This window comes from Haliotis asinina, chromosome 11 (genome assembly GCF_037392515.1).
Source record: "Haliotis asinina isolate JCU_RB_2024 chromosome 11, JCU_Hal_asi_v2, whole genome shotgun sequence".
NCBI lineage: Eukaryota > Metazoa > Mollusca > Gastropoda > Lepetellida > Haliotidae > Haliotis > Haliotis asinina.
In genome coordinates, this window is record NC_090290.1 from 12,365,415 (window position 1) to 12,509,593 (window position 144,179).

At 39.9% G+C, this 144,179-nt stretch overlaps 2 protein-coding genes across 2 annotated transcripts; both read left to right on the top strand.

The window, feature by feature from the left end:
- Window positions 1-43,310: 43,310 nt before the first annotated feature.
- Window positions 43,311-110,723, top strand: LOC137256516 (serine/threonine-protein phosphatase 6 regulatory ankyrin repeat subunit B-like). Its single transcript, XM_067794357.1, has 6 exons — window positions 43,311-43,882; window positions 44,411-44,562; window positions 86,645-86,807; window positions 88,095-88,246; window positions 89,861-89,979; window positions 109,509-110,723. Exons 1-6 carry the CDS (start codon window positions 43,311-43,313, stop codon window positions 110,721-110,723), a joined length of 2,373 nt encoding a protein of 790 aa, XP_067650458.1.
- Window positions 110,724-129,267: 18,544 nt separating this feature from the next.
- On the top strand, window positions 129,268-131,127 carry LOC137256521 (ankyrin repeat domain-containing protein 50-like). The gene has a single exon (XM_067794361.1). It carries the CDS (start codon window positions 129,268-129,270, stop codon window positions 131,125-131,127), a length of 1,860 nt encoding a protein of 619 aa, XP_067650462.1.
- The last annotated feature ends 13,052 nt before the right edge of the window (window positions 131,128-144,179 follow it).

The following is a 144,179-nucleotide window of genomic DNA, read 5'->3' on the forward strand; positions in this document are numbered from 1 at the left end:
TTACTTCTGCTTGTAATCCTCGGACAGTGCTAGAGAAAAGAATTATATCATCAGTCGACAGCAACCTAACATGAATCCTCAACAACATGGAAAAATACATCTCCTTCTTGTTAAATGGTCTGAGACTCTTAGACAGCGTTCCGTTCCTGCTGTCGTCTCTCGGTAGTTTGGTCAAGGCCAACAACCGGAACGACTTCCACGTCACCAAACGGTACACCGGCACCGAGACTCGACCTCTGCCGATGAGTACGTGTTTACCCCTGTCAATACATGAATGTCTGGTCCAGGTTCGACGAGACGCCACTGCCTCCCATCAAACAATTTTACAGCAACTTGGCCGACTCAGGCATCACCCAGGACGATTACACAGACGCTATTAACGTATGGAATAAACTGGGCTGCAAGACTCCGGATGATTATCATGACCTGTACTTGAGAGCAGATGTACTCCTGTTGGCCGATGTGTTTTGAGACATTCAGAAAATACGTGCTTGAAACAGTACGGCTTGGACCCCACGTGGTATTTCTCCTCCCCTGATCTCTCTTGGGTGCTCTGCTCAAGAAAACGGGTGTGAAGGTCAAAGTATTGACGGCTTATGACATACACCAGTTCATCGAGAAAGGCCTAATGGGCGACATTTCCATGTCCCGCAAAGGCTACGCGAAAGCCAACAAGTACGGGAATGGTTATAATCTGAATCAACCGTCCAAACACCTCCTCTACCTGGACCTGTACGGCTCGGTCATGAGTCAGTATCTATCCACCGGTGGTTTCGAGTGGACATCCCAGATCCATGCCATGAGTATACCGCTTGATTCGGCCAATGGCTATATACGAAGTGGACATAGAATATCCGACGGAACTGCACGTCGCTCACAACAGCTACCCGCTTGCCCCCGGACGTTTGATGGTTAATACAGATTGTATGTCTGAATATCAACAAACGTTGCTTGGGGAAAATAAACTTACCAGCGCTGAAAAACCTATACCCAACTTGATGAATAAGAAAAAATACATCGTTCACTATCGCAACCTGCAACTGTGCTTGTCGCTGGGAATGATATCCATGAAAATTCATAGGATGCTCACATTCGACCAAGTCCGTGGATTAACCCTATATTAGAATGAACACGGATTTAAGAAAGCTGACCAACACTGGTTTTGAGAAAAACCTGTACAAGCTCACGAACAGCTCGAAGTTCGGTACGATGATGGAGCATATGAGAAAACGCGTGACCGAGAAACTAGTCACATCGAATGAGGAAAACAAACTCGGGAAACTGATTGCCATCCCAGCCTTCAACCTAAAGTATTCAGCGACGATCTGGTAGCGTTGCGCATGAAGAAACGCCACATCAAATTCAACCGGCCTGTTTACGTGGGTGATGAGCATCCTCTGTTTATCTAAGCACCTGATGTACAACTTTTACTACAAGGAACTGAAGGAACAGTACGCAACAACATAATCGACGGTTACTACAGCACATGTTCGCTAAGCGACGAACGTTTCTAACCCGTGGAAGCCGAACTCAAAATAAACGATTCAAGTGCTACGGTCGTGTTAATCAACAACGAAACAAACACTCCGTGACTCGGCCGGCCACTGGCGAAAATGCTCGGGGTGCACCCGGGAGAAGTAAAACCAACAACCACCGTCACAGGGACACCATTCAAAGCGAACGCTGCTGAGAGTAGTACCTGTGGAAACGGAAGAGTAAAATGACGGCAAAATTGAATCGTTTTCAGTGCGACAGTACAAGAAATTAATGCGAGGCACCATCTCGGAGTTTAAAATATCGGTTTTAGATATAAAACATAATCATGTGAATATAGGTTACCACAGGGTGGCGCTACATATACGGTAATGACAAGTGCTCAAAGACCAGGAACTCGATTGAAACAATGTGCCAACCTAGCGATATCCGACCCTGGGGACACAAACCAGGAATTGACGGAAAACTGTATAGCTTTCAACTGAAAAGTAATATTAATAAACGTACTGAAGTCCCCGCAGCCGGTGGTGGAGGCAGTAATTTTGAGTGATATCGTCGATACCACAGGAGTGATAGACATCACCCAGTATGCTTTAGTTCGTAGTGATGAATGAAGGATGAACCCAGCATTCGGTGTTAGATTTAAACGATCTTGATCCCACGGCTATCACTTGAAACAAGCTGTACAGCTCGCATTCACCTCGTGTTCTCAACAACACACCAGACATCCCCTACGTGGTCACAAATAAAAAACACATCACCCCATCCCACCCCAAAAAAAAAAAAATAAAAAAAAAATAAAAAATAAAATAAAATAAATTAAACAAAAACACAAACAAACCAAACAAACAAAAAACAACAACAACAAAACCCCAACCATACAAACCAAAACCAAAACAAAGAGCACCCCGTAAACAAAGTCGTAAACAATGGAATGCTGCTCGTGGCTTACGTCCCGAAGTCTCCTGTAGTCAGCGTCCGCTCGAGTTGAATTCGACAATGTAGTTGACATCCTGGAAAATATACCAAGAAATTCTACGTTAGTTATAAAAGTTTTCCTCGGTGAACCAATCGCACGCGAAGTCGAAATCATTAAAGGGATAAAACTTTGATATGAGCAGGTGGGGTGGAGAGGCCAAAGGATTTGCTCGTCCAAACGAAGATCCTCAATGCTGTACATATCCCCCGTTTTTACATGGATTTGCCATCACCAAAGGCAGGGTAAAAACATACTCACGCACTCATTCATTAGGTCATTCCAGAAGATTAAGTCGTGCAGTGTTATCAGGTTTTTGCATTTGAAGGGTTGCACTGCCCGACAGGATAAAGAGGAGATGAAATCTGTTCATGGTGAGGATGGCCCATCTTATGATACTGTTGTGAGAATTTTGAAATCGGTCAAATGTCTCCGACAGATGAATCAAGAAGTGGACTATATTTTGATGATACTAATGAGGTCATTGAAGACGCGGAGTGTTGGTTTACCATGCTTTGTGAGGAAAAATGATCATTGTTAGCTTTTTAAAGATTTTTCTTCAGTTTCATCATCATCATCATCATCATCATCACATTTATAGTGTGCTAATAACCATGACGTCCACGCTCAAAGCGCAGATAGAATGTAACAAATTACACAAAGATATTTCAGAAGACTATCTTGTGTTTTTAACTATTTCTTATAGTACATTCCCTGAGATTTTGTGGAAGTTTGTTCCGGGCCACTGGTGCCTTATGGGCAAAGGGTATGGGTCTATGCTACACTGTTCTCTTTTCAGGGAGAATAATCTGATATTTATCTTCCGAATGGGGCGAACGAGAAAGAAAGAAGTTTCAGGTTGAAATTATTATTTGTGTTGTCTATTTGTAGGTGCATAAGGATAAGGTATACTTAGTGACACGTGTTTTATGTTTGCGGTTTTCCAAGCTGAAACATTTGAAAGGATCAGTCGACAATGTTGTGGCAAATAATACTGAGGGACAAAACTCTGAAAGTGTAGTTGGCCTCAGACACTTTGGCAGAAGCATTCCTGTTGCATGACATCATGAGTCAGTAATTGACATTCTGTATCAGTTATGTTACCCTGAATACAGCAGACACTTCAACAGTGAGTGATCACAATGACACAGGTAAAACTAGTCAACGTCTCTGTGTATCTCACCACGCCACACGCTCTGTGTGTACTGTTCATACTCTGCGTTGAAGTCACAACAAAGATAATTTGTTTCACACTGTGCCCTGATGAGAATGGGGTGCGGTCGTTTTGGGCAAATAAGCAATGTGCAGGTTTCACCTTCTCCCGTGTAAAGGACGGCTGGAGGTGTCGGTCAGTGACCGAATGGTCGATGTATGACGAGTAGGAATGTGTAAAATACCTTCTCGCCTGCAACGTACCAGTACATGATTAGCTGTAGCTTTTTCCCTGAAAGCAATTCATAGACAAAACACACCTTTCAGCTGGTTATATTAACCACGTCTTTATGTGATACAGTACATTGCTCATACAGGTAATGCAGATGTGCACATTTGCATACGATGCGGTTTGAGTGGGTGAGTGAGTTAATATTTAACGTCACGTCGGCAATATTGCAGCCGTGACGAGAACATTCTTGAAAAAAAGGAATTTATGTATATGGTAAAAGACCTGTCGACGAAGGACAGTGAAACAACTAGAGTATCACGATAAGAATTAAAACTAGCGTGAAAACTTAAAACTAATATCACTATTCAGACTATACAATATAAAACAGGCTATAGATCACCAACAACTGAAGGTAGATCACCATACTAGAGGCCATGGGGACTTACAGTACTTCTGCTACCTGCATGGTCCCTAGCTGGATTTACACCATCCCCTCAGCTACTGGTGATTGTATGCAAGATTAGCCACAAATTAAAATGACAGAAAATACTACGTCTAAAAAATGGAAGATTAATGTGACGTCAGATGTTTTGGGACTTATGTACCCAATCGGGAGGACGAGAATTTTACGGTACTTCAACCTCCCTCGAGGATACAGCCACTAACAATCTTAGTTACTGATTCAAACTTCCAATCATAAAATATATATCTATTTACAAATCACTTAGCAAATCTAATTCTTAAAAATGCAATAATTAAGAATTTACGTTACTAAAAAGATCCTTCATAGTTAGTAATAGTTAGTAATAGTTAGTAAAATAATTTATTTATCCATTGTGATGGAATATTCAACACAGTCAAGCATGTTTTGCTTGACTGTAATTCTTTCATCACAAGGGATGCAGAACGGAGGGTCATCGCCCTTCAATAGGTATTCATGAGTATACCTTGTGTGGCCAATGCGACATTGTCGCATGATGACCTCTTCAAAGCTCGACTGACAACCCAAGTAGGTATGATCAATATAGGGTTTCAATTCATATAATTTTTTTATACCCACTCTCCCACTTCTTTTGCATAAGATCACGGATAAAAGACCTAATAGTGGTGTCATAATCTGAGTATGGAATAAGAAGTGAAGCAAGATCGGCCATGTGTTACCAGAAATGCCCACGTGGCTGGGTAGCTAACAGAAGACGATGTCGTACTGGCCAGCAGCAAGATTATTATACAATTCAATAATTTCAATTGAAAGTGGATGTTTGCAAGAAATCAAGAAGGTTAAGGTTCTAAAGGAGCCAAGACAAAGTCTTAGACCTTGGTGGTGAATAGAATCAAGAAGGTTAAGGTTCTAAAGGAGCCAAGACAAAGTCTTAGACCTTGGTGGTGAATAGAATCAAGAATGTTAAGGTTCTAAAGGAGCCAAGACAAAGTCTTAGACCATGATGATGGACAGAATCTAGTAGTTTTAGGTTGGTTTTGCACGCTCCACCATATACAATTGAACCATAATCAAGCTTCGAACGGACAAGCGATCTATATAAGTGTAGGAGCGTAGCTGGATCATCTCCCCACTTTGACTTAGACACGACTTTCAATAAATCAAGTGCCTTCAGTCATTTAGTGTTTAGGGATTTGATATGCGGAAGAAAAGTTAAATGTGAGTAAAAAATCAGAGAACTTGGCCTCCTTGACAACTTTGATGGCAAAAAAAAAAACAATTTTGGGTCCTTATGTGGTTTATATTTACGGCAAAAAGTGTATGCACTTAGTTTTTGATTTAGAGAATTTAAAACCGTTTTCAAGGCACCATTTATCTATTTATCTGACATAACTGCAGTTGGCGTTCAATGGTATACATATTTTACACACGACAAGAAGTATTAAAATCATCCACAAATAATGATCCATCAATTGAATCTGCTAAAACCTTTGATAAACTGTTGATCTTGATACTAAATAAAGTCACAGACAAAATACTGCCTTGTGAAACACCCTGATCCTGATTGTAATGATCAGAGAGGGTAGAACCCACGCGGACTTGAAATTGTCTGTTATTTAAAAAGTTGGCCATATGCATGAATTCAGGCAAACGACCTCGCAAGCCGAAGCCATGTAAATATCTTAAAATGCCATATTTCCAGGTTGTGTGATCGACAGTACCTCTGGTTTTTCGGAAACCACCTTGTATATCTGTTATGAGGTAATTTGTTTCCAAGTACCAAACAAGTGGATTATTTATCATGCGTTCCATGGTCTTGCAAACACAGCTAGTTAATGAAATCGGGCCATAATTGGACGGATCCGTATGATCACGTCCAGGTTTAGGTATTGGTATTACTATGGCGTCACGCCACAAAGATGGAAATTTCCCGGATGTCCAAACATCATCAAAAACGTATAACAGCGTCTCTAAACAGGATTCTGGTAAGTGCTTCAGGAGTTGATAATGTATGTTATCAGTTCCTGTAGAAATGTCATGAGCTTGATCAAGAGCAGTATGGAGTTCATGAATAGAAAATGTTTCATTATAATCTTCCCCATTGTCTGCGTTGAAATTAATAGTATTTTTTTCTTGTTGTTTTTGATATTATTGGAATTTAGGCACATAAGTAGAAGGGGAAGAATGTTTAGCGGGGGTATCAGCCAGTTTCTTTACAATATCTGACTTATTTTATTTTTATAGCGGCGGGAACATCAATAAAATATTCAGGTTGAAGCTTGACAGCACACAGCGTTTATAAAGGCCAGTTAGCCTTTTTAAAATTCCATCTTGATGATGAAGGAACATCAGATGGAGTTTCAGATTTTAGTGTAGTAGGAAAATGGTCACTTCCACAGAGGTCATTGTGGACTGACCATTCAAATTCAGTTAGTAAGTTGGAATCAGTTAGTGACAAATCAAGAGCTGTATACGTTCCTGTGGCAGGATGTAAATATGTATTTGTACCATCCTTTTATACACACAAATTATTATTCGAAATGAAATCCTCCAGAACCTGACCTTTTGTGTTTATGGTTACATTACCCTAAAGTGGGTTGTGCCCATTTAAATCACCCATGAGTATACATGGTTTGGGTAATTGTTCGTAGAGAGTTTGTAGATCAGCCTGCTTAAGAGTTGATAAAGGCGGAATGTACAATGAACACAAAGTAAGCGTAACGTTCAAAGTAATTCGCACTGCAACCGCTTGAAGATTCCCAGGACTGTGAAATAACATCATTTCTTACAAGGATTGTTGATCCTCCAGTGGCTCTATCACCAGGTGGGGAAAAGTAATGATATGTATTATATTGACGTAAGTTAAAAGTATTTGTCTACTTTAGATACGTTTCTTGCAAGCAGAATGATGATGGTGTAAAGTCTTGGACTAATAGGTGAAGCTCATTAAGATTAGTCGTTAGGCCCCTGCAATTCCACTGAATAATATATGAAGAAACTATTTCTTCGGACGATTTATTGGGGATCTACCCCTTGATTTCCTTGAGAGCGACAAGCTATGTGCGCTACTTTGGATGTTTTCGGACACATCCATGTCCTCTAAGGATCCGAACTTTTGATGGTGTCATTTGAACCTTTGGAGGTTCTGCTACTTTGACATTTTTGCAAGTCATTTCTGTTTTTGATTGTATTTTGGGTAATATATTTCCCATTATTTTGTGACTGACGTATAGATATGGGCTGTGATGATGAGGATGATGATTGGTCTTGAGAAGATGACCGTGAAATGGAGCAAGTGTTTTTGGAAGTGATATAGCGGTGTGGGTCGACTGGTTGGGTGTGTATATTTCAGGTTTCTCTGTATCCACCCATGTCAGATCAGTTTAGTACACCATTGATGAAGTGGATACAATTGCTTTGTGACTGACGGCAGAGGGTATTCTCGTAACTGAGGCATAAGAAGTGGTCTGTTCTGTTGGGGAAAGAACAAGTTTCTTGGCGTCACCAAAACTAACATTTTGCGTGAATTTAATCTTATTGATTTCCATTTGTTGAGTCCAGATAGGACATTGTTTAGAGAAAGATGAATGTGTCCTAGAGCAGTTTGCGCATTTTTAATGTTGTTATTGCAATCCTCAGTAACATGAGTTTTCTCACTGCAATGAGCGCATGTTACCGATTTAGTACAGGTAGTGACACCATGTCCATACTTTTGACATTTGAAACATCTCAGTGGACTTGGAATATAGGTATCAACACTGAGATTGCAATATCCAGCTCAAACTGATTTTGGAATGGTTGGTGAAGAAAAATGGAAAAGATAAGTATTAGTAGGTTTTGTTTCAGAGTTTATTCGAGTTGTAAATCTTTTGACAAAAGTCACTCCTTGCTCTTTCATTTCTGACACAATATCCAGTTCCGACATATCAGAAAACAGTCGATCTCTATCTCTGACGATCCCTTTGCTCTTGTTCAGAGTCCTGTGAGAGGAAATTGAGACCGGAACTCCAACGAACAACTCGGTAGACATCAGGTTGGTGGATTGTTGTTTTCGACTACACTCTATAAGGAGAGAGCCTGAACGTAATCGTCTGACATTTCTGACCTCGCCCGCAATACCGTGTACACCTTTTGATACTGCAGAAGGGTTTAATTTAATAAGTGATTTGTCAAGAGTTTCCATAAAGAGAAAACGTGGCCAATATTCGATCGAGCTGGACGGTCGAGGTTCATCATCATCATCATAGTCAAGCTGACGTTTGTTTCTTTTAAGGGGGGTTGTGTAAGCTCTGGGTAATGTAGTATGGCTCATCATTTGAGCTCCCTACCCACCACGGAGTATCACAAGGACAATGCTAAAAACAAGAGGGCAGCCGACTGGCAGCACAAAGGATACTCAGATGATTTACTCCAGCGGAAGAATTACAAATAGCTAATCCACCAGATTGCCCATGAGCCACCGCCTTCTAGGCATAAGACTCTAGGCAAGTTTCAAGGACATATTATCATATTTCAAAATCCAAATCATTGCACTGTAATAATAGGTCCAAGTCCGAAAATCAAACAATTCCAAATCAAATATTTTATGCATTGACATATATACAGTCCATGCACAGGGCTTGGCATGACCAGCTGATTGGTTGAACCGGGCCCATTCAACCACCCGTCTAGGTGAAGTAAGGGTCGAAGGGTGGGTTGAGCAAGGGGAACGCAGTTACAGGCTCCCAGTGCCCTCAACCCCCAGACTCCCGTCCTCCACCGGCACATGGCCGCAACCCACGGCAAACGGGTTGGTGGACCAAATATGCCCTCGTGTGCTTGACAGGGGTGTTGGCGAGCTCTTAGCGTTACCCAGCACCCACCACAGGAACATTTGCTAAGGACTTTCAGCAGAAGTTTGGACTGTATTTCTTTCCTGCATCCAATTAGCAGGGAACCAAATCTTAACTTTTTAATGTCTTTCACCTCCTCAACCAAATCTTCAATGCCTTTTGCCACAGCTGAGGGATTTAACTTAAGAGGGCCCCCTTCAGGGGCATACATCACAATGGAACGAGGCCAATTATCAGGGTTATTGGAAGTCGCATGCGACTCATCATCTGAAGACAACGAATCATTAGATTCGTGTGATCGTTTTTTAAGTGGTTGTGCCATGGTAGAAAAATATATGATTCACCCTCCTAGCTCCCCACCCAGCATGGAGTGTCAATACGGACGATGCCTCATGCCTGTGGATCTCCAGCAGACGGCACCAAGGATAGTAGGGGGGTATACTCAAGCAGAAAATATCTTGAAAAGATATGTCCCACCAGATTGGCCCATGAGCCACCGCCTTCTGGACATAAGACTCTAGGCAAAGTTCACAACATCACATTTCAAAGTCAATAAACGTTTTAGATGAGCAATTATGCCAAGGCAGACAGTAAAACAAGTTCAAATCAAATTTGTGCAATGACATATATATATATAATCCATGCACAGGGCTTGGCATGACCAAAAGTTAATTAATATTTCACGTCACATGGGCAATGTCTCAGCCATATCGTGACGAGAACATATAATACTGAAATGAAATATATGTATAGTTTAAAAACCTGTCAACGAAGGACAGTAAAACAACTAGAATAGCTGAACGGCTCTTAACGTTACACAGCACCCACCACGACGAGGTGGCCGTTCACGAGTGACGGATGGTTTGATGGTGACGGTTTTTATGGCAATCTAAAGACTGAACGTGCAAGCAAGCTTGTCTACACAAGCTGACTCTCCCCTCCTGTCATACAGCATATTTATATATTATATATCGTGCATATAAACGGGTTATTTGGTTGTTTAAACAATACCCACCATCTTTCCATTATATATATATATTATATATTCTATTACCCGATAAATGACACAGTTTAGAATGCATAATATGTGTAGTGCAAGCATGTGCTCATTTAGACGAATGACGCACAATTTGAATTGTGCACGGTTTTATGTCAACAGAAGCTCGAGCTCACACTAAATGCTTGTATAATTGCGATACAATTTAGTTATATTCTTGAGTGAACACACAAACAGCTTTCTGGTCAGTTGTGATAGACATGCTTACTCACTTTTATTTTAATTTTTGGTGTTTACGTTTCATTTAAGACGCGCATACATTTCGGCGAATCAGCTCAGTCATGATTTTTTCCTTTTTGACCTTATCCGACTAGACCCGTGAAGGTCCCGGGGTAGAATAGGCCTTCAACAACCCATGCTTGCCATAAAAGGCGACTATGCTTGTCGTAAAAGGCGACTAACGGGGTCGGGTGGTCAGGCTCGCTGATTTGGTTGACAAATGTCATCTGTTCCCAATTGCGCAGATCGATGCTCATGTTGTTGATCATTGGATTGTGTGGTCCAGACTCGATTATTTACAGACCGCCGCCATATAGCTGGAATATAGCCGGAGTGCGGCGTAAAACTAAACTCACACACTCCCTCCCTCACTCACTTATCATTGATAACAATGAACATGTCTTATAAATAGAATTTGTTGAAATTCCATGCATAATAGTTTTCTTTTGTACCTGCGTTACATTAATAGAATTTATAATCGATTATTTGTTCGTCTAAGTGTGATTATGATGAAAATACTTTCAAATACTCGTGCTTACTAGCAAACAAACCGCACAGCATACTATACGATAAAACAGATAAAAATGATGAGACATGTGAGTTGGTTAACATTTTGCAGTTTATGCCAATATTTTAGTCATACCGTCATATATTATACATTCTCTATGTAGCAAGCTGTCACAAACTATATAATAGAATACAGGTAATGTCACTGTAATGTTGAAAATTGAAAATAAATGTCAGTTCCTCAAATCATATTCCTCATGGCTGTCTGTTGAATGTAAAGATCTTTATATTGACGATATTTAGTTTGACTGAAATAATAAAATAAGGGCTCATAAGTTTCAGATGAATACACAGAAACTTGCTGCCATTCAGTCGCTGACAGTTACCTTCAAAGGCATGATACAGAAACTCAACATTACCAACTTAACATAATGCCAAATAAATAGATATAAGTGTAAGTTGGAGTACATACCAATTTGCTTAACCTTCTGGACCTTCTCCGTTCAGTCTAGTGTGTGAGACACTACACGTCTGTCTTACCCATCTGAGTCTCTCTCTCTTTCTCTCTCTCCCTCTCTGCCTGTCACCCTCTCTCTCTCTTTCTCTCTTTGTGACTTAAAGCTGAACTCACCCACTCTCTCTCTTTACACTGTCATAGCCAAAGATTCAAATTCCACGCTTAAAATTCTATGTTTAACTTCGCGTCTTTCTTAGCTGCTGAGAATGGAATAACTACAACACCTTCTATTTGGTATCATGAGACATCTCAGAGACTCAGCTTTGTGACAAAATATATTTTAGACAGGTAATTGTTAGGACAGGTGATTCAGGGCATTTCCGTGGTTACCATGCATGTTTTATTGTGTCACAGAATGCATTATGTCATGCCTTTAGGTAGCTAAATATTCCTTTTCAAGAATGCTTACTGGTGTCCATGATACCATATGCACGCTCCATGGGCGATGAATACGTGTGCATAAACATCTTTGGTTGGTATGAGACCAGTTACATTGGTTTAGAGCTCAGAGTCATTATTCAATTAAACCAATTGTTGCAAAGTTAAAATGTGTCATACAAATGATGTTTAGGGAGTGCCACCATGCCAACCAGGTGTGAATCAATCAAAGATAACCTTCATCCTTGGCTTCATCAAACACGGACATGCAAATTGTTTAAAGGTCAAGGTCAAGGTCAACAGAACATGCTCGATAATCTCAAATACACGTCAGATTCATCAATTTTGCGGTAATGTTCATCGGTCTTTTCAACTGCCCTCGTAGTAGTATAGGTAATGAGAGTTCTGGACCACTTTTCAAAAAACCCCTCTAAAAAGCCTCATTTACTAAATGAGGCTTTGGTGGGACCCTTAGCTCTTGCTACTATTACCCCTACTACAAAACCACGCCATCACGTTTACCGTGACTTGGCAGGCGGTAACACTGTGCCGTACGGTACGATCAATAATTCTTCTCTTACAAACCCCCTACCCGGCCCACCCCTCAAGTAGTACAAGTTAGGTTCGTCGGCTTTCATATCCACTTTATCTATGTTGTAAGTTTTGACTGACCATATAGGATCGGTGGCTCGCTTACGGCTATCGCCCTCGTGTTCCCCCGGCTGGTATAGATACCTCACTAGGGCCCTATCTGGTATCTGTTTCTCCTTCCCACGCAATGGAGCGGCCGACTCTGCAACTATTGACTTTAGTTTGATAGCGTCTGCCGGTTTCTTACCGGTGAGACGGGTGACTTCATGGTTGATTGCCGACACCACCTCGGGTAACCTCGTGACCCATTCGGTCGATCGTTTTCCAGGGGTGGTCATCTCCCTAGCATACTGATAGCCGAACAAGCGCTCAGCTAAAGTCCTATTAAATCTCTCAACTATGGCTTGGCTGCGATGGGCTCCGGCCGTGCCACGCCTGACCTTTGTATCGTGTTTGGCTAGCAGTTGTGACACGGCACCCATGAACTCCCGTCCGGGGTCAACTTGCAGCTCTGTTGGCCACGTCAGCGGGCTGCGTTTGTATATACGTTCAAATCCTCTGGCTACCTGGGCCGAATCTTTCGTGGTCAAGGGTTCGGCTTCCTTGTAACGACTGGCTACGTCCACTACGGTTAAGGCATACTTGTACCTCTTATCGTGGGGTAGGAACAGTAGGTCTGCCTGGTGAATGCTATTAGGTATGTTAATACCGAACCTCCTTCTAGGTACGTAGCGTGGTGCAGGCAAATAGATCTGCCACAGGGCTTGTTTTTCAAGCCACGCTTTGGCTTCCTCCGGGGGTACTCGCGCTAGTTTAGCTAGCTTATCTACTGCGCTAGCTCCTTTCCAGTACCCACGCGGGCTGTAGTAAATAGACTCAAATTTTTTCATGTCCATACGCGTATGTGTTTATCCCATCAATAGCTATCCAACGTTTCGTGTCCATAGGCGATAGGGACGTCTTGTTTATAGTCAGTCCGTATATCTTGTGTCCATCACTTCTAAGTGTGTTCATTTTATGTCTAAAGGTACGGGTCTTGAACAGGGCTTCCTTGAATCTGGCGTGTTTGATGTGTTGTTTCACCACATACTTCTTAACCCCCTTAGCCTTCCGGATCTCGCTATTGTCGGCTTTCAGTATGGAGTACATCTTAGGCCTCAAACCTATGTACTCGGCTATGGGCGTGCCAGCACACTCGTCCTTCATCTTACCTAGGACCTTTTTATTTACCGTACTGTGCATGGCATGGGTCTTAGGGTAGTCGCTGGTGTCGTATAAATCGATGTGTTTTTTCATGTCCTCATACACGTCCTCGGTTCGAATCTCCATCAGCAGGGAATCCGTGTCAGTGTACAGCACTTCACACCTGTCGCCGTACTGTTTCTTGAGCTCGTTGTAGTAAAAGTCGTACATCAGGTGTTTGGATAAATCGAGGATGCTCATCCCCACGTAAACAGGCCGGTTGAATTTTATGTGGCTTTTCTTCATGTGTATGGCAGCCAGGTCGTCTGTGAATATCTTGCTACGGTTGAATGCCGGACTGGCTATCAATTTCCTGAGCTTGTCTTCCTCACTAGATCTAACCAGCTTCACGGTCACGCGTTTCCTCAGGTTCTCCATAGTCTTACCAAACACCGAGTTGTTCATGAGCTTGTAGAGATTTTTCTCGAAATCACTGGTGGCTTTTTTTCGTAGGTCTGTGTTCATTCTGATGTAGGGCTCCATCCATGGGCTCTGGTCGAACATGAGCACCCTGTGTATTTTGGTCAGCCTCATACCCAACGACAGGTACAGCTGTAGGTTGCGATAGTGAACGATGTACTTGGTCTTATTCATTAAGTTAGGCACGAGTTTTTCAACGTCTGTCACACGACCACCTGACAAGTTATGTTGATACTCAGACATCCAGTCTGGGTTAACCCTCATACGTTCGGGTGCAAGGGGATAGCTGTTGTGCGATGCGTGTAATGCCTTGGGATACTCTAAGTCAACCTCGAGGATATAACCTTTGTTCGAATCTGGTGCAATGCTCATAACATCAACGTGGGGTACCCATTCGAATCCCCCTGTAGGTAGATACTGGCTCATGGCCCAGCCGTACAGGTTGTTTGCGTCGAGGTATAGAATGTGATTGGTTGGTTTGTTAGGATCGTAACCTTTCACGTATTGATTATTTGCTTTAGCGTATCGTTTGGATGCCATGGAAATCCCACCTCGCAAGCCTTTCTCAATGAATAGGTGCATGTCGTAATCTGTGAGCAATTCCAAATTAACTCCGGTCTTTCTAAGCAAGGCGTCCCACGACAGACCTGGGCTGGTGTAATACCATGCGGGGTCGAGTTTATACTGCTTTAAACATGTCCGCCTGAACGTTTCAAACACGTCGGCTAACAGCAGTACATCTGTCCTCAAGTACAGGTCGTGATAATCACCCAGGTTTTTACAACCCAGTTTATTCCATACGTTAGTCGCGTGCGAGTAATCATCTCGTGAGACGGACGCCTCATTCAGCTTGCTATAAAAGCAGTCAATAGGAGGTAGTCTGGTCTCGGTGAACTTGGCCCAACTATCCATGTACTCATAGGGGTACACACCCTTCCTCATAAGCAGGGGTCTAGTCTTGGCGTCTGTGTATCGATCGGTGATAGGGAAGGTATTGTTGGCCTTGACCAGACTGTCGAGTGACGACAGGAGGAACTGAAACGAGTCAATAAACCTAAGTCCGTTTAAGCTGAAGGAGATGTATCTCTCCATGTTGTTGGGGATGCATGATATATTACCATCGATTTTCGCGATGGCCTGCATGATCAAGTGTGAGTCGTACCCTCTCAAGTTGTGAAAGACAACGGGGATGTTTATTGTCTTAGAGTTGATTTTAAGCTTGAGGTTGCACGCGTTGTGAGCGGCGCCTCTATACTTACCAGTTATGTGACAGTGATCTCTCACCGAATCACCGTTAAGCGGTGAGTCACACACGTGACAGTTAGTGCTACTAGCGTGAGCTAGCCTGTCGGCTCGGGTCATACGCATGGGAGCGATTCTATACAATGTATTCCTAATAATTTTTTCTTCCTCCTGCAAGCACTTTAGAAACCTTTCAGCCGCGTCAGGGCCCCTATACACTACCGGAGCTTTCGTTTCCCCGTCACAACGGACGACAATGTATCCAAACGAACAGGCTTTATGCTCTTGTGTCTTGTGGGTGAAGCTACCCCCACTAGGGGGTGTGGGGGAATCCCCACCCACAACTAAGGCTTCGAAGTCGGCGTATATAATATAAGGTACAGACATTTGGTTCTTGTGGTTACTGAATTTTAGGATATTTTCACCTTCCTTAGGCATGTCGACTCGTATGGCCGTCTGCCCCACACCTTGACAATCATCCCGGTGGGATTCTAATAAATCAGCTCGACTGAAACCGTGTAGACATCGTACACAAAAATGTTTTTCCCCATTGTGTTTCGACTGGTCGTGCAACAACCGGCTGAGATGTTTTATCCATGTGTAGTGAAACTTGTCACCTCGCTGGATCATGAATATATTGATAACTTGGCAATCCTTCACCGTGCTGACCCTGTGTACTATTATTGTATTACCTTCGTGCCCAAAGACATTTATAGCCAGATTATTCTGTTTTTCTACTTTAGTGATCTGGGATATGGGGGTGGGTTCATCTATACCATCCCAATTAAGCCCATCATCTTGGGGATAGCTAGAAAGCCTATCTGAATGAGTGGCAGCTGGAAATAAGGCTGACCTGATAGATATCCTCAGGCAATCGTTTCCTCTATTCTTAACGTTTACTATGGCATGTTTGTTCCTATAGTAGGGGGGTAAGGCTAGGTATGACCCGCCTCTGAACGGCACGTATTTAGCTATGTCTAGATAGACGTTATCGATTTTATCCACAGCCCACCCGGACCCCATGTGCGTGTAGCGTTCTAGGTATTCTCGTATCTGCTGAAAACTTGTATCGATTGATGCGTCAATGGTCTCTGCATGTGTGACGACCTCTTGTTTGCCTCGGAAGTAAGGTTGCAAATACTCAGTGACCCCTGTGGTGCCCTCCTTATCGAGCGACATTTTCACTGTGATCTGAAACTTGACACTTCCTAGATTATTTAGTTCCTGGTTGACCTTATCAGATATCAGAGGCTTGATATCTGTAATGTCTATGTTTCTATCAACGTGCATGCGCCAACTTCCCAAATAATTACCTACAGCGTGCTTAGTGCGCACGAACTGTAGGTCAATAGCTCTATTCTGTCGTAATAATTCTACAAGCTGTGGTTTTCTCATACGGGAATACCCGCCTAAACCCAAATCGTGTGCCTCGGCTTTCAGTTGTTTTACAGTGGGACGTGCTACGGGGGCATGTGATAACAATGCGGTTAACCCGGCTCTCCCCAGGTTTGAATAACCCGTGTGTCCAAGCTGTTTTGCTTGAGCTTTTAATTGTTTTACCGTAGGAGGGGCTTCTAAACCTAGTAATCTCAACAATGCTGACTTCCGCATTCTAGAATACCCGATAACACCTCTCTGTTTTGCGACCCTCTTGGGCTCGCGCACAGTAGCCATAGTGTTTACACCTAAGAGAATCAATGTCTAATTGGTCGGCAGTAACTCTTAAAAAATATTTTCTGGTGGCCGGGTACAATTCTAGACATTCTGTCAAATCGTCCCACGTACCTGGTAAAATATATAGTGTGGCTGTTTCAATCCAGTACTCGCCTTGGGTATAGTATTCCTTGTATTCACTTATACTCGAAAAACGTTCTATATGGTATTGAGACGCGATATCCCGCTCCCATTCGAAGGGGTGAGTATACTTAACACCCTCTTTAATCCATACCACGTCCACTATTATCTTAAATCTGAAGCTACCCCATAAGGCCAGTTCATATTTGAATATGTTTTCCACAGACATAGCTATACGTAGGTGTGTATAATCTCTAATTGGAGTCTATCTTGAGCAGTCGCCTACGTTCTTTTATGTAGCCTTTTTTATTCTCGTATATGAGTTGATGTCTGACTACGTTCGCTCCGTGAGCTTTACATAAACAGTAGTGTCCTTTAACCCCGATACCACACACAGAACACGTGTAGTTAGGACTTCCCATATGGAAACAACAGAACCCCTGATTCCTGCATTTCCTACCACAGGCCTCGGTCTTCCCCATAAGTATATATTCACATCGGTATGGAGCGGGTCTCATGTTTACTTATATAGGTATTTTAGTTTAATTGCTTAGCAACCAACGCAGTAGCTGCTATACCCAACACTATGAAGCCCAGTTCACGATTCATTTGTCCCTTGGATGGTGTGTAGTACTGAGCGAGTGTGGGTTCATTGAGCGCTTCCAATCGTTTACCAGTTAGTTTGTAGTATTCTTTCATTCCTTCATCGACATCGTTGAATGTTTGAACGGCATGGTTTTCACGCTGGAGTTGTTCGTTAATGAAATCGAGCCTCTGGAGGCGTTTTTTAGCGTACTCGGCCTGTGCTCTTTGTAATTTCTCAGTAGCGAGATCGTGTCGCTTCCTTTCTTCCTGTATTTCAGCCGCGTGATCATCTCGTAGTTTCGAGAAGAGGAAATTACTCCCGGAAAATGCCAGGGCATTCACTAACGCCCCACCGACCATCATAGCTATTGTGGCCATCCCTATATTTATTTCATTATATTATCAGGTATTATTCCTTGTTTTACTAGGATGTCTTTTGTGGCCATCGCCATACCAAGGTTCATTATGAGCATACCCATATCCTGCAGGTTGAAATCTAGCTTGATAGTTGGTTGTTTAAGCACCATTTTAGTCAACCGAGCGTACCCTACTGCTAGACTGGCTACCACTGTGGCGTGGTATGCGTCGTTGACGAACGTTTTCCCCTCAGACATTATGTATATGATATAAAATATTTTAAATTATAACATGATATGCGGGTCTACCATGGGGGATACCCCCATACCCCCACTGTTGTGGGTGGGTGGTGGCTCACTGTGGGAGGCGTATAACCATGTTATAACCACGGCAGCAGTTACACCTACAGCCAACAACAGTCGGGTTGGGTTGGTCACTTTATGTTGGTTACACCACCGTTTTTTACCGGCAGCTACTCTCTTAGGATTCTTCTGCCTGGTTACTGTTGGGGGTACCCCCACTGAAGGGGTCTCCTCCATCACTGTTGGGGGTGGGGTCTCCTCCACTGTTGGGGGTACCTCCACTGGGGTCTCTTCCTGTGCAGCATCCATCTATACTATTATTATTATTCTTTCTCTCAAATTGACAATGTTTTGCCGTGATAATCGCCGCCGTCACTGGGGCCAACAACATACCATATTTGTGGTACAGCCCGCAGCTGATAGAGCTCACGGCGTGTTCGATAAAAGGGTCTTTATCTAGGTCCTCCCACAGGTAAAGTCGGCGCTCTGGTGGAATGGGAAGGAAGTGTGATACAATACCGGTGTATATCTGGGTCATAGCCGATCCTATTGTCTTTGTCATTTCTGCTCCGAGCCGGGACTCGTATCTAGCGTACAGCTTATCGATTTCTTCGGCTGACATTTTGTTGATTTTATCTGGAGTGTAGTCTCCAAAGTAATGTTTGGCTTTGCCGCCAACAGCCAACGCCACCAGTTTCTCTCGCTTGGGGGAATCCCCAGTTGGGGAACCCTCCACAGACAATTGTTCGAGCAATTCCTCACACTCCATCTTATAATATAACAAGTAAGATTTAGTTTTAACTATATAATACCCGATGCAGACAAAACACAGAGAAATGAAAGTTAAGTTGCACACGACAAATACTTCAAATATCATAGCTATGCTTAGCATTTGCTTAGCTTTGCTTAGCTTTGCTTAGCTTTTGCTTAGCTTTGCTTAGCATACTATATATACTACTGGTTGGTCGGTCTTTAGAACGAGCTTAGCGTGTTTAGTTTCAGCGAGCTGTTTCTTCACCCGTTCCCGTTCTAATTTACTCATCACATCGTTCTCTCTCAAACACTCCTCAAACGAATCCCTATCCTTGCAGTGAAATAAGGCCACCCATCGCGTCTGCTCCCTGAGGTCTTTCAACACCGAGTTGAACTTCTGCGTTAGCACCCAGACGCTGTGATTTGCATGCCGGCCGGAGAAGGCCAGGTACGATAGCATGTCTCTCTTTTTTGTTATCTCGCGATTAGCACTGCAGTCGTCCAGTATAAACAGCGTCGGTTCCCCTTTAAATTTCTCGTGAAGAGCTTTCAACCAGTCCTGCAGGCGTGTTCCAGGGTCGATTTTGTGTACGTCCGGGTCCGTCATCACCCAAGGTCGCGCGTACGTTTTATTCATGCTCAGAGTAGGGCACATGATAACGATGTTATCGAACACATCCTTGTAGTAACCCTCCAACATATCCAACACGAAAACGGTCTTACCACAGCCAGTCTGCCCGCATATGATAGCGCAGTGTGGGTCAGTGGGGAGGGGGAGACCCCCACACCCCCCAGAGGTTGGTAGTTTATTGGGGGGTATGGGGGGGTACCCCCCACTAGTAGATGGCTTGCACGAATCTCCCATTGTCTATATTAAGTTGCGCGTCCATAATAACGTACAGATATAATTTCAACTTACCAGCGGTTTGAGCCTTCTTATTAATCTGGATAGTTATCCCTTCGCTACCGTTATCTATACGGCGCCCGCTACCGTGCAGTTTATCATCATCCGTGGATCGCATGTCCAACCATAGGGCATACTTGGTGGTCAGGTATTCACCGATCTGCACGGAGCCGAGGTCCAGGTCCTTTGTTATGTAATCCCCCACTGGTAGCTTTTTTATCTCATCCCACTGCTGGTGTGGCCTCATACCATGACTGAACAGCTGGTTGGGCACGCCCTCGATGGTAACTTCCACCTTTTCAATCTCGGGGTTGAAAAACTTCTCGCTGTCCCTCCGGAATGGATCGTAATCCTCCACGGGGACGACCAGGATACCTTTCATCGATCGCGCCGGCACGTTCAGGTTGATATTCCACACAGTGTCGCTCTTATCTCGCACGACTGATCTATGCCTCAGTACGCGATCGTACAGGATAGCCATCTTCCCAGAGTACTGGTTTCGAACCTGCCTGGCCAGCTCCGGGCTAGTGACCATGTCGAACTCCAGAGAGATGTTGTCTATGGCATAACTGGCCTCATCACCGTTCGGCGTACGCACTACTTTGCTATAGTCGTTAAACGTGAGCTCGTATTCTAGCCTATCACCCAGCGCGGCCTGGTAAAACGGCGCGTGTCCCGTGAGCAACTCGAAGTCGAGCGGCACGCAGAATCGATTCCCGTATGCTAGAGCTATGGCCTTTTCACCGTCCGATAGCTTGTCTTGCTGGTCTTGCGTGAAGACATACCCTATGCGCGCCCGGGTTGATTTGCTGATACCCTGGTACACATCATTGACTCGTTCTCTCTCGCTTTTCCAGAGATCCTTGTAGCAGTGAAACACGTCGCTGTCGTCGATACTCAGTACCTCGTTACCGCTGATCTTGACGGTCGTTTTCTTGATGATAGCTCGACCCACGTTCCGCACTAGCTCGCGTTTGTCGTTGTCGGAGGTCAACGTGATATTGAACGCCAGTCGAACAGTGCCTGGTACAATGAGGTCATTCTCACCAAGGTTTGGAAATCTAACCAGCAGAGTTTGATTCTGGTCTATCTTGCTGGGGTTGTTGGTGATGGTCACCGACTGTCGCACGGCTCTGGCACCTAATGGCTCTCTCAATCTTCTGAAAGGATCTAATTTTTTACCGTACATTGTTATATAAATAAAATATATTTTTAATACTAATGGATGAAGACATACCTATGGATGAGATGCCGGGCGCTAGTGCCCAGGCATTCGATGATGACCAGGAGACCTCATTCTCGCAAAGTGACGAGCTCCTTAAGGGCGCCGTCGACGATTATTACAACGCAGTTGAAAATAAATCCAAACTCAAACCGTTGGGAAGGAACTATTCCGATTTTACCCTCAGCAATGGCACGCTGCATTTGAAGGCTCACCCGGGGATTGATCTCTTTCATCAAACAACGAGAAAACCGCTTGCTTTATCAACATTGGCCGGTAAATATAAGATTAACTTTGTTCAAGATGAACTAGGCTTCACAAATTACGGTGGCGCGCGACCTAAGCAGTATCCTCCGAAGTTAGTTCAAGATCTGGAAGGCATCAGGGACGCCACATCAGATCAAAACATGACTTATGATATTAAAAAAGTGTTGGCCGACTACGAGAACAAACCATTCCCGGGGCTCGAATTTACCGTTCGGGAACTGCGGGGGTTGGATCTGACGATGCAAACCATTCGCGGACATCTCGCGAAAAGCACAGCCAAAATGAGTGAGATAGACGACCACATCGCCTATGAAAAGAAAAAACTCGGTGAAACTGAGGACGAGTCTATGAAAGCCACCATCGAGGAACGAATACGTAATTTGGAAGATGAAAAGCAGACCTGGCTGGAGACAGCATCCTCCTTCAAAGAAAAGCTTCGATCCCAGGTCAGCCGTATACGGGAAACCATCAATCAAGTCCTCTACCGAGACACCACGTTAGCAGACAGGATTCGGATATTATTCCGGGAGCAAGGGATCACCATCGCCAGCATTCTGACTGCATTGGGTTTAATCATATCAACCCTGGTGGTGTCACTGGTGGGAGGAACCCCTGTGGGGCCTGCCGGCGGCGGGGGAACTCCAGGCGGTGGTGGTGGTGTTAAAGACTGGATTAAAAAACTCGGGGAAGGCCTAGCTAAACTGGCTGGTAAAGCCGCCGAAGCCCTTCCCGGCATACTGGGTAGCATCGTCTCGTGGTTGTTGAGCGCTCTGTCTAAAACTGCCATGTGGCTCAGTCAAAACCTGTGGGCAGCCATCGTCGCCGTGGCGGGTCTGGTGTACGTAGCGGCTAAGAAATCTTTAACCAAATAAGTCCCAAAGTTACCCCACCAACCACTAAGGCTGTTTTATTATCAATATGCTGCTGATAGGAGACCTGCATATGAGGGGCCACCTCCTGTGGTGTTGGTTGAACTTTAGGCTCCGGAGGTGGCGCCACTATACCCTTTTCACGTGGTTGGGTGTGTGGGATATGTGGTGTGTTAATATCGGGGTTGATACCCAACTTTTGGTCCGCCGTGGCTATGACTATTTTGTTGTTATAACCCACCACTTTTTTTATTCTCAGTTGCATATCACTCGGGGCCATGTACAACCCCACGCCGAACACGTAATTGACTTTCGATCTGGCGTATTCTAACACGTTTTGGTAACGGTCGATAGCCCGCGGGAGATCAACTGGAGAATTGATAGCATCCTCAACGTTGGAAACGAATTGTGTCTGAGCGTCGTAAGCAGTTCCCTTACCGAGGATGTTAGAACGCGTCATCGACTGCGCACCCAACAGCGCCCACACGTACGTTCGAATCGAGTCGTTCAAGCGTATTGTACCAGCACGAGTGAATCCTTTCGATGTTTTTGAGATCATTTTAGTCCAGGCTGTGGCTGCATCAGGACTGGTTTGTTTTATACAGCTGACATGGATCTGTTCATTCGTTGTGGGGCCTGTAAATGTATGACGGTGTGGGTTGTATGAACCATCTTTAGAACCGGCATAATATTTTCCGGACCTGTAGAAGTACACGAGAACTATACCGAGACCATGGTTCACACCAGGAAGGCGAAAGTCTTTATTCGTTGGAATCTCAAACTCCCCACAAACACGTTCATAAGCGCGTCTATCATAGGGGTTATTCGTCATACTCCACGCTTTATCTTGGGGAAGAGGAGCACTTATTTCCTTCAATATTCGTCTCGTTTGATAATAAATATGAAACAAAATAACCGCCTTACTCAGTTCGTCTATACCGTAGTCTGGTGTCACACCCGACCCTGTCGTCGCACACCACACAGCAAAGTTGAGTTGGTTCTGCCAAAACTGCATTGGGTTTTGATTCCAGTTTACCACCGCCTGCGCGTTATTAACGGACACGATATATTTTTCAAAGATATTAATAAAGGTTGTTTTAAACCCCGTACCATCTGCATTCACCACGATTTTCAAGTGTGCTAAATCCATATTATAATATATAAATTATATAATATAATATGTACATAACACTTCCAGGAATAACGAGCGGTGAGGCCGTTCAGCTGACGCACGCGATCGATAACACGTCAGGTCAACTCGAAGTCGCACTCTGCGATATCACCTACCTACCGCAATGGACTAACATTAATATCAGCAACAATAAGCTGTTCGTCAGTGGAACTCGCAGTCAGATAACTGACGGCTACTACAGCGTGTGCTCGCTAAACGACGAGGTCTTCAAACCCCTGGGAGCCGAACTCAAGATGAACGACTCAAACGGCACAGTGGTGTTAATCAACAACGGAAGAACCTCCTTGAGGCTAGGCCGACCATTAGCGAGGATACTCGGTATGTCTCCTGACGAGATAAAACCAACAACAACCGTCACAGGCACGAAGTTACCCGACCTAGTACCGTACCGAGAGCTGTACATTCATCTCGGCCAGGTGAGCACAACGTATAACATTCAAGGAGGTCACCCTTCCACTATATTGAGAGCAGTGCCGGTGAAAACTGAGAAATTCAACGACGGTAGAACCGAGTCATTTTCACCACGGCAGTATAAGAGATTAACCCAGGGCAACATACCTGAGCTGACAATATCGGTGTTAGATATAAATCATAATCCTGTAAATATAGGATACCTCAGCTTAACGCTTCACGTAACATGACCAGCGCACAAGGGCCCGGAGTGAAAAAATGTGTCAATATCGGGATCTCCGACCTCGGAGACACACGCGGTTTCGACGCTCCCGGAGTAGATGGTAAATCGTACGCCTTGCAACTGAAAAACAACATTTACAAACGCGTTGAAATCCCCTCCGGTGGAGCCCTAAGTGATATGATAGATACCACAGGAGCAACAGTCAACACTAAGTACGCCCTCGTCAACACCGGTGATGACAACTGGAGAATATACCCATCATTCGGAGGTAAACTGTTCGACTTAGACGATGTTGAGAGAACTACCATCAAAAAGAACCGGCCATATAAGCTCGTCTTCACCGAAGATGACAAGTGGGTGTTGTTACCCGATTACGACAACTGGTTGCTCAATATTAAGCTCTTCTCCCCCTACGTGTTCACTGATAACAAAGACCACTACCTAAACAAAGTCGTGAACGATGGATTCCTGCTCGTGGCTTACGTCCCAACTCAGAGACGTAGCGTAGTCGTCAGCCCAATCAACAATTCACCACTCCACGTGCTATCGAGTAAAACGGGTATACAAAACGTGGCATTACAGTTGGTGTCTGAATTCGAAGGCGTGGACAAAGTACTAGATGGTATACCGTCAAACACAACACTGGTCATCAAAGTCTACCTAGGGGAATCATCGGGGGATAACGTCGAGATCGTGAAGGGAGTCAAACTAGGGTGGGAGAAACGACACAAGGATCAAGTTTGCAACGTTTACGTGCGGGTGGGTGTCGGCTCCAACACCAGTCTGCAGGGTGTCAACGTGATCGTGGAAAACAAGATATCACTAACCAAGATCTTCCTACCTAACAACATACACTTTATTGGTATGAATTTTATCCCTGAATTATTAACAGAAAACCAGTTGGAAATTATATAATAATATTATAATAATGACCAGTCATCATCCCAACACTACGCTTAACGACCTGGGAGATACAGAGGGATTCGATCAGCCTGGTGAGGAAGATGAATTATACATCCTGCACTTCAAAGACAACGTGTACAAACGGGTGTCGTTATCAGATTTTAAAGAACCCAAATGGTTGCTCAACTTAACAATCGCCTCACCTTATATCATATTTAACGAAGATGGTATTTCTATCTCTGAGATTAAGAACAACGGTACCTGGTTCTCAAATTTCATTCCGCATGGTTTATCAAATCCAGTATATAGGTGGGGCGGGAAAAAAAATATGTTACGGGTAAGAGACAAATTAACAATTGGCAGTGGTGGTGGGGGGGATGTTATTATAAGCTCCAGATTCTACACACTCATCATAGAAGTCTCCTTTACGAGATTTGACGAGGAAAACTCCTTGAGAGGACACCAAATTTTACCCGGGTTGGTAATACACTGGTATACCGAACACTTAGACCAAGATTGTCGTATTATTATACAAAATAATGTTTCAACCTCTCATCTAACCTACTTAATAAGCCTGCAAGGGGTTTTTATTACAACAGACTATTTATCTATGAGAATCACACCTATTACCTTGAATGATAAGCTATCCCTTGTTGGCTTCAAATTCATTGATAGACTATTAACTGAAACTCAATTAAAATATTTTTCATAATATATATTATAGGATGGGTCTGTACCCAGTTGTAGAGGAAGTAGCGAAGACGTTGGAAACCGTAGATGGGTTCCGCTTGAGGCAGTTATGTGATGTGAAACGTCAACTAGAACAAGACCGTGACACGCGGAAAGCACTATGTAAAAAATATAATAGAGCTTTCAATATCGTGGATGGGGCTGACACTACCCTTATGGCAACCAGCATGGGACTAGGGGCGGCAGGCGTTGGGTTGTTAACCACCATCGTGGCTGCACCTATAGTGCTAGGTATTGAAATAACGGCTGGGGTGACAGGGTTGGTAGGGTTGGCGCTTAAGTTAGTATCACGCAGACTTAATCGTAAGGCATTGAAACACGACGAGATCAGGGTTCTGGCCGAAGCAAAACTCAACACAGTGAGTGAGCGAATTTCCACGGCACTCTCTGACAGTAAGATCTCAGAAGAGGAGTTTAGTTCAATCCTCTCTGAACTCAAAAAATATAACGGAATGAAACAAGATATTCGATCCAAGTCTCGTAAGTCTGCTATCAGCGAGGACGAGAAAAAAAAGTACATAGCACAGGGAATACAAAAAGCCCAGCAAGCCTTTATTATGAACACCAAAGAGATCGTAGGCGGTTCACGTTAAACTGTTTCATCGATATAAACATAACATAGGGGGCGATAGCCGTAAGCGAGCCACCGATCCTATATGGTCAGTCAAAACTTACAACATAGATAAAGTGGATATGAAAGCCGACGAACCTAACTTGTACTACTTGAGGGGTGGGCCGGGTAGGGGGTTTGTAAGAGAAGAATTATTGATCGTACCGTACGGCACAGTGTTACCGCCTGCCAAGTCACGGTAAACGTGATGGCGTGGTTTTGTAGTAGGGGTAATAGTAGCAAGAGCTAAGGGTCCCACCAAAGCCTCATTTAGTAAATGAGGCTTTTTAGAGGGGTTTTTTGAAAAGTGGTCCAGAACTCTCATTACCTATACTACTCTCGTTGGTCGGGCTGTTAATGAAAGACCTCGGGCTTCTGCAAATGATAATGCCCTGAAAAATAACGTTACCGTTATTATAGCTAAAATTAATAGAATTTTTAATAAAATAAGAATAAAAGCAGCGGCATGGGTTTACAAGCATTTACTGCCAACAACAAAACGTCGGAGATCACTGACACACATTTTACAAATATAGACACGTAATAGAACAACACAGATGACGTCACTGTTGAGAGTGACGACATTCGACCTTGACCTTTACTCATACTACCAGCCGCCATTGTTTTCAGTGATCAACAACGTTAGACTTCAAGTCGATATTTTCATTGCTGTATGATGTCATTTATGGTACAATTATTATGGTTGGCACAGGCAGGGAAGTGCATAATGGCACAAGCCATTATGGTCAATAATGAACCCAAGTTCAAACGAGCCGTAGAGTGATTGAACATCAACAGCTGAGCTACTTATGACGTCACCTAACAACGGACTTGATAATGGCCCGTCGTCAAGCATTTTGCGGGCAATATCAAGTTACAGCGGCCCGCTCATTTCTGATAACGTGCTGTCGTTTTTATGATAATTCTATCCATTTTAGCTATAGTATATAACAATCTACTTTGTTCTCCATCTTGTCCTTCAGAGACAAGTTTTAAGATTTTCGCAGCCTAACCATAAATATGTACACTGAACATTGCAGATGATGTGACAACTACTGACCTTTTCTTAAAGTTGAACACTGCGAAAAAGAATGTACGGACAGATTGAATTTCTCTCAAGTAGATTTCAGTGGAGCGGTGAAACATAGAAGTTTATCGCATTGGGTTTTCCAATTAAGATCTGTAATGTAGACCAATGTAACTGACCAATTTCCTCTGGCCTTGCCATACTTTGACCAAAGATATTACTGATAACTGTTTAAAATTGAGGAGCCATGGAGATCATAACTTGGATTTTAACCTATTCAGGGAGCTGCACACTAAATTCAAGAAGGCGTTTGTTATCACAAGACAATCTTACCAGGATAAACAGAAACAAAAACTAATTGATGCAAGAGGAAACCCTAAATTATTCTGGAAACTGCTGAAACAGGGCAGACAATCACACATGCTAGATGGAATCAGTACTCAGGTATGGACAGATCACTTTTTCGTCTCTCCTCCAAATAGAATATCCACCGTCTTTACATCCCATTATAGACAAAGATGACAGTGGTTCTAGAGGCACAAGTATTAAATCAACCTATTAGCAGCCAAAACGTCGAACAACATAAAAAAGTAGCTAATAATAAATCGCCTGCTCCTGATGGAGTTGTCAAAGAATACTTTAAAAATACAAGTACAATTTTATCCACAGTTAGTCATTTTCAATCAGGTATTTGACGGTGGTATATTTCCTACTGCATGGAATAGAAGCATTATTTGCCCTCTTTTTAAGTCTGGAGGTAAGAATGATGTTAACAACTACAGAGGAATTTCATTGATTGATACCATGTGTAAAATATTTACATCTATATTAAACCAGAGACTAAAGACGTTCTGTGAGGACAATACAATTATTGATGAGCTACATGCTGGTTCAGTCTGCAAGCAATGATACAGAAATATATCGGAAAAAAAGAAAGGGACATTTTACTGTCTTTTGTGGACGTTTCAAATGCATTTGACACTGTAAGACATGATACTATATTGCAAAGTTTGAAAGATATTGGCATTAATGGAACATTTTATAATATACTCTCATCTGGGTATTCAAGCCTGTTTGCCTGTGAGAGGTTCAAGAGGATTTACAGAGTATTTTCACGTGTAATATTGGCATCCGTCAAGGTTGTATTTTGAGTCCCCAACTGTTTATTGTATTCATCAATAAGCTATTAAAACAACTGGAAGATGTTGGATGAGAAGGTGTTTTTATTTCGCAGGATTTTAAAAATGTTTTTACTATAGTGTTTGTAGATGATGTATCATCTATAGCGTATTCAGCCATTCAACTCCAAAAGAAAATAGATGCTCTGAAATTATTTTGCTTAGAAACTGGAATGAAAGTGAACCTGAAGAAAACAAAAGTCGTGTTTTTCAGAAATGATGGACCCTCAAGAAGCTATGAAAAGTGGACATACAATGGCGAAAACGTTGATGTTGTACCCTTCTACAGATATTTAGGCATTATGTTTACTCCCAAACTGATATGGACACAGGCTCAAATTTATTTACCTTCCTAGAGCCCTAAAGCTATGATGGCTATGCATAGTTATCAGAGAATACTTGGTGATATTTCTTGTAAAGATCTGTTGAAGATTTTCGATACTATTGTTTCTCCTATCCTTTGCTATGGCTCTGAAATCTGGGGCTATGATTACTGCAACATAATTGAAGATGTCAATGTAAAAATGTGCAAATCTCTGCTCAAAATGTCACAATATACATGTAATGAAATGGTGCTTGGTGAATGTGGTAGAGCTTCACTGCAGTTTACGTATATGACAAGAGCTGTAGGTATTTTGAGGCTGATAAAAATGGGCCCTGAGAGACTCCCCTACCAATGCTACAGAACGCTGACTGCCCTTGATGATATGGGACGCACCTGTTCTGCTACAGATTTTAAAAATATTTTATTTAGATTTGGATTTGGATATGTATAGATCTCCCAAGATGTAGGCAATCTACAACAAACCTGGAGTATAACTGTTCATAACTTACCAGACTCTTATTCATATAAACAATATAAATTCCAACTCACTGTTGAATACTATCTGAATTCATCACGACCATCTCACTTAAAAAGGATTTTATCACACTTCAGATGTAGTAACTTTAGAATAGCTGTCAACACTGGAAGACACCAAGCTACCATATCAAGAAAGACTCTGTCCTCTCTGTATATTAAAAAAACCAAAATATTTTATTGAAAATATATATCATGTACTTTTAATCTGTTAAGCTTATAGTTCTTTCCGTAATACACTTATTGGTAAATACATGCAGTCCACCTCTCAACACAACTTTGTTTCCATAATTTCGTCTCAAGATTATGAAATTTTCAATAAAACTTCAATCTTGTTGTACAAAGCACAACAAATCAGGCAAAATAATATATAATATATTTATGTCACGCTATTGTACTTTATACAAATATGTTCATGAATTCAATGCGCAGGGATGTTTTGAAACTCTAAATCCCCCTGCATTTTTGGCCAGAGGCATTATACTGAATTAAAAATCTGTCTGTCTGTTTAGAATTGCTAATGGTTTACTGATGTGCTTGTGTGTCAAGAATGCATGCATGCCAAGAGGCACACAATGACTCTTTCCTCGCCACATCTCAATTCAGGAAAATTCTCGTAGATTGTTTACAGGATTAATCGAATATATCTGCTCCTACTTGTAATGAAAAAAAATGTTCAGCCTCTCATGACCACATCACAATTTTGCCATCCATGAATTATCCAGCTACCATAAGCTTCATTTGTCTATTTTTCTGTCTTAAAGGTTACATGCAACCAAAATATGAAGCATAATTATAACATAATTATCACTTATTAACGACATATAACATTCATTGCTGCTTGTAAGAAACCAAATAAAGACAATTATAAGCATGCAATCGCGATTCAAAAGTGCAATATTGTGTACTTGGGCTTACTTCCCTCGAAACGAAGCCCTAGGCAGACCGACTCAGTCATAGTGGGTGGCTGTGCACTCAAGTGTAACGACGGCTTCCGATTGACTGGTTCATTTGCTGATACGCTGAGGACTAATTGCGTGTACAGAAAGATGATCTGTTTGATGGGCATTTTAGAAGTATGGCGAGTCCCAAGAAAGTAAGATTCTTTATGGATAATAACTTCTTTTTGTGTACTTGATGCGACGTTTCAGTATGGATTCATATACCGCTGTCAAACAAAATCATATACACTAGAAGTTATTATCCATAACGAATGTATTTAGAGATGCTGGGCTTTGTGAACACATGTTCTCTGAATTTGCGTTCGATCAAATGAAAAAATCATCTCAGAAGAGACGGTGAACTACTGCGTGTTTGGCAACTAAGATTCGTCCAAGTACAAAGTAGGACTTGAAACTGACAAGAGTTTGGTTTGCGCTAGTTTCCGTCAGATCCAGTCGCCCGAGAAAAATGGATGTAGTTTGTTTGCAACCTACAGACAGAAAAACATGGCATGTGTACAAGTATCACACCTGCCTCATTATATGATGTGGGAGAGACAGGACTCGGGTGCACGAGTCATAAATCAATTTATTTTGTCTATGGCGTATAGCCTGATAGGTGTTAAGTTCAAATTGCATGTGGTCAATGACTGAAGCTGTGTATTGCATATTGTCTTTAGCAGACAGGCAGGCAGACATATAAGTATCAATAAACCAGACAATGAACTTTCTCTGTGACAGAGGCTGCTTTCCAAAATCAGAAAGTTTTTTTTTAAGTAACGAGTAGATTATTTACTTGTGTACACAACCAAGATTAGACTACTGCTCACGACCTCATACTCCGGGCAATTAACTTCGCATACGTTATGGGCGCAGCGCAGCACAGCTGTTGAAAGCAGTTTTTCCCAGTGCTGGTGGAAATTTAGTGAATCGTTTGAACTCCGATTTCGCGGGCTTTATTTCCATCTTTTTTTTCAACTTTATATGTTGAATTGGAATGTTTGATGATTTCTTTCGGAAAATGCATACGGAAAGGTATCAGAATCTGCAAAGTTGTATTTCACGTTCTATGTGACCTTTAAGTCAGTGAGTGTGTGAGTGAGTTAATATTAACGTCACATCGGCAATGTTGCAGCCATATCGTGACGATAACATTTAATTCTGAAATGAAATATATGTATAGTATAAAAACCTGTCAACGAAGGACAATAAAACAACTAGAATATCACACTCTAAATTAAAACTAGTGTGGAAAGTTAAAACTAATATCACTATTCGTACAATAGAATATAAAATCAGGCTATAGATTGCCAACAACTGAAGGTACATCACCATACTAGGGACCATGGGGACTTACAGTGCCTTTGCTTCCTGCATGGACCCACGTTGGATTTACATAATCCCCTCACATGTTAGCAATTTAGACACATCTAGCCAAACATTAAATATACACATATACTACGACTCCGGACAGTGGAAAGTTTAAATTGACTGTGAATGCTTTTGGACTTACGTACCCTCTCAGGAGGACACATACTTCACCCCCCTTTGAGGGTACAGCCACCAACAATTCAAGTTACTAATCCAAACTTCCAATAATTAAAATACATCTATTTACACAACAAGTTTTCAAAAGTCAACAAAAAAATCAATTTCTTTTAAAAAACCTATAATTAAATGAGACCTAACGCTGGTAAAAAGATCTTTAATTGTTTTAACTGTATAATACTTATCCCGTGTGATGGAGAATTCAACACAGTCAAGCAGGATATGTCTTTGCTACCTGCATGGACCCTAGATGGATTTACATCATCCCCTCAGTTGTTAGCAACTGAAACATATCTAGCCAAAAATTAAAAAATACACATATACTACGACTAACAACAGTGGAAAGTTTAAATTTACTGTGAATGTTTTTGGACTTACGTACCCTCTCAGGAGGACAATACTTTTACAATACTTCAACCCCCTTTGAGGGTACAGCCACCAACAATTCAAGTTACCAATCCAAACTTCCAATAATTAAAATACATCTATTTACTTATTTTCAAAATACAACCAAAAATTCAATTTCTTTTATAAAACCAATAATTAAATAAGAATCAACATTTGTAAAAAGATCCTGAACAGTCAAGCAGGATATGCTTGACTGTGACTCTCTCATCACAAGGGATACAAAATGGAGGATCCTCACCTTTTTACAGGTACGCATGAGTATATCTAGTGTGGCCAATACGACATCGTCGTAGAATAACCTCTTCAAATCTGGACTGACAGCCAAAGTAGGTGTAACCAATATACGGTTTGATTTCATGTTATTTATTTGTACCTACTTTGGTGTCCCACTTCTTCTGCATCAGATGACGGATGTAAGTTTTAATGCTAGTTTGGTAATCAGAGTATGGAATAAGGAGTGGTGTCACAGATTTGTTGAGTGCTGCCTGAGCAGCAAGATCGGCCATTGTGTTACCGGAAATGCCAACGTGGCTTGGTATCCAACAGAAGACGATGTCGTATTGGCCAGTAGCAAGATTATTATACAATTCAATAATTTCAATTGAAAGTGGATGTTCACAAGAAATATTTTAATAGCCTGAAGGCAAGACAGAGAGTCAGTATAGATTATGTACTGTTTGTGTTTAGGGTGTCTTTGAATATATGTAAGAGCTGTTAATATGGCGTTAGCTTCAGCTGTAAAAATAGAACTATTATCAGCTACTCTAGAAGATAGATCCAAAGACAGGGGCAAAAGCAACTGCGCCACCGTCCTTGGACCCATCTGTAAATAAGGATTAATAATTGCTATATTTATGTTTCAATTGATTATATTCTTGTTTATATTGTAATTCATTCCTTTCTGACTTTTTAAATGTAGTTAATGTTACGGCAACTTGTGGCCTAACCAACTGCCAAGGAGGAGAAGAAAGAAGACGGGAGGGAGCTATATTTTCCAGCTCAATGCTAGAAGCAGCAAGAAATGACTTAATTCTGAGCCCAAGAGGCGGAACAAGGGAAGACTTTTTGTTATATAAATCCTCACAGAGAGGATTAAAGACACAATTAAATGCGGGATTAGTCTCATTAGAAGCTAATTTTGTAATGTACTGAAAAGATCATCAGCTCATCAGCTTCGACATATAGACTGTCGATAGGAGAGGTTCTAAAAGAACCGAGACAAAGTCTTAGGCCTTGGTGGTGCACAGGAGCAAGTAGTTTTAGGTTGCTTTGACAAGCTCCAACATATACGATGGAGCCGTAATCTAGTTTAGATCGGACCAGTGATCTATATAAGTGAAGGAGGGTAGTTTGATCCCCTCCCCATTTTGAATTTGAAACAACCTTTAATAAATCGAGTGCCTTCAGGTATTTGGCTTTAAGGGATTAAATATGCGGTAAAAAGGCCCAAGAACTTGGCCTCCTTGACCGCTCAGTTCTGGGTCTTTATGGGGTTTGTATTTACGACAGAACTGTATACAATTGGTTTTTGATTTAGAATATTTGAAGCCGTTTTCAAGACACCATTTATCTATTTTGTTTAAACACATGCATATGCATATTTTTACCACAACAAGAAATATTAAAATCATCCACAAATAAAGATCCATCAACTGAATCGTTTAAAACGTTTGATAAACTGTTGATCTTTATGCTAAAAGTGTGACAGACAAAATACTGCCTTGTGGAACACCCTGATCCTGATCGTAATGATCAGATAGGGTAGAACCCACGCGGACTTGAAATTGTTCGTTACTTACAAAATTGGCTATGAATTCAGGCAAACGACCTCGCAAGCCGAAATCATGTAAATCTCTTAAAATGCCATATTTCCAGGCTGTGTCATATGCTTTCTCAAGATCAAAAAAGATAGACACAGCATGTTGTTTATTAATCAACGCATTTTTCACAAATGTTTCCAAACGCACTAAGTGATCGACTGTACTTCTGTTTTTACGGAAACCACATTGTATATCTGTGATAAGGTTATTAGTTTCCAAGTACCAAACAAGTCGATTATTTATCATGCGTTCCATGGTCTTGCAAACACAGCTAGTTAGTGAAATGGGTCGATAACTAGACGAATCCGTATGATCACGTTCAGGGTTAGGTATTGGTACTACTATGGCGTCACGCCATGAGGGATGAAAGTCACCCGATGTCCAAATATCAAAAATATTTAGAAGAGTTTCTGAGCAGAATTTAGGTAAATGCTTCAGGAATTGATAATGTATGTTATCAGCTCCTGCAGCAGTATCATGAATTGATCAAGAGCAGTATGGAGTTCATGAATTGAAAATGTTTCATTATAATACTCCCCATTATCAGAATTGAAATTAATAGTTTTCTTTTCTTGTTGTTTTTGACATTGCTGAAATTTAGGTTTTTATCAGAAGAGGAAGGGTGTTTAGCAAGAGTTTGGCGCAGTTCATTCGCAATATCTGATATGTCAGTAAGTAATTGATCTCCATGTTTAAGATGATGGACTGTGGATTTAGTACCTTTACCTTTAATTTTCTGGACCATGTTCCATACCTTGGACATGGTTGTCCGACAATTTATTTTGGATACATAATTTTGCCAAGATTGTTCTGCTTAAAAGTACGCCGCGCTTTAGCATTTAAAATTTTTAAAAGTTATGCACCATAGGATGGCGACGGAAATAATGTTCTGCTTTTTTCCTTGCCTTCCTAGCTTGTTTGCAGTCATCGTTGAACCATGGTTTTCGAATATGTGGAACTGCAGAGGACTTTGGTATACATTCATCAGCTATGGACTTCAATTCATCATAAAAGCATTTAATAGCATCAGGAATGTCTATAAAACGTTCAGGTTTAAGTTTTTCAGCACACAGTGTTTCATATAAAGCCCAGTTAGCCTTTTAAAAATTCCACCTTGATGATGGAAGAACATCAGATGGAGTTACAGATATTAATATAGTAGGAAAATCGTCACTTCCACAAAGGTCATCGTGGACTGACCATTCGAATTCATTTAGTAGTTCTGAATTTGTGAGTGACAAGTCGAGAGCAGAATAGATCCCTGTATCAAGGTGTAAATATGTGTTGGAACCATCATTATAAATACATAAATCATTGTCAGAACAAAAGTCCTCCAAATATTTACATTAAATGTTTGTAGTTACACTACCCCAGAGTGGGTTGTGCCCGTTTAAATCTCCCATTATAATACAGGGCTTCGGGAGTTGGTCATATAGAGCTTGAAGATCAGTTTTGGCAAACTTCGAAGACGGCGAAATATAGAGAGAGTACAGCGTAAACGCTACATATAAAGTAATTCTCACTGCAGCTGCCTGCATATTAGTGTTAAGTGATACAGGGCTTTGAATAATGTTTTGTCTGACTAGAATGGATGATCCGCCAGTGGGTCTATCACCCGGGGGTGAAAAACAATGATATGCATTAAAAGGACGAAGGTCAAATGTATCTGTTTGTTTTAAATATGTCTCTTGGAGACATAACGCTGAAGGTGTAAAATCTTGGACTAATAGCTGTAATTGATGTAAATTAGTCCTCAATCCTCTGCAGTTCCACTGTACAATATTAATGCAATAAACTATCTTTTGGGAGTATTTAATGGGGATCTACCCCGCACTCTTTTGCAGGGCGACAAGCTATGTGCCCTAGAATGGACGTTCTCAGAAACGTCCATGTCTTCAAGAGACCCATATTTATTAAACAATTGAATTTTATTTTGTGATCCTTTATGAGCTCTGCCACTTTGTTGTTTTGAAGCATCAGGCTTTGGCTTAGGTTTACTTGTAACAGTTTGTTGACTATCAGCTGTCGATTGAGACTTTGAGTGTGACTGAGATGATGATGATTTGTGATCAGAAGAAGACTTGTACTAGGAAGTGATTCCTCAGTCTGAGATGATATATCAGGGTACAAAAGCTGTGGAGAATTGCAATTTACCCAAGTCAAGGTAGTTTGGCAGTCTGTGGATGATTTTGTTATTTTAGAGGTAGACTCCGATGACGTTTGTGCTACTGTAGCATAACTTTCTGAAAGATCAGACCTCTTTTCCATTTTTTTTTTGCCTCAGAAACTTTATTCTGTTTATCTCCATTTGCTCCTTCCAAATAAGACACTGTTTAGAAAATGAGGAATGGTCGCCTGAGCAGTTGGTGCATTTTATAATCACTGTCACAATCTTCTGTTGTATGTGTTTTCTCACCGCAGTGAGCACAAGCGACAAGTCATGTGCCCTAGAATGGACGTTTTCAGAAACGTCCATGTCCTCGAGGGACCCATATTTATTGAACAGCTGAATTTTATTTTGTGGCTCTTTAGGAGCTCTGACACTTTGTTGTTTTGAAGTATCAGGCTTCGGTTTACTTTTATTAGTTTGCTGAATATCAGCTGCCGATTGAGACACTGAGTGTGACGGAGATGATGATGATTTGTGATCGGAATGAGACTTTGATGTACTACGAAGTGATTCCTCAGTCTGGGATGAAGTAACAGGGTACAGCAGGGTACAAAAGCTGTGGAGAGTCGCAATGTATCCAAGTCAAGGTAGTTTGGAAGCCTGTGGATGATTTTGTTATTTTAGAGCTTGACTCAGATGATGTTTTTTCTTCTGTAGCACAACTTTCTGGAAGATAAGATTTCTTTGCCAGTTTTTTGCCTCAGAAAAAGAGGTATTTTGAGTAAATTTGATTTTGTTGATCTCCATTTGTTCTTTCCAAATAGGACACTGTTTAGAAAATGAGGAATGGTCGCCTGAGCAGTTGGTGCACTTTTTAAAATCACTGTCACAATCTTCTGTTGTGTGTGTTTTCTCACCACGGGTGCCATCCACCACGAAGTGTCAAGAAGGACAGTACTGAACTGCACCATTTATCCAGGTTGCAAATTCCAGGGATACAGGAATCACACTTCTTCAGAGTCATTTCAGATGGTAACCATGAAGGAGAGCAGTATTCGGAGTAATTTGTCTGGCACATTAAAATGACTTTGGAGGTCTGCATCATTAGAGTAGCTATTAGCGCTACCAGGCACTAACCATCACATAAAACGTGAGCACTACATACGCGGAAGGATGAGTTCTCAGCCCACATGCGTTTTAGTAATTATGTCTCTGGAATAAAAATGCTTGTGCTTTTTATTCAAGTTACAAAGTTCATCTTCAGAAACCGTCAACCGCGGAAACACGTCTTACTGGGTATATGCTGTTCTTTGTCTCAAAGCGAATGTACTGATCACCATTAAGCTATTGAAATGAAACTTATATCCTCGTACAGTTTATCAAAGCCACATGTGTTTGTCACTTGTACACGACGACTAATGTATGTAGATGAGATCTGCGTGTTTCCCCGACAACACAACATACTCGAATATGTACAGAGGAAATAAATACAACGTTTGAAGTATTCAACTCCGCGTCAGCACATATATCAAAAGAGGAAACGGACAACCATATTTTAAAACCATGAACAGATTTATCGCTCTGAATGAGGATATTGTCAGTGATTTTCTGATAACCAATGTTTAATGCACCACACGGAAATAAATTTCCATACATACTTATTGGCCGGAAGCAGCGCCACTATTGACATCATTAAACTCAGCAATAACTATAAAAATGCTGTCAAATTCGAAACGGTGCAAGCGAATGTAGACAGTTTGTTTGCAGTGCCTCATGGTTGTCACAAAGCCGTTGTTTCTATTTTGTAAACAAAAGACAGTGTGGTTGTACGATCGGGTGTATAATCCCTGGAACGGCGTGTGGGAATTTGGCTGGTCTGAGATGCAGAAAGTTTTGTAGCGTAAGATATTGGAAGTTATGTGGTCTCAGATGCTGCCAGTTGGGTGGTCTACAATACCGGAAGTTCAGTGGCCTCCTCAACCGTGCACGCGCGGATCATTAAAAAATCATTTTAACTTCAAGGATCCTTGTGTGCGGACGTTTGTTGTTTCACTGTGATTTGCCTACTTCTTCTCGATTAGGTTTGTTCATATTTGGTAGGTATGGTTATATCCCTTTGTTAGCGAGTGAGTTAGTTAATATTTAACGTCACATCGGCAATATTTCAGCCATATCGTGACGAGAACATTCAACAATGAAAAGGACCATATGTACACTTAGCATTAAAACTAGTGTGAAAAGTTAAAACTGATATCATTTTATGGACAATACAGTATAAAAACAGGCTATAAATCGCCAACAACAGAAGACAGATCACCAAACTAGGAACCATGGGGACTTAGAGTACTTTTGCTACCTGCATGGACCCATCCTTGGCTGGTCTAAGATGCAGGAAGTTTTGTAGTTCAAGATACGGGAAGTTATGTGGTCTCATGCTGCCAGTTCAGTGGTGTGCGATACGGGAAGTTAAGTGATCTGGCAGGCTAGATGTTTGGTGGTCTAAGATAGAAGATGGTTGATGGTCTAAGATTATTCAGATGCGGGCAGTTACGTGATCTAAGATGCGGACAGTAGTGGTCTGAGATGGATGAACTTTGGTGGTCTACGATGCAGGATGTTAAGTGGGCTAAGATCCGAAACGTTTGGTGGTTTAAGATGCAAGGAGTTTGGTAGATTCAAATGCGGGCAGCGGTAAGCGGTAAGTCTAAGGTTTGGAAAATTTGGTAGTTTTAGATGCAGTTATGTGATCTAAGGTGAGTGAGTGAGTGAGTTAATATTTAACGTCACATCTTCGATATTTCAGCCATGTCGTGACGAGAACATTTAACACTGAAATGGAATATATGTATATTATCAAAACAAAACCTGTCTACAAAAGACGGCTAAACAACTAGAAAAGCACTATTAGAATTAAAACTTGCGTGGCAAGTTAAAACTAATATCACTATTTGGACAATGCAATATAAAACAGACTATAAATTGCCAACAACAGACGATCTAAGATGCGGACAGTTCAGTGGTCCAAGATGGAGGCCTACGATGCAGAAAGCTGGTCGTTTAAGATGCTAGCTGGTAGTTCAGTGGTCTTAGATGCGGGAAGGGAATTGATCGAGTGAGTGAGGTAAGTGAGCTAAGATTTATAGTCACATTGGCAATATTTCAGCCATCTCGTGACTAAATCAAATTATAGCCGGACAATAGTTAAGAGTAAATAAAATATTACTGTAATCGAAAGGCAGTAAAACAACTAGATAATCACATATACAAACATAAAACTAGTTATTGTATCGAATGTAATTTATCTATACATGACAATACAATATAAGATCAATATTCACCGACAACTAAAGGTGGATCATCAAATTAGAGAGCACTGGAACTTACAGCACGTATAGCTTCCTGCATGGCCCCTAGCAGGGTTTACATCATCATATCAGCTGTCAGGAATTTAGACAATTCTAGCCAGACGTTGAAATTTCACATATGCTACGATTAAAACAGTGCATAGATTAGACTACTTGGAATGTTTTGGGACTGACGTACCCTCTCATGAGGATAATAATTTAACAGTACTTTAACCGCCCCATCCCACCCCAACTCCCATTCCCCTCTTGGATACAACCACTGAAAATCTCAGTAACTAAATCAAATTTCACATTATAAATTATATATCACTTTATAAATCAGCAGTAAGGAAAGTGTTTTACTTAAAATGCTTGAAGCTGATTGGCTGCACATGCAGAACAATTGCTGGTTTATGTTGCAGGGGGTTCATTGGTCTCAGCTGTAGAAGTGAGAGAGTGAGTGAGTTTAGTTTTATGCCACACCCAGCAATATCCCAGCTATGTGGCGGCGGTCTGTGAATAATCTAGTCTGGACCAGACAATCCAGTTATCAACAACATGAGCATCGATCTGCGCAATTGGGTGAGTGAGTGAGTGAGTTAGTGAGTTATAATTTAACGTCACATCGGCAATATTTCAGCCATATCGTGACGAGAATAAACATGATTATACAGAACATGTAGATATTATAAAACCCGTCATCAAAGTACGGTAAAATGCGCATTTGGGAACCGATGGCATGTGTCAACCAAGTCAGCAAACCTGACCATCCGATCCCGTTAGTCGCCTCTTACGACAAGCATAGTTGCTTTTTGTGGCAAGCATGGGTTGCCGAATGCCTATTCTACCCCGGACCTTCACGGGTCTAAGCTGTTGGAATCCACATGATCTAATATGCTGGGAAATGGGTGGACTGATGTGGTGTGGAAATGATCAGGGGTCTACCGCTTGGACTTAGCGGTAGTCCTGGTATGGTGATTGAAAGTACCCAGGTGCCTTGTTCTTATTTCTTATTATGAATGAGACTGATCACGTGATGTCCCCCCAACGTTGACATTGTATGTCAACCTGCGATTGGCGATCATTAAATATTCATGTCAGTAGGAGCCGTGTATGCAGTGCTTCGCGTGATGACCTTTGGTCGTTATACTCAGTTGTTAGTGATTTCAAGATATTCTGGTCTTCTTGTAGCCCCCGTACATTTGTGTCCACGACTTTGCGTTCATTGTCCACCTGCGTGTGACCATTCAACGACGTGGCAGTTGTTCGACAACATCCTTGTAGCGGAAGGTTCTTTGTAATCTCTCAAAGATGATACCAAGCAGTTTCAACGACTGTGCCAAACTACTGGAATTAACAGTAATTTTGATTGATATATTTCCAACATCAAGCTTGAAGCAGTGTGAATCTGAGACGGCTCCCGCTTTCAGGAATGTTGGCATCAAGCTATGCCAAGTAAAATGTGAAGAACATGGCCATTGTTTGAGTTTGGAATATGATATTGAAACCTTAACATGTCGTTTATCAAGAGATGACTCAAAGAAGATTAAGAAGAAGGAAGCATGTACAAATATTTCCAGGAATTCTTCAGAAGTGAGTAAAATCGCCATGAAACCAAGAAATCCTCATGAAGAGTCATGGTTAAGTTTAGTAAAAGATGTCTTTGATGGTCTTACGAATGACAATAAATGACGGGCATTTTCTCTTTTGGAGTGTTACAACTCACTGTCATGAAATTCTCTGTTTTGTATCTCTTGGGATGAGAGAATCACGGTCAAGCATGTCCTGCTTGACTATTGATTTTCCCATCACATACGTATTTAAAAGTCAAAACATTGAAGGATCTTTTTATTAATGCAAATTATGTTTTAATCATTGAGCTTTTATAGGAAGTAGAAATTATCGGCAAATGGTGATTGTTGTGTTTTGCAAATAGATATATTTTTTATTATTGGATGTTAGTAAGACTGTTAGCGGATGTCTCCTCGAAGGGGGGTACAATATCGTAAAACTGTCCTCCTCCGAGAGTACGCAAGTCAAAAACACTTTCAAAGTAATTTAAACCTACCAGATCTCTAAAGGTAGCATTCATGTGATGAGGTATGGAAGTATGGGTTAACTTACCTACAATCACCAGCTGCTGAAGAGATAGTGTAAATTCAGCTGGGGTCCATGGAAGTAGCCAAAGCACTGTAGGTCCCGAGGGTTCGTAGCATGGTCCTAACCCTTCAGTTGCTGATGATCTTTAACCCCTTTTTATATTGTATTCCTGATGTATTTTAAGAGCTGGGACAATCTAGTATTTTTACTGACCTTTGATGACAGTTCTAAATTTAAAATTTAAAATTAAATTGTAACGCTAATTTTTAAGTCATTGCCTTCTAAAAAGTAACAGCATCCATTGCACGACGTCACCAGTTTGCCAGAATATGTGAGAAATGTCATTATAAATACATATTATCACAAACACATTGCTTTGTTCTCCATCATTCTTTGTGATTTACCATATATAATATATCATATTGAATACATTTCTATAAATAAGCCCATGTGATTCAACCAAATGAATCAGTTGCGACATACTGTGACATCATACATTTTCTGTTTTTCTGTTTGAAGGTCTTCGGTGGTTCTTGTGCCTCTAAGACTTGTATTGTTGGACAGCGTCGTTTAAAGGCTCGATCTGGAAGTGTTGTCTGTGTACAAGGTAACGACTTGTCTTTTTCCAGTTAGGTTCATATACCACACAATCTGCAATCTATGGTATGTACGAAAATCAAACCTTTGCTAACCCGAAGGCTAAACATCTCATAGTGAATAACACTGCCGTATGCAAACGTTGACTGACGTACGAATTAACAAACCTGATATTAGCCAGTGAGAAAAGCAGTTTCCTGACATTAATCGGCATCAGGGTCAACCTGTCGACTTTCGTTCCAGTAAAACTATTTCTGTGTCAGAAATGCTACAGTAGTTCTCATCGGCTATTGAAGGTCATTACCATTTTAACGGTTTCCTGAATTGAAGTCACAGATTTAGACAAAATGTATTGTAACGCTCGTAAATGCCGTTGCATATGTTCCACGCTTATGTGGTGATCACATACCGATTACTATTTACCAAATCCCGTGAGCGAGGTTCTGATGGACCCGTGAAGATCTTGGTTAGAATGGGTCTAATGCAAGGTGATCTCCTAGATCGTCACAGTTTCTTTCATGTAAGATGAGGGATGAGCACTCTTTCCCATCAACACTCTTTCCAGATACGGGATATTTACCATCTCTACTTTATCGAACGATAAATATATCGATACTTTTGGAGCATCGTGATACGTATCATTAACATCAGAATTGTCAACTGTCACTAGAAATTGACAATTATGTCAGTATTTACACTGTTACTTGATATCAAAATATACGTTTCGAAAGAAAATAACTGAAGATAGCATATCGTGATGTGTATCGAATCGTGAATTTTCTGTATCGTCACACCTCTAAGATATGTATGTATGTTCATAAAATTACCATTGCTACCACTTTAAGGACACGTAGTACCGTTTCACTTATGTCGCATATCACAGATTGCGACAGTGCAATGTTGTCACATAGTTTATATTCTTTACACCTTTTGCAATGACTGATGCTAAAACATTACTTTCGTTGTATCACCATAACACATCAACAGATGGGAAGCAGACGTACGCTGAGAGGCCACCACAACATGTCGTTGCCAAACAAGAAACATTTGCTGACGGCCCCCTACACGACGCCTGTGAGAAGGGGAACCTGACCCGAGTGAGAGATATCCTATCCCGGAGTTTGGACGACGTCAACAGAAGAGCCAAGAAGTATGGAAGAACACCACTCATGACAGCAGCAAAGAAGGGACATTACCAAATAGTTGAGTTTCTGATAAGAAAAGGGGCTAATGTGTCACACGTTGATAATAACGGTGACAGCACCCTGCACTGGGCCTGCAGTGGAGGACATGTGGATATAGTGAAGCACCTACTCTCAAACTACAGTGCAGATATTAACAGTAGAGGACATTTGGGTAGAACTCCCCTAATGACGACCGTATATCATGGACACAGACAGGTGTTTGATGTTCTCTTGGAACTAGGGGCTAACGCGTCACTAGTTGATGGTGAAGGTGACAATGTCCTCTACTCGGCTTGCCGAGGAGGGCATGTGGATATGGTGAGGTATGTACTCTCACGCTGCAGTGTTGACATTAACAGTAGAAGCAAGTGGGGAAAAACTCCCCTGATGACCACCGTATGCAAAGGACACAGAAAAGTATTTGATGTTCTCGTGAGTATGGGTGCTAATGTGTCACAACTGGATGATGACGATGACAACATCTTGCACTGGGCCTGTAGAGGGGGCCATTTGGATATAGTTAAGCATCTACTCTCAAACGTAAGTGTTGATATTAACAGTAGGGGTATGTATGGAAGAACTCCCCTGATGACGACTGTACATTTTGTATACATAGATGTATTTAAGTACCTCGTGAGTGTGGGAGCAAATGTGTCAGACGTTGATGATCGCGGAGACAACATTCTTCATTGTGCGTCAATTGGGGGGCATGCAAAGATGGTTCAGTATATCATATCACAGAACATGGTGGACATTAACAGTAGAGGAAGATACGGAAGGACACCATTGATGACAGCGGCATACTGTGGGAAAAGGGAAGCATTCAACGTACTTTTGAGTAGCGGTTGCAGAACTGACTTCGTGGATGATGAGGGTCACACCATCCTTCATCTGGCCTCCTTAGGTGGACATGTGGAGATAGTGAAGAATATCCTTTCACAGAACATGGCTGACATTAATGCCACGAACAAGGATGGGGACACAGCAGCCATTCTAGCAAAACGTAAAGGTCAACACGCGTGTTATCGCTGTCTTGTTTCACGTGACTGTTGAGCAAAATATTAAACTGTGACCCATTTCCTTTCTCAAACAACTTGTGGTTGCCGTATGCATACTGTAAGCCTCTGTATTTCTTGATAAAGTTAAAGGTCACATGCAACGTAAAACACAACTTTGCAGATTCTGGTACCTTTCGGTGTGCACTTACCGAAACAAATCATAAAAAATGCCAATTCAACCTATAAAGTTGAAAAAAAAACGCAATGAAAAAAAGCCCGCGAAATCGGAGTTCAAACGTTTCACTAAATTCCCCCCAGCGCTGGGGGGAAAACTGGTTTCAACAGCTGCGCTGCGCTGCGTCCATAACGCATGCGCAGTGAATAGGTTCGCGGAGCTTGAAACAATATGCATGCCCAGCGTCTGAGGTTGTGAGCAGTAGTCTAGTCTTTGTTGTGTACACAAACAAGTAAATAATCTACTTGTTACGTAAACAAATTGTTGATTGTAGTAAGCAGTCTCTGTCACAGAGAAAGCTCAGTGTCTGGTTTATTCACACCTGCCTGTCTGCTAAAGACAACATGCAATACACAGCTTCAATCACTGACCACGTGCAATTTGAACTTAACACCTATCAGACTATACAACATAAAGAAAATATGTTGATTTATGACTCGTGCACCCGAGTCCCGTGTCTGCCACATTATGTGATTAGGCACGTGTGATACACATGACATGTTTTATGTCTGTGGGTTGCAAACATACTACATTCATTTTTTTCGGATGACTGGATCTGACGGAAATTGGTGCAAACTCACTTTCAAGTCAAGTCACTTTCAAGTCCTGCTTTGTACTTGGACGAATGACAGATTCCAGCCACCCAGTAGTTTACCATCTTTACTGACATGATTTTTGATTGGATCGAGCGCAAATTCAGAGAACAGATATTTTCCAAATCCAACATCTCTATATACATTCTTCATGGATAACGACTTCTTTTAGTGTATATGATTTTGTTTGACAACAGTATATGAATCCATATTGAAACGACGCATCAAGTACGCAAAAAGAAGTTGTTATCCATAAAGAATCTTACTTTCTTGTGACTGGCTATACTTCTAAAATGCCCACCAAACAGATCATCTTTCTGTACACACAATGAACCCTCGGCATATCAGCAAATGAACCAGCCAATCGGAAGCCGTCGTTACACTTGAGTGCATATCCACCCACTATGACTGGGTTCGGTCTCCCGAGGGCTTCGTTTCGGGGGAAGTAAGCCCAAGTACAAAATATTGCACTTTTGAATCGCGATTGTACGCTTATAATTGTGTTTATTTGGTTTTTTTTAAAAGCAGCAATGTATATTATATGTCATGAATAAGTGATAAATGTGTTTTAATTATGTTTGATTTTTTGGTTGCATGTGACCTTTAAAGAATATTTGTCATGGTGCTTGATAGGTGTTACGAGAGTGTATTTTTTGTAAATTGTATTATTGATTAAGACACAATTATTATTGGCTCACAACGTTTACTGTTTTGAGTAATAATAATTACGGGTCACATTCCGTATGACAAATGTTCAGCGGCATTAGTATATAATTGGCAGGCCTTGAAGGTAGTTCTCTAGAGTTACCTCCCTTTGAATAGAGGTAAACACGAAACTACTACTGTTCTAGAGTATTCCAATGATTGAATGTATGTATAAAGGCTAGTTGCCGTGTTGTCGGACACACATATATACTGGAGTAAAATTATCAATCTCCGTCAACGCTTGATCTTCATAGCCGCTGCCTGACTGCTCGCTGTGTTACATTCTGCACAACTACTTCTCACTCTCACATCAAGACTTCGGTGAGTTGACATTATATTTTGTGACCCATTATTTTAGAACTGACCCAGTTATGTTGTACGTGAAATCTCTCTTGTGTATATTTTGTATCTTGCTGTTATTGAAATATCAGTCTTCTCGGTGTTGTATTTTGCTGGTTCTGAGGTTCTGGTTAACCTTTAGTCACGGCAACAAAAAGTGCCAGTGGTTTGGTTGGAGGACCATCGTGTGGTCAGTCTTTCAGTGTGTGTTTGAGCGAGTGCGTTAGTATTTTAAGTCACATTGACGTGACTTAAACATTTCATACATTGACGAAGCAATGACGAAATCACACCCGTGGCCACACAGACGGTGTTAGTACGGCCTGCATGGTATCCCAGCTGGATTTCCACCATTTCTCTGATATCAAAGGGTTAACCATTCAGCGAGGAAATATAGTGTGTGAATGAATTACCATATATAGTCATATTGATATGGTGACTAAAACAAGTCCTTAATTGTTGTCAAGGAAAGTTATTTGTCAAAGAAAATAGTAAAGTAACTAATCCTCTTACTCCACTCTGAGGGCACAACTATGTGGAAGAGGTCAGCAAATCAAGGTAGATCACCAGGCTCAGAATAAATAACGTTATGAAACAGATCGTAGAGTTAAATGAGATTGAATGATAACTATCGTTCCCAGTTATTGCACTGTAATATTGATGGGAAATTCATAGTCAAGCAGGAGATGTTTCACCATTATGACTTTCATTTTATACATATTCATGTGTATATATTGTACGGCTAATGGGAAATCATAAAAAAACGATATCTTCAGATCTCGAGTGACATCCGTTTTATTTGATGTTATCTCTTTATTACTACCTTCATTATAATACAGATGTAAGATCTAATCACGATTTTATATTCGGAGTATGGGATAACAAATGGTTGAAAGACTTCATGGGCGCCTTCTTGGCCATCACCACTGACGTGTTAAGACGTCTTGGAAGCGTAACAATACTTTTCTCAGTTAAACATCACGTGCATGCACAATCACTAAAGGGCTGAAATACATAGGTGTCATTATTTACAATATTAATTTAGTACAAATGTGAAATGTTTCGCAGAGGACAATATTTGGTTTCAATACGTGTTCCATTTTGGGAATATTGAACGTGTCCCTTCATGACCAATGCCTCGACAGAAGATTAGTGGACTGCGGTTAGAAAGAACAACCACAAGATTGACAAATTTTCTGTTTGATAATTGGTTGGTTCACACACTCTACAATGAGGGAGTCAAAACGAACTGAGGTCACATTCTCCAGTACTGCATGATTACACACTCGTGTTAAACACCACCTGTGATAACCTTGTTATTTACTGTCCTTTGTTGACAGTAACGTACATTTTATATATACACTGATTTCGCACTCAACTCTGCGCAATATCTATGAACAGCTTTCAAATCGACAGAGTAATTCAGTTTGATAAACAAATGATGTGGCCTATGATTTCACTGCCTTTTGACAAAGACTCTATTGTCAATATAATTCCAAAATGATACCCAAGGTCCACACATGAAAGGAACTGCTAGAGTCACGAAGCACTCACTAACACTGACTAAACACCTGCCTGTTATACACTCCGAATCGTGCTGTTGACCATACTTCTAGCACATATTTCAAATGGACGAGGACATTTTTTGTCGCTCGTATTTATCATTCTGATTTTGAAATAAAGTGTGTGTGACTTTCCATGAAGTGTGTGTGACCTAAGGAACCATCATCATAAGGCAGATGTTTTATCATGCACTATGACTATCTTAGTGCAAATGTACTGATCACCAGTTAGCTTTAGAAATGAAAAACTCCCTCGCGCAGTTTATCAAAGTCACTTGTCAGCTGTAGACGAAAATGACTAAAGGATAAAGGTCAGACAACATCGCCTCCTAGAATATTTACACAGGAAATAAATAAACGTTTGAAGTATTTAAATATACATCAGCATATACACCAAAAGAAGAAACGGACTGGGGTTTTCTTATATTAATCTTTTTTAAATGACAAGCAGATGTATTGCTCTGAAAGAAGGCTCTGTCAGAGATTTTCACATAAACAATGATTAATACACCTGACAGGAATAAGGCCCCAGACATACTGAATGACCTGAAACCGTTCCTCTACTGATCTGGCTAGAGTTAACAATGTAAACAAATTAACAGTTGAATTTGAACAGGCGCAAGAGAATGTAGGCTAACTGTTTGCCGTATTTTATTGAGGTCATTAAATCTTTGTTTGAATTTGTTAAACAAATAACCCAGACGAAGTGTAATCCATAAAAAGGCGACTTTAGTGGTCCATGGTCAATCAATCAAGCTTATTTCGTAACAAGGTTTTAGGCCCAAGTACAATACAAAATAAACAAGTGTAATTACAAGATAGTGGCTTTTGCCAGTCATATGCAGATTCATATGTATAACCAACGCAATGACAATGCTTCCTTAATGTAAGAAGATGTTAATGTTATGATTAGACAATGCCGTTTAGAAAGTGGGATTTGACTTTCTCAGTAAAGTACATATTCTAGTACTTTTATGGTTGAGCTAACCAAAAAAGTACTAGAATATGTACTTTACTGAGAAAGTCAAATCCCAAATATGACATATGATGTTAATGTTAGTTGCTGTTGAAAATATGTTACATGGCAATGTATTAATAAACTATTGCTGATTTATGTGATCTAGTAATGTTTTAAGATACTTACAGCGTAAATCATAATAACGTTTACATTCAGATAGGAAATGAAATTCATTTTCTACAAAATTATCATTACAAATATTACAAAATCTTTGGTGCCTCGGAATTCCGTCAAATCTACCGGTATGTCTATATATTGGACTTGCATCGATTCGTAACATTGTTGTTCTACGCCTCGCATCTTTAGATTTCAAGAAAGTTAAATATGACTCAATGCAAAATACGCTTTTAATAAACATCAAGAAATGAACATTTGTGGATTTCTGAAAATATGAGCTACTTTTGACAATCGCCAACTCATGCATAAAAATCTGTCAAAAACTGTTCCTCTTTGCCAACTCCTTGAGCTTCCCGTACAAAACCAAAACCATCATTGAACAAAGTATTCCGGACGAAATATACCCACGTTGTCCTACCAAATTTGTCTAAATTGTGCGATATGATATGACAGCTATCCTTTGGTAAGAGTAACAATTTGAAAAAAAGTACTTCATAACACGTAATAAGCTATCAACATAATCATATTTTCTACCACTTTCTGCCCAATAACCGCGTTAGACCATTCGTAACTTACACCCAACACATACTTACAAAACCTAATGTGAAACTGTTCAATAACGCAGGCGATTTCTCAAAGCCCCATTTTTCTGAAGCATGCGAAATTATCGGCTTGATCTGAATGTCAAAGATTTTGAACAGAATAGATGGAGAAATATTTGTAAGTCTTTTAGGATTTGAGGACAATTTATTTAACAAATTTTGAACCGATAAGACCGTGAACGTCTATTTGAAAACAAGAGATCCAAATAATTATAATATGTAGAAACGTTTAACTTATGATTACCAAAGTACCATGATTCATACGGCCTTAATTTACCACCATTTCTAAAGACTAGCACCTTTGTTTTCTCAAAATTTATGAACCCTATTCTTTATAAAATAAAAAAAAACCCAAAAAAACCAAAAACAAACGTAAACGAGGTGCATACAGAAGCAAATACAATTCTGTAAACTCTGGATCAATAACCACACCCATAACCACACCCACATCCCCACAGGTATTTATTTAGGAGATAAATATCATGTGTTGGCCAATTTCCGGGTGTTTTTGAGTATTTGATTACGGGAATGCATTTGGAACCGACGGCGTCAGCCGGAGGTTTCAAATGAAATATTCCCGTGCTTCAAACTCTCAATAACACCTGGGAATTGGTCAACAGATGATGTTTATCGACATTGTAAACAAAAAAGTAAACTAAAGGGGTTTTACTGTCAGCACTCGTTTACATCGAGTATGAGTACAGCAGTGAAATGTCATCAGCTGGCCGTTTCAGCTGGTTCCCATGGTAGCATCTGCAGTTGCTCATTTGTGACGTCATTCTCACTATACGTAACAATATGATTTGAATGACGTCACCACTGTTGATGACACAACAAAACAATTGTTTACGTGTAAATACGCAGTGAATAGTCTTGCAGTTTCCGGGAATCTAATACCATTTGATCATGTTTTTCCACCAATCAGATTACAGAACTGACACTGACTTTTGGTTTACAATTCCATATACCACAGATTGACAAACAACGCGAAAAAAAAGGACTTACAATACAACCTTGTCGAACCTCACTCAAAGAATCGAAATATTCCGAAACGTTTAAATTATTTAACTTAACACAAGTCTTTGCCTTTAATACATATCTCTGATGATATTGAACATCAACAAATAAACAGTAAAATCTGCCTCCTTTCTTTGGCAAATATTTCTGTACAACACTTTGGAGTTTAAATATGTTAACGACCGTAGAATGGCCATTACAAGCCACCTTGACAGGGTACAGATCTAACACCTCACCAGCCTCTTTCAAAAGCCTGCTCAAATGGAACTGAAAAAAATTCCACAAATATCCAGTAGAGAATACAACGATAATTATTTACTTGGTGAATGCTTTCTTTTTCATGCAATGAAAATATAATACCGAGTGACCACTGATCTGGAAATGTGCCTGACCTAAACATGCCATTAAACAAGCTACATTCATAATGACTGCAAAACTCTTTTATTACAGCTCCGCTGGAATACCATCTGGACCAGGACTTACATTTGGCCGTAAACTCCACCTCTTCAATACTCATGACCATGTTCACAATATTATCCATATCATCATCAGAGCAGCTTTCACAGAGCGATTCTTGCACCTCATGGTTTGTGATTAAATCCTTTGTAAATGATAAATCTTCATCAATATGAATATCTTGAATCGTTAAAACATCCTCAAAATATTCAACCCATGATAAACAGTCAATTGATGGAACCGATTTACATGCAACGCTACAAAATGTCTCCCATGAGCCCAAAAAGATTTAACCCTTTCACCACAAGAATGATCTGATAAAATGGAGTTGGTCATTGATATTGTATAATCCTCCTTTTTGAGACGACAAAGGTCTCTGAATTTGTTTTGAAATCTGTGAAACCCTTGAAGGTAAGAAAAATCCCCAGACAATCAGACAATCCTCAGCGAAATCTATCCACAAGTTCATATTTCAGTACATCATGTTTCTTGATCAAACCATTGCTGTTTATTATTATCTCGTCTCCTCACAATTTCATTCCACAAGATGTAGTGTTTTGGATACCTAGAAGACTTAGCCAGAATTTAAAATAACACAAATCCTACGTTTAAAATGTATGGTTGAGCAAAATTCGCTTTGAAAGCTTTTGGTACTAATTTTCAAAAGAACAAATATTTTAAGTAACTTCAACCTCCTTTGAGGGTACAGCCACTAACAAGCCCAGTTACTAATCAGAGACAGTTTGCGATCGACGGTCACTACATATTAATGACAGCAGCAGCCGCACACTGTGGGTTCTGTGTGTTGACCTTTGGATGCTAGATTCAGCTGTAAGTGATCTGAAGACACCCTGGTTCTCTTGTATTCTCAAACCATTGGTGTCAACAGTTATGTGCTCACTCGAAACGTCTCCCTGAAACGTCACCATTCCAGCCCGTGGTGGTTTTTCAACAACATTCTCTGTAGGAGGGTATTCTTATTTGGGCTCTGAAAGATGACAGGATGCTATTTGAGTAATTGCAGGAAACTGCTGGAATTAACAGTAATTGTGATAGGTATATTTTCAGCATTAAGCTTGAATGAATGTGGACCTAAGACGATTGTCACTTTCACGAATGTTGGTATCAAGCTGTGCGAGCAAAAATGTACTGCACATGGCCTGTGTGTGCGTTTTCAGTATGATATTGAAACCTTAACATGTCGTTTGTCAAGGGATGACTCAAACAACATCAAGAAGAAGGATGGGCACACACATCTTCCAAAGAATTATTCAGATGTGAGTAAAACTGACATGAACCCTTTCAAACTTAGTCTCTCCTATAAATTTACAACTTTCTTAGTCATGATATTGCTGAAATACTGCCAATGTGACTTTAAACTTAAAGTCACTTTCAGAGGTAAGTTATAAACTCTTTTAAACTGAATATGTCTGGAATAGTAAGGAATATTACATTTTTAACCGGCACTCTCACAAATTCATGTAGAAATGGATTAGCCTAGTGGTTAAAGCATTCACTCTCCATCAGGGGTCGATTCCCCACATGGATACAGTGCCGTGGTTACGTTTGGTAACATATATCTTTAAAGCATTTTGGTAGACCAACTAGGGGGAACTCACTGCCCACTAAAACGTAGCAATGTCCAATTCCCAGCATCATTAATTTGAGAAATCATGACATTATAAGATAACATTTCACCGTAAACTCATCTAGTTCTCCGTTGTTCTTTTTCATATCATTTCTATAGCCTTTATTCCGTTTTGCAAACCCATGTGACTCAGATTTGAGATACTGTCGTCTTTTACGCTCTCGCTTTTGAAGGTCCCGGATGGTTCCTGTGCATTCATGGCTTGCAGCATTGGCCAACGATGTTTGAAGACTCGATCTGGAAAGCCAGTCTGTGTGCAAGGTAACGACTTTGTCAACACTTGTGATTCTCCATGGCTCCGATGCCACTAGATCGATAATGTACATTAGATACGCCTCTGGAATTATTATCTCAGTTCAAGCTGCGTACAATGAAATCTTGGCAGCGAAATCATACCAGTTTGAGTCACGAACGACCTTATGCAAAGGTTGACTAAGATACTAAATGAGTGAGAATGCGTTAAAATTTAACGTCACATCGGTAATATTTCAGTGAGTGAGTTTAGTTTTACGCCGCACTCACCTATATGGCGGCAGTCTGTAAATAATCGAGTCTGGACCAGACAATCCAGTGATCAACAACATGAGCATATATCTGCGCAATTGGGAACCGATGACAAGTGTCAACTAAGTCAGCAATTCTGACCACCCAATACCGTACCGCGTTAGTCGCCTCTTACGACAAGCATAGTCGCCCTTTATGGCAACCATGGGCTGCTGAAGGCCTATTCTAGCCCGAGTCTTCAAGGGTCAGCAATATTTCAGCCACATCGGGACGTGAACAATTAACTGTACACATAATACTTAACTGTAAATTATGAAAAAACACCTGTCCAGAAAGAACAGTAAAGTAACTAGATCATCAAATTCGAATTTAAAACTAGTAATAAGATCTAAAACAGTTTAACCACAGATGACAATACAAGGTAAAAGATGATAATAATTTGCCAACAGTCGAAGGTAGATCACCATACTAGGGACTATTGTGACTAGAACATATTTGTCTTTGAAATGGAATATGTGTAGAGTACAAAGTCGTCTCGTCAAAGTACAGTAAAACAACTAGGATATCACGATTACAATTTAACGTGGTATGGAAAGTTAAAACTAATATCACTATTACAGCAACTGAAGGTAGATCACCAAGATACTAAATGAATAACATGAAGTGAATTCTAGTATATCAGCCACACAGAAGAACAGTTTCCTAGAGTTTTTTAGCATCATTGTCAAACTGACGTCTTTCATTTCATCAAAAAATATTTTATGCCCGAAATTGTACGGTAGAAGCTGCATAATGAAATATATGTTACTTTTCGATTGTTTCCCGAATTTAATGAGTTAAGTGAGAGAGTTAATATTTATCATCATATATGCAATATTTCAGCCTTACCATGACGAGAATGATTATAATAATTGATTCCGTCCATGATCAGTGGGATCAGAAATGAAGTTTGTGTTGGCGATTCACAGCACAAGTACTAGTAAATTACAGATATAGATATAGATATCAAGATTTACATCATACCTTCAGCAATGGTGATTTTACTTAAATCCAGCTTTGAAATATTCGGACATCGTAAATTACCTTTGAATGGTATGTTATCCCAACAGGGGGAATCCTAGACTATGATTTAGAGTGAGTGAGTGAGTTAATATTTAACGTCACATCGGCAATATTTCAGCCATATCAAATGTTTTGGGACTTATGTACCCTCTCAGGAGGACAATTTTTACAGTACTCCAACCCCCTTTGAGGGTACAGCTGCTAACGATTTGAGTTACTAATTTAATCTTCCAATTACAAAATATTTATCTATTTACATTTTTCCACCTTGGCTGTTTGTTAGGCCACAATTCGACCTACCATTAACTTCATTTAAAAAAAATCTGAAACTAAGGAATTGCAATGTAATCAAGAACATCATCAATTAAAAACTAAATATAGCAATTCCAAACCCTTATTTACAGGTGCAGTAGCTTGTGCCACTGGCATCGGATCGAGAACAATATCTTCTAGAATACATGATAACAGCTCTATTTTTACTGCAGAAGCAAACGCCATATTAACAGCTCTTAAATATATTCAAAGACAGCCTAAACATAAACAATGCATATTCTTTTCAGACTCTCTTTCTTGCCTTCATGTTATTAAAAACTTATCGTATTAACATCAACTTTTAATGGAAATTATTTAGCTGTATAATGATCTTGCGACTGGCCAATACGACATCGTCTTCTGTTGGTTACCCAGCCATGTTGGTATCTCTGGTAACACTTTGGCTGACCTTGCTGCTAAAGCAGCACTCAACAGATGTGTGACACCACTTCTTATTCCCTACACTGATTATAAAGCTACCATTAGATCCCACACCCGTGATCTGATGCAGAAGACGTGGGACCCCCAGGTAGGTATTAATAAATGACATGCAATAAAACCGTATTATCGGTTACACCTACTTGGGTTGTCGGTTCAGATACGAAGAGGTCATTATACGACGATGTCGTATTGGCCACACCAGATATACGCATGAATATCTTTTGAAAGGCGAGGATCCTCCGTTCTGCATCCCTTGTGATGAAATAATCACGGTCAAGCATGTTTTGCTTGACTGTGCTGAATATTCCATCGCAAGGGACAGTTATTTCAAATCAAGAACTATGAAGGACCTTTTTAGTAGCGTAAGTTCTCATTTAATTATTACATTTTTAAAAGAATTAGATTTGTTGTCTGACTTGTAAATAAATATGTATTTTATGATTGGAATTGGAATTAGTAACTGAGATTGTTAGTGACTGTATCCTCGAAGGGGTGTTGAAGTACTGTAAAATTATTGAAGAAATGAAGTTAGGAACAGATTCGGGATTTGGGATTCGAATCCCGAATCTGAATTTTTTGTTCACATTCGGGACGTAAATCCTGAATTTGTATGTATGTATGTATGTATGTATGTATGTATGTATGTATGTATGTATGTATGTATGTATGTATGTATGTATGTATGTATGTATGTATGTATGTATGTATGTATGTATGTATGTATGTATGTATGTATGTATGTATGTATGTATGTATGTATGAACATGAACACCCAAACCTACATTTTTCCATATTTCAGCCTCAACTTTGACTTTTCTTCATATCCAGTTTAGGCATTTATATAAATCCCGAATCTGAATGTTTTACTCAATTTTTGTATTTGAAGCTGGAAACAGAATATTTTCGTATACGGGATGTTTCTTTTTTAGGTTCGTCAAAACGCATTTGACACTGAGCTTTCGTAATCAGAACTCTTATTATACATTAATTTTATACACGTGGAATTCAGGACTTCGGCTGATATATAACTGTAGTGTACCGTCACTCGTATCTACCCTTCGCGCCACATTACTCCGTCGGGAATAGCCGAGAAGTCCTGAAGTTCTCCCGTACTTGTATGCATGAGGACTCGTTGAAAACCGATGAAAGACCAACAAAGTCAACAATTGCGATCCAAGGGGAAGTGAGTGAGTGAGTTAAAATTTAACGTCACATCGGCAATATTGCAGCCATATCGTGACAAGAACATACGTGACAAAAAGAATATATATGCATATTATGAAGAACCTGTCGACGAAGGACAGTAAAACCACTAGATTATCATAGTTATTATTAAAACTAGTGTGGAAGCTTAAAAAATAATAGTATCATTATTGGGACAGTACAATATAAAAACAGGCCGTAGATCGCCAACAACAGAGGGTAGATCACCATACTAGGGGCCATGGGGACTTACAGTACCTCTGCTACCTGCATGGTCCCTAGCTGGATTTACACCATCCCTCAGCTGCTGGCGACTGTGTGCAAAATTAGCCAAAAATTACGATGACACATATACTACAGCTAAAAAATGTGGAAGATTAAATCTGATTCCAAATGTTTTGGGACTTACGTACCCTCTCAGGAGGACAATAATTTTACGGTACTTCAACCCCCTTCGAGGATACAGCCATTAACAATGTTACCTGCTGATTCAACTTCCAATCATAAAATGGTTATCTATTTACAAGTTCTGAAACAGATCTAATTCTTTTAAAAACGCAATGATTAAATGACAACAAACATTACTAAAAAGATCCTTCATACTTCGTGATGTAAAATAGTTATCCCTTGCGATGGAATATTCAACACAGTCAAGCAAAACATGCTTGACTGTGATTCTTTCATCACAAGGGATACAAAACGGAGGATCCTCACCTTTTAACAAGTACTCATGTGTATACCGCGTATGGCCAATACGACATCGTCGCATAATGACCTCCTCAAATCTGGACTGACAACCCAAGTAGGTGTAACCAATATACGGTTTTATCTCATGTAATTTATTGATACCTACTTGAGTGTCCCACTTCTTCTGCATTAGATCACGGATATAAGATCTAATTGTAGGTTTATAATCTGAATATGGAATAAGAAGTGGAGTCACAGATTTGTTGAGTGCCGCCTTGGCAGCAAGATCAGCCAGTGTATTCCCTGAAATGCCTACGTGGCTGGGTAACCAACAAAAGACGATGTCGTATTGGCCAGTAGCAAGATCATTATACAATTCAATAATTTCTATTAAAAGTGGATGTTTACAAGAAATATTTTAATAGCCTGAAGGCAAGAAAGAGAGTCGGAATAGATTATATATTGTTTACGTTTAGGGTGTCTTTGAATATATCTGAGAGCTGTTAATATGGCGTTTGCTTCTGCAGTAAAAATAGAGCTGTTATCTGGAATTCTACAAGATATAGTTCTGGATCCAATGACAGTGGCACAAGCCACTGCGCCACCGTCCTTGGATCCATCTGTAAATAAGGGTTTGTAATTGCTATATTTATGTTTAAATTGATGATATTCTTGTTTATATTGTAAGTCATTTGTTTCTGACTTTTTAAATGATGTTAATGTTAGGTCAACTTGTGGCCTAACCAATTGCCAAGGAGGAGAAGAAAGGAGACGGGAGGGAGCTATATTTTCCAGCTCAATGCCGGCCGAAGAAAGAAAGGGTTTAATTCTGTGCCCGAGAGGTGGAACAAGAGAAGACTTTTTGTCATACAAATCTTCATAAAGTGGGTTGAACACACAGTTGTATGCAGGATTAGAATCATTAGAGTATAATTTAGTAATGTATTGTAAGGATAATTTTATACGACGTTGTGCAAGAGATGGTTCGTCGGCTTCAACGTAAAGACTGTCAATAGGTGAAGTTCGGAAAGACCCAAGACAAAGTCTTAGACCTTGATGATGGACAGAATCAAGAAGTTTAAGATTGCTTTTGCAGGCTCCACCATAGACGATTGAGCCATAATCGAGTTTGGAACGAACGAGTGATCGATAGAGATGGAGAAGGGTAGCTTGATCCCCTCCCCATTTTGAATTTGAAACCACTTTCAACAAGTCAAGTGCTTTCAGGCATTTAGTTTTAAGTGATTTAATATGTGGTAAAAACGTTAAATGTGAATCAAAGATAAGACCCAAGAACTTGGCTTCCTTCACAACTTTAATGGGCGCCCCATCTAGAGATAGTTCAGGGTCTTTATGTGGTTTGTATTTACGACAAAAATGTATGCAGTTAGTTTTTGATTTAGAAAATTTAAAGCCGTTTTCAAGACACCATTTATTTATCTTGTTTAAACACAACTGCAATTGCCGCTCAATGGTATGCATATTTTTACCACGACAAGAAATATTAAAATCATCCACAAATAACGATCCATCAATTGAATCATGTAAAACTTTCGATAAACTGTTGATCTTGATGCTAAAAAGAGTAACAGACAAAATACTGCCTTGTGGAACACCCTGATCCTGATTGTAATGATCAGACAGGGTAGAACCCACACGGACCTGGAATTGTCTGTTATTTAAAAATTTGGCTATAAATTCAGGCAAACGACCTCGTAACCCGAAGTCATGTAAATCTCTTAAAATGCCATATTTCCAAGTGGTGTCATATGCCTTCTCAAGATCAAAAAAGACAGACACAGCATGTTGTTTATTTATCAGTGCGTTTTTCACAAATGATTCTAAACGCACTAAGTGATCGACAGTACTCCTGTTTTTACGGAAACCACACTGTATATCTGTTATAAGGCTATTTGTTTCCAAGTACCAAACAAGTCGATTATTTATCATGCGTTCCATGGTCTTGCAAACACAGCTAGTTAATGAAATCGGACGATAATTGGATGGATCCGTATGATCACGTCCAGGTTTAGGTATTGGTACTACTATGGCATCACGCCAAGAAGAAGGAAATTTCCCGGAAGTCCAAATATCATCAAATATTGCTAAGAGCGTCTCTAAACAGGATTCTGGTAAATGCTTTAGGAGTTGATAATGTATGTTATCAGCTCCTGTAGCAGTGTCATGAGCTTGATCAAGAGTGAGTGAGTGAGTGAGTTAATACTTAACGTCACATTGGCAATATTTCAGCCATATCGTGACGAGAACATTTTGATACTAAAATGAAATATGTATACATTATAAAATCCTGTCGTCAAAGGACAGTAAAACTACTAGAGCATCACATTTACAATTAAAACTAGTGTGGAGAGTTAAAACAATTACCACTATTCGGACAATACAACATAAAATACGGGCTGCAGATCGCCAACAACTGAAGGTAGATCACCATACTAGGGGCCATGGGGACTTACAGTACCTTTGCTACCTGCGTGGACCCCAGATGGATTTACACCATCCCCTCAGCCGTTGGCGATTATACTGAAAGTTAGCCATTATTAAAAACAACAAATATACTACGATTAAAAGTTTGGTCGTACTAAATTTACATAGAATGTTTTGGACTTACGTACCCTCTCAGGAGGACAATAATTTTACAATACTTCAACCCCCCTCGAGGGCACAGCCACTAACAATCTCAGTTATTAATCTAGACTACCAATAATAAAATATTTATCTATTTACAATTCTGATAACAAATCTAATTCTTTTAAGAAAGCAATAATTAAATGAGAGCTGGTATGAGTAAAAAGATCCTGCATAGTTCGTGAGTTAAAATACTGATCCCTTGTGATGGAATACTCTACACAGTCAAGCAGGATATGCTTGACTGTGATTCTTTCATCACAAGGGATGCAGAACGGAAGATCCTCACCTTTCAAAAGGTATTCATGAGTATATCGTGTATGGCCAATACGACATCGCCTCATAATGACCTCCTCAAATCTGGACTGACAACCCAAGTGGGTATAACCAATATAAGGTTTTATTGCATGTAATTTATTCATACCCACTTGGGTGTCCCACCTCTTTTGCATCAGGTCTCGGATGTACGATCTGATTGTAGCTTTATAATCAGAGTATGGGATAAGAAGTGGTGTCACGGGTTTCTTCAGTGCTGCCTTGGCAGCAAGATCAGCCATTGTATTGCCAGAAATGCCTACATGGCTTGGTAACCAACAAAAGACGATGTCGTATTGGCCAGTAGCAAGATTATTAATTAATTCAATTATTTCTATTAAAAGCGGATGTTTACAAGAAATATTTTTGATGGCCTGAAGGCAAGAAAGAGAGTCGGAAAAGATAATATATTGGTTATGTTTAGGGTGTCTTTGAATATATTTGAGAGCTGTTAATATGGCGTTCGCTTCTGCAGTAAAAATAGAACTGTTCTTTGGAATTCGAGAAGATATTGTTCTGGATCCAATGACAGTGGCACAAGCTACTGCACCACCGTCTTTGGAACCATCTGTAAATAAGGGTTTGTAATTGCTATATTTAATTTTTAATTGATTATATTCTTGTTTATATTGTAATTCATTAGTTTCTGATTTTTTAAAGGAAGTTAATGTTAGGTCGACTTGAGGTCTAACCAACTGCCAAGGAGGAGAAGAAAGAAGACGGGATGGAGCTATGTTTTCGAGCTCAATGCCGGCCGAAGAAAGAAAGGGTTTAATTCTATGTCCTAGGGGCGGGACAAGAGAAGACTTTTTGTTGTATAAATCCTCATAAAGGGGATTGAAAACACAGTTATAGGCAGGGTTAGATTCATTAGAGTATAATTTAGTAATGTACTGTAAAGCTAACTTTATACGGCGCTGCTCAAGAGATGGTTCATCAGCCTCAACGTAGAGACTGTCAACGGGAGAAGTTCTAAAGGACCCAAGACAAAGTCTTAGACCTTCGTGGTGGATAGAGTCTAGAAGTGTTAAGTTGCTTTCACAAGCTCCACCATATATGATGGATCCGTAATCTAGTTTCGAACGGATAAGTGATCTATATAAGTTAAGCAGGGTAGTTTGATCTCCTCCCCATTTAGAATTTGAAACAACTTTTAACAAATCTAGTGCCTTCAGACAGTTGGCCTTAAGTGATTTAATATGCGGCAAAAACGTCAAGTGGGAGTCGAAAATAAGACCCAAAAACTTGGCCTCCTTTACAACTTTGATAAGTGTATTGTTTAAATACAGTTCAGGGTCTTTATGCGGTTTGTATTTGCGGCAAAAATGTATGCAGTTAGTTTTGGACTTTGAAAATTTAAAGCCATTTTCTAAACACCATTTATTTATTTTGTTTAAACATAACTGCAGTTGCCGTTCAATGGTATGCATATTTTTACCACGACAAGAAATATTAAAATCATCCACAAAAAGTGATCCATCAACTGAATCGTTTAAAACCTTGGATAAACTATTGATCTTAATGCTAAACAATGTGACAGACAATATACTACCCTGCGGAACACCTTGATCCTGACTATAATGGTCAGACAGGGTAGAACCCACTCGAACTTGAAACTGTCTGTCATTTAAAAAGTTCGATATAAACTGAGGCAAACGGCCTCGTAATCCAAAATCATGTAAATCTTTTAAAATCCCATGTTTCCATGTTGTGTCATATGCTTTTTCTAAATCGAAAAAGATTGACACTGCGTGTTGTTTATTAATTATGGCATTCTTAACAAAAGACTCCAAACGCACCAAATGATCGATAGTACTTCTGTTTTTTTCGGAAACCACACTGTATATCTGTTATTAGGTTATTGGTTTCCAAGTACCAAACAAGTCGATTATTTATCATGCGCTCCATGGTCTTGCAAACGCAGCTAGTTAGTGAAATGGGCCTATAATTGGAAGGATCAGTATGATCACGTCCAGGTTTGGGAATGGGAACAATTATAGCATCTCGCCAAGACGAGGGAAAGTTTCCAGACGTCCAAATATCATCAGAAATGTTTAAGAGCGTTTCTAAACATGATTCTGGTAAGTGCTTCAGGAGTTGATAATGCACGTTATCAGCTCCTGTAGCAGTATCATGAGCCTGGTCAAGAGCAGTACGAAGCTCATGGATCGAAAATACTTCATTGTAATCTTCCCCATTATCTGAAGTGAAATTGATAGGTGTCCTTTCTTGTTGGTTTTTATACTTTTGAAACCGGGGTACATAATTCGACGAGGAAGAGTGTCTGGCCAAAGTTTCTCCAAGTTTATTTGCAATGTCAGATTTACTAGTTAATATTTGGTCTCCGTCTTTAAGATGTTTAATGCTAGATTGTGAACCCTTGCCCTTGATTCTCTGGATCATGTTCCATACTTTTGATATCGGCGTACGCGAATTGATTTTCGACACATAGTTTCGCCAAGATTGACGTTTATTTTGTTTGAAGATACGTCGTGCTTTTGCATTTAATATTTTGAATTTGTTCAAATTATGGACCATAGGGTGGCGACGGAAATAATGCTCAGCCTTTTTCCGTGCCTTCCTAGCCTGTTTGCAGTCGTTGTTGAACCATGGTTTTCGTATGTGTGGAATCGTAGAGGACTTTGGAATGCAGTCATCGGCTATTTTGTTCAGTTCATCAGAAAAGAGTTGGACGGGGTCAAGAACTCCCATAAACAGTTCAGGCTTCAATCTGTTGGATGAAAGTGATTCAAACAAAAGCCAGTCAGCTTTGGTAAAGTTCCTTCGTGACAAAGGAGGGACGTCAGATGGACATATAGCTTTAAGAATAGTTGGAAAATGGTCACTTCCACACAAGTCGTCATGGACTGACCATTCAAACTCACCCAGCAGAGTAGAGTCAGTAATTGATAAGTCAAGGGAAGAATATGTTCCTGTACCAGGATGTAAATAAGTGTTGGAATCATCATTAAAGAGACAGATATTGTTGGCAGAAATAAAATGTTCTAGTATGTTACTTTTGCTGTTTGTATGTGTACCTCCCCACAAGGGATTGTGTCCATTCATATCGCCCATGATGATACAGAGCTTAGGAAGTTGGTCATAAAGTGCCTGCAGATCGCCAGGCTGCACAGAAAAGGAAGGAGGAAGATAGAGAGAGCACAATGTAAAAACAATGTGCATCGTTACACGGACAGCAACGGCTTGAAGATGGGTATTTAGAGGAACAGGACTGTGAATGGTGCCCTGTCTCACTAATATTGAAGAACCTCCAGTTGCTTTCGGCCCAGGAGGAGAAAAGCAGTGATATGGAGTATACTGTCGTATATCGATGTGATCGTTTTCTTTAAAATATGTTTCTTGTAAACAAAATGCCGATGGCTTAAAATCTTGTATAAGTAAATGTATATCATTAAAATTGTTCTTCAGTCCCCTACAATTCCATTGAATAATAGTATTGGAAGTGTTCATGGAGGCTTAACTGGAGATCGTGATTGGGAGGAGTGTTCACTCCTATGAATTGGTTGTGAAGGAGGAACGTCTATCTCCAGAGGTTCATACGAGTTATGAACCTCAACAGATGCAAGAACTTGAGTGGGCGTCTCCACGTTAGTGAGCGCCTTTCGTCTTTTCTGTACTTTCTTTTTCTCTTTTCTAGTTAAAGTTGCATCATCGGTATGTGTACTTTCCATGGAGTGAGATGGTACATCACGAGTAGGATTGTCTGTTTGTGAAGTGGTTGATTTCATATTACTTTTCTGAGATATGTCAGAGGGTTGGTGCAGTACAGTCTGGTCATCCTTGACCCAGGAGATGTCGGTCTGACATGACACGGAGACTGTCTTACAAACTCGAGTGGAGGATGCAATTGCTGCGGAATATGTTTTTACATATGTTTGAGCAGGAGATGGTACTAGTTTTTTTGCTTCTTGGTAGGTTATGTTGTTTGTGTGCTTAATTCTTAAGATTTGGGCTTCAAATTCAAACGATGGACAGGATTTAGAAGACGCCATGTGATCACCATTGCAGTTAGCACATTTGAGGTCATTTGTGCACTCAGAGCTATCATGGGCTCCAGTGCAACGGCAGCATACTACTATCTTGCTACGGCAGAACTTAGCACCATGACCAAACTTTTGACACTTAAAACATCGGAGTGGATTTGGTACATAAACCTCCACCCCGATGTTGAAATATCCAGCCTTTAGTGATTTAGGTATTACAGGTTGAGAAAAAGTGAAAAGATAGGTGTTGGTTCTAACAAAGACACCATCTTGTGCTTTTCTGGAAAAACGTTTTACATGTGTGACTCCTTGAGATTTTAATTCAACAGCAATTTCCTCCTCGCTCATATCAGAAAGACAGCGAGCAACATCTCTCACAATGCCTCTGCTCGTGTTCAGTGTCTTGTGCACTGAAACAACAACGGGAGTATTAACAAATTGTTGTAAACCCAACAGATTGACTGATTGTTGTTTCCTCAAACACTCCACTAGTAAGGCACCAGTCCGTAGTCGTGTGACATTCTTAACATCTCCACAGACACCTCTAATGCCCAGTGAGATAGCAAACGGGTTTAGTTTTAAAGGACTTCCGTCAACTGATGCAATTGTGATAAACCGTGGCCAAGAATCAGAAATATCTGGAGCTACCTCCTCATCAGACGAGAGCACATCTACATGTCTGCGTTTAGTTGCTTTGCAGGAACCAGGTGAATTGTATTGAGACATGGTATAACATACGAATTCAGCACCCCTGCTCCCCACCCACCATGGAGTGTCAACAAGGACGGTGTCAATTTGCACCGGATCTCCAGGATGCTAACACCAGGGATACAGGGGTGGTATACTCCAGTAAATATGACATGAATAGCTATATTTGTCCAAAAGATTAGTTGTCAGGCTGGTTCGGCCCATAACAATAATCCAAAGACATATAGAATTCAGCGGTCAACATCACCAGATTGGCCCATGAGCCACCGCCTTCTGGCATAGGACTCTAGGCAATTTCCTCGATGCAGAGAAATAAAATCTGACTCTGAACAAGACCCAAGACCCAACAGTACAATGAAAATGTGCAAAAATAATCCCCATGCACAGGGCCTGGCGTGACCAGCCGATTGATAGAACCGGGCCCATTCTACCACCCGTCTAGGTGAAGTCAGGGCCAAAGTGGTGTGTTGAGCAATAGGAACACTGGTCCTGCTCCTATGCCCTCAACCACCAGGATCCCCTTCTCCACCGACACAGGGCCGCAACCCACGGCAAACGGGTTGGTGGACCAAATATGCCCCCGGGTCCACAACGGGGGGTTGGCGAGCACTTAGCGTTACCCAGCACCCACCACGAGGAGGTGGCTCGCCACGGGTGCCAGCTTGATCAAGAGCAGTATGGAGTTCATGAATAGAAAACGTTTCGTTATAATCTTCCCCGTTATCAGAATTGAAATTAATAGTTTTCTTTTCTTGTTGTTTTTGATATTGCTGAAATTTAGGTACATAATTAGAAGAGGAAGAATGTTTAGCAAGAGTTTCGCCCAGTTTATTAGCAATATCTGATTTATTAGTAAGTAATTGATCGCCATGTTTAAGATGATGGGCAGTAGATTTAGTACCTTTACCCTTAATTTTCTGGACCATGTTCCATACCTTGGACATGGGTGTCCGAGAATTTATTTTGAACACATAATTTTGCCAAGATTGGCGTTTGTTCTGTTTAAAGGTACGCCGTGCTTTAGCATTTAAAATTTTACATTTATTTAAATTATGCATCATGGGATGGCGACGGAAATAATGTTCTGCTTTTTCCCTTGCCTTCCTAGCTTGTTTGCATTCATCAGTGAACCATGGTTTTCTTGTGTGTAGAACCGGAGAGGACTTTGGTATACACTTATCAGCTATGGAATTCAGTTCCTCATCATCTAATAGCATCTAATAGCATCAGGAACGTCAATAAAACGTTCAGGATTAAGTTTCTCCGCACACAGTGTTTCATATAAAGCCCAGTTAACCTTTTTAAAATTCCGCCTTGATGATGGAGGAACATCAGATGGAGTTACAGATTTTAGAATAGTAGGGAAATGGTAACTTCCACAAAGGTCATCGTGGACTGACCATTCAAATTCATTTAGTAGTTCTGAATTTGTGAGTGACAAGTCAAGAGCAGAATAGGTCCCTGTCCCAGGGTGTAAATATGTGTTGGAACCATCATTATAAATACATAAATCATTGTCAGAACAAAAGTCCTCCTACAACTTACCTTTAGTGTTTGTAGTCACACTACCCTAGAGTGGGTTGTGCCCATTTAAATCTCCCATTATAATGCAGGGCCTGGGGAGTTGGTCATACAGGGCTTGAAGATCAGTTTTGGCAAACGTCGAAGACGGCGAAATATAGAGTGAGCATAGCGTAAACGCTACATGTAAAGTAATTCTCACAGCAACAGCCTGCATATTAGTATTAAGTGAAACAGGGCTTTGTCTGACTAGAAAGGATGGCCCGCCAGTGGCCCTATCATCCGGAGGTGAAAAAGAATGATATGCATTAAAATGACGAACGTCAAATGTATCTGTTTGTTTTAAATATGTCTCTTGGAGACATATCGCTGAATGTGTAAAGTCTTGGACTAATAGCTGTAATTCATGTAAATTAGTCCTCAATCCTCTGCAGTTCCACTGTACAATATTATTGGAATAAACTATCTTTTGGGGGGATTTATTGGGGATCTACCCCGCACTCTTTTTTGGAGGGCGACAAGCTATGTGCCCTAGAATGGACGTTTTTAGATACGCCCATGTCTTCAAGAAACCCGTATTTATTGAACAATTGAATTTTATTTTGTGACCCTTTAGGAGCTCTGCTACTTTGTTGTTTTGAAGCATCAGGCTTAGGCTTAGATTTACCTTTAGCAGTTTGTTGTCTATCAGCTGTCGATTGAGACTCAGTGCGTGACTGAGAAGATGATTTATGATCAGAAGAAGACTTTGATGTTCCAGGAAGTGATCCCTCAGTCTGTGATGACATAGCTGGGTATAAAAGTTGTGGAGAGTCGCTGTTGACCCAAGTCAAGGTAGTTTGGCAGCTTGTAGATGATTTTGTTATTTTAGAGTTTGCGTTTGCTACTGTAGCATAACTTTCTGTGAGGTCAGATCTCTTCACCATTTTTTTGCTTCAGAAAAAGAGATGTTTTGGGTATACTTTATTCTGTTTATTTCCATTTGTTCTCTCCAGATTGGACACTGTTTCGATGAAGATGAATGGTCGCCTGAGCAGTTGGTGCATTTTTAAAAATCACTGTCACAATATTCTGTTGTGTGTGTCTTCTCACCACAGTGAGCACACACAACAGACAATGTGCAGGCAGATACACTGTGTCCATATTTCTGGCATATAAAACACCTGAGCGGGTTGGGGATGTATGTATCAACTTGGATATTGCAGTAACCTGCCTTCACTGATTTGGGAACATTTGGCGATGAAAAAGAAAACAGATAGGTATTTGTTTGGAATGTTTCATTGTTTTTTCGAGTTGAAAAGCGCTTCATATACAGCACACCTTGATCTTTCATTTCGCATGCTTATCAAGTTCGGACATGTGAGCATACAACCGATCACGATCTCTGACGATACCTTTATTAGTGTTCAAGGTCTTGTGAGCTGAGACCGTGACCGTAATGCCCACAATTCAGTACTCATCAGATTGGGTGCTTGTTGTTTCTTGCCACACTCAACTAGTAGCGCACCCGCACGTAAGCGTCTAATGTTCTTAACATCTCCAGCAATACCTTGAATATCCTTCAACACTGCGAAAGGGTTCAACTTCAATGGTGTCACGAGGAAACGTGGCCAATACTCAATCGGTAGAGACGGTCTGTGGTCAGTATCAACAGGATCAATTTCGGGATCAATTTTGTTTTTTTGGGGGGGGTATTTCATAAGCCATGATTGGTGTCATATGGTTCATCATCCGAGCTTCCCACCCACCACAGAGTATCACACGGACAGTGCTAAAGCAATCGGGCCTCCACCTTGCAGCACCAAGGATACCCGGATGATATACTCCAGTAAAAGAATTATAAGTAATTAATCTACCAGATTGGCCCATGAGCCATCGCCTTCTGGCATAAGACTCTAGACAAAGTTCATATTATCATAATTTACAATCAAACACGTTACAAATCACCAGTATTGCCAAGGCCGAAATTTAAAACAATTCCAAATCAAATTTGTGCAATGGCAGATAGACAGTCCATGCACAGGGCTTGGCATGACCAGCCGATTGGTTGAATCGGGCCCATTCAACCACCCGTCTAGGTGAAGTATACATACATACATACATACATACATACATACATACATACATACATACATACATACATACATACATACATACATACATACATACATACATACATACATACATACATACATACATACATAAATTCAAATTCAGGATTTAAGTCCCGAATGTGAACAAAATATTCAGATTCGGGATTCGAATCCCGAATCTGTAAAAAATATTTAGCCTTGACATCATGATCGGCCATTCTGTTACCAGAAATGCCCACGTGGCTGGGTTACCATCAAAAGACAATGTCGTATTGGCCAGTAGCAAGATGATTATATAATTTCTATTAAAAGTGGATATTTACAAGAAAGATTTTTAATCGCCTGAAGGCAAGAAAGAGAGTCTGAATAGATTATATATCGTTTATGTTTTTGGTGTCTTTGAATATATTTAAGGGCCTTTAATATGGCGTTAGCTTCAGCTGTGAAAATAGAACTGTTGTCTGGTAATCTAGAAGATATTGTTCTGGATCCAATGACGGTGGTACAAGCAACTGCACCACAGTCCTTGGATGCATCAGTGAATAAGGACTTGTAATTGCAATATTTACTTTTTAATTGATAATATTCTTGTTTATATTGTAATTCATTTGTTTCTGACTTTTTAAATGTGGTTAGCGTTAGGTCGACGTGTGGTCTAACTGACTGCCAAGGAGGAGAAGAAAGAAGACGGGAAGGAGCTATATTGTCCAGCTCAATATCAGCAGCAGCAATAAATGGCTTAATTCTGAGCCCAAGAGGCGGGACAAGAGAAGACTTTTTGTTATACAAATCCTCATAAAGAGGGTTAAAGACACAGTCAAATGCAGGATTTGACTCAGTAGAAAATAATTTGGCAATATATTGTAAAGAGAGCTTTATACGACGGTGGTTAAGAGAAGGTTCATCGGCCTCAACGTACAGACTGTCAACAGGAGAAGTTCGAAAAGACCCAAGACAAAGTCTTAGGCCCTGGTGGTGGACGGAATCTAAAAGTTTAAGGAGATATAATGTCTAGCTCAATGTAGGCAGCAGATATAAAAGGTTTAATTCTGCTCCCAAGAGGGGGAATAAGAGAAGGTTTCTTATCGTAGAAATCCTCATAAAGGGGATCAAAGACACAATTAAATGCGGGTTAGATCTGTTAGAGTATAGTTTTGTAGCATATTGTTAAGATAATTTTACACGTCGTTGAGTGAGAGATGGCTCATCAGCCTCGACGTAGAGACTGTCAACGGGAGAAGTTCGAAAAGATCCAAGACATAATCTTAGACCTTGATGATGGATAGAAACTAACATTTTCAGGCTGCTTTTACAGGCTCCGCCATATACAATGGAACCGTAGTCAAGTTTGGAGCGAATGAGTGATCTGTATACGTGAAGTAGGGTGGTTTGATCGCCTCCCCATTTTGAGGTGGAAACAACTTTTAACAGGTCGAGTGCCTTCAGTCATTTAACCTTAAGGGATTTAATATGCCACAGGAACGTCAAGTGGGAGTCAAATATAAGACCCAGAAACTTGGCCTCCTTTACAACTTTAATAGGTGTGTCGTTTAGATATAGTTCAGGGTCTTTATGTGGTTTGTATTAACGGCAGAAATGTATACAGTTAGTTTTAGCCTTAAAAATTTAGAGCCGTTTTCCAAACACCATCTATTTATCTTGTTTAGACACAACTGCAGTTGCCGTTCAATAGCATGCATGTTTTTACCCCGACATGAAATATTAAAATCATCCACAAAAAGTGATCCATCAATTGAATCGTTTAAAACATTTGATAAACTGCTTATCTTGATGCTAAAAAGTGTAACAGACAAAATACTGCCTTGTGGAACACCCTGATCCTGACTGTAATGATCAGACAGGGTAGAACCCACACGAAATGGAAATTGTCTATTATTTAAAAAGTTGGCTGAGGCAATCGGCCTCTCAATCCGAAGTCATGTAAATCTTTTAAAATGCCATATTTCCAAGTGGTGTCATATGCTTTTTCGAGATCGAAAAAGATCGACGCTGCATGTTGTTTATTAATTATGGCATTCTTAACAAAAGACTCTAAACGCACTAAATGATCGATGGTACTTCTGTTTTTACGGAAACCACATTGTATATCTGTTGTACCAGACATGTCGATTCTTGATCATACGTTCCATGGTCTTGCAAACACAGCTAGTACGTGAAATTGGCCTATAATTGGAAGGATCAGTCAGATCACGTCCAGGTTTAGGTAGGGGAACAACGATAGCATCACGCCACGACAAAGGAAGTTTTCCAAATATCATCAAAAATATGTAAGAGCGTCTATAAGCATGTAACTGGCAAGTGCTTCAGGAGTTGATAATGTATGTTATCAGTCCTGAAGCAGTATCATGAGCCTGATCAAGAGCAGTATGAGCAGTTTCATTATAGTCTTCCCCAGTATCTGAATTATAGTTAATGGTTTTCTTTTCTTGCTGTTTTTGATATGTTTGGAACTTAGGTTCATAATTGACGAGGAAGAATGTTTTGCCAAAGTTTCACCAAGTTTATTAGCAATATCGGTGTCATTAATTAATAACTGGTTTCCATCTTTAAGGTGGTGAATACTAGATTTGGAGCCCTTACCTTTGATTTTTGGATCATATTCCAGACTTCAGACATTGGTGTACGTGAATTAATCTTTGATGCATATTGTTGCCAAGATTGTTTGCTTTGTTTAAAATCTTTACAATCCAAAATTTATTCACATTATGCACCATGGGATGTCGACGGAAATAGTGCTCTGCCTTTTCCGTTCCTTTCTAGCTTGTTTGCATTGATCATTGAACCATGGTTTGCGAATATGTGAAACTGCAGAGGACTTTGGTATACACTCATGAGCAATGACATTCATTTCATCACAAACACGTTGAATAGCATCAGGTACATAATTAAAAAATTCAGGTTTAAGCCTGTCAACACACAGAATTTCATATAAACGCCAGTTAGTCTTTTTGAAGTTCCATGTTGATGATGGAGGAACATCAGATGGATTCACAGGTTTTTGTAATGTTTGGAAATGGTCAGTCCCACAGGTCATCGCGAACTGACCATTCAAATTCATTTAGAAGGCTTGAATCAGAAACTGATAAATGAAGGGCGGAATATGTTCCCGTGCCAGGATGTAGATATGTGTTCGACACATCACTGAAAATACATAAATCATTTTCGGAACAGAACTCCTCTAGTATTTAACCTTTAGCATTAGTAGTTGTACCACCCCAGAGTGGGTTGTGGCCATTTACGTCTCCCATAATAACACAGGGTTTTGGGAGTTGGTTGTACAAATTTTGAAGTTCGGTCTCCTGAAATGTGGAAGAGTGTGAGATATATAAAGAGCATAGTGTGAGTGCAACATGTAAAGTATGTCGCAGGGCAACAGCCTATAGACCAGTATTGAGAATAATAGGGCTCTGAATAATATTGTGGTTTATAAGGATATAAGCTCCTCCAGTTGCCCTCTCACCCGGGGCTGAAAAAGAATGGTAGGCATTGAAATGCGTAGGTAAATAATATCTCTCTGCTTTAAATATGTCTCCTGCAGACAGACTGCTGATGGAATAAAGTGCTGGATCAATAGCTGTAAATCATTGAAATTATTCTTTAGCCCTCTGCAGTTCCAATGTATAATATTGTAAGTAGAAACTATCTTTGGGGAGGATTTATTGGGGATCTACCCCGCACCTTTTTGGAGGGCGACAAGCTATGTGCCCTAGGATGGATGTTTTCAGACACGTTCTCAAGAGATCCATATCCGTTGTGTAGCTGAATTCTATTTTCCAACCCTTTCGGGGCTCTTCCACTTTGTTTTTTAGGCCTCATGTTTCAGTTTACTTTTACTTTTGCTTGTAACAGCTGACTGAGTATCACATGACGATTGAGATTGTGAACGCGACTGAGAGGATGGCTTAAGATCAGAAGATGACTCTGACTGCTTTTGTGATTGACTGGGAAGTGACTCCGTAGTTCGAAACGATGTGGTAGGATATAAAATCTGGGGAGAATCACATTTGACGAAAGTCAAATTTGTTTGACAGCTTGTGAATGAAGTAGATATTTTATGGCTTGATTCAGTTGATGTTTTGATTATAGAAGCATAACTTTGTCTGAAAGCTAAGATCTCTTTACAAGATGTTTTTGGCATCAGAAAAACTGATGTTTTGGGTAAATTTGATTTGGGTTAATTTCCATGTGTTCTTTCCAAACCGGACACTCTTTCGAAAAAGATGAATGGTTTCCTGAACAGTTTGTGCACGTTTTAAAGGTACTTGTACAATCTTCTGTTGTGTGTGTCTTCTCACCACAGTGAGCACACACAACGGACAATGTACATGTATTTACACCATGGCCGTACTTCTGGCATTTAAAACATCTGAGTGGATTGGGAAGTTTCACGTCAACCTTGAGGTTGCAGTAACCAGCCTTCAATAATTTTGGAGCTGTCGGAGATGAAAAGTAGAACAGATAAGTGTTGGAGCGAACAATTTCATTGTTTTTACGGGTTGAAAAGCGTTTGACGTAGAACGCACCTTGATCTTTCATCTCGTACACGACGTCAATTTCTGACATTTCAGCAAATAGTCGATCGCGGTCTCTGCCTTTGCATGTATTTAAGGTCTTATAAGCAGATGCAGTAACTGGAACGCCAACGAATGATTCGGTACTCATAAGGTTGGCTGACTGCTATCTTTTAGAGCATTCAACCAGCAGCGCACCTGAACGTAACTTTCTTTTTTGACTTCTCCAGTAATACCCTGAATACCCTTAGATATTGCGAAAGGGTTCAGCTTGATGGGTGTCTTGTCAATAGTTTCAATCACTTGAAGACGTGGCCAGAAATCAATTAATTTGGACGGTCGGATGTCATCATCAGCAGGATCAGTTTCATGAGGACGTTTGGTTTTCTTAGTTGGTGTTTCGTAAGCCATGTTTAATGTTTATATTTTCATCATCCGAGCTCCCCACCCACCACGGAGAATCACAAGAACAATGCTAATAACATGTGAGTCTCCAACTTGTAGTACCAAGGATACCCGGATGATATACTCCAGCAGAAAAATTAAAAGTTTAATCATTGCACAAGACTGGTCCATGAGCCACCGCCTTCTGGGCATACGACTCTAGGCAAAACATGAAATTGTATAACCGAAATTCAGAAGGTAAAAAAAATCGGCCAAGACCTAATAATACACATGTTATGATTTTAAAAATTTTGTACAACATTACATAAAGTAATATTCAGGACCAGCCGATTGGCGTGACCAGCCGATTGGTTGAACCGGGCCCATTCAACCACCCGTCTAGGTGAAGTCAGGGCCGAAGTGGTGTGTTGAGCAAAAGGAACAATGGTCCTGGCCCCATGCTCTCAACCACCAGGATCCCTTCCTCCGCCAACACAGGGTCGCAACCCAAGGCTAACGGGTCGGTGGACCAAATATGCCCCCGGGTGTACAACGGGGGTGTCGGCGAGCACTTAGCGTTACCTAGCACCCACCACGAGGAGGTGGCTCGCCACGGGTGCCTTCAGTACTTTAACCACCCCACCCTCCCACCACCCCTCGAGTATAGCCACTAAGACTCTACGTTACTCATTCAAACTTTCCATAATAAAATATTTATCTTTTACAAATCGGTTAGCATATCTAATTCTTTTAAAAATGCAATAAATAAATGAGGACTAATGTTTGGTTAAAAGATCCTTGACATTTTTTTAGTTAAAATACTTATCCCTTGTGATGTACGACATTTAACATGCCTAAATCAAGTTTAAATTGACTTGAAAAATTTTCGTACTCTCTCAGTTTTGTTCGAGAAGTACGTGCACAAGTTATTTAGTCATAAACCTGTGCAGTGCTGTCTCCATGCAATTCGCACGCCTGACTGCCTTTCTCTGCACTCCTCCTCGTGAGTGAGTGAGTGAGTGAGTGAGTTTAGTTTTACGCCGCACTCAACAATATTCCAGCCATATGGCGGCGGTCTGTAAATAATCGAGTCTGGACCAGACAATCCAGTGATCAACAACATGAGCATTGGTCTGCGCAATTGGGAACCGATGACATGTGTCAACCAAGTCAGCGAGCCTGACCACTCGATCTCGTTAGTCGCCTCTTACGACAAGCATAGTCGCCTTTTGTGGCAAGCATGGGCTACTGAAGGCCTATTCTACCCCGGGACCTTCACGGGTCACTCCTCCCTCATAACACATAGTGAGCTGTGTCAATATTTTAATGATTGTTTGTTACACAACTTTTTTTATTTTGAAGGAAAATATTCTGTAAACACTTCGCAGAGTTGGTATGATGTTCTGATTATGATCAGTGTTTCATTGAGCATGTTATATTTATTAGCTTTTGAGCTAGACTTCAGTTCATCGCTCCGCTTTTGAGCCAAACGGACTATTGGTGTGGCCAAAATAGGTTTTATAAGCATGTAATTTATTAATACCTACTTGAGTGTCCCACTTCTTCTGCATCAGATCACGGATGACGGTTTTATAGGGAATATGGAATAGAAGTGGCGTCACAAACTTGGTTTGGTAAGTGCTGCCTCTGTCACTGTGTTCCCAGAAACGTCTACGCGGCTGGGTAACAAAAGGTGATGTCGTATTGACCAGTAGCAAGATTATTATACAACTCAATAATTTCTATTAAAAGTGGATGTTTACATGATAAGTTTTTAATCGCCTGAAGGCAAACAGGCGAATCCGAATGGATTATATATTGTTGATGTTTAGGGTGCCTTTGAATATATTTAAGAGCCGTTAATGTGCCTTTGGTTTTCACCTCTGAAAATAGAACTGCTATTCGGACATCTAGAAGATACTGATCTGGATCCAATAAGAGTGACACAAGTTAATGCGCCACCGTCCTTGGACTCATCTGTAAATAGGGATTTATATATAATTGCTATATTACTTTTTAATTGATCACATTTTTGTTGATATTGTAATTCATTAGTTCCTGACGTCTTAAATGTAGTCAATGTTAGGTCACCTTGTGGTCTAACCAGTTGTCAAGGAAGAGAAGAAAGAAGCCGGGAAGGCGATCTATATTACAGTTCAATGCAGAAATGAAACGTTTGATTCTGAGCCCTAGAGGCGGAACAAGAGAAGGCTTCTTATTGTTTAAATCCTCATAGAGAGGATGAAAGCCACAGTTATATGCAGGGTTTGACTCATACGAATGTAGTTTAGTGATATACTGTAAAGATAGTTTCATGCGGCGTTGGCTAAGAGAAGGCTCATCATCAGCCTCTAGGCAAATACTGTCAATATGTAAGGTTCTGAAAGATCGAAGACAAAGTCTCAGACCTTGACGATGAACATAATTCAGTAGCCAACCTTCGACCTGACAAGTGATCTGTATATGTGTAGAAGAGTGGCTTGATCTCCCCTCTTGGAGTTTGACACGACTTTTAATAAGTCGAGTGCCTTCAGGCATTTAGTTTTTAGGGATTTGATATGCGATAGAAAAGTGAAATGGAGGTCGAAAATCAAACCTAATTAAGAACTTGGCCTCCTTCACAACTTTGATGGAAGTGCCATTTGGTGGGAGTTCTGGATCTTCATGGTGGTTTATATTTACGGTAAAATTAGTGTTTGGTATAGAAGCTTTAAAGCCGTTCTTTAGACATTTATTTTTCTTGTATAGACACAACTGTGGTTGCTGTTCAATAGTATGCATGTTCTTACCGCGACAAGAAATATTAAAATCATCCACTTGATCCATCGATTGAAAAAGCCTTGGATAACTGTTGATCATGATGCTAAAATAATGTCAGAGAAAAATACTGCCTTGAGGGACTCCATGATCCTGATTGTAATGATAAGACAGGGTTGAACCGTCTCGGACTTGAACGAGGCAAATGGCATCTCAACCCAAAGTCATGTAAATTATTCAAAATGCTATGCTTCCAGGTCGTATCATAAGCTTTCTCAAGATCAAAGAAAATTGGCACAGCATGTTGTTTGTTTACAACAGCATTTTAACAACGGATTCTAAACGTATCAAATGATCAATGGTACTAGGATTTTCCCTGAAACCACTTTGAATATTTGTTATAAGGTTATTGGTTTCAAGATCCTAAGTTAATCTATTATTCACCATGCGTTCCATGGTTTTACAGACACAGCTAATGATAGATATCGGTCTGTAATTCGACGGATCTGTATGATCCCTGTCGGGTTTTGGTATTGGGACTACAATGGCATTACATCATGAAAGAGGAATTTTTCCAGATGCCCAAATTTTATGAAATATATCTAAAAGTGTGACCAGACGTGGTTCTGGCAAGTAGAGTAGTGTATGTTATCAGCACAAGTTGCAGTGTCATGAGCTGACTCAAGAGCAGTATGTAGCTCATGTAATGAAAAGACCTCATTATAATCTTCACCATTACTTGATTCAAAATAAGTTTTGGCTTTTCCTTTTGTTTCTGATATTTCTGAAACTCAGGGACATAATTTGCCGATGATGATTTTTGGCAAGAGTTTTGCCAATTTTATCTGCAATTTGAGATTGTCAGTTATTAAATTATCACCATCTTTGACCTGAACATTTAGACTGGACACTGGCGTACGTGAATTAATCCTGCAGACATAGGTCCTCCAAGATTGCCGTTTGTTTTGCTTAAAGGTACGAGGGCCTTTCACATTGAGTATTTTAACTTATTTAACTTGCGGACAGTTGGAAGACGGTGGAAATAATGTTCAGCCTTTTTCATCGCTTTTCTGGTTTGCCTGCAATCGAATTGAGCCATGGTTTGTGTACATGTGGAGCAGTAGAGGCCCGTGGTATACACCCATCAGCTATTTCATTAGTGTCAGGATAAAGCTGAATAGGATCAGTTATATCACTGGAACATTCCGGCCTGAGTTTAGATATGTATAACGTTTTAAATTAGGTTCAGTCTGCCTTGGAAAAAAATCCATCTTGTATAAGATGGAGAAACAGATGGATCAATTTCTGATAAGATAGTTGGAAAGTGGTCACTTCCACAGACGTTATTGTGAACTGATCAAATTCATTTAAGACGTTCGAGTCAGCATGAAACAAATCTAGACAACAGTAGGTCTGGAGGATTGCAGGATGCGGATAAATGCTTTAATCGACATTGTACATACAGTTCGTTATTGGAGATAAAATCTGGCAGTACTTTACCTTTGGAGTTCGTGTTCGTACATCCCCAGATCGGGTTATGGCCATTGAGATCACCCATTATAATACAAGGTTCTGTCCCGGGTCCACACCGCTAAGAAGACCGCTAAGCCTTTCCCAGCACCCACCACGACGAGGGTGCCTGATCAAGTATCCACAGAGATTAATTCATTAAGGCCGAGAGACGCGTATGTGTGGCAAATTCATTAGCCTCTCACAGCGAGAGCCGCGTATTGGTGGCAATAAAAAGCACCTGTCACTCAGCGTTTTACATTTTAATTTCATACTGGAAATATTATTTCAATCAATTTAGCAGTAATGATAAAAGATTAGCTTTTCTTGTGAGAGAGGTTACTTTCTGTGTTAATCAGAAGAACTATTAATGTGGTTTGATAAGAATTGCTTGCAATGTCGGGGGCTTATACAGGCAAATGAACACATGTCTGCGAGAAAGGGGATTATGACACGTTGTTACAGGAGGTAAGTGTTTGTTACTCGTCATTGGGAGTGAATACTAAGATATTATGTCTGCACATTGATTGAATTAACGGCGACAAAAACCTTCTTTTAAATTAAATCATTCATTCGTTGTAATAGTTCATAAAATGGATCGTAGACATAAATAGCAATACTGTATTACACCCATGTTCCTGTAGATTTGAAATAAAGTAAGTAATTATTTAGACCTAACTCATTTGCGATTATTGATTTTTTAAGTTGAGAATAATATATAATCGAATATAAAGTGATAACTCTTGCATCTATTCATAATATACATATATAGTACACATAAACCATACAAAGGTAACTGGGGCATTTTGTTCAAGCTGTTTCAAGTTGATTTGAAATGTGATTTTTCAATGTAATTTACATAAGCATTGTGTAAGGAACGTTTGTTTGTTATCTCTGTAATTATCTTATCCAGTGTAATGATCACGTGTATCAGATCCATCGTCAATAAAAGGAGGATAATATATCAGTTACTGAACTGATGCGTATAATCATTCAATCAGACAACACTAAATGAGATATATGAACACATCTTTCAATCTCAAAATAACAGCCTTTGGCAGAATGCATGTCCAGGTAAAATTTTGTCCCGTGACAAGTGTAAAACAAACTAATGGGCTGTTATATCATTGCACAACCTGTTTTGTGGAGTCACTCCCATTGTCAAAATATAAGTATGCCCATCTTCATAAATATTTGGGGATATTCAACTGCAAGTGTGTACATCACAATAAATCAGTATCGCGTAACTTTTTTGAATTCTATAATACACGTACATGTACTTGAAATATGATATTTATTCGTAACAGATTATATTGAAATGTTCAGCAAGCCATTATGTTTGATGTACAAGTAGTGTGCGCAAAATGTATATGCAAATAAATAATATCTCTACTCTATGGTTGGATTGGGTTATCCGGGGTAAAAATAATCGGATTGTAGCGCTTTGAGCGCTTTAAAGAAAAATAAACAAAGTGCTTGTTAGTCCTACGTGTACATTTCAGGCATCCTAACGATTATGTATGTACACGATAACTTTTTCATGATAGCTAGAGTTGCTAGAGTTGATAAAGTCGAAATCCAGCATAATCCACGATCTAACGATAATCCACGATAGTCAATCTGTATCCAAGCTGTCTAGTGACCGAACGTGCTCTTTAGAAATTTAGCACACGCCCCATCACCTGTCATTTCCTATGTGACAGGTATCTCATGATACGATTGGTCATGGATAACAAGTCAGCCACTGTGTTGAACTGTTGAGATAGAAAACGTCCTATTCGGAAACTTTGATGACGCCCATCCCATCACCCTTTGTCTTGTGTATGTGCAAGGAATAGCATTATACAATATGCATACATGTATGTTCGTGTGATAACGTATATTTTCTGCGATACATCTAGATGAACCAAAGTGACAAAATGTGAATCTGTTCCATGTAAGTGATACACTAGCTTATTAATACTTACCTTAAAATATTCAGTATACACTAGCAACGTATCGGCGAAAACGTTTTTTTCATAGAAGATTATTAGGCATGAGCGTAAATTCGTCTATACTGCCATTGACATGGATGTTTTGAACAATTTAACCTCACACAATGATGTGAGAGGGACAGTTTGTTTAAGTATGTCTTAAATACAAAGAATACAAACATGTGTTAAGAAAATACACATGCACACGCCACCAAAAGTCTACAAGACAAAGTGCTATATATTACGTAAAACGTTACATATATGACATGTATTCACTCCTGCTTTCTTTCAACATATACCTTTGCAACGCAATTAAACAATCAGGACTTGCTCGTATGACCTGCCAGGGATATCAGGCGTGAATAGCCCCAATTAGTCTCGCCACAGCCAGCCAGGCTATCAGCACGGGGTTCCAGGTGTTGAAGAGTGAAGTGGCTCTCGGGCTTAATGAGTTAAAGAATTCCAACTCATATTCATTTAGAATTTTGGCAATATGTTCATAAAATTAATACGTATATCGTTTTGGCCATGTATGTTAATAAGCTGATATGCCTTATGTTCAATATCAACTACATTAAAGTTTCCACATGTTGCATCAGAATATTCTTTTTAGTAACACTAAATTGAGAGTTATTGTTGCCGAAAATTGCCGGCCCTTGCGTTTGATTTGAATGAGGTAAAATAGTATCCCGAATAACCCTACTGTTGTTTCGTGAAATCTTGTAAGCAATATATGGACGTTTTTGCTTCTTTTTAAGAAAACCAAATACTTCTTTTTCTCTTAAGGGTCTACAGTTCATAGAAGAAAATTCAACTCTTTCTGAACGTATTATTGCAACCCGTGAACGGGCACCTGCTCTTGGTGGGTGTTGGGTAATGCTGACAGCCGTTCACCCCCGTTGTGGACAAGGGGGGATATTTGGTCCACCAACCCGTTTGCATTTTTTTGCGGCCCTGTGTCGGTGGAGGAAGGGATCCTGGTGGTGAGGGCACTGGGAACCTGTAACCGCGTTCCCCTTCGACCCTTACTTCACCTAGACGGGAGGTTGAATGGGCCCGGTTCAACCAATCTCCTGGTCACACCAAGCCCTGAATGTTACATTTGTAATGTTAAAAAATAAAATTAAAAATTATATCCTTTTAAGTCTTGCCTGATACACTACTTTGGGCCTGACTTCACCTAGACGGGAGGTTGAATGGGCCCGGTTCAACCAATAGGTCATGCCAAGCCCTGTGCAAGGATTATAAATATATGTATCATTGCACAAACTTAATTTTGGTCTTGGCGTCATTGCCTAGAACATTTTTTATTTTGAATTATGTTGTTTTGAACTTTGCCTAGAGTCTTATGCCCAGAAGGCGATGGCCCATGGGCCAGTCTGGTGGATTAATTATTCATAATTGTACTACTGGAGTATATCATCCGGGTATCCTTGGTGCTGCAATTTGGAGACCCATTTGTTTTATCATTGACCTTGTTATACTCCGTGGTGGGTGGGGAGCTCGGATTATGAACCATATGACACCAACCGTAGCTTATGAAATTCCCCTTAAAAACAAAACGTCCACTTGAAATTGATCAGGTTGATACTGATCACAGACTGTCTCTATGGATTGAGTATTGACCACGTTTCCTTGTGATTGAGACTCCTGACAAGACACCGTTAAAGCTGAACCCTTTTGCAGTATCTAAGGTATTTAGGGTATTGCTTCGGATGTTAAGAACATCAGACGTTTACGTTCGGGTGCGCTGCTTGTTGAGTGCGGCAAGAAACAACTAGTAACCGATCTGATGAGTACTGAATTGTGGGCATTACGGTCACGGTCTCTGCTCACTAAACCGTGAACACAAGTAAAGGTATCGTCAGAGATCGTGATCGACCGTTTGCTGATATGTCAGAACTTGACATAGCATGAGAAATGAAAGATCAAGGTGTGCTGTATGTACAGCGCTTTTCAATCAGAAAAAACAATGAAACATTTCAAACCAATACCTATCTGTTTTCCTTTTCATCGCCAAATGCTCCCAAATCAGTGAAGGCGGGTTACTGAAATATCCAAGTTGAAACACATATCCCCACTGAGGTGTTTTAAATGCCAGAAATATGAACATGGCGTAAGTACCTGTACATTGTTGTGTGTGCTCACTGTGGTGAGAAGACACACACAACAGAAGATTGTGACAGTGATTTTACAAAATGCACCAACTGCTCAGGCGATCATTCATCTTCTTCGAAACAGTGTCCTATTTGTAAGGAGCAAATAGCGATTAACAAAATAAAGTTTACCCAAAATATCTCTTTTGTCTGAGGCAAAGAAACTGGTGAAGAAATCTGACCTTCCAGAAAGTTATGCTACAGTAGCAAAATCTAGCTCTAAGATAACAAGATTATCCACAGGATGCCGAACTACCTTGACATGGATTAGTGCCGACACTCCACAGGTTTTATACCCTGCTATATTATGCCAGACTAAGGCATCACTTCCTAGTACATCAAAGTCTTATTCTGATCATAAATCATCTTCAGTCACGCTCCCAGTCTCTTTAACATCTGATCGACAAAACATTTGTTAAAACTAACCCCAAACCTATGTCTGATGCTTCAAAACAACAAATTAGAAGTCAGTTGTTCAACAAATATGGATCTCTTGACGACATGGACGTATCTGAAAACGTCCATTCTAGGGCACAAAGCTTTTGTCGCCCTCCAGAAAGTGCAGGGTAGGTCCCTGATACCTGATAATATCCTCCCCCTCCCCCCCCCCCCACACACACAAGATGGTTTATTCCAATAAAACTGTACAGTGGAACAGCAGATGACTTAGGATTAATTTACATGAATTACAGCTAATAGTCCAACATTTTACACCTTCTACAAATTTCGTCACTGCAAAGCATATCATTGCTTTTCACCTCCAGATGATAAGGCCACGGTAGGATCTTCCATTCTAGTCAAAGAGAACATTATCCATAGCCCCGTTTCACTTAATACTAATCTGCAGGCCTTTGCAGTACGACTGACTTTGCATGTTCCGTTTACATTATGCTCTCTCTATATCTCTCCGTCTCTGTCGTTTCACAAAACCGTTCTTCAACTCTATGTGACCACCTCCCTGTATTTTAATGGAGCTTTCAATGGGCACAACCCAGGGAAAAGAGTAACTGGGCTTTATTTGCAACACTGTGTGCTGCAAAACTTACACCTGAACGTTTTATTGACGTTCCTGATGCCATTAAATGCATTTCTGATGCATTGAACTCTATAGATGATGGGTGTATACCAAATTCCTCTGCAGTTCCACACATAGGAAAACCATGGTTCACAGAAGATAGCCAGCAAGCTAGGAGGGCAAGGGAAAAAGCAGAAAATTATTTCCGATATTGCGAATAAACTGGGCGAAACTCTTGCCAAACACTCTTCCTCTTCTAATTATGTACCTAAATTCCACCAATACCAAAAACAACTAGAAAATAATACTATTAACTTCAGTTCAGATAATGGGGAAGACTACTAATAAATATTTTCTATTCATGAACTCCATACTGCTCTTGATCAAGCTCATGACACTGCTACAGGAGATGATGACATATATTATCAACTCCAGAAGCACTTACCAGAATCCTGTTTAGAGACGCTCTTATATATTTCTGATAATATTTGGACTTCAGGGAAATTCCCTTCTTCATGGCGTGGTGCTATAGTAGTACCAATACCTAAACCTGGACGTGATCATACAGATCCATCCAATTATCATTGGATTTCAGTTTCATTAACTAGCTGTGTTTGCAAGACCATGGAACGCATGATAAATAAAGTACCTGTTTGGTACTTGGAAACAAATAACCTCATAACAGATATACAGTGTACCGTGGTTTCCGTAAAAGTACTGTCGATCACCTCGTGCGACTGGAATCATTTGTGAAAAATGCGTTGATTAATAAACAACATGCTGTGTCCATCATTTTTTATCTCGAAACAGCATATGACACAACCTGGAAGTATGGTATTTTAAGAGATTTACATGATTTCGGCTTGCAAGGTCGTTTGCCTGAATTTGTAGCCAAATTTTTTAAATGAAAGACAATTTCAGGTCCGTGTTAGTTCTACCCTGTCTGATCATTACAATCAGGATCAGGGTGTTCCACAAGGCAGTATTTTGTCTGTCACTCCTTTAAGCATAAAGATCAACAGTTTATCTAAAGATTTCAACGATTTAATGGATGGATCGTTATTTGTGGATGATTTTAATATTTCTTGTCTTGGGGAAAATTAACCATTGAACGGCAACTACAGTTGTGTTTAAACAAAATAGATAAATGGTATCTTGAAAAAGGCTTAAAATTTTCTAAATCAAAAACCAATTGTATACACTTGTCGTAAATACAAACCCCATAAGGACCCAGAACTATTTCTAAGTGGTATCGCAATCAAAGTGGTCAAGGAGGTCAAGTTCTTGGAACTTATTTTCGATTCACATTGACCTTTTTGTCGCATATTAAATCCCTTAAAGCTAAATGCCAGAAGGCACTCGATTTATTAAAGGTTGTTTCTAATTTAAAATGGGAAGGGGGTCAAACTACCCTTCTTCACTTACGTAGATCACTGGTGCGATCTAAACTTGATTACGGCTCCGTCGTATATGGTGGAGCTTGTCAAAACAACCTAAAACTACGTGATTCTGTGCGCCACCGAGGCCTAAGACTTTGTCTTGGTTCCTTTAGAACGGTCTTTACGTTAAAGCTGATGAGCCTTCTTTCAACCAATTCTTTACAATACATTATTATATTAGCTTCTAATGAGTCTCATCCTGCATTTAATTGTGTCTTTAATTCTCTTTATGGGGATTTATATAACAAAAAGGCTTCCTTTGTTCCGCCTCTTGGGCTTAGAATTAAGCCATTTCTTGCTGCTTCTAGCATTGAACTAGAAAATATAGCTCCTTCCCGTCTTCTTTCTTCTCCTCCTTGGCAATTGATTAGGCCACAAGTTGACCTAACATTAACTACATTTTAAGAATCAGAAACGAATGAATTACAATATAAACAAGAATAAACTATTAAATTAAAACATAATTTATTATTTGTGGATGATTTTAATATTTCTTGTCGTGCTACAAATATGCACACTATTGAACGACAACTGCAGTTGTGTCTAAACAGAATAAATAAATGGTGTCTTGAAAACGGCTTTAAATTTTTCAAATCAAAAACTAATTGCATACACTTTTGTAGAAAATATAAGCCTCATAAGGACCCTGAACTATCTTTAAATGGCACTCCCATCAAAGTTGTAAAGGAGGCCAAGTTTTTGGGTTTAATTTGCGATTCTCATTTAACGTTCTTACCACACATTAAATCCCTTAAAGCTAAATGCCTGAATGCAATAGACTTGTTAATGGTTGTTTCAAATTCAAAGTGGGGAGGGGATCCAGTTACCCTCCTTCAATTATACAGATCATTAGTACGATTTAAACTTGATTGTGGTTCCATCGTATATGGTGGAGCCTGTAAAAGCAACCTTAAACTTTTAGATTCCGTCCACCACCAAGGTCTAAGACTTTGTCTTGGATCTTTCAGAACTTCGCCTGTTGACAGCCTTTATGTCAAGGCTGATGAGCCATCTCTTGATCAACGCCGTATAAAATTAGTAGTATATCACAAAACTATGTTCCAGTGCGTCAAATCCTGCATATGACCGTGTCTTCAATCCTCTCTATGGAGATTTGTATAATAAGAAATCTTCTCTTGTTCCACCTCTTGAGCTCAGGATTAAGCTGCCGGCATTGATCTGGTAAATATATCTCCTTCCTGTCTTCTTTCTTCTCCCCCTTGACAATTGGTTAGGGCAAAAGTCGATTTACCTTTAACTATTTTTGAGAAATCAGAAACGAATGAACTATGATATAAACAAGAATATTATCACTTAAAACATACATATAGCAATTATAAATCCTTATTTACAGAGGGATCCAAGGACGGTGGCGCAGTGGCTTGTGCCACTTTCATTGGACCCAGATTACCAGATTATAGTTCTATTTTTACAGCAGAAGCTAACGTCATATTAACAGCTCTTAAATATATTCAAAGACACCCTAAACATAAACAGTATGTAATCTTTTCAGACTCTCTTTCTTGCCTTCAGTCTATCCACTTTCATTTGAAATTATTGAACTGTATAAGACATCGTCTTTTGTTGGTTACCCAGTCACCTAGGCATTTCCGGTAACACAATGGCCGATCATTATGCCAGGGCACCACTCAACAAATCTGTTACACTTCTTATTCCCTACTGATTACAAAGCTAGAACTTACATCCGTGATCTGATACAGAAGAAGTGGGACATCCAAGTAGGTATACATACATTACATGAAATAAAACCCTACATTAGTTACACCTACTTGGGCTGTCAGTCCAGATTTGAAGAGGTTACTTTACATCGATGTCGTATTGGCCATACTAGATATACTCATGCATACTTGTTGGAAGGTGAGGATCCTCCCTTTTGCATCCCTTGTGATGAAAGAGTCACGATCAAGCATATCCTGCTTGAATTCTCCATTACAACGGATAAGTATTTTACGGTTAAAACAATAAAAGACCTCTTTTACACAGCTCTCATTCAATTATTGTTTTTTTTAAAGGAAATTGATTTTTTTGTTGAATTATGAGTAATATGTTATGTAAATATATGTATTTTAATGATTGGTAGTTTAGATAAGTAACTTGATTTGTTAGTGGTTGTACCCTCAAAGGGGGGGAAGAAGTGTAAAATTATTGTCCTCCTGAGAGGGTACGTAAGTCTCAAAACATTCCATGTACATTTAGACTTTCCACTGTTTCTAATCGTATTATATGTGTATTTTGAATTTGTGGCTGGGTGTGACTAAAGTGCTAACATCTGAAGGGGGATGGTGTAAATTATTGTACTCCTGAGGACGTTTTCATCTTTTCATCTTTATTGTATAAACTGTTTTTCGCCACGACATGGCTCAGATATTGCCGATGTGACGTTAAATATTATCTCAAAACATTAGGGAGAGGCTGTAGGATTTAACTTTTGCATATCACCATTTGCTAAAATCCATGCTGGTTTATACTGTAGAGACGTTATGCAATGAGTGATGCTAACATGTTCCTAACAGATAAGACGAAAACCTGTACTGAGAGACCTCCACAACATGACCTTGCCAAACAGGAAACATTCGCTACCAGCCCACTTCACGACGCCTGTAAGAATGGGAACCTGATCATAGTGCGACATATCCTGTTCCAGAGTTTGGTAGACATCAACAGAAGAGACATAAAGTATGGAAGAACACCACTCATGGTGGCAGCAAAGAATGGACACAGTGAAATATTTGAGTTTCTGCTGAGAAAAGGGGCTAATGTGTCACACGTTGATTTTAACGGTGACAACACCCTGCACTGGGCCTGCATTTGGGGACATGTAGGTATGGTGAGGGCTGTACTCTCACAACACAGTCTTGATGTTGACAGTAGGGGAAAGTATGGCAGAACTCCACTGATGACGACTGTACTTAGAGGACACAGAAAAGTAGTTGACGTTCTCGTAGAAATGGGAGCTAACGTGTCAATAAGTGATGATAATGGCGACAGTATCCTGCACTTCGCTTGCAGAGGGGGACATGCAGATATGGTGAGGTATGTACTCTCAAGCTTCAGAGTTGACATTAATAGTAGAAGCAAGTCGGGAAAAACTTCCCTGATGATGACCGCATATTATGGAGACAGACACGTATTTGATGCTCTGTTGGATTTGGGGGCTAATGTGTCACATGTAGATGATCAGGGTGACAATGTCCTGCACTATGCCAGCAGAGGGGGACATGTGGGTATGGTGAGGTATGTATTCTCAAAGTGCAATGTTGATATTAACAGTAGAAGTACTTCCGGAAAGACTCCCCTAATGACGAGCGTATATCATGGCCACAGAGTGGTATTTGATGTTCTTGTGGGACTGGGGGCTAACGTATCAATCGATGATGTTAATGGCGACAGTGTCATGCACTCGGCTTGTAGAGGAGGGCATGTGAATATGGTGAGGCATGTACTCTCAAGTTGCAGCATTGATATTAATAGAAGAAGCAAGTCGGGAAAATCATTCCTGATGACAACCGCATATTATGGATACATGGGCGTATTTGATGTTCTTGTGGGTATGGGTGCTAATGTGTCACACGTGGATGATGACAGTGACAATGTCCTGCACTATGCCAGTAGAGCGGGGCATGTGGGTATGGTGAAACATCTACTCTTAAAGTACAATGTTGATATTAACAGTAGGGGTAGGAATGGAAGAACTCCCCTGATGGCTACTGTATATCGTGGACACATAGACCTATTTACATACCTCGCGAGTTTAGGAGCTAATGCGTCATGTGTTGATGATCACGGAGACAACATACTTCATCATGCGTCAGTTGGGGGACATGCAAAGATGGTTCAGTATATCATATCACAGAACATGGTGGACATTAACAGCAGAGGAAGATACGGAAGGACACCATTGATGAGAGCGGCATATTATGGGGAAAAGGAAGCATTCGATGTACTTTTGAGTAGTGGTTGCAGAAATGACTTAGTGGATGTCGACGGTCACACCATCCTTCATCTGGCCTCCTTAGGGGGACGTGTGGAGATGGTGAAGTACATCCTCTCGCACAATATGGCCGACATTAACGCTACGAACAAGGATGGGGACACAGCAGCCATTCTAGCAAACCGTACAGGTCATCACGCGTGTTATCGCTGTCTTGTTTTACATGACTGTTCAGAGAACAGTGACCATTGACCCATTTCCTCTCTCAAACTACTTGTGGTTGCCATGTGCATACTGTAAGGCTTAGTGTTTCTTGATAAGGTTAAAGAATACGTGTTAAAATTTGCCGTGTAAAGAGTCATGGTGTTTGGTAGTTAACAATGGTGAGTTTGAAGAATGTAAAATACCATTATAACCGTCGTGTGATGAGTCTCACAGTGTGTGATTGAGTAAGTGCGTTAGTATTTGAGGTCACACTGAGATTGTTTCAGCCATATCGTGACTGAACCATTTCATACATTGACGGAACAAATGAGCAAGTCACACCGGTGACCACACAGACGTTGTTAGTACGGCCTGCATAGTATATCCCAGCTGGATTCCCACCATTTCTCAGATTTCAAATATTCAGCGCTGACAGTACAACGAGTGAATGAATTACGTTATATAGTCATATTGATATGGTGACTAAAACAGGTCCTTACTTGTTATAACGAAAAGTCATCTGTGAACGAAGATAGTAAAGTAACTTATCCTCATAGATCGGGATCAAAAACTCTTACTTTAAGAGTATGCTACTATTGAGGGCACAGCTATGTAGAAAAGCCTATAGATCGCCTGCAAATGAAGGTAGATCGCCAGGCTCGAAATAAATAACGTTATCAAACGGATCGTAGACAGAATTCTCTTTCTATTAAAAATGCAATAGTGAAATGGGGTTGAATGATAAATATCCTTCACAGTTATTACACTGCAGTATTGATGGGAAAATCAATAGTCAATCAGTAGATGTTTGACCATTATTACTTTCATCACATGAGATACAGAATGGAGAACACTCACCTTTTAATACATATTCATGTATATATCTTGTACGGCTAATGCGAAATAAACGAAAAACGATATCCTCAGATCTGGATTGACATCCTGAGTATTTCGATAGTCCGTTTTATTTGATATTATATCTTAATACTTACCTGCATTATATAATGAGTAAAAAAAGAAACTTCACATTCTTTGTTCAGGGCACTATATAAGAACAGGAGATGGTAAGATGGCTAAATTGTTATTGTTTCATTGCTGAGAACTGTGTGATGTACTCGATTTACTGACAGAGCCACAATCAGTCCCATTAGGCTACACCGCCGATCCAAAACATGGGTATACAGAATGTCATGTCACAAGAATAAAAATACGAAATTTCCCATTTCAATATTGTGTATGTCTGCCCCGTGCACTCACCACTGCCAAACACCGTCTCCTCATCGACTGACAGATGCTTGTGAACAAGTGGTTGGGATTCTGTGCCATTGCTCTTGCAAGACAGCGCCAAGTTCCTGCAAATTTTGAGGTCGGTGCTTATGACCACGAAGCCTTCTCCCAAGTGCATCCCACACGTGCTCTATTGGATTACGATCAGGAGACCCCGATGGCCAGTCCAAGTCTGCTGATGAACGCTGGAACTGTAGATGTGGATCATGAGCCGTCATGAAAGGAACGAGTTTAAGGGTTAGCACCTGGTCGCGGTAAGCAGCAGCTGTGAGATTTCCACGGATAACCAGAATGGTTGTTCCCACAGAAAGCACCCCACGCCATGCAACTTCCGCCCCCGAATCTGTCGACTTCCTGTGCACAACATCAGGCATACCGTTCACGACGTCGTCTCCAGAGTCTATGCCTGCCGTCCGCGAATCTGAGGTAAACCTGGATTCATCGGTTAAGATAATCGCTTCTAGAGTCTAAAGTTATGGATCCCATTCCGGATACATAGATGTATCATCAGAGAAAAAATATTCATTATTTTTAAAAATTACATTTTGTGAAGTTTCTTTTTTGACTCAGTACACATGTGGTACAAATGTAAGATCTAATCACGATTTTATAATCGGAGTATGGCAAAACCACTGACGTGTTTAGACGTCTTGAAAGTGTAACAATATCTTTCACAGTTAAACATGCATAAACACCCACTAAGGTGCCAACATAACCAGTTTTCGTTATTTACAGTATTGATTTTAGTACAAATGTTAATTTTGCTCAATGATTGCATCTTACATGTTTCTGGTGAAATGTTTCACAGAGGACAATACTTGGTTTTATGACAGACACTGCTGCTGTAGCGTGTTCCATCTTGTAGGATATAGAACGGATCTCTTCATGACCAATGCCACGACCGAAGATCTGTGTGCTGTGCTGTGCTGTGCTGTGCTGTGCTGTGCTCAAAAACAACAACCATAAGATTGACAAATTATCTGTTTTACAACAGGTGAAAGGATTGTTGGTTCTTCACACCTCTCTACAATGAGGGGGTCAAAACGAATTGAGGTGACATTCTTCAGTTCTTCATAATTGCACACTTGTGTTAAAAACCTAGTCTTGTTATTTACTGTCCTTTGTTGACAGTAATGTACATTGTATATATACACTGATTTCTCACTCAACTCTGCGCAATGTCTGTGAACTGCTTTCAAGTCGACAGAGTAATTCTATTTGAATGACAAATAATATGGGCAATGATGTCAATGCCTTTTTCCAAAGACTCTATTATCAATATAATTCCAAAATGCTACCCAAGGTCCACACATGAACGGAACTACTAGAGTTTTGAAGAACTCACACTGACTCAACACGTGCGTATTATGAACTCAAAATCGTGCAGTAGATCATGCTTTTAGAGCATATTTCTTATGGACGTGGAAAATGTTTTGTCGTTCATATTTATTATTATGCTTTTGGAATAAAGTGTGTATGACTTTCCAATTTTAATTAAATGAATGTTCCAAAATCTATCTAGCATCATCATCAGGCAGATGTACCATGATTATCTTAGTGCAAACGTACTGATCACCAGTAAGCTTTAGAAATGAAACTTGTACCCTCGCGCAGTAGACTAAAGGATAAAAGTCAGACAACATCGCCTCCTAGAATATTTACACAGGAAATAAATAAACGTTTGAAGTATTTAAATATACATCAGCATATAAATCAAAAGAAGTGACGGACTGGGGTTTCCTTATATTAATCTTTTTAGATGACAAGTAGATTTATTGCTCTGAAAGAAGGCACTGTCGGAGTGAGTTAAGTGATTGAGTTAATATTTAACGTCACATCGGCAATGTCTAAGTCATGTCGTGACGAGAACATTTAATACTGAAATGAATTATATGTATAGTATAAAAACCTGTCAACGAAGGACTGTGAAACAATTAGAATATCACAAATGGAATTAAAACTAGCGTGGAAAGTTAAAACCTTTTTGGGACTTACGTACCCTCTTAGGAGGACAATAATTTCACAATACTTCAACCCTCATTGGCACCCATGAAGAGCCACCTCCTCGTGGTGTGTGCTGGGTAACGCTAAGTGCTCTTCTCCTGTGTGGACCCGGGACAGAATGTATCCACAGTACCCAATTGCTTGTCGACTAAATTGGGCAACCTGTTTGCCGTGGGTTGCGTCCCGTGTCAGTGGAGGACGGGATCCTGGTGGTTGAGAGCAGTTGGGCTTTTCACTGCGTTCCATTTGCCCAACACACCACTTCGGCCCTTACTTCACCTAGACGGGTGGTTGAATTGGCCCGATTCAACCAATCGGCTGGTCATCCCAAGCCCTGTGCATAGACTACATATGTGTCATTGCAGAAATCTGATTTGGAATTATTTTGAAGTTTGGTCTTGGCACTATTGGTAATCTGTAAATTTTAGTATTGTGAATTATGATCATATGAACTTTGCCTAGAGTCTTGTGCCGGAAGGCGATGGCTCATGGGCCAATCTGGTAGATTAATTTCTTATAATTCTTCGACTGGAGTATATCATTCGGATATCCTTGGTGCTACAAGCTGGAGTCCCGCTTGCTTTAGCATTGTCCTTGTGATACTCCGTGCTGGGTGGGGAGCTCGGATGATGAACCATATTACACTAACCATGGCTTATGAAATTCCACCCAAAAAGAACAAAACGTTCACTTGAAACTGACCCTGATGACACTGACCATAGACCGTCTGCATTGATTGAGTATTGGCCGCGTTACGTTGTGATTGAGACTCCTTACAAGACACCCTTAAAGCTTAACCCCTTTGCTGTCTCCAAAGGTATTCAAGGTATTGCTGGATTGCTGTGAAAAACATTAGACGATTACTTTCGGGTGCACTGTTAGTTCAATGTAGTAAAAAACAACAATCCACCAACCTGATGAACATCAAATCTTTCATGGGCATTCCCGTCACGGTGTCTGCTCACAAAACCCTGAACACAAGCAAAGGTATCGTTAGGGATCGAGACCGATTGTTTGACGATATGTCAGAACTTGATATAGGATCTGAAATGAAGGATCAAGGTGCACTCTACGTCAAGCGCTTTTCAACCCGGAGAAACAACGAAACCATCAAAACCAATACGTATCTGTTTACTTTTTCCTTTACAAATGCACTCAAAGTATACCCAAAACATCTCTTTTTCTGAAGCAAAAAAAAACTGGTGAAGAGATCTGACCTTACAGAAAGTTATGCTACAGTCGCAAAACCACCATCTGAGTCCAGATCTAAAATAACAAAATCATCTACAGGCTGCCAAACTACCTTGACTTGGGTCAATTGCGATTCTCCACAGCTTTTATCCCCTACTATGTCATCTCAGACTGAGGAATCACTTCCTGGAACATCAAAGTCTTCTTCTGATAATAAATCATCATCTCAGTCACACTCAAAGTCTCAGTCGACAGCTGATACTCTGGAAATTGGAAAAAATAAACCGGAGCCAAAGCCTGATCCTTCAAAACAACAAAGTGGCAGAGCTCATAAAGGGTCACAGAACAAAATTCAATTGTTCAACAAAATATGGGTCTCTTGAGGACATGGACGTTTCTGAACACGTCCATTCCAGGGCACATAGCTTGTCGCCCTCCAAAAGAGTGCGGGGTAGATCCCCAATAAATCCCCCAAAAGAGTTTATTCCAATAATATTGTACAGTGGAACTGCAGAGGATTGGGGACTAATTTACATGAATTACAGCTATTAGTCCAAGATTTTACACCTTCAGCGATATGTCTCCAAGAGACATATTTAAAACAAACAGATACATTTGACCTTCGTCATTTTAATGCATATCATTCTTTTTCACCTCCGGGTGATAGGCACCCGTGGCGAGCCACCTCCTCGTGGTGGGTGCTTGGTAATGCTAAGAGCTCGCCGACAGCCCCGTTGTGGACCCGGGGGGATATTTGGACCACCAACCCATTTGCCGTATGTGTCGGTCCTGTGTCACGGAGGAGGGGATCCTGGTAGTTGAGGACCTGTGTACTTGTTGCTCAATACACCACTCTGGCCCTGACTTCGCCTAGACGGGTGGTTTAATGGGCCCGGTTCAACCAATCGGCTGGTCATGCCAAGCCCTGTGCATGGACTACATATATATATGTCATTGCACAAATTTTATTTGGACTTATACTTTCTGTCTTTTCGTATTTGTTCATTGAGCTTTTGTGATTTTAAAATGCTTTTTGAAGTTCTGAACTTTTGCCTAGAGTCTTGTGCCAGAAGGCGGTGGCTCATGGGCCAATCTGGTAGATTAATTATTTATAATTCTTCTGCTGGAGTATATCATCCGGGTATCCTTGGTGCTACAAGCTGGAGTCCCGCTTGCTTTAGCATTGTCCTTGTGATACTCCGTGCTGGGTGGAGAGCTCGGATGATGAACCATATTACACTAACCATGGCTTATGAAACTCCAACAAAAAAACCCCAAAACGTCCACTTGATATTGACCCTGTTGATACTGACCATAGACCGTCTGCATCGATTGAATATTGGCCGAGTTTCCTTGTGATAGAGACTCCTGACAAGACACTGACAAAGCTTAACACCTTTGCTGTATCCAAGGGTATTCAAGGTATCGCAGGGGATGTGACAAACATTAGGCGCTTACGTTCAGGTGCACTGTTAATTGAATGCGGGAAAAAGCAACAATCTACCAACCTGATGAACATTACATCTTTCGTGGGCATTCCGGTCACGGTCTCTGCTCACAAACCTTGAACACGAGTAAAGGTATCGTTAGAGATCGGGATCAATTGTTTGCTGATATGTTGGAACTTGATATAGGATCTGAAATGAAAGATCAAGGTGTGCTCTATGTCAAGCGCTTTTCCACTCGCAGAAACAACGAAACCATCAAAACGAATGCGTACCTGTTTACTTTTTCATCTCCAATGGCTTCGGTTTACTTTTTACCGTTTCCTGACTATCAGCTGTCACAGACCAAAACTCAATTCTTCAATAAATACGGTTTCTTGAAGACATCCAAGATTTTATACCTTCAGCGATATGTCTCCAAGAGATATATTTAAAACAAACAGATACATTTGACCTTCGTCAATTTCATGCATATCATTGTTTTTCACCTCCTGGTGATAGGGCCACTGGCAGATCATCCATTCTAGCCAGACATTCAACGTTATTCAAAACCCTGTTCCACTTATTACTAACATGCAGGCTGTTGCAGTGAGAATTACTTTACATGTAGCGTTTACGCTATGCTCTCTTTATGTTTCGCCGTCTTCGACGTTTGCCAAAACTGATCTTCAAGCTCTACATGATCAACTCCCGAAGCCCTGTATTATAATGGGAGATTTAAATAGGCACAACCCACTCTGGGGAAGTGTAAATACAAACACTAAAGGGACATTGTTGGTGGACTTTCTTCTGACAATGATTTATGTATTTATAATGATGGTTCCAACACATATTTACACCCTGGTACAGGGACTTATTCTGCTCTCGACTTGTCATTCACGAATTCAGAACTGCTAAATGAATTCGAATGGTCAGTCCACGATGACCTTTGTGGAAGTGACCATTACTACTATACTAAAATCTGTAACTCCATCTGATGTTCCTCCATCATCAAGGCGGAATTTTAAAAGGGCTAACTGGGCTTTATATGAAAAACTGTGTGCTCCAAAACTTAAACCTGAACTTTTTATTGACGTTCCTGATGGTATTAAATGTTTTTCCGAGGAACTGAATTCCATAGGTGATGAGTGTATACTAAATTCCTCTGCAGTTCCACATTTTCGAAAACCATGGTTCAACGATGAGTACAAACAAGCTAGGAAGGCAAGGAAAAAAGCCGAACATTATTTCATCCTATGGTGCATAATTTAAATAAATTTAAAATTTTAAATGCTTAAGCACGGCGTACTTTTAAACAGAACAAACGCCAATTTTGGCAAAATTATGTATCCAAAATATATTCTCGGACACCCATGTCCAAGGTATGGAACATGGTCCAGAATATTAAAGGTAAAGGTACTTAATCTACTGTCCATCATCCTAAACATGGAGATCAGTTGCTTACGGATAAATCAGATATCGCAAATAAACTGGGCGAAACCCTCGCTATACACTCTTCCTCCTCTAACTATTTACCTAAATTCCAGCAGTATCGAAAAGAACAAAAAAAAGAAAACTTTAATTCCAACTCAGATAATGGAGAAGATTATAATGAAACGTTTTCTATTCATGAGCTCCATACTGTTCTTGATCAAGCTCATGATACTGCTACAGGAGCTGATAACATCCACTATCAACTCCTGAAGCATTTACCAGAATCCTGCCTAGAAACTCTTCTCAGTATTTGTGATGATATTGGGACATCGGGTAACTTTCCTCCGTCATGGCGTGACGCCATAGTAATACCAATACCTAAACCTGGACGTGATCATACGGATCCATCCAATTATCGACCTATCTCACTAACTAGCAGTGTTTGCAAGACCATGGAACGCATGATAAATAATCGACTTGTTTGGTACTTGGAAACTAATAACCTTATCACAGATATACAATGTGGTTTCTGTAAAAACAGAAGTACTGTCGATCACTTAGTGCGTTTAGAATCATTTGTGAAAAACGCGCTGATTAATAAACAACATGCTGTGTCTATCTTTTTTGATCTTGAGAAAGCATGTGACACAACCTGGAAATGTGGCATTTTAAGAGATTTACATGATTTCGGTTTGCGATGTCGTTTGCCTGAGTTCATACCCAAATTTTTAAATAACAGACAATTTCAAGTCCGCGTGGGTTCTACCCTGTCTGATCATTACAATCAGGATCAGGGTGTTCCACAAGGCAGTATTTTGTCTGTCACTCTTTTTAGCATCAAGATCAACAGTTTATCTAAAGTTTTAAACGATTTAATAGATGGATCTTTATTTGTGGATGATTTGAATATCTCTTGTCGTGGTAAAAATATGCATATTTTGTTGAACGGCAACTGCAGTTGTGTTTAAACAAAATAAATAAATGTCTTGAAAAAGGCTTTAAATTTTCTAAATCAAAAACCAATTGTATACACTTCTGTCGTAAATACAAACCCCATAAAGACCCAGAAGTATTTCTCAGTGGTACCCCAATCAAAGTGGTCAAGGAGGCCATGTTCTTGGGACTTATTTTCGACTTACCTTTTTAAATATTAAATCCGTTAAAGCCAAATGCCTGGAGGCACTCGATTTATTTCAAATTCAAAATGGGGAGGGGATCAAACTACCCTTCTTCACTTATATAGATCACTGGTCCGATCTAAACTTGATTACGACTCCATCGTATATGGTGGAGCTTGTCAAAGCAACCTAAAACTACTGGATTCTATCCATCACCATGGCCTAAGACTTTGTCTCGGTTCTTTTAGAACCTCTTCTATCGACAGTCTATACGTCGAAGCTGATGAGCCTTCTCTCAGCTTACGCCGTATAAAACTATCCTTACAATACATTACAAAATTAGCTTCTAATGAGTCTAATCCTGCATTTAATTGTGTCTTTAATCCTCTCTATGAGCATTTGTACAACAAAAAGTCTTAACTTGTTCCGCTTCTTGAGCTCAGAATTAAGCCGTTTCTTGCTGCTTCTAGCATTGAACTGGAAAATATAGCTCCTTCCCGTCTTCTTTCTTCCCCTCCTTGGCAGTTGGTTAGGCCTCAAGTTGACCAAACATTAACTACATTTAAAAGTCAGAAACGAATGAATTACAGTATAAACAAGAATATAATCAATCGAAACATAAATATAACAATTATAAATCCTTATTTACAGATGGGTCCAAGGACGGTGGCGCAGTGGCTGGTGCCACTGTCACTGGATCCAGAACAATATTTTCTAGATTACCAGATAATAGTTCTATTTTTACAGCAGAAGCAAACGCCATATTAACAGCTCTTAAATATATCCAAAGACACCCTAAACGTAAACGATATATAATCTATTCCGATTCTCTTTCTTGCCTTCAGGTTTTAAAAATATTTCTTGTAAACAGCCACTTTTAATAGAAATCATTGAATTGTATAATGATCTTGCCACTGGCCAATATGACATCGTCTTCTTTTGGTTTCTCAGCCATGTAGGAATCTCTGGTAACACATTGGCTGACCTTGCTGCTAAAGCAGCACTCAACAAATCGGTGACACCACTTCGTATTCCATACTTTGATTATAAAGTTAGCATTAGAACTTATAAATTACATCCATGATCTGATGCAGAAAAAGTGGGACACCCAAGTTGGTATAAATAAATTACAGAGATAAAACCGTATATTGGTTACACCTACTTGGGCTGTCAGTCCTGATTTGAAGAGGTTATTTTAAGACGATGTCGAATTGGCCATACTAGATATACTCATGTGCACCTGTTAAAAGGTGAGGATCCTCCGTTTTGTATCCCTTGTGATGAGAGAGTCATGGTCAGTCATATTCTGCTTGACTGTGTTGAATTCTCCATCACTAGGGATAATTATTTTACAGTTAAAACGATGAAGGATCTTTTTACCAGCGTTAATTCTCATTTGATTATAGGTTCTTTAAAAGAAATTGATTTTTGGGTTGAATTTTTAATAATATGTTCTGTAAATAGATGTATTTTAATGATTGGTAGTTTGAATTAGTAACTTGAATTGTTGGTGGCTGTACCCTCAAAGGGGATTGAAGTATTGTAAAATTATTGTCCTCCTGAGAGGGTACGTAAGTCCACAAACATTCACAGTAAATTAAGTCTACCAGGTTTTTAATCATAGTATTCATGTTCTTTCAGTTTTGGCTAACTTTTCGTACAATCGCCAGCAGCTGAAGGGATGGTGTAAATCCAACTAGGGTTCATGTAGGTAGCAAGGGTACTGTAAGTCCCCATGGTCCCTAGTGTGGTGATCTACCTTCTGTTGTTGGCGATCTATAGTCTGTTTTTATATTGTATTGTCTAAATATTGATATTAGTTTTAACTTTCCACACTAGTTTTAATCCCATTTGTGATATTCTAGTTGTTTTACTGTCCCTCGTTGAGAGGTTTTTATAGGATCCATTTATTTCATTTCAGTATTAAATGTTCTCGCCACGATATGGCTGAGATATTGCCGATGTGACGTTAAATATTAACTCACTTACTCACTGAACCTTTCCCATTCAACCTCCCGTTTAGGTGAAGTAAGGGTTGAAGGGGTGTGTGGAGCAAAGGGAACGCGGTCACAGGCCCCCAGTGCCCTCAACCCCCAGACTCCGTCCTCCACCGACACAGGGCCGCAACCCACGGCGAACGGGTTGGTTGACCAAACATGCCCGCGGGTCCACAACTGGGGTGTTGGCGAGCTCTTGGTGTTACCCAGCACCCACCACGAGGAGGTGGCTCGCCACGGGTGCCTTAACTAAAGAGGACGATGCATAATTTAAGAAACAGGCTATAGGTTACATGTATCAACAGCTGAAGGTTGATCAACACAATTGGGGCCGTGGGGATTTACAGTACAGTTTCTTACTACATGGACCCTGGCAATATTTACCCGTACATTGAGGAAAAGTCACGATTAAAATGTTTTAAGTTACTGGGAATGTACAAACTACAACTAGTGTGGAAAGTTAAAACAAATATGCATCATCGGCAGCCACTACATATTAATGACAACAACAGCCGCGTGTTCTGGGTTCTGCGTGTTGACCTTTCGATGCTTAGGATTCAGTTGAAAGTGATCTGAAGATATCCTGGTTCTCTTTGTAGTCTCCAACCATTGGTGTCAACAATTATGTGCTCACTGTCTCCCTGAAACGTCACCGTACAACGTCGTGGTAGTTGTTCAACGACATTCTCTGTAGGAGGGTATTCTTCGTTGGGCTCTGAAAGATGACAGGATGCTATTTCATTGACTGCAGGAACCTACTGGAATTAACAGTAATTATGATACGTATATTTTCAACAGTAAGCTTGAATCAGTGTGGACCTAAGACGATTGTCACTTACACGAATGTTGGTATCAAGCTGTGCGGGCAAAAATGTGCTGAACATGGCCAGTGTTCAGGTTTTCGGTATGATATTGAAACCTTAACATGTCATTTATCAAGCGGCGACTCAAACAATACCAAGAAGAAGGACGGACATACACATCTTTCAAAGAATTATTTAGATGTAAGTAAAACTGACACGAACCCTTTCAAACTGAATCTCTCTTATAAATTTACAACTTTCTTAATCATGAAACGGCTGAAATACTGCCGATGTGACTTTAAATTTTAACTCACTTTTCAGAGGTAAGTCAAACCAACATGAACCCTTTCAAACTGAATCGGTCTGGAAGAGTTAGGAATATAGTGGGTCAGATTGGTGAAACATTTTTAACCGGCATTCTCACAAATGCATATAGAAATGGATTAGCCTAGTGGTTAAAGCATTCACTCTCCATCAGGTTCGATTCCCCACACGGATACACTGTGGCGGTAACGTGTGGTAAAATATAACCTTAATGCATTTTGGTACACTAAATTGGTACAACTCACTGTCCACTAATCTGTGCCAATGTCATTCGGGTCATTAATTTGAGAAATGATGTCTTTATAAGATAACATTACACCGTTAAACAAAACTCGTCTAGTTCTCCGTTATTCTTTCTGGCATCACATTTATTGCCTTTATTCCGTTTTGCAAATCCATGTGACTCAAGTTTGAGATACTGTCGTCTTTTACTCTCTCCCTTTTGAAGGTCGGGAATGGTTCCTGTGCATCAATGACTTGTAGTATTGGGCAACGGTGTTTGAAGACTCGAATTGGAAAACCAGTCTGTGTGCAAGGTAACACTTTTAATTGTCCATGGCCCAGATACCACTAGATCGAAAATGTACATTAGGTCTGGATCTGAAGTCAGTTCAAACTGATTATATTCAGACCTTGACAGCGAAATCATAGCATCTGAAGGACCTTACGCAAAGGCTGACTGAGATACTAAATGAGTGAGTGAGTTAATATTTAAGGTCACATCGGCAGTATTGCAGCCATATCGTGACGAGAGCATTCTTAAGAATGGAATCTGTGCATATGATAAAAACCTGTCAACGAAGGACAGTAAAACAACTAGAATATCACAATGAGAAATACAACTAGCGTGAAAAGTTAAAACTAATATCCCTATTCAGACAATACAATATAAAAATAGGCTATATAGATCACCAAAAACTGAAGGTAGATCACCATACTAGGGGCCATGGGGACTTACAGTACTTCTGCTACCTGCATGGTCCCTAGCTGGATTTACACCATCCTCTCAGCTGCTGGTGAGTGTATGCAAGATTAGCCACAAATTAAAATGACAGAAATACTACGACTGAAAAACAGGAAGATCAAATTTGACTTCAAATGTTTTGAGACTTACGTACAGTCTCAGGAGGACAAGAATTGTACAGTGCTTTAACCCCCCTCGAGGATACAGCCACTAACATTCTAAGTTCCTAATTCAAAATTCCAAGTATAAAATATTTATATATTTACAATTCATTTAGCAAATCTAATTCTTTTAAAAATGCAATAATGCAATGAGAGCTAACATTATTAAAAAGATCTTTCAAAGTTCTTGAATTAAAATATTTATCCCTTGTGATGGAATATTCAACACAGTCAAGCAGGACATGCTTGACTGTGATTCTCTCATCACAAGGGATACAAAACGGAGGATCTTCACCTTTTAATAGATAACCGTGAGTATACCTCGTATGGCCAATGCGACATCGTCGCATAATGACCTCCTCAAGTCTGGACTGACAACCCAAATAAGTATAACCGATATAAGGTTTTATTTCATGTAATTTATTTATACCTACCTGGGTGTCCCACTTCTTATGCATCAGTTCACGGATATAAGATCTTATTGTAGCTTTATAATCTGAGTATGGAACAAGAAGTGGTGTCACAGATTTGTTGAGTCCCGCCTTAGCAGCAAGATCGGCCATTGTGTTACCAGAAATGCCAACGTGACTAGGTAACCAACAAAGGACGATGTCGCACTGGCCAGTAGCAAGATTATTGTACAATTCAATAATTTAAATTAAAAGTGGGTGTTTACAAGAAATGTTTTTAATCGCCTGAAGGCAAGAAAGAGAGTCTGAATATATTATATACTGTTTACGTTTAGGGTGTCTTTGAATATATTTAAGAGCTGTTAATATGGCGTTAGCTTCTGCTGTAAAGATAGAACTATTGTCTGGTAATCTAGAAGATATTGTTCTGGATCCAATGACAGTAGCACAAGCCACTGCGCCACCGTCCTTGGACCCTTCTGTAAATAAGGATTTATAATTGCTATATTTATGTTTCAGTTGATTATATTCTTGTTTATACTGTAATTCATTCGTTTCTGACTTTTTAAATGTAGTTAAAGTTAGGTCAACTTGTGGCCTAACCAATTGCCAAGGAGGGGAAGAAAGAAGACGGGAAGGCGATATACTTTCCAGGTCTATACCGGCAGAAGAAATAAATGGTTTAATTCTGTGCCCAAGAGGTGGAACAAGAGAAGACTTTTTGTTATACAAATCCTCATAATCAGATTGAACACACAGTTATAGGCAGGGTTAGATTCATTAGAATATAATTTTGTAATGTATTGTAAGGACAATTTTATACGACGTTGAGTAAGAGGTGGTTCGTCGGCCTCAACGTAGAGACTATCAATAGGTGAAGTTCTGAAAGACCCAAGACAAAGTCTTAAGCCACGATGGTGGACAGAATCAAGAAGTTTCAGGCTGCTGTTACAGGCGCCACCATATACGATGGAGCCATAATCGAGTTTCGAACGGACGAGTGATCGATATAGGTGTAAGAGTGTTGCTTGGTCCCCTCCCCACTTTGAGTTGGACACAACTATCAACAAGCCAAGAGCCTTCAGGCATTTAGTTTTAAGGGACTTAATATGAGGCAGAAATGTTAAGTGGGAGTCAAAGATTAGGCCCAAGAACTTGGCCTCCTTTACAACTTTGATGGGTGTGCCATCTAGAGATAGTTCAGGGTCCCTATGTGGCTTATATTTTCTGCAAAAAAATTTTTTACAATTAGTTTTGGATTTTTTAAATTTAAAAAATTTTCAAGACACCATTTATTTATTTTGTTTAAACACAGCTGCAGTTGCCGTTCAATAGTATGCATATACATATGGAAATTAATTAAGCAACACCAAATTCAAAGACACATAAAAACTTAACAAAGTTTAACGAAGTAATTTTGATGATTGATTATTCAATTTTGATGTATTGACATACAGCATGAGCTTTTCATGGGTTGATATGACGCGCGTGAAGCTTGCACAGCGCACGTGCATTGCTTTAACCTCAACTTTCGAAAAATGCACTTTTTCCCTGGGGTGTTTACAAGCGCAGGTTGTCGATTGCATTCGGTTTTTCATTCATTTCAATGTCATGGCACGTAGGAAATTATCAGAGGCCACTCGTTGGCAAATAATCGGCATGAGGAATGCTGGTATGTCTCTAAGACAAATCGGGACTCAAATCGGACGACATCATTCCATAATTTCAAAACTTTTGAAAAAATACCGGGCCACTAATGAAGTTAAAGACCTGCCTAGACCAGGAAGACCCAGGAAGACCACAGTCCGGGAGGACAGAGCTTTACTGAGACTTGTACGGCGCAGGTCCTTCGACTCGAGCTCTCGGTTGAGACAGGAGTGGCTTCCAGGGAGACCCATCTCGAACAGGACTGTTCGGAATCGTCTGAAAGCTGCAGGATACCGGGCAAGGAGGCCAATCAAGCGACCCAGACTGTCTCCAGCCCATAAGGCAGCCCGACTGGCCTGGTGTAATGACCGTTTGCACTGGAACATTGCCTCTTGGAGGAAGGTCCATTTCTCAGATGAGAGCCGGTTCTTGCTGCACATGGTGGACGGTCGTACTCGGGTCTGGAGGCAGAGGAACACAGCAATGGCTCCACGGAACATCCAGGAGACTGTGGCCTTTGGGGGAGGTTCCGTTATGGTATGGGGGTGCATTTCCATGAACTGCAAGTTGGATATCATTACCATCCGTGGCAACCTTAACGGTGTTCGTTACCAACAGGAGGTTCTTGACAGGGCTGTGGTACCTCATTTTGAGAACCATCCTCTGGCAACGAGACCCATATTTATGGACGACAATGCTAGACCTCACAGGGCGCATGCTGTAAATGATTTTTTGCGGCAAAATGCAATTGACAGAATTCCATGGCCTGCCATGAGCCCTGACCTCAACCCCATTGAACATTTGTGGGACTTTATTGGCCGTCGTGTGAGGCAGAGAGACCCACCAGTCCATAATCTCAACGAATTGACGGCTGCCCTGCATGAGGAGTGGAACAGGATCCCCCAGAATCAGATCCGGAGACTCATCCAAGGAATGAGGAGGCGTCTGGAATCGGTGGTGCGTGCGCAGGGAGGACACACTAGATATTGATGAAAGTCGGTGTGCAGACTCTCAGATGACTGTTCTTTCTTTCCATGTGACATTTGTGTTAATACACCTGACAACAACGTCTGTGGATGAATAGTAAATTGTGTCCATTTTTTCATGAATTTAAGACAGTTTTAAGAATTTGGATTTCGTTGCAATAAAGCAAAGTCTTGATACTTTTTCCCTTTAAGTTGTTTGTCAGAGATCGTCTGTTGAATAAAAAAGTGTCAAACTATATCAACCCGGCATATTTTGATTGTCAGAACACTTCAAAGTTGCTCCAATAGAAAAAATTGGGGTGTTGCTTGATTAATTTCCAGGTGTATATTTTTACCTCGACAAGAAATATTAAAATCATCCACAAAGAAGGATTCATCAATTGAATCGTTTGAAAACTTTTGATAAACAGTTTATTCGCAATATCTGATTTATCAGTAAGTAATTGATCTCCATGTTTAAGATTATGGACAGTAGATTTAGTACCTTTACCTTTAATTTTCTGGACCATATTCCATACCTTGGACATGGAGAATTTATTTTAGATACTTAATTTTGCCAAGATTGACGTTTGTTCTGTTTAAAAGTACGCCGCGCTTTAGCATTTAAAATTTTAAATATATTTAAATTATGCACCATAGGATGGCGACGGAAATAATGTTTTGCTTTTTTCCTTGCCTTCCTAGCTTGTTTGTACTCATCGTTGAACCATGGTTTTCTTATGTGTGGAACTACAGAGGACTTTGGTATACACTCATCAGCTATGGAGTTCAGTTCATCAGAAAAGCATTTAATAGCATCAGGAACGTCAATAAAACGTTCCGGTTTAAGTTTTTCAGCACACAGTGTTTCATATAAAGCCCAGTTAGCCTTTTTAAAATTTCGTCTTGATGATGGAGGAACATCAGATGGCGTTACAGCTTTTAATACAGTAGGAAAATGGTCACTTCCACAGAGGTCATCGTGGACTGACCATTCGAATTCATTTAGTAGTTCTGAATTTGTCAATGACAAGTCAAGAGCAGAATAGGTCCCTGTACCAGGGTGTAAATATGTGTTGGAACCATCATTATAAATACATAAATCATTGTCAGAACAAAAGTCCTCCAACAATGTCCCTTTAGCGTTTGTAGTTACACTACCCCAGAGTGGGTTGTGCCCATTTAAATCTCCCATTATAATACAGGGCTTCGGGAGTTGATCATATAGAGCTTGAAGATCAGTCTGACTGGAACGGATGACCCGACAGTAGATCTATCACCCGCGGGTGAACAGCAATGATATGCATTAAGCCGACGAAAGTCAAACGTCTCTGTTTGTTTTAAATATGTCTCTTGGAGACATATCACTGAAGGTGTAAAATCTTGGACTAATAGCTGTAATTCATGTAAATTAGTCCTCAATCCTCTGCAGTTCCACTGTACAATATGATTGGATAAACTATCTTTTGGTTGGATTTATTGGGGATCTACCCCGCACTCTTTTGGAGGGCGACAAGCTATGTGCCCTAAAATGGACGTTTTCAGAAACGTCCATGTCTTCAAGAGACCCGTATTTAGTAAACAACTGAATTTTGTTCTGTGACCCTTTAGGAGCTCTGCCACTTAGTTTTGAAGCATCCGGCTTTGGCTTCGGTTTACTTTTCACCGTTTGTTGGCTATCAGCTATCGATTGAGACTTTGAGTGTGACTGAGATGATGATGATTTGTGATCAGAAGAAGACTTGTACTAGGAAGTGATTCCTCAGTCTGAGATGTTATGGCAGGGTACAAAAGCTCTGGAGAATCACATTTTACCCAAGTCAAGGTAGTCTGGCAGCCTGTGGATGATTTTGTTATTTTAGGGGCAGACTCCAATGATGTTTTTGCTACTGTAGCATAACTTTCTGGAAGATCGGACCTCTTTACCAGTTTTTTTGCCTCAGCAAAAGAGATAGTTTGAGTAAACTTTATTCTGTTTATCTCCATTTGCCCTTTCCATATAGGACACTGTTTGGAAAATGAGGAATGGTCGCCTGAGCAGTTGGTGCATTTTTTGACATTACTGTCACAATCTTCTGTTGTGTGTGTCGTTTCACTGCAGTGAGCACACACAACAGACAATGTGCAAGTATTGACACCGTGGCCGAACTTTTGGCATTTAAAACACCGAAGGGGATTCGGAATGTACTTTTCCACACTGATATTACAGTATCCAGCTTTAAGTGATGTTGGAGCAGTAGGTGATGAGAAAGAAAACAGATAGGTATTAGTTTGAATAGTTGTGTTGTTTTTACGCGTTGTGAAACGTTTGACATATAATACACACTGATCTTTGATTTCGGAAGCGATATCAAGTTCACACATGTCTGCCAGCAATCGATCTCGATCACGATTCCCTTACTCGTGTTCAGTGTTTTGTGGGCCATGACAGTAACCGGAGTACCAACAAAAGTGTCGATGTTCAAAAGGTTGGTTGACTGTTGCTTTCTGGCGCACTCAATCAGCAGCGCACCAGAGCGTAATCTAATAATGTTCTTTACTTCGCCAGCAATGCCTTGGATACCCGTAGACACAGCAAACGGGTTCAGCTTCAAAGGTGTGTTATCTTATGTCTCAATGACAAGGAAACGTGGCAAGTAATCAGTCTGTTTGGACGATCTGAGGTCGTCAACGGGATCATTTTCGAGAGGACGTTTGCTCTTCTTAGTGGGGGTTTCGTAAGCCATGGTTAGTTATGTAGATTTCACCATCCGAGCTCCCCACCCACCACGGAGTATCACAAGGACGATGCTAAAGCAAGCGGGCCTCCAGATTGCAGCACCAAGGATACCCGGATGATATACTCCAGTAGAAGAATTATAAATAATTAGTCCACCAGATTGGCCCATGAGCCACCGCCTTCTGGGCATAAGACTCTAGGCAAAGTTCAAAGCAACATAATTCAACATCAAACATGTTTTAGACAATAAAGCCAAGACCAAAATCAATCAATCAAGTCATACTTGTGCAATGAAAAATAAATTTATAATCTATGCACAGGGCTTGGCATGACCAGCCGATTGGTTGAATCGGGCCCATTCCACCTCCCGTCTAGGTGAAGTAAGGGTCGCAGGGGTGTGTTGAGCAAAGGGAACGCGGTCACAGGCCCCCAATGCCCTAACCCCCAGACTCCCGTCCTCCACCGACACAGGGCCGCGACCCACGGCAAACGGGTTGGTTGACCAAATATGCCCCCGGATCCACATGGGGGGTTGGCGAGCACTTAGCGTTACCCAGCACCCACCACGAGGAGGTGGCTCGGCACGGGTGCCCTAAATGAGTGAGTGAGTCAATATTTAACGTCACATCGGCAATTTTTCAGCCACCTTGTGACGAGAGTCAGTGAGTGAATTACAATTTATCGTCACGTCGGCAATATTTCCGCTGTAGCATGACGTGAACAATTAATCCTAGACATAATACTTAACTGTAAACTGTAGCAAAAACATCTATCAAGATTGGACAGTAAAGTAACTAGATTATCACAGATTCGAATTTAAAACTAGTAATTAGATCTGAAACAGTTTAACCACGGATGACAATACAAGGTAAAGAAACATGGTATACATTGCTAACAAACGAAGGTAGATCACCATCCTAGGGACTATTGTGACTAGAACATATTTGTTATTGAAATGGAGTAGAGTACAAAATCCTGTCTTCAGAGCACATCACAATTAGAGAATATCACAATTACAGTTAAAACTGGTATGGAAAGTTAAATCTAATTGCACTACATTGTCAGTACAATATAAATCAACAACTGAAGGTAGATCACCAAGATACCAAACGAATGACATGAAGTGAATACAAGTATATCACCCACACAGAAAACCAATTTCTCGAGATTAGCAGCATCAGCCTCAAGCTTTTAACTTTCATTTCATTAAAAGATATTTTATCGAATATAATGGGTTGAGTTAAGATATCTATGTCACGTCGGCAGTATTTCAGCCATGCTATGACGTGAAGAGTCAGTTTCAATTACGTCAAAGAGCGAGAAGATTATAAATGAAAAACATGTTGGCGATTAACGGCACAACTACTTGTTTATAGTAGATGTAAATATAACGCTAGCCTGATTTACATCATACCGTCAGCCATGGTGAAATATTCGGTAAGCCTTATTTACCTGTGAGTGTTTTATTTGACATGCATGTCCCCACGGGAGGAATTCTAGACCATGATTCAGACGGAATGAGTAATGTCATATATATGTTACATACGTGGTTTCAGATGCATATTTAGAAATAAAAACAGAACGATTTGCATCTACCCAATCCAGTGGGCGACGCTCTGGTGAAGCCGTGAAGATCTGACTTATAATTTGCCTGATGTAAGATCATGTTGTAGTTCCCAGTACCTTCCTAGCTTCCTTTTGTCTGAGATGATAGGTGAACAAATGCCAGGGACAAAATAGCGAAAACAACAACAACGACAACAACATCAATACAACCTCAGAATGTTTTTTTTTTTGTTATTTAGGAGAAAATATACTGTAATGGAAAATCAGAGGTATTTAACGAAATTATAATAGTTCTATATTTGATTTAAAACTGAACGCGTTGAATGATATAAATTTGGGCAAATGGTAGTAACTAGCTGCTTGAGATATCGCACAGTGTCCTTCAGGTTTACATTCTTCACGATATATCAGAGAACCCAATCTGAATACTAGTATTTTCAGACCAATTCCAGTTCTATGAAGTAATGAGACCAACACCCTGAATGAATCATTTTACGTAATTAAATTTAAGGAAAGTAAAGTGTCTCCACATATCACTGCATGGCCAGCCGATTGATGGGGAATGCTGTAACACCCATAAGGTAATCTGACGAGCTAATTCCTGAATCCTAACCAACAAACCCGAAATTAACACACGCCCCTCCCAAAAATAGTTAGGGACATATGTACATTTTGAAATTATGACTTATGATCTATCAACTCATTGACGCATTTATGAAACATCAATCATAAAAATACCAATATCCCTGATCCCTTATCTTATTTGTATGCATTCATACATCCACACACACACACACACACACACACACACACACACACACACACACACACACACACACACACACACACACACACACACACACACACACACACACACACACATGGAAAAATGTAGGTTTGGGTGTTCATGTTTTTAAGATCTTAATCCCGAATCCGAAAAGAAAATATTCATAGATACGTAGACACATGCATAGACACATACATGCATACATACATACATACATACATACATACATACATACATACATACATACATACATACATACATACATACATACATACATACATACATACATACATACATACATACATACATACATACATACATACATACAGCGACTCCCATGTTACCGATACAGTCTATAGCAATTTGTTACATCATATATCATATGTTTGTTGTCTTAGAATCATTATACCATGTATAGTTACAGATGGGAAACACACCCAGAGACCTCCACAACAGAAAGTTGACCAGAACGAAACATTTGCAGACAGCCCACTTCACGATGCTTGCAAGAAAGGGGACCTTAATCGAGTAAGATACATCTTGTCCCGAGGTTTAATTGACGTCAGCAATAGGGATGACTCGAAAGGTAGGACGTCACTCATGGTGGCGGTACAGAAAGGACATGAAAGAATAGTTGAGTTTCTGCTGAGAAAAGGAGCAAATGTCTCACAGGTTGATAATAACGGTCACAGCGTCCTGCACTGGGCCTGCAGTGGGGGATATGTGGGTCTGGTGAAACACCTTCTCTCAAAATACAGTATTGATATCAACAAGAGGGATAGGTTTGGAAGAATTCCCCTGATGTCGGCCGTGTATAATGGACACAAAGAATTATTTGATGTTCTCGTGGGTATGGGAGCTAACGTATCAATAGTTGATGCTAATGGCGACAGTATCCTGCATTCGGCTTGCAGAGGGGGACATGTGGGTATGGTGAAGCATGTACTTGCAAGCAGCAGTGTTGACATTAACAGTAGAAGCAAGTCTGGAAAAACTCCCCTGATGATCACCGTGTATTACGGATACATGGACTTATTGCATGTTCTTGTGGGTATGGGGGCTAATGTGTCACATGTGCAGGATGACGGTGACAACATCTTGCATTGGGCTTGCAGAGGGGGACATGTGGATATGGTAAAACACATAATCTCGAACTACGGCGTTGATATTAACAGTAGAGATATGTGTGGAAGACCTCCCCTAATGACGAGTGTATATTTTGGATACACAGACATATTTAAGTACCTCGTGAGTTTTGGAGCTAATGTGTCATACGTTGATGATTATGGAGACAACATACTCCATCGTGCATCCACTGGCGGACATGCAAAGATGGTTCAGTATATCATATCACAGAACATGGTGGACATTAACAGCAGAGGAAGATACGGAAGGACACCATTGATGATAGCTGCACATCGTGGAAGGAGGGAAGCATTTGATGTACTTGTGAACGGCGGTTCTCTAACTGACTTAGTGGATGACGAGGGTCACACCACCCTCCATCTGGCCTGTTTAGGTGGTCGTATGGAGATAGCGGAGCACATTATCTCACAGAACATGACTGACTTTTACGCCAGGGACAAGGCTGGGAAAACAGCAGCCATTATAGCAAAGCATGAAGATCAACCTTCTTGTTTCAAGTGTCTGCCCTGAACAAATAAATGTCGCTGTGAATAGTAAAACTGTGTAATCGCCCATTTCCTTTCTCAAGCTATTTGTGCCTGCTACATACATATTGTACAACTCTGTTTGTACTGATACACAGATTCTGTGGGCTTTGTTGCCGGCTTATGTCTAATTATTCATCACTGTCAGATTTTAGTCAGTGTGCACATAGAATCGTATTAAAAAAGTAACCACATTTGTCGGGCGATTATATACGTTCAAGGAGTGATACGATTACCCTTTGACCTAGAGGAACTTTGACCTAGTTTAAATAATTAATTTCTTCCACGAAAAACAAGTTGAATTATAATACGAACAACTGCACTGTGTTTGACGAATTGGGGAGGTATGGGGGTGGTTATATAGCTACAGCATTACTCTTGCGGAAAACCGATGTAACTAAATTTGCAGCTATATAGCAACCGATATGTTCCCAATTCGTCTAAGACCGTACAGTCATAGCCTAAGTCGTTCAATTTCGAACTTAAAACATAATCAGGTAAGCGTCTGGACTGTGAAATATACTACAAAAAAAAACTAAAATGCGACAGTCATTCATAAACTAAAATGTGGAGAGGTCACTTGTACTCTAAGGTAAATGGGTACTTTGAACGATATGTTATAATTTGACGTGATGCAACTAATTCAATCTTCATTGTGTTTGGATGTAATGAAACATTGTCAAGACAGCGAAAGGCAAGGGTGCTGAAACACACAAGTGCCATGTTTGATTCAAATGACCGAACACAACTGGCTGAGGTCAAGTACAGACCATTCAACCGTACAGACCATGGAGTCTATTTAATAACTTCCAAGTACCCCAGCAGATAATATTTTTGGAGGTATAAGATTTCACCATACGTTTTGTTCTAATTTCTCCCTGTTGGCAGACAGCACTCTTCCACTAATGTACAGGGGCGAAAAGTGATAATTGTTAAGAACAGTACTTGCCAGGATACTTTGAGAGCTTTCTTGAGGTCTTCTGTTATTTAAAAGCCTTTGAAACTGGCAGCAGCAACTAGCGACATTAGCCCTGGAGCTGTCATTTTGGTAGAGATGCATATGGCATTTTCCGCGACTACTGAAAAAGAATTAAAAGTAAATTCATCTACTATGAAGAGAAGGAAATAGTGATCTAACACACACAGTCCCTACCCAGTTTCTAAAAACAGGAACTCCTACAACTAGCATTTGGGTCTCCTTGACAAATATGAACTGACATGACTTACATGTTCGAAATCTACTGGTACAAATGCTATACTCTTCTTTGTTTTGTTTGACTCAATAGGTGGCATATTCTGATAGTGTCAGTTCGAATCTCAGATTGGCCTCAAGTTAAAAAAAATGAAACATTAATAATAGTAGTAATAATAAACTTCTCTGGAATAGGCCAATCCAGCCAACAAACCTGATCCTAAATGAAACATACAACTTCTTCTTTATTACGTGGAACGACGTTTCGATGCAGATTCTTACATCGTTTTCCAGCTAAATGTGAATACAACCAAATAGTGAGAAGCTTATATACATTGGGCCCTGAGCTGATGATGAGCCTTACAGGCCTGACTGTGCCAGCATCATCCAAACCTTCTCTGCTGCATTTCTATCTCTATCTGAAAAACATTTAAAAAAACACAAAAACGAACTGCTGCATATTCTGTAGCTCTCAAGTTGCCACCTCTTCCCACACTTAACCAGAACAAGACAGTCTTCATGTCAACCTGACAGATCGAGTACTGTCAAAGTAGTGCCGGGTGCATACAGGAACAGCAAACAAAGACACAGAGAGATTCAAAACCAATCATCAACGTTTCAAAAGCCACAGATGGCTAAACCAACACCGCTGAGCATGCTGAAATTGATTATGTTAGAAACTGGGTTCACATATTAAAAATGTGAACAGCAGTAATTCAGCCAAATATAGTGGTATAGCCGACATATAGTGGTAAACATAAATAATACATTTATAAGTAGAACATCCACACAAATGTAGGTAAAGAAAAACAGCTAAAGTATCACACACATATGTCTATATAAAACTGTATGTATGCTTGGTAATATGCCATGGGCACCTGTACACAACTGGCTGCGGTACCATCTCCCGGACGACAGAAAACACTCAGCAAGAACTTTCACCGAGGAAGACTACTCTCCTGCCAACAACGTACAGTCCGGATCACTCCAAGCCTGAGGTGGCGAAGTTATGAGCATCCGAAATGTACATAAACAATAATTCCTTGACGCCTGAGTCAATTGGCCCCAGCTTGTCAACTGACCATTTGTAAAATAATTGTCCTTCTGAGAGGGTACTTAGTCCCAAACAGTTGATGTAAATTAAAGTTTCCCTGGTTTTTAATCGTAGAATAAGTGTTCTTTTACTGTATGGCTAGATTTGTCTAAATTGCAAACAGCTGAAGGGATGATGTAAATCAAGCTAGGGTCCATGCAGGAAGCAAATGTACTGTAAGCCTCCATTGTCCTTTGTATGGTGATCTACCTTCAGTTGTTGGCAACCAATAGTTCATTTTTATATTGTACTGTCCTCTATAGCTACATTGTTTTAGGTCTAATCACTAGTTTTACATTCTACTCTGTGATATTCCGGTTAGTTTTACTGTCCGCTGTAGACAGGTTTTAACAATGTATGTGCTGTTAATTCATTTGTATTTTTATAATTAATCGTTATAGTTACGATATGGCTGCAATGTTGCCTATGTGACGTTAAATATTAACTCACTCAGTCAGTGATCATTTGTCCCAAGAAATTAGTTCCTGATCACGTCACTGTGAATCGATTCCGTAGATGCAAGTCTGCAAATTCCGTTATATATTAGGGGTAGTTGGGTCTACCTGCTCTTGGTCTATCTGATTTTTTCGCGATTGTTGCATCTGGTTTGTTAATGTAACGCGCGATCATCCAAATTTGGTCCACCAACCCTTTTGCCGTGGGTTGCGGCTCTGTGTCGGTGGAGGAAGGGAATTCTGGTGGTTGAGGGCCTGGAACATTGTTCCTAATGCCCAACACACCACTTTGGCCCTGACTTCACATAGACGGGTGATTGAATGGACCCGATTCAACCAATCGGCTGGCATTGCCAAGCCCTATGCATGGACAGTGTATGTGCCATTGCACAAACTTGATTTGGAATTGTTTGAATTTCGGTCATGACACTATTGTTGATCTGTATTTTTTTTGTTGTGAAAAATGATCATACAAACTTTGCCTAGAGTCTCATGCTAGAAGGCGATGGCTCATGGGCCAATCTGGTGATGTCCGAAATGAATTGAGATTAAGGTGTGCTTTATGTAAAGCGTTTTTCGACCCGAAAAAATAATGAAACTATCCGAACAAACAACTATCTGTCTTACTTCTCTTCTCCAAATGCTCTTAAGTCACTAAAGGCAGGTTACTGTAACATCCAATTTGAGTGAGTGAGTGAGTTTAGATTTACGCAGCACATAGCACTTAAATGTCAGCAATATGGACACGGTGTATCTACCTGTACATTGTCTGTTGTGTGTGCTCACTGTAGTGAGGCGGGTTACTGAAATATCCAAGTTGAAACATATATCCCCACTGGGGTGTTTTAAATGCCAGAAATATGAACATGGCATAAGAACCTGTACATTGACTGTTGTGTGTGCTCACTGTGGTGAGAAAACACACACAACAGAAGATTGTGACAGTGGTTTTTAAAAATGAGCACGAACTGCTCAGGCGACTTTTCATCTTCTTCGAAACAGTGTCCAATTTGGGAAGAGCAAATGGCAATACACAGAATAAAGTTTGCCCAAAATATCTCTTTCCTGAGGCAAAAAACTGGAGAAGAGATCTGACCTTACAGAAAGTTATGCTACAGTAGCAAACACATCACAGTGTGTAGCTCTAAAATAACAAAACCACCCAAAGCTGCCAAACTACCATGATTTGGGTCAATTGCGATTCTCCACAACTTCTATACCCTGCTATATCATCCCAGACTGAGGAATCACTTCCTGGTACATCAAAGTCTACTTCTGATCATAAATCATCTTCACAGCGAAGCACTGAGTCTGAATGGACACCTGACAGACAACAAATAGCTACAACTAAACCCAAACCTAAGCCTGACGCTTCAAAACAGCAAAGTGACAGAGCCCAAAAAGGATCACAAAAAATAATTAATTCAACAAATATGGATCTCTTGAAGACATGGCGGTATCTGAAAACGTCCATTCTAGGGCACATAACTTGTCGCCCTCCAAAAGAGTGCGGGATAGATCCCCCCAAAAGATACTTTATTCCAAAAATGTTATAATTGCATACGGCTGAAGACTGACTTACATGAATTACAGCTATTAGTCTAAATACTCTTCCTCTAAACTTAAATACGGAACCATCGTATATGGGGGAGCAACCTAAAACTACTTGATCCACCGCCAAGCCCTAAGACTTTGTCTTGGTTCTATTAGAACCTCTTTCTTTTAGAACAGTCTTTACGTCGAAGCTGATGAGCCTTCTCTCAACCAACGCCGTATAAAACTATCTTTACAATACATTACTAAATTAGCTTCTAATGAGTCTAATCCTGAGTCTAATTTATATAACAAAAAGTCTTCCCTTGTTCCGCCTCTTGGGCTCAGAATTAAGCCATTTCTTGCTGCTTCTAGCATTAAGCTGGAAAATATAGCTCCTTCCCGACTTCTTTCTTCTCCTCCTTGGCAATTGGTTAGGCCCCAAGTGAACCTAACATTAACTACATTAAAAAAAATCAGCAACATTTCACTTTTGTCACATATCGCTGATTGCTACAAACTATCACTAATTGTTATACAATTTACATATGTACATTGTATATATAATTTGCAGTGAATGATGATAAAATATTGCTGTTGCTGTTGTATCAGTATAACACATCAACATGTAAGAAGAATTCCTACACTGAGACACCTCCACCATATGACGTTGCCAAACTGGAAACATTTGCTGATCATAGACGGAGCTCGTTTTCTTTTAAAGATGCAATTATTACATATGATTGAATTTACAGATCCTTCACGGTTTTCATACTCTAATATTTTGAGATTGGAAAATCAATAGTCAAGCAGGAGATGTTTGACCATTGTAACTTTCATCACAAAAGTTACAGAATGAAGCGAGCCGTGAAGGTCCGGGATAGAAGAGGCCTTCAGCAACTCATGCTTGCCATAAAAGGAGTACTAACGGGATCGGGTGGTCAGGCTCGCTGACTTGGTTGACACATGTCACTGGTTCCCAATTGCGCAGATCGATGCTCATGTTCTTGATCACTGGATTGTCTGGTCCAGCCTCGATTATTTACAGACTGCCGCCATACAGCAGGAATAATGGTGAGTGCGACGTAAAAGTAAACTCACTCACTCACAGAATGAAGCATACCAATGTTTTGATAAATATTCATGTGTATATCTTGTATGGCCAATGCAAAATTATCTCTTGAAATCTAGTTTGACAACCTAAGTATTGTAGAATTCGTGTTATTTCATGTTAATCCTTTATAGCTATTTGCATTATATCACAGATGAAAGATCTAATCACGATATTATCATCGGAATATTTGATAACAAGTGGTGGAAAGAATTGTTAGGCGCTTTCATGGTCATCACCTTTGAAGTGTTTAGACGTCTTGTAAAGGTAGCAGTACCTTTGACTGCTAAACGTTACATGGGTACACATTCACTGGGGTGCTAACATGACTACCTTTGATTGACGGTAGTGTTGATTTGCGTGCAAATGTCAACACGTATGAGTTAATTTTGCTCAATAACTTACGTGTTTCTGGTTAGATGTTTCACAGAGGGCAATACTTGGTTTATTGACACTGCTGCTGCCGTGTTGAGGGATACGGATCGGTCCCTTCATGACCAATGCCTCCACAGAAGATTAGTGGACTGTGCTCAAAAATATATACACCGATTACTCGCTCAACTCTGCGCAATATCCATGAACAGCTTTCAAGTCGACAGAGTAATTCCGTTTGATGAACAACTGATGCCTATGATGTCAGTGCCCTTTGACAAAGACTCTATTATCAATATAATTCCAAAATGCTACCCGAGGTCCACACATGAAAGGAACTGCCAGAGTCCTGAAGCACTCACTAACACTGACTAAACACGTGCGTAAAACCGTGCAGTCTATCTTTCTTTTAGAACAAATTTCTTATGGACGTGGAAAATGTTTTGCCGCTTATATTTATTATTATGCTTTTGGAATAAAGTGTGTATGACTTTCCAATTCAATTACATGAATGTTCCATACTCCATCTTTGCTAGCCATCATCATTGGATAGATGTGATACCATTCGCTATGATTATCTCAGTACAAACGTACAGATCACCAGTAAGCTTTAGAAATGAAACTTGAACCCACTTGGGTTTGTCAGCTGTAGACGACAATGACTAAAGGATAAAAGTAAGACAACATATTTCTAAAGGACGGGGAAAATATTTTGTCACTTTTATTTATTATTGTGCTCTTGGAATAATGTGTGTGTGTCTTTTGATAATGTTCCAAATTCCATCAATGTGAACCAATCATCATTTGGTAGATGCCATACTATGTACAATGATTATTGATGTGCAAATGTTCTGATCAACAGCTTCAGAAATGAAACTTGTACCCTCGTGCAGTTTATCAAAGCCAAATGAGTTTGTCAGCTGAAGTCGACGACTAAAGGATGTAGATGAGACAAGCATTGATTCATTGCTTAGAAGGAAGACACTGTCAGGAATTTTCTGATAATCAATGATTAATACACGACACAGGAAAAAATTCCATGCATACAAGATGGCCGGAAACCTTTCCTCTACTGATATTGCTTGTCTTGACAATGTAAACAAATTAACACCTGAATTTGAAAAGGTGCAAGAGAATTACATAAACTATTTGTGTTTACCAGTTCCCTTGTTCTTATCTCTTGTTATAAACGAATTTACTGTCATATGAAGTTCACAGACATTCAGATCAAACCTGTGAGAAAGTGAGTGAGTTAATATTTAACGTCACATCAGCGATATTTCGGCCATATCATGGTGAGAACATGGTTGATATGGAAACGGAATATGTGTATATTATAAAAAACTATCGTCATAGGACAGTAAAACACTAGAATATCACAGTTGCAGCGAGTGAGTGAGTGAGTTAGTTAAGATTTTACATCGCATTGGCAATATTACAGTCATATATCGTTGAAAACTAACTAATCAATTCTAAATATCTGTCGACAAAGGATAATACAGGTTACTAGATTTGTCTCAGGGATATATTTTCAAAACTAGTAATGACACACCAAAATACTTTAACTTAGACGACTGTACAAATAAAAAGCAGGCCATAGATTGTCAGCAAATGAATGTAGACCCCCATACTAAGGGCCAGGGGACTTACATTCCTTTTGCTTCCTGCATGGTCCGTAGCAGGATTTGCGCCACCCTTTCAGCTGTTAGCAATTTAGACAGTTAGAGGTACGCATGCCATGAATAATAACGTAAAACGTTTTAATTTATTTGGAATGTACCACACTTACAAGTGCAACTGAGTAGGGTAGAAAATTAAAACAAATAGCACTATCTGGACAAAAAAGGGATTTAGCCAGAATTTTAATTACCTAAAATAACCCCCAAAATACGATTAATAAGTATGGTTGAGCAAACTTGGCTTTGAACGTTTCTGGTATTTGCGTCCTCTCCGGAAGACAATAATTTTAAGCAATTTCAACCTCCTTTGAGGGTACAGCCACTAACAAGCCCAGTTACTAATCAGAGACAGTTTGCGATCGACGGTCACTACATATTAATGACAGCAGCAGCCGCACACTGTGGGTTCTGTGTGTTGACCTTTGGATGCTCTGGAATAAGTTTTAAGTGATCTGAAGACATGCTGATGTTCTTCTTGTCTCCAGCCATTGATGTCAATAGTTTTGTGTTCACTGTCTACCTGAAAATCACCGTTCAAACTCGTGGTAGTTGTTCAACAACATCCTTTGTAGCAGGGTATTCTGTGAGATCTGAAAGATGATACGGCGCTGTCTGAGGAATTGCAGGAAACAACTGGAATTAACAGTAATTATGATAGGTATATTTTCAACATCAGGCTTGAAGCAGTGTGGACCTAACAGGTTTGTCACTTTCACGAATGTTGGTATCAAGCTCTGTGAGCTAAAATGTGCTGAACATGGCCAGTGTGTGAGTTTTCGGTATGATATTGAAACCTTAACATGTCGTTTATCAAGCGGCGACTCAAACAATGTCAAGAAGAAGGAAGGACATACTCGTCTTTCAAAGACTTATTCAGATGTAAGTAAAACTGACATGAACTCTTTCAAACTGAATCTCTCTTATAAATTTTCAACTTTCTTAGGCATGATATGGCCGAAATACTGCCGATGTGACTTTAAAGTATAACACACTTTTCAGAGGTAAGTCAAACCGACATGGAAGCTTTCAAACTGAATATGTCTGGTTCTGGAAAGGTTAGGAATATCGTGGTTCATTTTGGTGAAACATTTTAACTGACATTCTCACAAATGCATGTTGAGGTGGATTAGCCTAACGGTTAAAGCATTCACTCTCTATCAGAGTGTGGTGGTAAAGTTTGGTTAAATATATCCTTAATGTATTTTGATAGGCCCAAATGGTATAACCGACTGCCCACTAAAACCTAGCAATGTCCAATTTCCGGCTTCATTAATTTGAGAAATTGTGTCGTAAAACCAAAGCTCGTCTAGGTCTTCGTTCCTTTTTATTACCTTTATTCCTTTTTGCAAACCCATGTGCCTCAGATTTGAGATACTGTCGTCTTTTACACTCTCCCATTTGAAGGTCCCGAATGGTTCTTGTGTACCCATGGCTTGTGGCACTGGGCAACGGTGTTTGAAGACTCGATCTGGAAAACCAGTCTGTGTGCAAGGTAACGACTAAACCGATGATGCACATTCGCCTCTGAAGTCATTATCTCTGTCCAAGCTGATTATGATGAGATCTTGGCAACGAAATCATATCAGTTGCAGTCACATTTTGACTGACATACCAAATAAATAACATGAAGTGAATACTGGTATATCAGCGAAACGGAAAGGAAATTTCCCCGAGTTTTTCACAATCAGTGTCAAATTGACATTCATTTCATTAAAAAATTGTCATGCCCAAAATTGTATGGAAGCTGCTGGATATTGAAGGTCTCTTCCTTTTAGGAACGTAAGTCCCAAAACGTTCGATGTAAATGTAAATCTACCAGGTTAATCGTAGAATTCTTGTTTTAATTTTGGCTAGCATTTTGTGCACTCGCCAGCGGCTGAAGGGATGGTGTAAATGCAGCTAGGGCCCATGCAGGTAGCAAAGGTCCTGTAAGTCCCCATGGTCCCTAGTATGGTGATCTACCTTCTGTTGTTGGCGATCTATAGCCTTTTTCTATGTTGTATTTTCTAAATGGTGATATTAGTTTTAACTTTTCATGGTAGGTTTAATTAAAGTTGTGATATTCTAGTTCTTTTACTGTTCTTCGTTGACAGATTTTTACAATATGCATATATTTCATTTAAGTGTTCATGTAAGTATTCTCGTCACGATATGGCTTAGATACTGCAAATTTTCAGCCATACCATACGAGCCCAGTCAAATCTAATTAATTACCGTAAAGATCGATAAGACTAGAAATGAAAAAAGTGTTGGAGTGTTGAAAGCACAAGTACTAGTATATTACAGATACATATATATAGCTGGCCGGATTTGTATCACCCATTGAGCCATGGTGATTGTACTGAAATCTAGATTTGAAATATTCAGTAAGCCTCCTTTACTTTTGAATGTTTTCTTGCCTTACATATCAGCACAGGAGGCATTCTGACCATAATTTAGACGGCATGAGTAATGTCCTATGTTACGGTTAAAAATTCGTGAAAAAAGGTATAATAATACCCCTCAGAACCAACAAAATATAACACACACAAGTCTAAAATATTCAATAAAATGTATTTTATACAGATACAAAGATTCAAAACAGAGGTTCCATGTACAATGCAACTGAGTCAAATCTAAAGTACCAAATAAAACATCAACTCACCAAAGTCTTGGTTTTAGAGTGAGAAACAGTTATACTGAATGTAACACAGCGAGCGGCCAGGCAGTGGTTATGTAGGTCAAGCGTTCACGAAAAGGCAGGCAGTGGGTAGCGAATGATATCCGTGTGTGTGTGTCATCAACACATAATAAGCAACCCTATATATACAGTCACTGATTCTTGTACATTCCAGCGAAGTACGGAATCTTCGCGAACGACAAGTCAAAACACACCAAAGGGAGGTAACTCTAAAGCACTAACTTAAAGGGCTGCTGCTAAAATACTATAGCACTGAACATATACTATACGAAATTTGACCCATAATAACTATCACTCAAAACTCTGAGCTGTGTGATCCAATTATCACTCAATCAATAATACAATTTAAAGAAAAGACACTCTCGTAACAGCTACATATGTTAAGATTTTCAGATGTGCATTTAGGGAAAAATACGATTAGTATCTACCCAACCCAGTGAGCGACGTTCTGATGAAGCCGTGAAGAGCTGATGTAAGGTCCTCTAGTAGCTCCCAGTAGTTCTTCTTTTGTCTGGGATGAGAGGTGAACAAGTGAAACGCAAGAAAAAGACTTTACTCAGAACGTTGTGTTCGGTTATTTGTTGTTATTTGTGGCACTAAGCGACACTCATTATTCTGCAGGTGCTCTGTAAATAACCTGGCAAGTGAGGGTAGTCTATGGCTAAAGCGCTCGCTGGTGACACGGGTTCGATTTCTCACATGGATACATTGTGTGAACCCCATTTTTGGTGTTCCCCTCTGTGATTTGGACATAACGTAACTAAGGATTATGTATTTATAATGATGGAAGTGACCAGTTTCCTACTATATTAAAAGCTGTAACTCCATCTGATGTTCCTCCATCATCAAGGCGGAATTTTAAAAAGGCTAACTGGGTTTTATATGAAACACTGTGTTCTGAAAAGCTTAAACCTGAACGTTTTATTGACGTTCCTGATGCTATTAAATGTTTTCCGGATGAACTGAACTCCATAGCTGATGAGTGTACACCAAAGTCCTCTGCATTTCTACATATTCGAAAACCATGGTTCAACGATGACTGCAAACAAGCTAGGAAGGCAAGGAAAAAAACAGAACATTATTTCCGTCGCCATCCTACGGTGCATAATTTAAATAAATTTAAAATGTTAAATAGTAAAGCACGACGTACTTTTAAACAGAACAAACGCCAATCTTGGCAAACTTATGTATCTAAAATATATTCCCGGACACCCATGTCCAAGGTATGGAACATGGTCCAAAGAATTAAAGGTAAAGGTACTAAATCTACTGTCCATCATCTTAAACATGGAGATCAATTGCTTACTGATAAATCAGATATTGCGAATAAACTGGGCGAAACTCTCGCTAAACTTTCTTCCTCTTCTAATTATATACCTAAATTCCAGCTATATCAAAAACAACAAGAAAAGAAAACTATTTACTTCAATTCAGATAATGTGGAAGATTATAATGAAACGTTTTCTATTCATGAACTCCATACTGTTCTTGATCAAGCTCATGACACTGCTACAGGAGTTGATAACATACATTATCAACTCTTGAAGCACTTACCAGAATCCTGTTTAGAGACGCTCTTATCAATTTTTGATGATATTTGGAAAACGGGACATTTCCTTCTTCATGGTGTGACGCCATAGTAGTACTAATACCTAAACCTGGACGTGATCATACGGATCCATCCAATTATCGTCCGATTTCATTAACTAGCTGTGTTTGTAAAACCATGGAATGCATGATAAATAATCGACTAGTTTGGTACTTGGAAACAAATAACCTCATAACAGATATACAATGTGGTTTCCGTAAAAATAGAAGTACTGTCGATCACTTAGTGCGTTTAGAATCATTTGTGAAAAACAACATTCTGTGTCTATCTTTTTTATCTCGAGAAGGCATATGACACAATCTGGAAATATGGCATTTTGAGAGATTTACATGACTTCGGGTTGCGAGGTCGTTTGCCTGAATTCATAGCCAACTTTTTACAAAACAGACAAATTTAAGTCCGCGTGGGTTCTACCCTGTCTGATCATTACAATCAGGATCAGGGTGTTCCACAAGGCAGTATTTTGTCTGTCAAACCTTTTAGTATACAGATTAATAGTTTATCAAAAGTTTTAAACGATTCAATTGATGGATCGTTATTTGTGGATGATTTTAATATTTCTTGTCTTGGGAAAAATATGCATACTACTGAACGGCAACTGCAGCTGTGTTTGAACAAAATAGATACATGGTGTCTTGAAAATGGCTTCAAATTTTCTAAATCCAAAAACAATTGTATACATTTCTGCCGTAAATATAAACCTCACAAACACCCAGAACTATTTCTCAGTGGTACCCCTATCAAAGTTGTCACCGAGGCTTAGTTCTTGGGACTTATTTTCGATTCACATTTCACCTTTTTGCCGCATATTAAATCCCTAAAAGCCAAATGCTTGAATGCACTCGATTTATTAAAGGTTGTTTCTAATTCAAAGGGAGGAGGGGATCAGACTACTTATATAGATCGATGCACTCGATTTATTAAAGGTTGTTTCTAATTCAAAGGGAGGAGGGGATCAGACCACTTATATAGATCACTCATCCGCTCAAAACTTGATTATGGCTCTATCGTATATGGTGGAGCCTGCAAAAGTAACCTGAAACTATTAGATTCTGTCCATCACCAAGGTCTAAGACTTTGTCTTTGTTCTTGTAGAACTTCACCTATTGACAGTCTCTATGTTGAGGCTGATGAACCATCTCTTGAGCAGCGCTGTATTAAGTTAGCTTTACAGTACATTACTAAATTATACTCTAATGAATCTAACCCTGCCTATAACTGTGTTTTCAATCCCCTATACGAGAATTTATACAATAAAAACTAGCTTACAAATTAGCTTTACAGTATGTAACAAAATTATATTCCAGTGAGTCAAACCCTGCATATAACTGTGTTTTCAGTCCTCTGTGTGAGGACTTATACAATATGAAATCTTCGCTTGTTCCGCCTCTAGGATTTAGAATTAAACCATTTCTTTCCTCGGCCGGCATTGAGCTGGAAAACATAGCTCCCTCCCGTCTTCTTTCTTTTCCTCCTTGGCAGTTGGTTAGGCCCCAAATGGACCTCGACCTAACATTAACCACATTTAAAAAATCAGAAACTAATGAATTACAATATAAACAAGAATATAATCAATTAAAACATAAATATAGCAATTATATATCCTTATTTACAGATGGGTCCAAGGACGGTGGTGCAGTGGCTTGTTCCACTGTCATTGGATCCAGAACAATATCTTCTGGGTTACCAGACAACAATTCTATTTTTACCGCAGAAGGCTAACGCCATATTACTTATCATCTTAAACATATTGAAAGACATCCTAAACACAAACAGTATATAATCTATTCAGACTCTCTTTCTTGTCTTCAGGCTATTAAAATATTTCTTATAAACATCCACTTTTAATAGAAATTATTGAATTGTATAATAATCTTGCTACCGGCCACCACGTAGTTGGTTACCCAGCCACGTAGGCATTTGGCACCACTTCTCATTCCATACACTGATTACAAAGCTAGCATTAGAACTTCAGTGATCTGATGCAGAAGAAGTGGGACACCCAAGTAGGTACAAAAAAAATTACATGAAATAAAACCCACATATTGGTTACACCTACTTGGGCTGTCAGTCCAGATTTGAAGAGGTTATTTTTTGATGATGTCGTATTGGCCATACTAGATATACACCTAATCGCCAGCACTCAAAGTCAGCCGCCTAGCCCGCTCAGTGGAAGTCGCGGTGGCTGAGCGGGCTAGGCGGCTGACTTTGTGTGCTGGCGATTAGGTGCCTGACTCTGAGGGTGCGGGTTCGAATCCCGGATTGGACTCAACCGAAAAAAGTACTAGAATTTGTACTTTACTAAGAAAGTGAAATCCCAAATATGACATATGTTGCATTTGACCACTTTCTAAATGGCATCGTGTAATCATCCTCCATTTTGTATCCCTTGTGATGAGAGAGTCACAGCCAAGCATATTTTGCTTGACTGTGTTGAATTCTCCATTACAAGGGATAAATATTTCAATGTCAAAACTGTTCAGGATCTTTTTACAAATGTTAATTCTCATTTAATTATTGGTTTTATAAAAGAAATTGATTTTTTGGTTGTATTTTGAAAATAAGTAAATAGATGTATTTTAATTATTGGAAGTTTGGATTGGTAACTTGAATTGTTGGTGGCTGTACCCTCAAAGGGGGTTGAAGTATTGTAAAATTATTGTCCTCCTGAGAGGGTACGTAAATCCAAAAACATTCACAGTATATTTAAACTTTCCACTGTTGTTAGTCGTAGTATATGTGTATTTTTTAATTTTTGGCTAGATATGTTTCAATTGCTGACAGCTGAGGGGATGATGTAAATCCAACTAGGGTCCATACAGGTTGCAAAGACACTGTAAGTCCCCATGGTCCCTAGTATGGTGATCTACCTTCAGTTGTTGGCAATCTATAGCCTGATTTTATATTGTATTGTCCGAATAGTGATATTAGTTTTAACTTTCCACGCTAGTTTTAATCCCATTTGTGATATTCTAGTTCTTTTAATGTCCTCCGCTGACAGGTATTTATAATATACATATATTTCATTTCAGTATTAAATCTTCTCGTCACAATATGGCTGAGATATTGCCGATGTGGCGTTAAATATTAACTCGCCCACTCACTCCTTGTTAAAGAAGATGTCATCTGTAGCCCTGTAACTAATCTCCAAGCCGTTGCACTGAGATTTACTCCTAGTTGCGTGTACATCATGTTTTCTGTATATTCCGCCTTCTTCAGCACTCCACCTATCTGATCTACAATCTATGATCAGCTTTCGAAACTGTTCTTTAAAATGGGTGATTACTCGGAAGAAATACAAATACTAACACTAAAGGTACAATACTGAAAGATTTTATATCCAATAATGACTTGTGAATATACAATGATGGCTCAAGCACATATCTGCATCATGCAACTCGTACCTTCTCTTCTCCGGATTTGTCTCTTGCAGACTCTAATCTACTTCATGAATTTGATTGGTCAGTCCACAGTGACCTTTGTCGAAGTGACCACTTTCCAACTGTTCTGTTTCCCCATCTGATACTCCATCTGCACAAGATGGAATTTTTCTGTGACAGACTCATCCTTATTTAAAACTGTCTGCATATCTAACTCCAGCCGTAATGTTTCAGTCATATATGTGGTACATTTTTTTAAAATGAGAGAGTGTGTACCACAATCCATTATAAATCCGAATGTACGGAAGCCGTGGTTTCATGCAGACTGTAAACAGGCTAGAAAAACGAGGAAAAGAGCAGAGAATTATTTTCTACATCATCCGACTGTCCATAACTTAAATAAGTTTAAAATACTAAATGCGAAAGTAAAGCAAACAGCAACCTTGGAGGAACTATGTCTCCAGGATATATTCACGCACGACAATGTCCAAGGTATGAAACGTGGTTCAAAGAATTAAAGGCAAAGGTTCCAAATCATCTGTTCCTTAAAGATGGTAATAGTTGAACTACTGACAAATCTAAAATTGCAAATAAAGTTCCCGAAACTCTTGCCAAACATTCTTCATCGGAACGTTATGTGTCTGAGTTTCAGAAATACTTTCCACACTAGTTTTAATTCAAATTATGATATTCTAGTTGTTTTACTGTCCTTCGTCGACAGGCTTTTATAAGGTGCATATAGTCTTTTTCACCATTAACAGTTCTCGTCACGGTATGGCTGCAATATTGCCGAGGTGACGTTAAATATTAACTCACTCACTTAATCTTGAATCAAATATCGGTAAAGATTATAATGAAATGTTTTCATTACATGAGTTACATGATGCTCTTCAGTAAGTTCATGACACCACAGCGGGGAATGATAATAGCCATTATCAGATACTGAAACACTTGCCAGAACTAATGTCTGATCACCCTTTTAGATATATGTGACCAAACATGGTCATCTGGGAACTTTCCTCCTTCGTTCCGTAATGCAATTGTAGTACCCATTCCAAAACCTGGCCGGGGTCACACAGATCCATCAAATTATCGGCCGATATCTTTAACAAGCTGTGTCTGTAAAACCATGGAACAAATGGGACATAACAGATTAATTTGGTATCTTGAAACAGTAACTTAATTACAAAAATACGGTGCCATTTCCGTACAAAATCCGTGTTCCTTGATTTGGAGAACCACGATACGATACTACATGGAGACACGGCATTAGAAAAGACTTACAGGACCTTAATTTAATTTTTTACCTCTTTTTGTATTACTATTTTTAGCAGACTGACTCGAGTGGGATCAACCCTGTCTGATCATTACAGTCAGGATCACGGTGTCCCATAAGGCAGTATTTTGTCCGTAACATTATTTAGTATTAAAATAATGTCTTCCAATGGTTTAAAATGATTCAGTCGATGGATCGCTTTTCGTGGATGAATTGAATGTTCCCTGTCGTGTTAAAATATACGCATAATAGAGAGGCAACTGCAACCATGTCTCAATAAAATTCATAAATTGTGTTTTTAAAACGGATTCAATGCTGCAGGTATTAACCTAGAATATATTTGTGTTTCATGACTTCTTTCTTCTCCTCCGTGGCAGTTGGTTAGGCCATATATTCACCTATCATTAACCACTTTTATAATTTTAAATTTTATTATAACTTATTTGAAACTTCTTTTTAATAGAGTCTTTAATACTGGCGATTTTCCAGAATCATGGAATATAGGTATGATTTTGCCAATGTTTAAGTCGGGTAAACGTTCCGACCCCAACAATTATAGAGGTATTTCTTTTCTGAATGTCACAAGTAAATTGTTCACTATTGTTTATAGAAAAGCGTCTTAGAATTTGATTAGATATAAATGATCTTTATCAGAATGTCAAGCTGGAGCTGGTTTCCGCCAAAATGACTCGACAGCCGAAAGGTAGATTCTATTGTGCTGTTATTGATTTTTTAAAAAGCTTTTGATGATGCTGATAGAAAGAACCTTACAAAAACAAATGTCATTGTATTTAGAAATGGTGGTAAAATCGCTCAGCATGAACACTGAACATACCACGGTGTTCCCACAGAAATTAAGACATATTATAAGTATTTAGGATTACTCATTTCTTCTAAAATATCATTGCCAGGGCAGCACTTAACAAATCCGTGACACCTCTTCTTATTCCATACAATGATTTTAAAGCTACCAGAGATTTGTTGAGTGCTGGTTTGGCAGCAGGATTGGCCATTGTGTTACCAGAAATGCCTTCGTGGCTGAGTAACCAACAAAAGACAATGTCGGACTGGCCAGTAACAAGATTATGATACAATTCAATAATTTCTATTAAAAATGGATAGTTACTGGATACGTTTTTAATCGCCTATAGGCAATGAAAGGAGTCTGAATACATTATCTATTGTTTACGTTTAGGGTGTCTTTGAATACATGTAAGAACCGTTAACATGGCGTTTCCTTCTGCAATAAAAAAACCCTGTTTTTTTGTCATTCTAGACGTTATTGTCCTGGAGCCAGTCACAGTGGAATGAGCTAAAATAACACTCCTAATAACCCCATTGTTGTTTGATAAACTGCTCTTATTGTTTCGTGAAATCTTGTTAGCACTACATGGCCGGTTTTTTTCTTTCTTTTACGAGAGCCAAATACGTGTTTTCTCTTTAGGCTATCGCCCATGCCTCTACGGTTTACGGAAATAATTTATCTCTTTCGGAACCTATTATTTATTTTTCATGATTCGCAACAGAGAAGATGCGAATAAGATAATATAGTCTGATATGCTGACATTTCGTTTTAGTTTTACATGCTAGTTTTTTATTCATATCTGTGACACTTATGGATATTCACCTTCCTTCGTCGACAGCTTTTACTCTTCAAAACGTTTTCAACTTTTTTCTATAAATTGTTTTTGTCCCGATATCCCTGAGATATTGACGGATGTCACCTTAAATATTAACTCACTCGCCTTCCCCTGACAATTACCTTTGCTACTACATTAAGGACAGGCAGTAAGTTTTAACTTTTGAAGCCTATCAACAGCTGCTCCAATCCATAATTGTTTATGACCAGTGAAGGTCCCGGGATAGAATAGGCCTTCAGCAACCCATGCTTGCCATGAAAGGCGACTATGCTTGTCATAAGAGGCGACTAACGGGATCCGCTGGTCAGGCTCGCTGACTTGGCTGACACATGTCATCGGTTCCCAATTGCCCAGATGTTACTGATCACTGGATTGACTGGTCGAGACTCGATTATTTACAAACCGTCGCCATACAGCTGGAATATTGCTGAGTGCGGTGTCAAACTAAACTCACTCACTCACTCATAATTGTTTATATTCTAGATGCATTTTGCAATGTGTGATGCTAACATGTTCGTAACAGATGGGAAGCAGACCTCCACTGACAGGCCCCCACAACGCGCGAAACAAGACACAAATGCTGACAGTCCACTCCATGACGCCTGTAAGAAGGGGAACCTAACCCGAGTGAGAGACATCCTGTCTCAGGGTGTATACGACGTCGACAGAAGAGACAAGAAGCATGGAAGAACAATACTCATGGTGGCAGCAAAGAATGGACATAGTCAAATATTAGAGTTTTTGTTGAGAAAAGGGGCTAATGTGTCACAGGTTGATAATAATGGTGACAGCGCCCTGCACTGGGCCTGCAGTAGAGGACATGTAGATATAGTGAAGCACCTACTCTCACAACACAATGTTGATATTGACAGTCGGGGACAGTTTGGCAGAACCTCACTGATGACGGCCCTGTTTAGAGGACACAGAGAAGTAGCAGATGTTCTCGTAAGACGGGGGGCTAACGTGTCAATAGTGGATGATAATGGCGACAGTATCCTGCATTCGGCTTGCAGAGGGGGACATGTGTGTATGGTGAGGTATGTACTGTCACACTGCAGTGTTGATATTAACAGTAGAAGCAAGTCAGGAAAAACTCCTCTGATGACCACCGTATATTATGGGCACAGAGAAATATTTGATGTTCTTGTGGGTATGGGAGCTAACATGTCACACCTGGATGATGACGGTGACAATATCCTGCACTATGCCAGCAAAGGGGGACATGTGAGTATGGTGAAGTATGTATTATCAAACTGCAGTGTTGATATTAACAGTAGAACCAAGTTCGGAAAAACTCCCCTAATGACGACCGTATATCATGGACACAGAGTGGTGGCAGATGTTCTCGTGGGACTGGGGGCTAACGTGTCACTAGTTGATGCTAATGGCGACAGCGTCTTGCACGCGGCTTGCAGAGGAGGACATATGAATTTGGTGAAGTATGTACTCTCAAGCTACAGAACTGATGTTAACAGTAGAAGTAAGTCGGGAAAAACTCCTCTGATGACCACCGTATATTATGGGCACAGAGAAATATTTGATGTTCTTCTGGGTATGGGGGCTAATGTGTCACATGTGAATAATGACGGTGACAATATCCTGCACTATGTCTGCAGAGGGGGACATGTGAGCATGGCGAGGTATTTACTATCAACCTGCAGTGTTGATATCAACAGCAGAAGCAAGGTGGGAAAAACTCCTCTGATGACCACCGTATACTATGGATACAGAGAATTATTTGATGTTCTCGTGGGACTGGGGGCTAACGTGTCACACGTGGATGATGACAGTGACAATGTCCTACACTACACCTGCAGAGGGGGACATGTGGGTATGGTGAAACACCTGCTCTCAAACTACAGTGTTGATATTAACAGTAGGGGAGTTTGTGGAAGAACCCCCCTGATGACTGCTGTATATCATGGACACATAGACATGTTTATGTACCTCCTGAGTTTAGGAGCTAATGTGTCAGACGTTGATGATCACGGAGACAACATACTTCATCGTGCGTCCATTGGGGGACACGCAAAGATGGTTCAGCACATCATATCGCAGAACATAGTGGACATTAACTGCAGAGGAAGATATGGAAGGACGCCATTACTGAGAGCAGCATTTTATGGAAAGAGGGGAGCTTTTAATGTACTTGTCAGTAACGGTTGCAGAAATGACTTAGTGGATGACGACGGTCTCACCATCCTTCACCTGGCCTGTCTAGGTGGACATGTGGAGATGGTACAGTACATCCTTTCACAGAGAATGGCCGACATTAATGCCACGAACAAGGATGGGGACACAGCAGCCATTCTTGCAAAACGTAAAGGTCAACATGCGTGTTATCAATGTCTTGTTTCACGTCACGGTTGAGAGAAATAGTGATTAGTGACCAATGTCCTTTCTCATGCCACTTGTGAGTGAGTGAGGTAAATTTTAAAGTCATCTTCGCAATATTTCAGCCATATCGTGACTGAAACAATATATAGATTAACAATAATGTAATAATGTCAATGAATTATACAATCCTGTCAACGAAGGACAGTATAATAACTAGAATATCACAGATATACACGTACAACTAGTAATGAAATCAAAAGCAACACAATATAAAATAGGCTATAGATCGCCAACAACTAAAGGTAGATTAGGGACCATGGGGACTTACAGTACCTTTGCTGCCTGCTTCAACCCATCCCTTTAACCACTTGATTACGGAGGTGAGAGCGGCTCAACGCCCTCTGAAGTATGCAAAATATGGGGCAAATGCTATGCTGATCTAGCTCAGTCACTCGAATCAGAAACATTCGCTGATGATTTCAAAACTCACATATCTCAGCTAGTCTACGAAATTGCCAATAGCAGCACTGACGATTACGATGAAGAACTAGAAAGAGACTTTCTCTTTGATGAAACAAAAAGGATGCTCTTAAGGCTCTCCTGTCTTTACAGCCTTTCTCGACAATTCAAACGTTTTCGACAGAAAGTGGCATGGTGGTTTATTCTATAAGCTTCATGAACTTGGTGTTAGAGGAAATACTTTGAAACCGTTACATCACCGTTGTGATACCAATAGCCAATTATTGGTTGCATACCATGGCGAGAGATCAGAAATGTAACTGATCAATCAAGGTGTTGGACAAGTTTATATCCTCTTGTCTTGTTTTTCTCATCTTTATTAATGACCTAATTGCAACAGTAAGAAAAGCGAATTGTTGTATCCGTGTCTGTGGCATGGATTTTCCATCTAAGTTGCTTGCTGGCGCTGAGACGGGTACACAGGATTTTGCGAGGACTTTTTGCTTGATTCAGGGATCTTTTGTATATAAATGTGAGATGTAAGTAATCAGAATTATTCTGACTATCTGTGTATTGTTATATGGTCTTATCGTTTACATTGTAAATGACGGAAGAAGCCAGAAATGCCGGAAAGTACCGTTGTCGTTCTGCGTGATTTTGAGTCAGCCATGGCGTCACGCTGCACTAAACGTTTGACAGCTTCTTATGAATTACCAAATTAGTTCATTGTATCTATTTTCAATTTGCTATTTTTTGCCACAATACTCTTCCCCTGAATATACTAAGCGTATTGAGCCATTGTAAGAGATGATTAAAGGGCCGGATGTTCGAATTTTCGAAAATGCTACGCAGTGTAAAATTGGAATTTTTCTTTGTTTACATTTCAGTCAAGCGCTGTCTTTCGAGCACAGCGTTCGTTTTCATATAAAGTATATCTCGTTTCGTTTTGTCTAGACAGTTGGTATTGGTGACAAAGACCATTTGTAATTTGATTCTAAGATACTTGGGGAATTCAATGATGCATTTGTCGCAGCTAACTATGAAGTATACATGATGTAATAGGGTTCTCAATATCGGCCTTCTCGAAACGTGACTTTGTCAACACTATCCAATATGGCGGAAAGCGCACTTCGGCGTTCGTGTAGGTGTATTTTCGAAAACATCCCAGCCGATTCTGGGTACATCGGTGACGTTTCAGAATTATCATTCCTGGTTACACGAAAACTTGATATCAGTGATCATTAATATGCTATTTTTGAAATTCATTACTCCCAGTAATTATCCGATTTTCACATTTCAAAACATACTGAAAATAACGCTGTGAATCTCGATTTTGTACAGTTTGAAAAATGGCGACATTTACGATGAAGCCTATTTTGAAAGGCGATTTTAAGCACTTTAGCTTGGTCTGAGATAATAGTGGATGGTATCAAGAAACAGGGAATTTTCCGCAGAATTCAAAACTGTGAAGTATTTATATATGCGTGGTATATTTAGAATTTTATTGGACTTCCAAGTGAGGTATGTAGAGGAAGGACATATATGTCCCTGTGGCATCCAGGGGGTTAACTATAATAGTTCAGGGCGAAAGTGTGCTTTGCTACACTATACATGCAGGTAGAACGGACTGTATTTCTTAAACCCATCAAAAAGTACCATCATAGTTTTTCACAAAAGAAAGAACTGTGATCTAAACCACTGCATCCTTGGTAACATACGAATCAGAATCATATATGGGGGTGTACTCTTTACAAGTAACCTCTCAACAAAAACTAAAGTGAAAAGTACTGTCAGAGAGCAAGACAAAATGTAAACTCACTTAGGTATATTGGACTGAACGATTCTGGCCTACACCCAATCACTTGTGTTACGATATGGCTCAGGATGTTCCTTACAACTAGTCTCTATGGCTGTGAAGTACTACCAAACATTAAAGGCCAACAAGCTGACACCTTTGAACAAAGACACAGGTACTTTGCTCGCCTTGTGCAAGGTCTTCATAAGAGGTCATCATCAATATCTGGCACCCGTTCAACCAATCGGCTGGTCATGCCAAGCCCTGTGCATGAAGTATATATATATATATATATATATATATATATATATATATATATATATATATATATATATATATATATATATATATATATATGTCATGGCACAAATTTTATTTGGACTTTTACTTTCGGTCTTGGCGTATTTGTTCATTGAGGGGATCCTGGTGCTTGAGGGCAATAGGGGCTTGCAACCGTGTTCCTGTTGCTCAACACACCACTTCGGCCCTGGCTTCTCCTAGACGGGGCACCCGTGAACGGCCACCTCCTCGTGGTGGGTGCTGGGTCACGCCAAGAGCCGTTCAAACCCCCGTGTGGACCCGGGTCAACTAGGTCCATAGCACCCCATTGCTGGTCGCAAGGAGTGACCGAATTGGGCAACCTGTTTGCCGTGGGTTGCGTCCCGTGTCGGTGGAGGACGGTAGTCTGGTGGTTGAGGGCAGTAGGAGCCTGAACCGTGTTCCTGCTGCTCAACACACCACTTTGGCCCTTACTTCACCTAGACGGGTGGTAGAATCGGCCCGATTCTATCAATCGGCTGGTCACGCCAAGCCCTGTGTATGGACTTGTATGTCATTACACACATTTAATTTGCAAATGTTTTACTTTTGGACTTGGTAGATTTGTTTATATCAAATGTTCACGATTTTTCACACTGATGTTTTGAACTTTGCCTAGAGTCTTATGCCCAGAAGGCGGTGGCTCATAGGCCAATTTGGTGGATTTGTTATTTATAACTCTTCTGCTGGAGTATATCATCCGAGTATCCTTGGTGCTGCAAGTTGGAGACCCACTTGTTATTAGCATTGTCCTTGTGATACTCCGTGGTGGGTGGGGAGCTCGGATGATGAACCTTAAAGCACTAGCCATGGCTTACGAAACCCCTGTCACCAAGAAAAAACGTCCTCTTGACACAGAACCTGATATTAATGAACTCAGACCCTCCACATCTATTGACCATTGGCCACGTTTCATAGTACTTGAGACCGTTGACAAGACACCCCTGAAGCTGAACCCTTTTGCCATTTCAAAAGGCATACAAGGCATAGCAGGAGATGTTAAAAACGTTAGACGTTTGCGTTCAGGGTCTCTTCTCATTGAATGCAGTAAGAGACAACAAGCAACTAATCTCCTGTCAACTAAATCTCTTGTAGGCATTCCCGTATCAGTCTCTGCCCACCGAACACTTAACACCAGCAAAGGCATAGTGAGAGACCGAGACTGCCTTTTTGCTGATATGCTGGAGATTGATATTGCCTCAGAAATGAAGGAACAAGGTGTGCTATATGTAAAACGTTTCACTACCCGGAAAAACAATGAGATCCAACAAACAAACACATATTTGTTCTCTTTTTCTACTCCGACTGCTCCCACATCAATAAAGGCTGGTTACTGTCAACTCAAAGTGGAAACGTACATTCCAAATCCATTGAGATGCTTCAAGTGCCAAAAGTATGGGCATGGCGTAAATACTTGCACATTGTCTGTTGTGTGCGCTCACTGTGGTGAGAAAACACACACAACAGAAGATTGTGACAGTGGTTTTAAAAAATGCACCAACTGCTCAGGTGACCATTCATCTTCATCGAAACAGTGTCCAAAATGGAGAGAGCAAATGGAAATAAACAGAATAAAGTATACCCAAAACATCTCTTTTTCTGAAGCAAAAAAACTGGTGAAGAGATCTGATCTTCCAGAAAGTTATGCTACAGTAGCAAACGCATCATCTGTGCGCAGCTCTAAAATAACAAAGTCATCTACAAGCTGCCAAACTACCTTGACTTGGGTCAACAGTGACTCTCCACAACTTCTATACCCATCTATGTCATCACAGACTGAAGAATCACTTCCTGGAACATCAAAGTCTTCATCTGATCATAAATCATCTTCGCAGTCACGCACTGAGTCTCAATCTACAACTGATAGACAACAAACTGCTAAAGGTAAATCTAAGCCTAAGCCTGATGTTTCAAAACAACAAAGTGGCAGAGCTCCCAAGGGGTCACAAAGTAAAGTTCAATTGTTTAATAAATACGGGTCTCTTGAAGACATGAACGTTTCTGAAAACGTCCATTCTAGGGCACATAGCTTGTCGCCCTCCAAAAGAGTGCGGGGTAGATCCCCAATAAATCCCCCCAAAAGATAGTTTATTCCAATAATATTGTACAGTGGAACTGCAGAGGATTGAGGACTAATTTACATGAATTACAGCTATTAGTCCAAGATTTCACACCTTCAGCGATATGTCTCCAAGAGACATATTTAAAGCAAACAGATACATTTGACCTTCGTCATTTTAATGCATATCATTCTTTTTCACCTCCGGGTGATAGAGCTACTGGCGGGTCATCCGTTTTAGTCAGACAAAACGTTATTCAAAGCCCTGTTTCACTTAATACTAATGTGCAGGCTGTTGCAGTGAGAATTACCTTACACGTAGCGTTTACGCTATGCTCTCTTTATATTTCGCCGTCTTCGACGTTCACTAAAACTGATCTTCAAGCTCTATATGACCAACTCCCGAAGCCCTGTATTATAATGGGAGATCTAGATGGGCACAACCCACTCTGGGGTAGTGTAAATACAAACCCTAGAGGTAAATTGTTGGAGGACTTTTGTTCTGACAATGACTTATGTATTTATAATGATGGTTCCAACACATATTTACACCCTGGTACAGGGACGTATTCTGTTCTCGACTTGTCATTGACAAATTCCGAACTATTAAATGAATTTGAATGGTCAGTCCACGATGACCTGTGTGGAAGTGACCATTTTCCTACTATATTAAAAGCTGTAACTCCATCTGATGTTCCTCCATCATCAAGGCGGAATTTTAAAAAGGCTAACTGGGTTTTATATGAAACACTGTGTGCTGAAAACCTTAAACCCAAACGTTTTATTGACGTTCCTGATGCTATCAAATCTTTTTCTGATGAACTGAATTCCATAGCTGATGAGTGTATACCAAAGTCCTCTGCAGTTCCACACATAAGAAAACCATGGTTCAACGATGAGTGCAAACAAGCTAGGAAGTCAAGGAAAAAAGCAGAACATTATTTCCGTCGCCATCCTATGGTGCATAATTTAAATAAATTTAAGATTTTAAATGCTAAAGCACGGCGTACTTTTAAACAGAACAAACTCCAATCTTGGCAAAATTATGTATCCAAAATAAATTCTCGGACACCCATGTCCAAGGTATGGAACATGGTCCAGAAAATCAAATGTAAAGGTACTAAATCTACTGTCCATCATCTTAAACATGGAGATCAATTGCTTACTGATAAATCAGATATTGCTAATAAACTGGGTGTAACCCTTGCTAAACACTCTTCCTCTTCAAATTATGTACCTAAATTTCAGCAATATCAAAAACAACAAGAAAAGAAAACTATTAATTTCAATTCTGATAATGGGGAAGATTATAATGAAACGTTTTCTATTCATGAACTCCATACTGCTCTTGATCAAGCTCATGACACTGCTACTGGAGCTGATAACATACATTATCAACTCCTGAAGCACTTACCAGAATCCTGCCTAGAAACGCTTCTCAATATTTTTGATGATATTTGGACATCGGGTAACTTTTCTCCATCATGGCGTGACGCCATAGTAGTACCAATACCTAAACCTGGACGTGATCATACGGATCCGTCCAATTATCGACCTATTTCACTAACTAGCTGTGTTTGCAAGACCATGGAACGCATGATAAATAATCGACTTGTTTGGTACTTGGAAACAAATAATCTTATCACAGATATACAGTGTGGTTTCCGTAAAAACAGAAGTACTGTCGATCACTTAGTGCGACTGGAATCATTTGTTAAAAACGCACTAATTAATAAACAACATGCTGTGTCTATCTTTTTTGATCTTGAAAAAGCATATGACACAACCTGGAAACATGGTGTTTTGAGGGATTTACATGACTTTGGTTTGCGAGGTTGTTTGCCTCAATTTATTGCCAACTTTTTAAATGACAGACAATTCCAGGTCCGTGTGGGTTCTACCCTGTCTGATCATTACAATCAGGATCAGGGTGTTCCACAAGGCAGTATTTTATCTGTCACTCTTTTTAGCATCAAGATCAACAGTTTATCAAAAGTTTTATACGATTCAATTAATGGATCGCTTTTCGTGGATGATTTTAATATTTCTTGCCGAGGTAAAAATATGCATACTATTGAACGGCAACTGCAGTTGTGTTTAAACAAAATAAATAAATGGTGTCTTGAAAACGGCTTCAAATTTTCGAAGTCCAAAACTAACTGTATACATTTTTGCAGAACATATAAGCCATATAAGGACCCAGAACTATCTCTAGATGGCACTCCCATCAAAGTTGTAAAGGAGGCCAAGTTCTTGGGATTAATTTTTGACTCACATTTAACGTTTCTACCACATATCAAATCCCTCAAAACTAAATGCCTGAAGGCACTTGACTTGTTGAAAGTCGTTTCAAATTCTAAATGGGGAGGGGACCAAGCTACCCTCCTGCAACTTTATCGATCACTGATCCGGTCAAAACTTGATTATGGCTCCATTGTATATGGTGGAGCCTGTAAAAGCAACCTGAAACTTTTAGATTCTGTTCACCATCAAGGTCTAAGACTTTGTCTTGGCTCCTTTCGAACTTCACCTGTTGACAGCCTGTACGTTGAGGCCGATGAGCCATCTCTTGAGCAGCGACGTATCAAATTAGCTTTACAGTATGTAACAAAATTATATTCCAGTAAGTCAAACCCTGCATATAACTGTGTTTTCAGTCCTCTGTGTGAGGACTTATACAATATGAAATCTTCGCTTGTACCGCCTCTTGGTTTAAGAATTAAACCATTTCTTGCTGCTGTCGGCATTGAGCTGGAAAATATAGCTCCTTCCCGTCTTCTCTCTTCTCCTCCTTGGCAGTTGGTTAGGCCCCAAGTGGACCTAACACTGACCACATTTAAAAAATCAGAAACTAATATAATATAGCAGTAAATATAGCATAAATATAGCAGTTATAAATCCTTATTTACAGATGGGTCCAAGGACGGTGGCGCAGTAGCTTGTGCCACTGTCATTGGATCCAGAACAATATCTTCTAGATTACCAGACAATAGTTCTATTTTTACCGCAGAAGGCTAACGCCATATTACTTATCATCTTAAACATATTGAAAGACATCCTAAACACAAACAGTATATAATCTATCTTAAATATATTCAAAGACGCCATAAACATAAACAATATATAATCTATTCCGACTCTCTTTCTTGCCTTCAGGCTATTAAAAATCTCTCTTGTAAACAACCACTTTTAATTGACATTATTGAACTATATAATGATCTTGCTACTGGCCAATACGACATCGTCTTCTGTTGGTTACCCAGCCACGTTGGCATTTCCGGTAACGCAATGGCCGATCTTGCTGCTAAGGCAGCACTTAACAAATCTGTGACACCACTTCATATTCCTTATTCTGACTACAAAGCTAGCATTAGAGCTTACACTCGTGATCTGATGCAGAAGAAGTGGGACACCCAAGTAGGTATAAATAAACTACATGAAATAAAACCCTACATTGGTTATACATACTTGGGTTGTCAGTCCACATTTGAAGAAGTCATTTTGCGACGATGTCGTATTGGCCATACAAGATACACTCATGCATACCTTTTAAAGGGTGAGGATCCTCCGTTTTGTATCCCTTGTGATGAGAGAGTCACGGTCAAGCATATTCTGCTTGACTGTGTTGAATTCTCCATCACAAGGGATAAATTTTTCAATGTCAAAACTATCAAGGACCTTTTTAGCACTGTTAGTTGTCATTTAATCATTGGTTTTTTTAAAAGAAATTGATTTTTTGGTGGAATTTTGAAAATTATGTTGTGTAAATAGATGCATTTTAATGATTGGTAGTTTGAATTAGTAACTTGAATCGTTGGTGGCTGTACCCTCAAAGGGGGTTGAAGTATTGTAAAATTATTGTCCTCCTGAGAGGGTACGTAAGTCCACAAACATTTACAGTAAATTTAAGTCTACCAGGATTTTAATCGTAGCATTCATGTTCTTTTAATTTCGGCTAACTTTTCATACAATCGCCAGCAGCTGAAGGGATGGTGTAAATCCAACTAGGGACCATGCAGGTAGCAAAGGTACTGTAAGTCCCCATGGTTCCTAGTGTGGTGATCTACCTTCTGTTGTTGGCGATCTATAGTCTGTGTTTATATTGTATTGTCTAAATAGTGCTATTAGTTTTAACTTTCCATGCTAGTTTTAATTGAAATTGTGATATTCTAGTTGTTTTACTGTCCTTCGTTGACGGGTTTTTATGATTTATATATGCTCTTTTTCATTGTTGAATGTTCTCGTCACGATATGGCTGAGATATTGCCGATGTGACGTTAAGTATTAACTCACTCTAACTCTCCTAGACGGGTGGTCGAATGGGGCCGGTTCGACCAATCGGCTGGTCATGCCAAGCCCTGTGCATGGAGTATTTTCTATATTTGTCAATGCACATATCATGTCATTTGGAATTGTTGTACCTTTGGACTTGGATTTATTATCTAAAACATTTTTGATTTTGAAATATGTTGTTCTGAAATTTGCCTAGAGTCCTATGCCAGAAGGCAGTGGCTCATGGGCCAGTCTGGTGGAATTATTAATCTTTTAATTCTTCTGCTGGAGTATATCATCCGGGTATCCTTGGTGCTGCAAGCTGGAGGCCCGCTTGCTTTAGCATTGTCCTTGTGATACTCCGTGGTGGGTGGGGAGCTCGGATGATGAACCATATGACATATGACACCATCTATGGCTGATGGTGGTCCTCTACGGCTAAACCCCTTTGCTGTAGCTAAGGATATTGAAGGTTTGGTCGGTGAGGTAAACGAAATTAAGAAACTACGATCTGGTTCCTTGCTTATCGAGTGTAGGAAACAAATCCAATAACAGATCCTGCTCTCAGTCAAATCACTATTCCAGTTCCAACATTCCAGTTGAGGTTTCTCCTCACAGATCACTGAATAATTCTAAGGGCATCGTCCGTGACAATGGGCGTTGCCTTTCTGATATGACAGAATCTGACATTGTTAAAGAATTATATTCCCAAGGAGTCACTAGTGTCAAACGTTTCACATTCAAAAAGAATGATCAAATCACAAACAATAACACGTATCTATTTACTTTTGGTCTCCCCGTACATCCACATTCATTGAAAGCTGGGTACTGCAACTTGAGGGTTGATACATTTATCCCTAATCCCTTAAGATCCTACAGATGCCAAAAATATGGTCACGGTTCTAAATCGTGCCATAATCAAGCTGCTTGCTATCGGTGTGCAGGATCGTGTGAAAACGCAAACATTTGTGATAATCCTCCACTATGTGTTAATTGTTCTGGCTGTCATCCATCTTCTTCTAAGGAATGTCCTACCTGGAAGCTTCAGTCTAAGATATCACAGATAAAGCATGAACGCAATGTTACATCCGTTGAAGCAAAACAGATTGTTCTCGCACAAGAACAATCAGGCCCGTCATACACTAATGCTGTTACTGCTTCTCTTCCAGTCACACGTCCCATTGTTTCATGCAATTCAGTAGGGTGTCAGACAAAGTACACGTGGTCAAAGACTTCAGCGCCTACGTTGTTACTTGTTGAACTCCAGGCGAAACCACCACAAAAGACCGCCAGTGCACAAACTACATCTCAAGCGAAACCAGTCGTTCAAGCAGAGGTATCTTCTGGGCAGGATCCATCTAATTCACAGAAACCATCATCTTAGCTATCTCCTCCAGATTCAAATATGAAACATCCAGCAAAGACCAAGTCCAAAACGATCAGTGAAACGGGTAAAAAGCATCAGAGTAATAAAGCCCCAAAAGGAACAAAAAAAACAGATCCAGATTTTCAATAAATTTGACTCTCTTGAGGACATGGATGTGTCTGACCATTGCCATGGCAGGACACATAGCTTGTCACCCTCACGGAAGGTGAGGGTTAGATCTCCCGTCCACTCTCCACAGAAATGACATCTTCACCTATCATCCAATGGAACTGTAGAGGACTTAAGACTAATTTAAACGATTTACAGTTATTAGTCCAAGATTTTAACCCGTCAGTATTCTGCATCCAGGAAACGTATCTGAAACAGACAGATAACTTTGACCTCCGTCAGTTCAATGCGTATCATTGTTTTTCTCGTCCGGGTGATAGAGCCTCTGGTGGATCATCAGTCCTGGTGAGGAACAATGTTATCCACAGCTTAGTGCCCCTTAAAACAAATCTTCAAGTCGTTGCAGTTCGACTTACATTACAGGTTGCTTTTACTTTATGCTCTTTGTATATTCCGCCTTCATCGGCTGTCCAACTAACTGATCTGCAGGCTCTTTATGATCAGCTACCTAAACGTTGTATGATCATGGCTGATTTAAATGGCCACAACCCGCTCTGGGGAGGCATTTAGGAAGGAATTTGGAGGAATATATTTCAAATAATGATTTATGCATTTATAATGACGGCTCAAACACGTATTTACGTCCCGGCACAGGAACATATTCAGCTCTTGATTTGTCTATAACTGACTCTAACCTACTGAGTGAATTTGAATGGTCACTCCACGAAGATCTCTGTGGAAGTGACTATTTCCCAACAATATTACATCCTAATATTAAATATTAAATCCTTAATCCATCCGATGTTCTTCCATCATCAAAATGGAATTTTAAAAAAGCTAAATGGCCTTTATATGAAACTCTCTGTGCAGACTAGTTAAAACCTGAACTTTTTAATGATATTCCTGATGCCATAAAATGTTTTTCAGATGAGCTAAATAACACAGCTGACGAGTGTACCCCAAAGTCCTCTGCAATTCCCCACGTACGAAAACCATGGTTTAACAATGAATGCAAGCAGGCTAGGAAGGCACGGAAGAAAGCGGAGCATTATTTCCGTCGCCATCCTATGGTCCACAATTTAAATAAATTAAAAAATTTAAATGCCAAAGCACGGCGTCCTTTCAAGCAAAATAAACGCTATTCTTGGCGAAGATATGTATCAAATATTAATTCCCGCACGCCGATATCAAAGGTGTGGAATATAATTCAGAAAATCAAGGGTAAGGGCTCTAAATGTAGCATCCACCATCTAAAAGATGGCAACAAATTAATGACTGATAAATCAGATATTGCAAATAAACTTGGTGAGACTTTGGCCAAACACTCTTCTTCATCATCTAATTATGCACCTGAATTCCAAAAATATCAAACACAACAAGAAAATCTATTAATTTCAATTCAGATAATGGGGAAGACTACAATGAAACCATTCCGATACATTAACTTCATGTTGCTCTTAATCGGGCTCACGATACGGCTTCCGGAGCTGATGGTATACATTATCAACTCCTGAAACACTTGCCAGACACATGTTTGGAGACACTCTTACATATTTTTGATAACATCTGGACAAGTGGCAAATTCCCTTCATCGTGGCGTGATGCAATAATTGTTCCCATCCCGATACATGGACGTGATCATACTGATCTGTCCAATTACCGACCAATTTCTTTAACTAGCTGTGTTTGCAAGACCATGGGACGCATGATAAATAAACGCCTTGTTTGGTACTTGGAAACCAATAACCTTATACCAGATATGCAATGTGGTTTCCGTAAAAACAGAAGTACTCTTGATCACATAGTGCGTTTGGAATCATTTGTAAAAAAAACGCGCTAATTGATAAAACACGTCACAATTTAATTCTGGACTCACAAAAGTTCAGAATCTCTCCGCACTGTGGCCACTCTACCACAAGGAATTTGGCAAAATAATCCTGCAGCTGTTATGTATATGTGCTAAGGATGAAAATATGAAACAAAGTTTTTTTTCGAAAACTCAAAATTTAAACTCGCTCGCCCATGGCCATGCCCATGGGCGAACAGTGGCCCATGGGCACACCCATGGGCGAGAATGTTTAATTTCGTCCAGAATAAAAGTTTTGGAGGTTGTAAATGAATGAAAAAATGTTAATAAGTATCATGACTTGACTTCGGTAACTGACAGCGATTTAAAAAAATCTCGCCCATGGGTGAAACACATGTTGGCCCATGGACGAGAATATTTACTTTCACTCAAAATACATGGTTTTTCCATACTTCGCAGTTTTTAAATAATTGAAAGTATATTTATTAGTGTCGTGACACGAAAGTAAGCTTATTTGACTTAATTCTGCTAATTTAGAAGGATTTAAAAAAAGAATATTTACTTTTACTCAAAATACATCGTTTCCCATGTTCTGGAGGTTGTAAATGGATGAAAGTATGTTCATAAGTATCATGACACAACTTTCAACTCATTTTGACTTAATTCCGTTGATTTACTGCGAATTAACAAAATCTCACCCATGGGCGAAAAACATTTTACACTGGCGAGAATATTTCTTTTTACGCCAAATACACCTTTTCCAATGTCTTGGAATGAAAGTGCCATCATGAGTATCATGACATACAATTCAACTGAATTTGACTTAATTTTGCGAATTCGGATCGATTTTTAAAAATATGCCAAAATAATTACTTTTACA

Coding starts and splice junctions, on each gene's coding strand:
- LOC137256521 (XM_067794361.1), top strand. CDS start 129,268: ATGTTCGTAACAGATGGGAAGCAGACCTCCACTGACAGGCCCCCACAA.
- LOC137256516 (XM_067794357.1), top strand. CDS start 43,311: ATGACTGATGCTAAAACATTACTTTCGTTGTATCACCATAACACATCA. Junction 86,808..88,094: donor ATCAACAGAAGAGACATAAA/GTATGGAAGAAC, acceptor TAGTGGTTGCAG/AAATGACTTAGTGGATGTCG. Junction 89,980..109,508: donor CTGCCGTCCGCGAATCTGAG/GTAAACCTGGAT, acceptor AAACACACCCAG/AGACCTCCACAACAGAAAGT.